The sequence below is a fragment of the Haliotis cracherodii genome, unplaced genomic scaffold (assembly GCF_022045235.1).
Source record: "Haliotis cracherodii isolate W230 unplaced genomic scaffold, xgHalCrac1.p SCAF_9, whole genome shotgun sequence".
NCBI classification, from domain to species: domain Eukaryota; kingdom Metazoa; phylum Mollusca; class Gastropoda; order Lepetellida; family Haliotidae; genus Haliotis; species Haliotis cracherodii.
Window position 1 is genome coordinate 17,483,317 of NW_027266343.1, and position 144,179 is coordinate 17,627,495.

General features: G+C 39.1%; 7 protein-coding genes and 1 non-coding gene across 12 annotated transcripts in view; 4 read left to right on the forward strand and 4 right to left on the reverse strand.

Annotated features, from left to right (window-relative positions):
- Positions 1-14,764: 14,764 nt before the first annotated feature.
- LOC139452555 (ectonucleoside triphosphate diphosphohydrolase 4-like) lies at positions 14,765-36,337 on the reverse strand. The gene is made up of 10 exons (XM_071234075.1): positions 36,215-36,337; positions 27,707-28,065; positions 26,369-26,519; positions 24,577-24,740; positions 24,232-24,356; positions 23,453-23,625; positions 21,814-22,138; positions 20,791-20,873; positions 17,995-18,156; positions 14,765-16,809 (listed from the first exon to the last, which is right to left on the reverse strand). Exons 1-10 carry the CDS (start codon positions 36,226-36,228, stop codon positions 16,557-16,559), a joined length of 1,809 nt encoding a protein of 602 aa, XP_071090176.1. The 5' UTR covers positions 36,229-36,337; the 3' UTR covers positions 14,765-16,556.
- A 234-nt stretch (positions 36,338-36,571) lies between these two features.
- Positions 36,572-42,524, forward strand: LOC139452866 (vesicle transport protein SEC20-like). The gene is made up of 6 exons (XM_071234506.1): positions 36,572-36,653; positions 38,118-38,210; positions 39,183-39,274; positions 40,567-40,668; positions 41,642-41,763; positions 42,269-42,524. The coding sequence occupies exons 1-6, from the start codon at positions 36,573-36,575 to the stop codon at positions 42,460-42,462; spliced, it is 684 nt and encodes a 227-aa protein (XP_071090607.1). The 5' UTR covers position 36,572; the 3' UTR covers positions 42,463-42,524.
- Positions 42,525-43,151: 627 nt separating this feature from the next.
- Positions 43,152-73,030, reverse strand: LOC139453156 (histone-lysine N-methyltransferase NSD2-like). Of its 4 annotated transcripts, none has more exons than XM_071234786.1 (19): positions 72,953-73,030; positions 69,203-69,869; positions 67,800-68,489; positions 66,998-67,023; positions 64,074-64,247; positions 61,837-62,046; positions 60,519-60,759; positions 58,962-59,162; positions 58,586-58,765; positions 57,935-58,091; positions 57,192-57,320; positions 56,181-56,257; positions 55,392-55,504; positions 54,364-54,633; positions 53,890-54,011; positions 53,369-53,505; positions 51,865-51,971; positions 50,009-50,210; positions 43,152-47,719 (listed from the first exon to the last, which is right to left on the reverse strand). In XM_071234786.1, the coding sequence occupies exons 2-19, from the start codon at positions 69,828-69,830 to the stop codon at positions 46,986-46,988; spliced, it is 4,398 nt and encodes a 1,465-aa protein (XP_071090887.1). In that variant the 5' UTR covers positions 69,831-69,869; positions 72,953-73,030; the 3' UTR covers positions 43,152-46,985. The 4 variants fall into 4 exon arrangements, with proteins under 4 accessions (XP_071090887.1, XP_071090886.1, XP_071090884.1 ...); XM_071234785.1 differs by having other exon boundaries at positions 69,197-69,869; XM_071234783.1 differs by having other exon boundaries at positions 66,911-67,023; positions 69,197-69,869.
- Positions 64,786-64,939, reverse strand: LOC139453433 (small nucleolar RNA SNORA53). The gene has a single exon (XR_011652421.1). It is a non-coding gene; the product is annotated as a small nucleolar RNA SNORA53 (small nucleolar RNA).
- A 7,960-nt stretch (positions 73,031-80,990) lies between the features above and the next one.
- Positions 80,991-99,398, reverse strand: LOC139452372 (serine protease HTRA2, mitochondrial-like). 2 transcript variants are annotated; one of them, XM_071233832.1, is made up of 7 exons: positions 99,372-99,398; positions 97,355-97,556; positions 96,822-97,016; positions 91,912-91,944; positions 89,394-89,508; positions 87,973-88,159; positions 80,991-83,481 (listed from the first exon to the last, which is right to left on the reverse strand). In XM_071233832.1, the coding sequence occupies exons 2-7, from the start codon at positions 97,526-97,528 to the stop codon at positions 83,316-83,318; spliced, it is 870 nt and encodes a 289-aa protein (XP_071089933.1). In that variant the 5' UTR covers positions 97,529-97,556; positions 99,372-99,398; the 3' UTR covers positions 80,991-83,315. The 2 variants fall into 2 exon arrangements, with proteins under 2 accessions (XP_071089933.1, XP_071089932.1); XM_071233831.1 differs by having other exon boundaries at positions 98,991-99,379.
- Positions 99,399-99,620: 222 nt separating this feature from the next.
- Positions 99,621-129,395, forward strand: LOC139452371 (galactocerebrosidase-like). The gene is made up of 18 exons (XM_071233830.1): positions 99,621-99,761; positions 102,271-102,339; positions 105,403-105,466; positions 107,394-107,482; positions 109,320-109,484; positions 109,723-109,761; positions 110,631-110,758; positions 112,650-112,767; positions 113,630-113,667; positions 114,170-114,294; positions 115,541-115,680; positions 116,023-116,112; positions 119,036-119,131; positions 119,489-119,630; positions 120,436-120,616; positions 124,561-124,730; positions 125,559-125,638; positions 128,822-129,395. Exons 1-18 carry the CDS (start codon positions 99,630-99,632, stop codon positions 129,062-129,064), a joined length of 2,109 nt encoding a protein of 702 aa, XP_071089931.1. The 5' UTR covers positions 99,621-99,629; the 3' UTR covers positions 129,065-129,395.
- A 9,924-nt stretch (positions 129,396-139,319) lies between these two features.
- LOC139452861 (baculoviral IAP repeat-containing protein 2-like) lies at positions 139,320-141,142 on the forward strand. Its single transcript, XM_071234499.1, has one exon. It carries the CDS (start codon positions 139,329-139,331, stop codon positions 140,271-140,273), a length of 945 nt encoding a protein of 314 aa, XP_071090600.1. The 5' UTR covers positions 139,320-139,328; the 3' UTR covers positions 140,274-141,142.
- Positions 141,143-143,686: 2,544 nt separating this feature from the next.
- The window catches only part of LOC139451773 (uncharacterized protein F54H12.2-like), a 687-nt gene continuing 194 nt past the window's right edge, over positions 143,687-144,179 (forward strand). The window contains exon 1 of the mRNA XM_071233082.1: positions 143,687-144,179. This exon is cut by the window's right edge and continues 194 nt beyond it. Within this exon, the coding sequence (XP_071089183.1) occupies positions 143,687-144,179 (493 nt within the window).

Consider the following 144,179-nt stretch of genomic DNA (forward strand, 5'->3'; position numbering starts at 1 on the left):
GGTTTCGTTTTTATAAAATACATGTATTCCACATAGGCCTAACATTCGTGGTGCAGGACCGCTGTCTGGTCCAGAATCGATTATTTACAGGCCGTCGTATATATAGCCGGGGTATTGCTAACTGTAGCGTAAAACAAGATTCAGTCATCCATTCTTGCATATTCTTGTTCTTGCGTTATTTTAGCGTCAGTTGAAATATTACTGCTATTAATATAAACTTATTTTCAAACAGACCAATTTCGCAGGCAAAAAATATCCAAACGTATCATTATTCTTAAACCAGGAATCTTCTTGAAGCTTTATCTTAATTGGAAGACGAACACGAAGGTGTCAGAGTACAGGTTGAAAAGAAATGGTCTCGTTAATACTGATTGCACAGTAACGGTGTTGGGAGTTATGCTTCTGGGAATATGATTTAACGCAACATTGTTATAGAACCTCCTTCTGAAGACAAAACGATTGGGGCTGTGTTCCTAGATATTTACGACGCTATTAGTGTTGTTTATGCATCTACGTAACTGACATACATTTGTACATGCACAATCTGGGGCATGTTAGTCACTGGTAGCCGTGAGCGATATATAGATACTGACAATGTTTTTGCATGTCTTATATCATGCTCTTCATTCTGCTTCACTTGGGCGAGTGTTTGTTTGTTTAACGCCGCACTCTGCTATTTCTAGTCTGAACAATCCAGTGATTGATATCATGATACGATGACGTGCATCAACTAAGTCAGCGAGCCTGACCACCTGATCCTGTTAGTCACCTCTTACGACAACCATAGTCGCCTTTTACGGCAAGTATGGGTTGCTGAAGACCTATTTTAAACCGGATCTTCACGATTTGGAGTGAGTGAGTTGGGTTTAACGTCGCTTTGAGCAGTGTTTCAGTTATATCACTGCGTGTCAGCTTAATGTGGGAGGAGTAAGTGAGTCGGGTCTAACGCCGCTTTTAACATTATTCAGGTTATAACACGTCGTGTTAGCTTAATGTGGGAGGAAAGCCCGAAGTGATGCAGGTCTCAGACGTTTACCACTTCGGTGAAATCCACGAGCACGGGTATGGTGCTGACAAACCTAGAAACATAATCGGGGCGAACCGGGATTCGAACCCACAATCATAGGTTTCTGGTGTGCCCAAGGGACGCAACTCTGCACAGCAAATCGCAGGGCCTAAGACGACAGGACCACCCGTGCCCCCTAATGTGGGACCCCGAAGTTATGTTAACCACATTGGCGAAAATCACGAGCACGGGTATGGTGTAAACATACCAGTTAACAAAATCAGGGAAAATCTGGGATTCGATCATAAGTTTCCCGCACGTCCAATGACGCAACTCTGCAAAGCGAATTGCGGCGCCCTAAACGACTGCGCCACTGCTGCCTCCTTGACCAAAATGAACTGAAGAACATGTGCTATCAAATATCACCAGGCGGCCAAGTCGAAGACCTGCACGACATCACCTCTATAGCACAGACCGCTAACGTGGTCCAGTAGATAGTAGAGCGTTCCGGAAAGCGGAAGGTCCGGTGTTCAATCCCCTGGCTGCGTCATACCAAAAGACGTCAGAAAAGGTACATGTCAGTACCCTGCCTGGCGCTCGGCACGCATATTCATATTAATACGTACGTATTTCAATACTTCCACAAATCAATTATGAAAGTCATAACATCATCTCTAACGTGGGTTATTTAGGTAGACATATATTACGCCTAAACACTGCACACATACTGTTGAAACCTGAAGTCGGGATTGTATTTCAAATGACAATTTTGAGTATTAGAATACACACGACGAAGCTGTTAGTGACGGATATTAAACACGATGCTATATTAATAGTGAGTGGTTGAGTGAGTATGGTTTTACTCCGCTTTTAGCAATATTCCAGCAATATCACGGCGGGGGACACCAGAAATGGGCTTCGCCCATTGTACCCATGTCGGGAATCGAACCCGGGTCTTCGGCGTGACGAGCGAACGCTTTAACCACTAGGCTACCCGACCGCCCCTGCTATATTAATAAAGGACGGACACACTGACTATGGCCGCTCAACAAAGCGACCATGGAGCACTACATCTTTAATGTTAAAGTATAGCTGCGACAGCCGCAGCCCGACACGACGGCTGGAAAAAACTAAGAGCTTGCGTTCATGGTGACCTGCTTTGGTGAAACACATAATTGCCAGGGCGTTGTGATGAGGAAGTCTCCCTACTTATAATGTTCGTTTTTTAGTCATAACCTCAATTCACGCGATAGGTTTTGACTTGTCAAACCCTGCACTACATTGTTGAACAAGTGGACTAGCGGACAACGGTCAAGTGGACTACACATTCACACTGTTGATGTGTCTGTACCTACTTGCGGTGATTGGTTGGTTGGTTGGTTTGTTGTTTAACGCCGCACTCTGCAATATTCCAGCTATAAGACGGCGGTCTGTAAATAATCGAGTCTGGACCAGACAATCCAGTGATTAATATCATGAGCATCGATCCACGCAATTGGGATCGATGACATGCATCAACCAGTGTCAGCGAGCCTGACCACCCGATCCCGTTAGTCGCCTTTTACGACAAGCATAGTCACCTTTAAGGGCAAGCATGGGGTTGCTGAAGACCTATTCTTCCCTGGAATCTTCTGAGTGGACTCTGCCTTGTACTGAAGCTATGTGACGGTCAATAGCTCCATCAAACAGGACCTGAGGCATAAAACTAGTGGTCGACAGTGTGAGCACCTGGTATAATAACAATAACATGCATTTGGCAAGATCACAAAAATTGGGATAGTCATTATTCCATTCTCTCTGCAGACATTGTGACCATTCAATACCCACTAAGTCGCTATCAGCAGGATACTGGGGCCTCAGAGACCACACAGTTGATACAGTTATAGTCCTGTGCCATGACAGGAATTTAAATATATATATATTTATTTCCAAAAGATTTTTTTTTACTTAAAGCCTAGGTAAGTCTAGATCAATCTGAACAAAGTCTAGTTTCTCTGATTCAACATAATACAGCAGTGGATCAGAGGCACTTTTGAAAAAAATAAATGACACTAAGTGTTAGTCTACTAACAATCCATCACAATGTCTTCTGAAGATTCTCAAACGTGTCATTATCAGCAAAGGCAAACTCTCAGCTTTGACCTGTCAGACATGTGTCAGTGAACTCCAGTGGTGTGATGCTCACACTATCGACCACTGATTTTCCTAGAATGTAACAAAAACTGACTAAAAGGAGGACAGATTGATCACAATGGCTTCATAATATACTTAAACCTGTGACCACCGTAAAGACCAACTCTCAGCTATGAGTGAGTGAGTGAGTGAGTTGGGTTTAACGCCGCTTCTAACAGTATTCCAGTTATTTAACGGCGTGTCAGCTTAATGTGGGAGGAAACCCCGAAGTGATGCAGGTCTCAGACGTTTACCACTTAGGTGAAACCCACAAGCACAGGTATGGTGCTGACAAACCTAGAAACATAATCGGGGCGAACCGGGATTCGAACCCACAATCATAGGTTTCTGGCATGCCCAAGGGACGCAACTCTGCACAGGGAATCACGGCGCCTTAGACGACTGGGTCGCCCTTACCCCCCTCTCAGCTATGACCTGACCTATACTTGTGCCATTGTTGCTCACACTATCAACCACCGGTTTGTACAATCCAGGCAGCATCAACCCACAGATCTCCATGACAGCAGTGTAACACTCAATGAAGTGAAACTCACAACACAACAACGTATATCATATCCTTTTTATTTTCAAAGTGGAATTCAATATATTACACCATTTTCAACATCCAATATAGGCTCCCTCAATGTAGCATTATATCAACAAGCAATGGATCTCATTCACACATGAAAATATTTGCAGTATGCAGTGACACACACAATCTCACAGAATCCCCAGGGCACCTGAACTCGGACAGGACAGGGTCCCATTCGCAACCAAAATCACAGTAGAAACAAGGAATTGCATGAAACAGAAATATACATACCTGGAATGCTACACAGTAATCTACAGACACTGAGATAAAAAATAAAACTAATTAAAAAACCCATCAAATTACTAAAAGAGAAGAGCAGAGAGAAGATGGTAGTAATAAATCAACACTGGTGGCCTAATACTGAAATACTAGTTGCCTAATCATTTTGATTTTCTGGGTAAAATATTGAAAGTAAATACTGGATAGGTGTTCTAATTCTGCTAAATCTAACAAATTATGTACAAGAGCAAGTAATCTTTGTTGGCTATTACAAATAACAAACAAACAAAAAACGGGAAAAAAGAATTCAGGAAATTCAAACTTGTTTTAGATCGGTACCGAAAACTACTTAATGTAACAATGGTAAATAAAAAAAACGTTCAAGCTGAAATGGTAGCATTAATGAGGGGTTTAGAACAACCATTGTCAGATTATTGAACGTTGAACCACTTACAGAGGAGATGCTTACAGCCGCTGTGAAACTGTCATTAACACACTGCTTTCACTTTTGAACTGCCCTATTCTGTTTAAAGACCAAGTACATTGGATTTCACTTTAGTCGGTAACGATCTCACAGTTGAGAGACTTGACAGCCATTTGTAACTATATCATCGATTAAGTAAGGTTAACACAGTGACAAATAGCAGTGCGTACCAGACATAGTATTTGTCTAAATTGAGCTGAACCAGGAAGACTATAGATCAATTTATTACAGATAAGTTCAAAGAAATCAATTTATTTACAGATTTTCTCAATATACTGACCCATTAGACATCCAAACTGTATAAATGATATTGTTATGCTCAAATTATATTGTTTTTAAAATACAACTTTGTATTCATGAATAAATTGAGTCAATTTGGTTTCATCGCTATATGGCTGAACTGATTTTAACTCACTCACTTACCCCCAAACCTTTGATGGGGAACGAGTACAGATTTGGGGGCTGACAATTAAACAATGCCACAATGTGGTAGACTATGTAGGGTATTGTTATACCTGTTTATTCACCTGAAGGGATACGATGTGTTGTTTTGTTTGAAAGTGCATATAAATACTCGATAAATCTTTTTTTGCAATATGAATCATAAATAACTTCTTTTCTAATCTTTTTTGAAACTCTGAAACGTATGTACACTGTTTTGTTGGTCATTTTCGACCTTCGTTAAACCGCTGATCATCTATAACGCTCATCAATTATATGGACCCCGAAGGTAGCGTTATAGCGAGGGATCACTGTACTAAGAGATTTCAAAATCTGAAAAAATGGGCAAGTGAATATAAATTCTAGGCAACATTTTTACCCCCCCCTGCATATGAGAGTCCAGCTTTATGCTAACCCCTGTCTCACAGATAGTCACACAACACACACTGCAACTGAACAGTGATAAAGTTGGGCAGTGTACATGTGGGTGGCAAGAGTATTAATCTTATATGAGTAATCTCCCCTTGTAACATCACAAAACAAAATTCTTGTCATGGAGATCCAGTCTTGAGACAAGACACAGTCAGCACTGTACACAACTTACAAACATGATGGTGAACATTAATGCTTCATCACTAGCTTACAATCTGAATAAAATCACATTGTTTCCCGAATACAATACATCTATCTCTGCTTGAAAATCAGACAACCCTTCCACAGGTAACATCTGGTCAATTTTCTAATTAGTAATCAGCCGTTTTTGCTTTTGAGATGTTGAGCAAAGCATTCAGACCAGCATTCTGGATTTCTATGAAAACAAACTTATATGGACAGTTCTGAATGCAAATAATAAAAGTCATGGCATCATGTGGTTGTTGAAGTTCATATAACCTGTTGTTTCTGAGCATTGCATCTACACCAGACAAAGAGTATAATTGAAGTGATATCTGTGTCGTTTCTTGTGTTTAAAATTAAAATTCCGAATGGAATTCGTGAAGAAACAAAGTTAATTGGCTCAATAAAGCCACCATTTTTCATTTAAATTGGGCAGTCAAAGTGTTTTTTATTGAGAGGCCATCTTCATGCAGGGAGGAATCATATTGGAGTAAAAAATATGTTTACAAATAGATTAACCTAACAAAGAATATGCATAGATTATTGTATATGAACCAATCCTTGTGGATACCACCATTCCATCAAACATGTCACTGACATCTTACATGCATGTGTGAGCAGTCAACTGGTTAAGTTTTTTGACACAACCAAGCAACAATGCACAAAAAACATGAATACAAATACAATGTCATTTGTAACACTCATACTATGCATAATTCATGCTTAACTTGCAGTTTTGTGTAGTTCATTTGAGCTAAACATTTTAAAACATTAAATCAGCTGTTGGTATCAACACTGTGCTAGAAGGGGAGTTTGTTTGTTGTTTAACACCACACTCGGCCATATTCCAGCTATGACACCGGTCTGTAAATAATCAAGTCTGGCCCAGTCAATCCAGTGATTGTCATCATGAGCATCGATCAACGCGAATGGGATATCATGACATGCATCAACCAAGTCAGCGGGACTGACCACCCGACCCTGTTATACGCCTCTTACAGAAAGCATAGGTTGCTGATGACCTATTCTCTACCTGGATCTTCACGGGGAAGTAGGGGAGTGATTTCCATTTTACATCATAATAAACATGTAATGAATATAACACAAAATCAGGACACAGAATCCCATGGGATAAGACACAACTAAAATATTGAACTGGGCCCCGTTTCACAAAACGGTCTTAGCGCTATAAATTTAATAACCCTATGTTAAAGTATTGGAGTTACGATCACCTTAGCGCTAAAATTGTATTGTGGAATGAGTACTGCCCGACGATGTGTCACTATATCCCTATGGATCATTGCTCGTGCTATCAACCACTTGTCTGTCAGGCCCATACTTGATTATGCACAGCTGTTATATAGCCGCCTCTATCCAAACCAAAGCAGCCGATGTTGGATAGTGGGAGCAACTATCCAACAGGTGACAGCCAGTCAGGTCACATCCCCACAATATAAAAGCCTATTTGTTTGTTTGATGTTTAAGAGCACACTTAGCAATATTCCAAGAAATGACTCCCGTTAAGATCCAGGTTAGAATAGGTCTTCAGAAACCCATGCTTGTCGTAAAAGGTGACTCACAGGACTGATAGTCAGACTCACAGACTTGGTTGATACATGTCATGGTATCCCAATTGCATAGACATCAATCATGGGATTGTCTGGTCCAAATTTGATTATTTAGACGGCCGTAAAATACTTGAAATATTGATGACTGTGGCCTTCAACAACACACAAACAAACACAACAAATGAATACGATTACTATAATAGTTTAGCAATCTGAAGATCAACTATAATGCTGAAATGTCTTTGTAAATTTCTCAAACAATGGTTGAAAATTACCAGCAATATCCCTGGCTGATGAAAATGAGATCATATCCAACTTGATTACATCAAGTACAACAGGTAAGGGGAGATAACCCAGGAACCTGATACCTCAATAACCTGAATGATCTGTTACATCGAGTGTGGTCATATCAGCAGGAAATAATAAGTTCGTGATAATTGATTTTCATATTAAATCCCAATATAATCAATTGTTTGTTTCCAAAACTGAAAGCTATAAACCTAATGTCTTAGATTTACTTCCCAAATTTTATTGTATAAAATGTGTTATTTTACCAAGAGAAACGGATGGATTGGCAGAAGCAGAGTTACCTACCTTTCACCATTTGGTTAGCAATGTGATATACACAGAAAACTTAACCCTTGTAAGAAGGCAATATCTAAAAATCCTTAACTAATAGATTCATTTTCATTAAACCTGAGTTACCATGGGGATTTAACGTTAACAATCAGTCTAAATTGAAACTCAAAAGAACCCAATCAGTTAACTTATCGGAGTAAACTATCCGATTTTAATGAAGCTGAAAAGTCCCCTAATGTCAATTTCAGCTCTGCTTAATATTAGACCAGAATTCTTATTATCGGGATTTCATTGACCTAGCAGAATGTTTCAGGGGGATAAACAAATGTACAAGAAAAACATCACACAAATGTGAATTGCCACAGCACCATGTTGTAGGTTGACATAATCATGATAATGAATCTTTGGAGAGCGATAGGGTTAAACTTAACTGAGTGAGTATTGAGTTATGTCGAATCAGCAACCTCAGCTATTCCACGTTCAAAGGTAACACAAATTCACAACTATAATTGTTTCAAGAAATCCAGTTTCAATACATTACATAGACAACACGGGCAACCAGTTCTCACTTTAATATGGGCCATAGTCATAAATAAATTCATCTTTCTCAATCATGACTGAATTCTCATGTAGGGGGATTGTATCTGTGAAAGAATCGGATATCACTATCAGCTTATTAGGAAATAAACAGTATGTGTTTTCAGATACAGAAATGGGCTCCACACATTTTATCCAAGTGGGGAATCGAACCAGCGTCTTCTGCGTGACAAGTGACCCCTTTACCCCACCTCCCCTGTTTGTCTGACGACCCATGATGTAATAAATGTCCATGAGTTCTCATCTAATTTTAATGGCACAAACCCACCTGATGAGAAACTACAAAAACAGTTTGTTAAATGGAAAATCAAACGGTTACATCAAGGCTATTTTCTATCCTGTTTAGTGAGGCAAACTAACGCAAATCAGAATCACCAGAAGAACTTCATTTGAAAGATTTGGCAAAGAGTACATACCGGCACAGATTTTGGCTTGGAAACCTTCAGGAAGTGCCATATGAGTCAAGATACAAGAAATGGGTTATAAAAAAAATTTAAAGATATGGTACCAAATTTTCTTGCGTGCAATATTCACTAGTGTATGCCATATCAGTGGCACAGCCAGCCCCCCACCTGCACAAATATTTGTACTGTGCACAAACAATTACAGCATGGCTGCAGACACTCGAACTGACTTCACACATTGTCCTCCAAGGCTACATCGACCTTAATGCTACGACTACTGCAAGTTGACAGGAAAGAACAGGAGTAACTACCAGTGGTGAGATGGGTTGGCCAGTTCTTCAGCATGAGCAGTGAAGCAAAAAGACCCCCAGCCTCTCCAAAAACATGATTTATTTTATTTTCGTATCCTTGACTCAACTTGGCTTGAATATATACATACTTCTCTCTTCATTTTTCTCAGCAACTTCTTCTTCTTATTAGTAATAAACGCCCCGCTTGAATAAGCGCCCCGGTCTTATAAGTGCCCATTGTGATATTTGCTAATATATTGGCTAGTGAACAATCCCAATTAGCACCGTTCTGATTGATCAATGTACACAAGAATTTATTATTTATTTGCTTATAATATGCACTCGTGTGTTATATTCTCCCTTAATTACAGGCAATTAAATTCTGGAAAAAATATATCTGTCGTGTATCATACGCACAGACATTTCTTTAGTATCATTTCAGGCTGTCAGCATAAATCACAAAATGTATGATCTTTCAACTCTTTCACAAAAATTATATTCTAATAAGAGCCCCCTATTTCTAATTTTGAGAGCGCCCTGGGCTGTTATTACGTCGAATACGGTATTATTACAGTGTTTGACATTGGCCATGAAAGTCCTTGCCATAATCAAAACCTAACAATTGAGAAGATAAGGGGTCCCCCATACTCTAGCGTTAATGCTTACATAAGGAAATACATCCGGAACAACAAAGTGAATACACTTCACAACATAAAACCCCCAACTAAAAGATATAGGGATGGATGGAGTCCCAAGTATCCACATTAAGCATAATATTCCACTTATGTCTCAAGCCCCAATAAATTGAATTTTTCTCCAGGTCCCCACGAGTTTGACACAACGAGGTTCGACTGTAGCTACTTTCTGATCATTAATTAACAGGTATTCAACATGTTCGAAGTACCGATTATACTAATCTATACAATAGATGTAGGATAATTGTAATTAATATAGAATCTGGCGAGAACTACTTAATGCATATTCATAACAAGTATTCAACATCTCAAAAGTACCATTTATGCTATTTTATACACTGACATCCAGAATCCAATGGAAGAAAACTGATGTTAATTTGGATTCTGGAATAACTAAGGGAGGCTACTCTGTCGCCTCTATAGATAAGACTTGGGAAATGACACCAGCACCCTGTGGGAAAGCTAAATGATATGTAGGGTTGTATCTTCCATGATAACACTGTATCCACAGTCTCCTTCTTGTAAGTCACCCTGTATCCCAACTGCCATGCAAGTAGAACCCTTATGTTTGCCTATCTCGATGATAAACAAAGCTAAAACAACAATCTCATATTGACAGTGTTAAGTACAAATCTATATAAAGGAAAATCAAACAAATTCTTAGAGGATTTACAAATACAAAATGATAAAAGTTAGGAAGATGAAACAAAACCGGTAAACCAACAACTTTTCTAAAAGTTGGTGGGGTGGCGTGGCTAGTGTAGGGCTATATATGCATGTGTGTGTGTGAGTGTATGGGGGTGGTGGTTGGGGTGTGTGTGGGGTCTGTGTGTGTCGGGGGGGTGGGGGGGGTGGAGTGGCCTGGGGTGGCACAGTGTAGGGCTATATATGCATGTGTGTGTGTGAGTGTATGGGGGTGGTGGTTGGGGTGTGTGTGGGGTCTGTGTGTGTCGGGGGGGTGGGGGGGGTGGAGTGGCCTGGGGTGGCACAGTGTAGGGCTATATATGCATGTGTGTGTGTGAGTGTATGGGGGTGGTGGTTGGGGTGTGGGGTGTGGGGTGTGTGTGTGTAGGGGGGGTAGGGGCAATACGGTTGGGCTGGGTGTCATAGGATAGTATCTAATAGGGTTTGGAGGGGAGGGGTGGTGTGGTGACGGTTTTGGAGGGTCATTGTTCTTGTGGGGAGGGATGGGGTGGTATTTTGAGGGCATGTTCCGGGGTAGTGTTTTGGGGAATAATGTGGGAGGAAAGCCCGAAGTGATGCAGGTCTCAGATGTTTACCACTTCAGTGAAACCCACGAGCACAGGTATGGTGCTGAAAACCTAGAAACATAATCGGGGCGAAACGTGATTCGAACCCACAATCATAGGTTTCTGGTGTGCCCAAGGGATGCAACCCTGCACAGCGAATCGCAGCGCCTTAGACGACTGGGCCACCCTTGCCCCCAGGGAATTAAGGGGGATGGGGTGTTTTGAGGGGTGGAGGAGGTGGTATTTTTTAGGGTTATGTTCTTGTGGTTAGGGTTGGAATGTGTTTTGAGGGTGTCCACCAATAAGGACAAAGCTGAGAAACATATGTTTGTTAACCTTCACTTTCAAATGATTTATCAATCTCAAACATAAAGTCATTAACGCAAAGTAATCAACAGATTTTCATATTACCATTTACACAACTGATATTATCGTAGCCTTGAGTTCCAACAAATGACACACAATACTGTGTAGACTTTACACCCAGAGCTGACACCTGTACACTGTACACCATCATAACAACAGTCCAATATACAGAACCAGGAAATATGTACAAGCAATGGCGTACAGGCAACACGGCGGCAACAGTGTTGAGGCTCCAGTTTTTCACTAATCACCAGACACACAGACTGAGATGCGTCCCTCACTCACACAGCGGACATCACTCTCTTTGGATTTATCTATGATTCAAAACTAAGTGCCCTTGGCAAACAAATCATGAAAAAAAATTTAAATGTTCAAAATCGGGTTTTTTAAAATTCCTATTTTTTTAAATTCTAAGGTACCAAAACATTACATTCCATACAATATAGAATTACTATGCATTAAGCTGCTTCCCTCTACTAATCCTGTTAACAGTGAAATACAAGTCACCTCTAGAAAGCCATAACATTAGTTATAGCAATATCAACATGAACTGGGAAATTTTAAATTCCAATTTTGGAAAGTTGACAGACATTTGCTGCAGACTTTGGGGCAATTATTGGCCTCTGCACAGGTCTAGATAAATCCCTGCTATCCTCTACATCCTCCATGAAATCAGGAAATGTACTCATTCACAAGCCTTTGTCCTTCTTGACGTAACACTGAAATTATCTTTGGTTTACATGTCTGTACAGTCTTAATAACAACAGTGACAAAACCTTTCCCATAATCATAAAAAATCTCCGTCCATTGTGCGATTTTGACTATATCATGATCATGTAATTATGAATCACTATCAAATAGTGATAATACAAGGTGTTAGCGAAAAGGTGAGCATATCCTGCACCATGGGTTACACCCATCAAAACACATGCAAAGGCAAGTCAATTGTTCGCCTGAAAATACAGAGCAAAACAGGGAGTCGTGAAACAGGAAAAACTTACAATGCTTATCATTATGTCAAATCCTGTCCTACAGTAAAATCTTATTTTTAAAATGCTGCACGTAAAACACATTTTTCTAAACAAAGACTAAACTAAATCTTAAAACGTCTGAAGTAACTAACACATCAAACACCCAGCTCTGACTTGTTTGGAATAAATGAAGCAGCCCAAAACTTGCCCGCTTAATTCTCTTTGAAAAATCTGGATTGGCTGGACATTAAACATGCCAGAATAGATGATCCATACAGTTCATTCAGTTAAAGCATAAACATGATAAAGAACCTTATAACCAATATTACTTGATGTACGCAGTCTACCGTTATCCAATAGACTACACATGTTAAAAAATATTTTCATTTAAAACTTTCAGCGTTTTCCCACAAACCTATTATGACTTCCATGACTCTCTCATCATATTAGTTGAGCAGTAACATGTGTCTCATCTCATGAGGTTAATACCATATATACTCAACCCATTCAATACTTTTTGAAATATTCCACAGAATTTGAAAACTCTGCAAGGTACCACTATACAATAGTCAGGTCCAAGCAAGAACTAAGAACAAAATGACCGTGAAATATCTGCAGCAAATTGAGCAGTCTGATTACAGTACACCATGGTTATGACAATCATGAGATACACAAGGCCATTACTTTTCCATTTATTGGATCACAGATTTGTGTCTGCCTCCATTCAGGAACCTAGATTGACAGACTATAAGTCTACAAGTGTCTTTCACAAGTGAGTTGATTTTGGCAAAGTCTGTGTATCACAGACAAGGAACACAACTTTAGGTTTATTCTGAACAGAAGCATCTACATGTAACGTGTAAGCTAAATAAGTGTGTGTAAATTTTGAATAAAATGTTTTATCTCTTTTGGATATAGGGTCCAGGGATCCATGATCCAAGAAATAAAAAAATAAAGACCAAATAACAAATAATATCACAATCCTGATTAATTAATTATTCATGTTCAAATTTTATCTATACTAAAAATCACCAATTGTATATAAGAAATTAACTGATACATAGCATGCTTACTGAAATCTACAAGAGCAAAATTCACAAAATTCCAAAAAATGATTTTGGGAAAAACAAGTTTGGGATCTATCAAATCAATTTCAAGGTATCCGTTTAGTTCAATATAATCATGTTTCACTGAGATGGCAACAGAAGATTCCTCTCTCTAGCTAGCTGCCTTGAGTCGTACCCCTGGTTTGTTTTTAAAACATTATCAACCAAAAATAGGGTGAACAAATTGCCAATGCCTCATGAAGGATATAAATATATATATACACCTCAAAACAAAATCTTGCAGGCTGAATGACAATGATAATACATTAAGTATGACTTTTGTACAAGACAATATGACAAATGTGCATTCTTACAACAGATTATCTTGTGGATGATGGTAAAGTTTGTTTTCAATAGAACAGAATTGAGTGCTCAAAAAAATCAAATAACTAAAAACTATGTGACTTTGAAATAAACTTGTCAAACTCTTTATCAAGCTGATATGACAAAAAGGATTAATTTCATGATATGTGGAAACACAAATGACTATGTAAATCTATTAAACAAAGGAAAAAGGAAAACCACTAACAAAAAACGATCAAAACTACAAATGGCTGAATTGATCTCAAGAAATATAGAAAACTGGCACAAACAGTTTTATAGTTGTGTAATACTACATCGATATGAACTATATGGTCCTAGAAACACTGAAACATCCTTTACCATATATGGTAGGTTCCCCCCTAATCCACAACTGCTAAAATGCAGACACTTTAAAAACATCCTGTAAATGTGGTTGTCTTCAAACACTGTATACTTCGGTGATCATGAGACACGGATTTCCCTCCTCATCCTCTTTTACACCCATCAGCCTCATCTCAAAGTACTGACAGTGTAATCACATCATCAGTCTCTATGTTGCATAACCAACTTGCACGGTTCATATTGTGTCAATCTCATTAAAATCAAATCTTAGTTCTCGCTATCGCTAAACAAAGATCTGAGGACATATAAATGTGTTAATTGTGGTTGCATGAATTGAAAACAGATTCCGACAGTCACTTTCATGATCTGGTAAGTGACGCTCTGATTGGTTGGATGAACCAATGAGATTGTGTAAACTCTGCTCGAGTCCACATGGAAGTCCCACGATGTCCTATCATGTCGACATCAACTTCAGAAATTCAAACTAGACTGGACAACAACCTTCATCAAAAGTTGGGTGTCAAATAAATGTCTGCTGATATTTGTGATTTATGTCGCATATTATGTCGGTACATTTGTAATGAGCAGAAAAAAATACTAAAACATCCTCACTTCATGTGAGTGAGTTGGGTTTAACGCCGCTTTTAACGGTATTCCAGTTATATCACGGCGTGTCAGCTTAATCTGGGAGGAAAGCCCGAAGTGATTCAGGTCTGAGACGTTTACCACTTCGGTGAAACCCACCAGCAGTGGAAACCCACCAGTATGGTGCTGACAAACCTAGAAACATAATCGGGAGAACCGGGATTCAAACCCACAATCATAGGTTTCTGGTGTGCCCAAGGGTCGCAACTCTGCACAGCGAATCACGGCGCCTTAGACAACTGGGCCACCCGTGCCCCCCACTCACTTCATGTGCATCTGGGCTAATAATGTGTCAGTAATAAAACGTCCAGGGTAATGTAAAAACACTACCCCCATGTTGCAAGAGTTGCTTCATATTTTGGATAAATACCAAGATCAGTACCAATAAATAGTGATAAATACCAACACCAATTCTTTGAGAGGCATTTAGAAGTTGGAGTATTGTTTTGTTCTGTTTGTTTGTTATTTAACTCCACACTCAGCAATATTCCAGCTTTATGACAGCAGTCTATAAATAAGCGAGTCTGGACCAGATAATCCAGTGATTGACATCATGAGCATCGATCTATGCAATTGGGATACGATGACATGCGTCAACCAAGTCAGCGAGCCTGACCACCCGATCCCGTTAGTCGCCTCTTACAAGCATAGTCGCCTTTTAGGCAAGCATGGGTTGCTGAAGAGAAGATACATGGATGAACAACTTCTTTATTACATTTAGGAGCGATGTTTACGTGTAGGTTCTAACACCCTTATCACTTGCTTGATAACAGTGTTAGAACCTACACCGAAACACGGCTCCTAACTGTAACAAAGAAGATGGCCATCCATATATCTTATCCTTATCAAGATCACAACTTGTTTTCTATTTTCAGAGGTGCGAACAAGTCATATCTGTAAATACGATAACTAAAAAGAGGCACACCTAATTGTTAAAAACAGATTCATCAAAATGGATTCAACTCTAAATATCGGCTGGGACACCAAACATTCTGCTGCTCAGTGATGCCCAGAGGCCAGCCTGATGAGTAGGGAATCACTGCAGCACCTGACACATTCATTATGCTATCAGTAGGAATAAAAATATCAGTGTGAGGAGCTTATGCACCCGTGACATCAAAACTGTTGAACTAAGTCAGTGAATGTAGGTGTGGGTGTGGGTGTGGGTGTGGGTGTGGGTGTTCAGGGTTGAATAAAAAATATTTCTAAGACTATGGCAAAGATGCAATGTAAGCCCATTGAAAAACATTCTAATTTCTTAAATTTTATATTAATATCTGTGATGTGACCCAAAATAAGTCACTTGATATTCATTTGTGGCTAGCTACAGATTCCTTAACTTATTAACATTATCTCTGAACCAAAATATACAACTCAAGAGAAGTTAAGGACCACCAAATTCTTTCATATTACTATTGTTAATCTGTTATTGCATGGCAGGTTAACTATAGTACTATGGACAAATCGGGTGGTCCTTTACTTCTTTTGAGTAGCATACATTAAATACAGAATCAAGTAAAACATCCTTGATTTCCTAATATAACCTGTTCATGGCAGAGTAACTATAGTAATATGAATAAAATCGGGTGGTCCTTAACTTCTTTTGAGTAGCATACACCAGATACAGAATCATGTAAAACATCCTTGATTTCCTAATATAACCTGTTCATGGCAGAATAACTATAGTAATATGAATAAAATCCGGTGGTCCTTAACTTCTTTTGAGTAGTATACATCAAATACAGAATCATGTAAAACATCTTGATTTCCTAACATAACCGGGGCAATTAATGCATCAAGTACAGTACTATATAAAACATCCTCGAGTACTTATCACAAATTGGGTACTCGTAGCATCCCATTCACCACAGATGAAGTACATGCTCCTGGACTGCCTACTGTGAGAGGACATCACAAGTAAATGAAGCCCTTCTTCCCCTGCTCCATCTGGTCCTCCTCCGTGAGGAAGTAGGACATGGACGGGACGCGGCGGATGTTGGTCCTCTTGGGGCACAGCCTCAGTCTCTGCATGTACAGCACTATAGAGGCCAGGACGATGAAGAAGCACACCAGGATGAGGTACTCGTTGTAGAACAGTCTCGACACGCGGAACCAGGACGGCTTGTGCATCGACTGGTACTCCATTTGATGTTTTTCTATGTCCCTGAAACAGAGAGTGAAAGATGTCTTCTAGTGAGGTTGTAACTATCTACTGCAGGATCTACTACGCCGATCGATGGTACAAGTGCCAGGAAGGGATTTAACGTGTGTATGCTACAGTTACCGTATTCGATGTAATAAGCGCCCATGGCCCTCTCAAAATTAGAAATAGGGGTCTCTTATTAGAATATTATTTTGGTGGGAAAAAAAAGAGTTGAAAGATAAATTTCGTGGTTTATGCTGACAGCCTGAACTGTTTATATACTGTTTAATTGCCCATAATTAAGGGTGCATATAACACATGAGTGCCTATTATACACGAATAAATAAGTCTTGTGTACATTGATCAATCGGAAGGGGAGCTAATTGGGATTGTTCACTTGCCAATATATTAGCAAATATCGCCATGGGCGCTTATTAGAGCGGGGCGCTTATTACGTCAAATACGGTATGTTGATTGATGGTATAAGTGCCTAAACGATTCTGATAATTGTTTTCATTTGGCTACATATCCACAATGCAGAAAGTTACGAAGACTACCAACAGCTTTCTTTAGCTACTCATTCACACTTTTATATGTGTTGTTTTCTGCCGCAGTCAGTGATATTCAGGCTAGATAATGGCAACCATGTACACAGTCAAGACTAGTACACACAAACCAGTGGTCGACATTATGAGTAACATCCGTCGTAGTACAATAACACACAATCAACTAAGTCACAGCCCTGCAATCTTTTAGTTGCCTCTTAAAATAAGCAGCAGGGGATATGAGGTGAAATGGGGTTTAACATTCAAATGGGGTTTAATGTTGAAATGGTGTTTAACACTGAAATGGGGTTTAACATTGAAATGGGGTTTAATGTTGAAATGGGGTTTAACACTGAAATGGGGTTTAACATTGAAATGGGGTTTAATGTTGAAATGGGGTTTAATGTTGAAATGGTGTTTAACACTGAAATGGGGTTTAACATTGAAATGGGGTTTAATGTTGAAATGGGGTTTAATGTTGAAATGGGGCTTAACATTAAAGATTATTGCACAATGCACATACATTGCGAAGTGGGTGCACGTGTGGGTGGCTGCTTGTAATAGTCCACGAGATACCATGCCACAGTTTAATATGGATACCCCACTCAGGGGATATACAGACTCCGAGCTGGATGTATGATATTAAGGAGACTAGTCCTACCTGAGTGGGATGTACCGAGTCCTGTAGATGAGAGCTCCTAATGTCCACTGGACATCCTTGTTGTTGATGAGTTGAGCAGATTTCAGATTCTTGTACTCCTCAGGGAACTTGAAACCGTTGTGGAAGACTGTGGACAGCCATGCTGCCTTGAAACACTGGTATCTGTGTGGAGTGAGTGAGTGAGTGAGTTTGATGCCCCTTTGTACAGTATTACAGTTATATGAGTGTGTTAGCTTGATGTAAGAGGACTTGGTCTCAGATGGTAATCATATGAGCACTTCTGGTTTAATAACATCACTCAAGGCTTGGGAAGACATACACGCAATGCAGTACAACTTTCAAACAGGAAACACTGCCTTGAGCTACCTTAATTACAAACTTATAATGACAGTGACCTTCATTCTCAACCATGTTCAGTCTAGAGAGCATGTGCAAAAGTTCCTCAAATTGCATTAATATTTGTTTGTTGTTTAACGCCACACTCAGCAATATTCCAGCTATATTACGGCGGTCTGTAAAAAACGAGTCTGGACCTGACAATCCAGTGATTGAAATCATGAGCATCGATCCACACAATTGGAATCGATGACATGCACCAACCAAGTTAGTCACCTCTTACGACAAGCATAGTCGCTTTTTAGGGCAAGCTTGGGTTGCTGAAGGCCTATTCTACCCCGGATCTTCACGGGTGTATTCAAGTTATTCAAGTATGCCTAGCTCATTTTGAGTGATCTTGAACTTCACAAAACTGTAGCAGTGGCGGATGTCAAATTTGAGCAAACACATTCTACAGCCACTGTTACAGGGCTGCTTAACTAACGGTATTCAAATATTTCAAGTTTATCAAATCTCTGAGCTCACAAATTACAGACACTTTGTCTCAGTGAAATACAATGTATGTGTGTGACACTACTAAATCTATTTTGTGACTGCAAATGGACTCTCAATGAGACAACTCAAAGCGTGAAAAGAGACAACTTGGTTTTCACTTGCTTGTCACCTCACTACTGACCCCCTGACAAGTTTGACAACAAACTCGCAGTGGAAACTAAACTCAATTAACTAAACCTGAACTAACCTTGCAATCAACTTAACGTGAAATCCCCATATAATGTAATGAGCAATGAAAATGCAATAACATACAATGAAAATGAATTTTAACCTTAAACTGAAGTTGCTGTTTAATTAGCGTATGTTGAAAATGTCAATGGATAACTATCTCAACTATTTCTCCTCTACTCTTCACTATACTATCGGCTAAGCTGTTGTGTATTTAGGAATCAGCCACTGTGTCCCGGAACATGACTCTTGTTCCCATATGCTCCAGAACACTCGGTGACATCCTGATGTCTGTACAGGCTGACAAAGTACAGTACAGTTTAGTAGTTCATTAAGAATGTACATTGTTCCACACTCAAATATTATGCTCAAAGGGCAGACAAGAAAGGGCAGTTCGGTAGAAAGCTTGGTGGCAATCTCGTTAAAATCAGGTCTTAGTTCTCGCTACCGCTAAGCAAAGATCTGAGGACATCCCATAACGGGTCACGTCAGACCGACCTTGCACGAAATTTGACCGACCAATGGAATGACCAATCAGAAGGCAGCTTTCTCGTGCTTTTCAGCACAAATTTCAAATTGGCAACTAAGCTTCGATTATTTCTCGATTACAAATTTGAAACCTGAACAAAAAAGCATCCTGGAATGGCTATATGATGGTCTAGATTGTAAGGATTCAGTCGTTAAACCCATAACAATCGTTTGAAATACCCCATGTTAAAGGTTTCAAGATTGCATGATTAGAAATCACATTCCGACTACCACTTTCCTAATCTGGTAAGCGACGCACTGATTGGTCGGATGAAAGGTCGTTCTGATGTGCCCCCTCATGGGATGTCTTCAGATCTTTGTTTAGCAGTAGCGAGAACTTAGATCTGACTTTAATGAGATTGGCTTGGTGGAAGAGATTGATCTGGATGTTCTAAAAGCAAAGCAGGTAGGACCTTCACGGAGATCAGGGGTAGATTGTTCCATTCAGTGGCCGCAGCAAAGGAGAAAGTTCTTTGTCCATAACTGGAGAGTTTTACCTTAAGCCCGCAGAACAGATGTCTGGATTCAGATTAGAGTGTTTGAGGGTATAGAGTTGAAGCAGGTCAGAGATAACGAGGGGCTGATTTAGAGTGACATTGGTATGCAAGGCAGAGGACTTTGAAGATGATTCATTGTTTGATTGGAAGCCAGTGCAGTTCTCTGAGGATGGAGTTCTCTGTGTTTGGTTGGAAACGTATTTGGGTGAGGGTGAATTTTAGGGGAATTGACAAGAAGGCTGTTACAATAATCCATCTGGGAAATAAAGGGAGAAAGGATGAGAGAGTTAGGACATCCGTGGCTGACATGTATCATGTAGAGAAAACCCCGACAAGACTGACATTTAGTCCCGGAAATAAATACATGTGTTAAGTGATATTCTAGCAATATTCTAGCAATATTACCATATCTGGTACACCAGAAATGAGCTTCATACATTATATACATATGGGGAATTGAACACGTGTCTTCGGTGTGACCAGCAAATGCTTTTTCAACAAGTCTACCCCACAGGCCCTTAAAAAAAAAGACAATACATCTACCATGTTCACATACAAGGAGTTTCAAGGAGATAAAAAAAAAACCACACCATAAAGTTAGCTTATTACTGGGAGTATGCATAACATGTACTGATTGTCTGATGACTACCGTAAGGTGACGTATGTTAATGTGTGTTATTAGAGATAGAAATGAAGAAAGTAAAACACCTACTTGAATCTAGCTTCATCAGCTTTCGGGTATAAATGCTGGTCATACCATTTAGATAATTGAGACCAACTTGAGCCACAAAACTCCTGAAATGATCAAATTATATCTAAGTTAAAACTTGTTAAACTAAATATACTTCACATTATTATCGCAATAAATAGAAGCACATTTGATAAGCCTGTTGCAGATATATACATCATCTGAGTCAGTGACTGTGGTTTGAAGCAACAGTCAAGAATATTACCATGACAACAGCTACAGTGTTGCTTGTTGTTCATGTTATCAACCACTGGTCTGTCTGTCCAGACGTGATTATTGACAGGCTGGAACATGCAGGCTGCTGAGTAACATGGCTATCTGCTTCATGCAGAGATGACCCGTGAAGATCTGTGTAGAGAATAGGTCTTCAGCAACCCATGATTGCCGTAAAAGGCGACTATGCTCGTCTTCGGCGACTAACGGGATCGGGTAGTCAGGCTCGCTGACTTGGTTGATGCATGTCATCGTATCCCAATTACGTAGGTTGGTGCTCATGATGTCAAGTATTGGATTGTCTGGTCTAGACCTGATTATTTCATACTGGCATTATATAGCTGGAATATTGCTGAGTGCGGCGTTAACAACGTACAAACAAACAAACAAATAGTCCTGGCTTTAGTTTAAGTATAGTTTAACGTTTCCGGAAAACCCAATTTCCAAGGAACCGGTGGGAATAGACTCCAATACTTTCAGACTGCCGTCATATAGCTGGATATTGCTGAGTACGGCGTTAAAAACAAACAAACAAACAAATCATGCAGACAAACATTAATCAGGCTAAAAAATTATTTTTTGGTTTTCAGGCAATGACCACATCCAAAAGGAAACACATATATATTGATGCATCCTGCTTTGAATGAAACACACGATTGGGACTGCAAGGTAACGAATATTCTAAATTACAAATGTCATAAATAGTGGCCACTCTAATTCAACAAATCTTGTGAAATCATGTTTTTATAGCCTGTGGAAGTCTTGTTCACTTACTGAAGAATATTTATTGAAAATTGCACTGCTGTAATTTCCGCCTTTGTGATAAACATCCTCCATGGAGTACCAGAACTCTGAGAAGCCGTAGAAGGAGGAGCGTGTGTGGTCAATCAAGGGCTGACTGACGCCGTTCATGGAGCAGGGTTCTTGTGGACAGGGCACAGTGAGGTTGAGGAGAGGCATGAGCCCTGATCGACACTCGTCGTAGCTGCCAGTGCCCTTGAAGTAGTGCTTGACACTCTTCTCGTCCTCACTCTCTAGCGGCATCGACTGCGGGAGGCATGGATCTAGAACTGGGTAGGTCGTGTTCTGACCAGGTCGACTGGAACAAACAACATACACATTAGCAATACTGACAAGTTTCAAGGCATCATAAATGAGTGAGTGAATGTTGTCATATGCCACAATGTAAAAGAAATGAAAATTATTTCAAGTGGAAATGGATCCTGACAATCTCTCGAACTTTTCAGCTTGGAAAAATAGGTACCACATTAATTAAATAGTTTGATCAATACTCAATGAATTGACTTAAGTTTTATTTTTTCCCATATTTTGCTAAGTCGGCATGTTCAGTTATCAATGGAAGCATGTGATGTCATCCACTGTATCTTGGTCCTGTGAAGATTCCGGGTTAGAAGAGGTTGTCAGCAGCCCATGCTTGCCGTAAAAGGAGACGATGCTTGTCGTAAGAGGCGACTAACAGGATTGGGTGGTCAGGCTTGCTGACTTGGTTGATGCAAGTCATTGTATCCCAATTGCATAGATCAGTGCTCATGATGTCAATCACTGGATTGTCTGGTCCAGACTCGATTATTTACAGAGCACCGTCATATAGCTGGAATATTGCTGAGTGCGGCGTGAAACAACGAACAAAACAAAACACTGTATCATGATGTCACAGCTGAGCATCCCCGAGTTATGTCATGTCTGTTTCACAACCCTTGGAACATTACTGATGACTTTTGTATTTTACAATGTCACTAAATGTGTTTTCAGATTTGTTTGTCTCTTTGAGTATTTGATAGCGAGAAATCTCATCTGGAACCGATGATGCAGTCTGAAAACACAGAATGTTTATCTCAGCGTTATTCCAGCCATATCAGTGTCAGGCAACCAGTGATTGGCTGTGTGTGCAACATTCAATGTTGTTGGCACTTAAGGTAAACTTGTACTGGGGAATATTCTGCTCATGAAGCCCAACAGGGGACAGGGAATGTGAAAACTCCAATTGAATTTGTATGAGCAGATTGATTTGATGTGAATGAGAGTCTGTCAGATGGATTTATTTCTGTGTCAAACAGTATGTCAGTCTCAACACAATAGGTCGTAGGTTGTAGGTCATAGGTGGTGCCTCCTTGGTGAAACCAACAAGCATGAGTATGGTGCTGACAAACAGAGAATAATGATCTGGTGAAATCAGGCATTCAAACCCACAACGAATCCTGGTCAAGCTAAGGGATGCAACTCTTCACAGTGAATTGCTTTACCTCAGACCACTGGGCCACCTGTACCCTGCTTTCATGAAAATATATCCTGATGGAAATAAACAAGGGATGGGAGACAAAGGTTTGGATTCAAATCTGTAGGAATCCAGACATAATTCAGCAATGTTGTGAAGAGCGCTTCAGTTATCTACCTGTCTCCTAGTTTGGCGGCCTGTTTCAGCAGCTTCTCCTCGTATCTCTCCCTGGCTGAGTTGGCTCCGTAGCCCAGGAAGGTGGTCACGTACACGCGGTATGTGTGTTCCGTGTCCGAGTCCTGGCAGCCCAGGTTCACCTCCGCCACCAGGTGCTTGGGCAGCTCTTCCCGCTGGAAGCAGTACGTTAGTGTTGTATTAGGCCCAGGTCGTGGACAGTGCTGTCGCCATTCATTTAACTTATAGTATCACTTATCTACAGGTATTGATGTGTAAATGAACATGATGAAATTATTTATACTTGCTGTTACGATCTTAAGCCAAAGGACAGTTTACTGGGGCTGGCTATCGACATAGATCACAGAGATCACTAATCGCTAACTTCATATCAATCAATTATTGATAAATATCGGAGGAGGAACTTTGAGCAAATATGTTAGAAAATCCCACAAGAAATCAACATCTTTCAAGCCACTGGTGACACATTTATGCATGAATTACTTTGTGGACAATTGAGATATAACAAAAACAGTTGCATTCGGTCTTCGACAGTTGACATCATTGGCTAATGACAAGTCTGTTTTGTAAATCTAAACTTTATTTCATCACAAAAGTTTATGTGAGTTATTATCGCCCACAAAATTTCATATCGATAATCATTAACATTTCTTCCCATTGATGATAATTCCAATTATCAATCATTTAGCCAGCCCTACATTTAACGCATATGCCTTGATAGTCTATACTACTAAAAATGACTGATATCGTCTAAGTCTCACCTCGTTGAGAACTTCGAAAGCTATCTGCACTGACCCTCCCCCCATGTCCATCATACCGACTGTCCGTCTGCGCAGGTGGGTTTTTCCGCCTTGACCAGGGAGCTTCACACTGACCAGGGCATGGTCTGAAATAGGACAGGTCATAGAAGCTCATTTCTGACTTCAGTGTGTCAGGTTTAACACAGCTTTGAACAGCATTTCAGTTATATCAAGGCATTTGAGCCTGCTATGAGGGGGAAACCCTGACGTTTTGTTTGTTTGTTTGTTGTTTAACACTGCAATCAGCAATACTCCAGCTATACACACTTCCCTATAGATTCTATGATTCCTATTTTCAACTCTCACCTTCAGGCCCATGGGAAAATTTGTCAAGGACATAGTTGACGGCGATCCAAGCATACACTCCCTCCAGCTTGCCACTGATCACCTCAAAGTGGTTCTCAGCCACCTGGAAGTCGAACAGCTTGGGGATGTCTGTCAGCAAGTCTGTCAGGATGGCCTTCTGGGCTCTACAACAAAACCATTACCTTACAGTGGGCAAACAGAAGCTTCTTGGTAATGAGTAAGCGAGTGAGTGGGTGGGTGGTTGAGTGGGTGGGTGTAAAATTAAGTGGTTGAGTGAGTGGTTGAGTGAGTGAGTGGTTGAGTGAGTGAGTGGTTGAGTGAGTGAGTGAGTGAGTGAGTGAGTGAGTGAGTGAGTGAGTGAGTGAGTGAGTGAGTGAGTGAGTGAGTGAGTGAGTGAGGAGTGAGTGAGTGAGTGAGTGGGTAGTTGAGTGGGTGGGTGGTTGAGTGGGTGGGTGGGTGGGTGAGTGGGTGGGTGGTTGAGTGGGTGGGTGGGTGTAAAAGTGAGTGGTTGAGTGAGTGAGTGAGTGAGTGGTTCGGTGAGTGAGTGGTTGAGTGATTGTGTGTGGTTGAGTGGGTGAGTGAGTGAGTGAGTGAGTGAGTGAGTGAGAGAGTGAGAGAGTGAGTGAGGGTGTGGATAGCGTTCCTAGGATATCCATTAAGCACACTGAACTGGTCAGGTGGTCATTCATCCAGTACACAATCAACAACAGTGCTCTGTCTGCAGCCATTATGGCCACCTTTCACCTTTCTATTGGGGATCTGTCCCCAAATCTGTCCCACTGTCATGCTTATTTCAATCACTTTCCAAAGCACAGTTATCAGTTTCTTGACAATTGCATCTTCTATTAAATATAGGGTGCAGTGATCAAAGGCACTGCAGTTGGCTGTACAGAATTACATCCCTTAGATGTGCCAGGATCTGCCCTGAGCATGACCTTGTTTTGTCAGCATCATACTCCTGCTAGAAAGTCTCACCCAAGCCACTTTGGGCTCTTCCCCCATTAAAGTCTAATGCATAAATTAAATGCTGTGAAATTCCCTCTCTCTGGGTTACATAGGAAAGTATTTGTATCATGCTTATACACATGTACAGTGACTTACAAATTCAAGAATCACTGCAATTAACATAAGTTTTAAATAAGGTAGCACCCGTGAAGATGCGGGTTAGAATAGGTCTTCAGCAACCCATGCTTGTCGTAAGAAGTGACTAATGGGATCGGGTGGTCAGGCTTGTTGACTTGGTTGATGGATGTCATCTCATCCATTTGCGTGATTCAATGCTCATGATATCAATCACTGGATTGTCTGGTCCAGACTCGATTATTTACAGACTGTTATCATATAGCTGTGATAATGCTGAGTATGGCATAACCAATAACCAAACAAACAAATAAATGAGATAGCTGTGTTAAAACATTATTTAACAACATATTAAACAAACCAAACTCTGTGTACTAGGCCTACTGCCCTATATCTCTTGTGATTGGTTTGGTTTGTTTGATGTTTATCGCCGCACTCAGCAATATTCCAGCTATATGCTGGCGGTCTGTAAATAATGGAGTCTGAACCAGACAATACAGTGATTGACATCATGAGCATCGATCCACACAATTGGGATAGGCTGACATGCATCAACCAAGTCAGCAAGTCTGACAACCCGATCCCGTTAGTCGCCTCTTACGACAAGCATAGTCGCCATTTACGGCAAGCATGGTTTCTACCCCAGATCTTCACGGGTCCATATCTCCTGGGGCCATGTTGCCTGAAACACAGGTATTACTGTCAGTCTCACTTTTCGGGTATCATCCTCATGCCAGCTGTTGCCAGAATGTATAGCGGCGTCTCCTTGTGGTGTTCTTTAGGAATGTACTGGGACGCATACCGTAGAAGCTTAGAGATGTGGTCACTGGCATCATGTGGCGTGTCCTCATATTCAGAAAGACCTAAAGAAGAAATGTCAGCCAATCTCATTGATTTTTTATGTTAATTTCCAGTTTGGTCAAACTTTACCCCATACTGAAAACAATAATTGAACTAGTAATTAAAATTATTATGGTTTGAATTCTAACCAAGACAATTTACTACACACTGTACATGTTGCAGACAATTGTATCAGATAGCCCCTAGATAAAACAGGAATTATAAGGGAAAAAAACAAGATAACTAGAAATAAAACTGGCACACAAACATAGATTTCCTGGACGAGAATTCCTGCAACCTACGTCAAATTGACAACAGATGCAACAGAAACTACAGAAAGCATCCATTGGGATGTGGGAGATATATACATGTTAGTACCATTTAAACAGTTACAATTAATTTCCGTACATTTTCAGTTTCAGTTCATTGTTGGGAAAACTATTTTTAATTAACAGTCTCTGAGTATGCGCAATGTTACATTACCTGTGGTAGAGTACTGTATTCAATTTGGGAAATTTCTCTGGGATCCCCATATTTTAACCTGTGACCCTACAATTAATGGCTTTGAGTCCCCACCAAATATATAATCAAGATAAATCCCTGCACAAAGTATTTTCCGAATTTTCAAATCAGGAATCAAACCGGCAATCTTTGACATGTAAGTTTGTAAAAATAACATCATGTCTACAGGTGAGGTGAGGAGAAATGGGGTTTTATGTTGCGTTAAAGAGTATTGCACTTATATAGAGACTTGAATGCACATGCGTGTGTGGCTGCTTGTACTAGTCCGGACAGATGCCGATTTTATAGCGCTGGCCCCACTCGGACACAGTAAGAGTATATTGACTCCGAGTTGAACTGTAAGTTTCTATTGCTGTTAGCCATCCCAGAATGTTCTTGAGTCAAGTTTTCAAAATATTAAACATAATTTTTTCGCAAGTCGCAAGTTTGACACTAGTGCCGTAAGCTTGAGAAAGCTGTTTTTTAACTGGCTAATGTTGACTAATTGTTACTCATTCCACTGGTTGGTAAAAGTTCGCAAAAGGTGGGTCTAACGTGACCCGTGATGGGATGTCCTCAGATCTATGTTTAGCAGTAGCGAGACCTAAGATCTGACTTTAATGAGATTGGACCTATTCTAACCCAGAATCCCAGCGGAGTCTGACAGATGGTGATGCTGATTCAATTTATTCCCTGCCTCACTACTTACCGGGTGCAACTTTTTTCACGACCAAGTTTCCTTCACCATCTCTGAGCTGTTGGATGTTGAGCAGTTCGCCAGGTTTACCAGAATGTGGAGGCCAGTAGTAGACGTAGATGCGACTGCCGCTGCTGCCGCAGTCAATAACTATCCCATAATGCAACTTGGAACCTGATTTGTTGACGTCTTCTAATTCAGACTTATCTCCCTTGTTGTCAGGTCGGTCAGCTGACCTTGTTTTCACGACCACGACAACACAGAGAAGGATGAAAGCGACGATGATGAAACTGCCGATGAAGAAGGATTTCCGGGATGTTCCTTGTTGATTGGCAGCAAACATTGACGGACAGGGCCAGTTGATGTAAATTCTGAAACATACAGGTGTATGGAAGACGTGTCAAGGTTCGGATTTCTGAAAGCAGATAAAGCAGATATTTCTTTCTGCCAACAGTTGGGACTGTGGGGTAGCCTCACAGGAACTCGATGATAGCGTGCATAACATAATGTATTTGTATAGAAAAAAATCATACCCCTCTATATACATAGAGACAAGGAGTGACACCCGCCATCTTGGTTCTTATTCAAGATTTCGCACTCTGTCGGAATCACAGCTCGTTATCGCATGAAATATGAATGTCACTTGAGTACCCCTCTGACAAGTGTAAATTGGCACGGCTCCCATGGCCGAAAGCTATGAGTACACAATGCCATTTAGAAAGTGGTTAAATGTAACAAATGTTTTATTTGGGATAACACTTTCTAAGTAGTACTCAAAGTACGTTATCTAGACTACCAGTTGTCGGACTTCCATATTTGTGGAAGCCTTGGTGGCTGAGTGGGTTAGATCGCTGACTTTGTGTACTGGCGATTAGGTGCCTCACTCTGGCAAGTGTGGGTTCGAATCCCGCACGGGACTCAACCCAAAAAAAGTACTAGAATCTGTACTTTACTAAGAAAGTGTTCTCCCAAATATAACATTTGTTACACTTAAACACTTTCTAAATGGCATTGTATATTCATAACTATAGTATCCATGCAGTGAAAGCATTTCCAGATTTGGGATTGCATGCATGATATGATTGCCACTCCTTTGCTGTTATCCATGTTTCCTGGTGTAACCCTACACCTTCAGTTAATGAATTATTTACAGGTATAAATAGTGGTAGTAGCACCACTCAGATTACCTGACAAAAGTGCCCATTTGGCATTTCTTGTGTCTGGGGTAATTACTCAATCTAAATGCAGGTCTGAAGTGGGGTGAAATGTATGTTATGTAATATGCACAATTGCTCAGCAAGCGAGGAATGATCAGTTGAGGTACAAAAATATAATTCATCAAAGTATTAACCGAAAATATGTTGATTGATTAATCAGTATTATCTTGCACTGTGGACATGTTAAAAGTAAGTGTTTACACATGAAGGTTTACTAAAGCAGACCGAATACCATGTCTGGGCATAAGGTGCCGATGTGAAAACAACATACTTTGTTCAAAGGATTAACTGATAAGACGTTGATTGATCGCTCATTGTTATCTAACTCAATGAATCTTTTTAATGAACTATAAACATCATGAATGTAGTTGTCAAGTGTGTTATTTCAGCTGACCAAAGAGACTTGACACCTATGAGAAACACCAAAAAAACCTTATGTGATCAGGTGAAAAACCTACAATATCCAGAAGAGCGATATATATACATTAAAATATCAGATTGTTACAAGGACGATGTCACATCAAACATGTAAACAAACTTATGGATGGGATATTGTTCCTTTATTTGGATATTTACAGATACATTCCTCGAAACAAGGTAACCGCCTAATGTTAAACATTAGTCAGTTGTAACTATGACATTTGCATTTGTTTTCAAACAATAACAAAGGCAACAACCACTCCCAGTGAATTATCAGAGATCAGTGACACTTTAAGATGCAGGTGCTAACTGGATGGCAATTACCTAATTACTGTACATAAACACTGACCACTGGCAAGTTATAACTATTGCGTACACCTCTAGGTGATTAAAGCCTGCCTCCACTTATTGAATACAGATGTAATTAAGTGATGTAGACAATGTGAATTAGGGAATGCTTTCATCATGTTTATAGATGGATTATGGGGATTAAAGTCTATTTACATTGTAATTTGGATACCCCAAATTACAGCCATAGCTTACATGGCATTAATGTTAGATTAAATAGTATTTTAATTGAGATCACTACAGAAATGTTATGGTGTTTATGCAACCAAGTATTGATGGTTTTCCATCCTTGCTGATTTAGAACATTGCGATAATATTCTAACACTCTAAGGATACATAAAATACATTTAAGAAAAACAGCAATAAAGGTTTTTAACAGTTATTATTACAGTTTGAACACGAAGGATTTAGCAAAACTTAGCCTGCAGTGTTCCCATTTGCCGGTAATTACCAGTTTTATACCGGTAAAATTAGGCTTAGACCGGTAATTCATGTGTCTGCCAGTCCCTGTGGACTGGCAAATAAAGGACCTATTAAGGTCGAACAAAACATTGGTGATATTCATATAAGTATATTTTTCAAACAAAGTCAGCTTGTCTGTTACCATCAGGGTTTCCCCTAGACTATTTTAGTGCAAGGGAATAATATTTTGCTTTGGTTCTTGATTAAATATTTATTTGAAGCGACCATGTCAAAATATTAATAAAAAAGAGTAATTTGTGACTGATGTTTGTGTGAATGATGTGTAGATCTAACTAAGTTACTTTATAGTAGAACTAAACATAGTGTTGAAAGAAGCAGGTCATTTTTACATAGGTTTTTTTATTTGTTTGTTGGTTGCACTGACAAAAACTAGGGGAGACTGGTCATATTTAGAGTTGCCAGTCCACCAGGAGCAGCAGTTTCAAAAGCCACAACACCCACTGGTCCACTGAGTTTAGCCTCCAAACATCAAAGCTACATGTATTTGTAATGGAATTTATTAAAGTACAATCACTGGATATTACATAAACTCTTTTATTGGAATTTCTAATCAATATCCAAATGGCAAAATTAAAACGAACAATGGTGGAAAAAGCATTGAAAGACATGTACATATACCGTATTCGACGTAATAAGCGCCCTGCTCTAATAAGCGCCCGCAGCGATATTTGCTGATATAATGGCTAGTGAACAAGCCCAATTTGTATCCCTTCCGATTGATCAATGTACACAAGACTTATTCGGTATAATACCCACACATGTGTTATATGCACCCTTATTTATGGACAACTAAATTCTGGAAAAATACATTTCAGGCTGTCAGCATTAACAACAAAATTTATCTTTCAACTATGTTTTTTTTCACCAAAATAATATTCTAATAAGAGCCCCCTATTTCTAATTTTGAGAGCCCACGGGGCGCTTATCACATCGAATACGGTAAGTGCTGGACCATACTGGTATATCACACATATTTTGGATACAACATAGTCAATTGCAGCAGCACATTTTGTTAATGCTGATAATGTCAACTAATATAATAGTATTCAATCAGAAAAACGTCACCAACAGCTAGTAACAGCTGCATTATCAATGAGTTCATCATTTTAAACGTAATTGAAAACTCAAGGAAAATGACAACAGCTGTCACAAACTACTCAAAATACAGTGTTTGATAAAGCCAGACCAGTTCATATCACCTGTTTACAGATCACCAATTATTTCTTGCTTTCAAATGGAGCTGCATATAAGCAGTGATTAGTAATACATGCAAGACTCGACATTAGAAACAAATCAGGTGTTCCCAAGGACACTGGACCGTTTTTTCAGGTGTGCTGTTTTCAGTTTAGGTGGGCTTGTCTTTATTAGGTGAGGTGAAATGGGGTTTAACGTCGCGTCCAAGATTATTGCACTTATAAAGCGATGTGCATGCACGTGTATGTGTGTGGCTGCTTGTACTAGTCCGGACTGATGGCGATTTATAGTGCTAGCACACTGAGATACCATGCCGCAGTTTAACATGAAAACCCCACTCAGACACAGTATACTGACTACGAGCCGACCAGTCCTTGTTTTTGCCCCTTAATGCCGAGCGCCAGACAGGGTAACAACAAGTACCATCTTTTAACATCTTTTGGTATTACCCGGCTGGGGATCAAACCCCGGACCTTCCTCTTTCCGGGCGGACGCTCTACCACTAGACCACAGAGGCGGTCTCCTTGCTTTTATTACCCAATAATTATAACAAATAGTGATTGTCAGCTATCACAACAATCAACACGAATAACCACTTATGTTTGAAATGCATGATCCACATTATATTCTTGATATTCTGTAAAAATTCGGAAAGATGTTACTACACTGAAATCTATTTTGTGCAGTCTTGAACATCTGGTCAAACATTTGTAAGATGCAGTTAACGGAAATCACCAAATAATGCCATCTGATTTTACAACAGGAAGCCGTTTAGCGATAGTTGAAGTTGCAATTTAAGAGGAATACTCTTCCATTTCACAGTTTCATTTTGCCAAAACATGAAATAATAATTAATAAAAGTAGTTTTAATGAAAATCACCTTGCCCACGATGCATTGTACATAAAATTCAAGCGTGCCAACTCCTATTTTATGTGTGCCGTGAGCACCAATAATTTCGAGCCCTGACACGTCATCAAGGTGATAAATATATATGACTCAATAAAAGAAGTGTTAGAAATGTAGGGCCTTCTCCAAAGGTATTTCAGTCTAGGGAGCCCCTAAATCAAACTTTCAATTCTGAATCCACCGGTTTATTTTTTTCAATCATGATTTACATTATGCATTAAACATCTTCATATGTTACCGTATTCAACGTAATAAGGGCCCTGGGCGCTCTCAAAATTAGAAATATGGAGCTCTTATTAGAATAGAATTTTATTGAAAAATAAAACAGAGTTGAAAGAGGTGACAGCCTGAAATGATACATAAGAAAAGTCTGTGCGTACTATACACAACAGATATATTTTCCAGAATTTAATTGCCCATAATTCAGGGTGCATATAACACACGAGTGCGTAGTATACACGAATAAATAAGTCTTGTGTACATTGATCAATCAGAAGGGGTGCTAATTGGGATTGTTCACTAGCCAATATATTAGCAAATATCGCCGTGGGCACTTATTACGTTGAATAGGGTAATCATTTTCCAGATGTCATATTTATTTGTGTGAAAGAACATGTATTACTTGATATATACTAGGGCTGTTACGATTCACTCGCATATTCTGTGAATCGAGCCTTAACAATTCATGAATTGAATTCGTTATTCATGCATGGCCACTAGAATCGAATATTCATGTATATGCAATAATGTATATTTACATACCCTGTACCTAAAAATATCCATAACAACATATTATATGCATAGATTTCTTTCAATGACAACACTCTAATAATATTTAATTTGATAGTATTGTTTTCACTGGTCATTGTCGCATTTGAGCAGATACTATTACCTGGATAAGTGCAGTATATAAATGTATAATTCATTAATAATTAACAAGCCATGTCAAATAAATTATGATGTTATTGTTTCACTGAATATAATAGATAATACATAAACTGTTGACTTGTTATTGTAATTGTGAATTAATATTCGTATTTGTTACCCTGTATTCGTGATATGAATCGTATTCGCCTCATAGTGTATTTGTTGCAGCCCTAATATATACAATAGCAATCAATAAAATTTAATATATGGCGTATGTTGATTATTCCTGGCATGGTTAGCTGACAACTCAGATACCTTGGATACATCATTCATACTCCGTTTTCATGTAATAATTAAAAGCACTTGCTGTGGATCCAATTATTACATGAAAACTTAGTATCAATGTTATACAATGATAGATCACTGGTAAAGGAAAGAATAGCAGATATAATGTCATAACTTGAAGGGGGCACGGGTGGCCCAGTCGTCTAAGGCGCCGCTATTCGCTGTGCCGAGTTGCGTCCCTTGGCCACGCCAGAAACCTATGATTGTGGGTTCGAATCCTGGTTCGCCCCGATTATGTTTCTAGGTTTGTCCCCGTGCTCGTGGGTTTCACCAAAGTGGTAAACGTCTAAGACATGCATCACTTCAGGCTTTCCTCCCACATTAAGCTGACACGCCGCGATATAACTGGAATACTGTTAAAAGCGGCTTTAAACCCAACTCACTCACTCACTTACTCATAACTTGAAACCTATTACAATATCACAGATATCACCCTTTGGCAAGATCTGCACATTGATCTTCATCACGATAATAACTATCACCACCACCAGTAACATCTAAGGACAAACTTAGGCCACAGGCAACATTTACAATTTTCTCGCATATCTTGAAATCAGATCTTTTACTCTGAGGCAACATCAGTCTGTGCCCCGGGTCAAGGCTCATAGATTCTTGGTATAAGTGTGCAAAGCATTCAATGATTCATACCAGTGTATATTTTATTTCTATATATCAAAAACGAGATAAATGACATTCCCACTGTGAACATAACGACAGCTGCACCATTATATTGCTGTGGATATCTGATACACCCTGACATTTCTGAGCACCATAGTATCTTCCACCACAATGGAGTACCATCAAAGGCACGTTTCACTTAGATTGGGTGATCCAAGGTCGTTCAGTGAGTGAGTGAGTGAGTATAGTTTTACGCCGCTTTTAGCAATATTCCAGCAATATCACGGCGGGGGAAACCAGAAATGGGCTTCACACATTGTACCCATGTCGGGAATCGAACCCGGGTATTCGGCGTGACGAGCGAACGCTTTAACCACTAGGCTACCCGACCGCCCCCCAAGGTCGTTCAGGATTCACCTGATGCACTGTTCTACAGATGTGTTCTACGATCTTAACATCGAGAAGTATCATATCTGAGTAAAGTATCAGATTTTTATGAGATGGAAGCATACAAGAAAGGAAAGCAATGCAATTTTTCTTTCTAGTGTAAAAATATTGAAACTCAATCATATGTTTAACTGAAACACTAATAAAACCTGTATATTCAAATAGATCTTTGAAGAAGATCTTTGATTTTACGCCGCTTTTAGCAATATTCCAGCAATATCACAGCAGGGGACACCAAAAATGGGCTTCACACATTGTAACCATGTCAGGAATTGAACCCGGGTCTTCGGCGTTACAAGCTGACGCTTTAACCACTAGGTTACCCGACCACCCCAAAACAAATATGAGCTACCCCCATCCACGATGCTGGATTGCACCAAAATATTCTGAAAACTTAGAAATGAATTAGAAATTCTAGTTTTGAACATGTCCTTGAATTTGTTAAGTATTATTTGCAATAGAATTTACTCTTAAGATAACATGAAATGTACGATATTCAAACGTTTTACTCGTGGCTAGTTACAGATTATTGTCAAGACTTACTCATTATAAAATGCAAATAGACAATATGATGATTAAGGTACTAGATAGGTTGTCAAACTTATAATTCTCCCTCTCCTGTCCTTCTTGAACATATACTGTACTTCCTTACACGCCCTTGAAGATTATCATGCACCCTACCGAGAAACTATGTCATACATTTTAGATGAGGGCTTAACAATATACATGTATTTACATGTTTCCAACAGTCTGTAATAAGTTGAGGGATCTGGCAGTATGTTAACAATTTAGTCACTGGTTTCATGAAGAGTGATCTATGACCATGATGACAACAAACCGATACAAAAGCCAAAACACTACACCAGTGACCAGCTATGCTTCCCTGGAATCTCCACATACTAGTATTCAGTAAAGATGGACTTATAATGAATCTACTTAATATAATAACTTACATTATTTTCTAAATATTATATCCATGGTCTAGTGGATAGAGTGTCTGCCTGGGGAGAGGAAGGTTGGTGGTTCGATCCCCTGTCAGTGTCATTCCAAAACTTTGCACTAAAAAAAGCCTGATGTTATTATCATGATTATGGTTATCACAAGTGTTTTAGCCGCTCTACCACCTGTTTCTTTGGAACCGGTATAACCACATGCTATGATGTTCCTTGACCTAAACACAAGTGTGCAGCATTTCTGTACAGATAACATGGAAATAAACCAGACTACAGTCAGTAATCTTAAGTGTTGGTTACCTATAGAGATTAGATGTATTTTACTATCCCTGTATCTATCTCCTATATATGAAGGGTATACAATCTCAAAGTGCTATATATTATGTATATTATACTAATAAAATAAGATCGACATGTTACAAGTCCTATGCTGACCACTGTCCATTGCTGACAGTGACTGACAGTTAACATGGTTAAAATGATTTGTTTATCATGGTTGTTGTGACGCTTCAACAACTAATTTGGCATTTTTAATTCAATTTTTAATTTATAATCAAACTAAACGCTTTATGAATACTACTGATACTTTAAGTCAGAGTTTTGTAGAGATGCAGGCTATGTTAGGGACATAGGAGTAATTCTAAGCAACTAGCTTAGATATTTTTAAAATTGGTAGGCCCATTTTCTTTTGCTTAGGAATGGATATGAAATACATTCTTACCTTGCCATGCTCATCACCAGTTCTGATTACGTTGTCCTCGTAAACAACTTTCAATACAGAAACTCTGACTGAGTTTTACGTATCATGTTCCCCAAAAAACCTACACTACTCTTTGTAAAGAAATATACGTGGCCCAAACCGGAAGTAGCCGGTATCGTACATTGGTCGAAATGTCAAATTACGACATATAATTTCGCAGTATAATACTCCTCTATACAGTTGTATAAAACTAGATTATGAATATTATGTGTTCTTTTAATGCTCTAATTATACCAGGCGGCCACAAAAGTTTATAACAGATAACAAATAATATTTATGAATATGTTTACAACAACCACGATGCGTTGGCGAGTAAAACATGGCGGCGGAAGATATCCACGTCAGGCTCTGCTTGCAAGAAATTGTCAAACTAGACCTTGAAGTGAAAGCAATTATACAGGTTAATCTTTGCATGAAACTGTAACTGATTAATGATAACAGTATATACATATTTTGAACGTGTCGGCATGATTTCACTATAAAAGAGTGGTAGCTATAGTCAAGCCTTGTACAGGTGTACGCCACCACATGCCCAGCTCAAGCCTGAGTTATACAAACTAACAGCTGGTTACAGGAATATATAACGACATGTTTGAATAAGACGTTTGCAAGATCTACACATAAGAAAGTATGCACACAGGATACCTGCTGGCCCTGTACATATTAGGTCAAGTTTATGCCAGCTAATCTCTATCAACAGGCCTACTTGTCCTAAACAAGCTATGTTAGCCAGCTGCCACCGTCTGTAGTGGAGTGTAACAATGTCACGTCAAGCTCAGGTTTCAAACCCAAGACATTTGCTTAACCCTGCAGTCTACACCTCATGTTGTAGACAATTCATTATTTTCTTCAAATCTGCTTTCAAGCCTGATTTACTAATTTCACAGAGTAAGACATCACTTTTGGTGTCATTATGATCAGACACTTTAATCTTGAATTCAATATGTTTGCATACATTTTGATATGCCAGAATGTTTTACTGCATGACTGGAAAAAAATAATCCCTCAAAAGGAGAGAAAAATCATTCAGAAATATTATCTTGTGATCTCTTTCCCTGTGTTTACATTGATATGGAAATAGTTTGATAGCTACTGAAAGTTCCCAAACTGGGGAATATCACATTCTTCTCAAAATCAAATGATGACAGTAGCAGACCAGATGATGAAGATAGTGACCATGAGTCAAGTCATACTGGAACCAAGATTTTCTTAACTTTATTCACTTGGCCATGTTGTCACTCTGCAGACTGTGAGCATGCATTTAGCTCACAGAACCTAGTTGAACCACACTCAATCGGCCTCAGTCCACTTTGACCCACTGATGAGGTTGATGATTGAGGGCCCAGATTTTCACTTCATCGAGTCCCTCACTGAGTGGAGGAATGCGAGTTATTTTCATGTAGTAGAATGAATACTCCCAACTGCAAAGTTTCATACTTCAATGAATGTCAAAAATTCTGATGTTCATACAGTTTGGCCCTCATTGTATGAAGGAGTGGTTAAAGCGTTCACTTGACATGCCAAAGACCTGGATTCGATTCCCCACATTGATACAGTGTGTGAAGCCCATTTCTGGTGTCCCCCGCTGTGATATTGCTAGAATATTGATAAAAGCGACATATAACAATACTCGCTCACTCACTCCTCAAAGAATATCAAAAGCTCAGATGTTCATACAGTTTGGCCCTCATATTAATTATTTAATTGATTTACTAGAAATTTGGTTTGATTTACACTATTGATTTAACTAATTTCACCATGTTGACTGATCTCAAACAGTCAATGGCTGAAGTGTAGAAAGAGCTTTTACTGTTGTGGAAAGTGTATATTTTCAAAATATCTAATGGAGCACTTGTCTTTCTAGGATATAAGAGATTATGCTCAAACAACACAAGATGTTGAAGATTTCAATGCTCAAGCTCGAGAACGGATAACCAAATTACGTGGAAAAGTGAACGTACGTATCTTCTGTAATACCTCTCATGTGTTGTTGCCTTGATGTAACTCTGGAGCAAAAAAGATGCTTAGTCGTGTGTTTGTTGTAAGGGGTATTTGGTGAGATTCAGGGCCCACTTGCACATAGACGTAGGCATATAATAAATTTGTGCTAGTGGGCCCTGGTGGTTTTAATGTGTGACCTGACCTGGTTGTTAATATTTCCACTGTGATATTGGTTCCAATCCTGGCATGCAGGGTTTCGGATTACACAAGGTAGGATCCCTGTTAACTTCGAACACTGTCATCATGGTTATGTCAGTTTTGATTGACATGGACAAGCTTTACTCCAGTGCATTGATGATGATGATGATGATGATGATGATGATGATGATGATGATGATGATGATGTTCACCTTATTATCCGGAAAAATTAATACACCAAACTCTCTTTATTACCATTTATATTGCATGCCTTGAACATGTCGAAGATGGAACTATGCCCTTGACAACTAATTTTTGTTTTTAATAAAATATTATTACAGATGCAGTGGGAATGAAATTAGCCTATTTTCATAATGTTGATGGGGGGCACGGGTGGCCCAGTCGTCAAGGCGCCGCGATTCGCTGTGCAGAGTTGCGTCCCTTGGGCACGCCAGAAACCTATGATTGTGGGTTCGAATCCCGGTTCGCCCCGATTATGTTTCAAGGTTTGTCAGCACCATACCCGTGCTCGTGGGTTTCACCGAAGTGTTAAACGTCTAAGACCTGAATCACTTCGGGCTTTCCTCCCACATTAAGCTGACACGCCGCGATATAACTGGAATACTGTTAAAAGCGGCGTTAAACCAAACTCACTCACTCACTCATAATGTTGATTTTGTTCCAAATTTGTGAAATTTAGGATTGGCAATTCAGAAAGTCAAGTAGACATTCCAAGTTTCTTTAATCCTGTGATGTAAATAAATATTATCTGTTTCCAACATATTTGCAGGAACTGGAGCAACTGGGAAGAGAACAAGACAAAGATTCTGACAGAGAGGCCATTTTGAAAAATGTAGACAACCACCGACAAAAGCTGTCCAGGTGTGTAATGCTGTGATGAGTCTATCATTCCGAACCAATACATCTTGTGATTTCCTCACCAGTGTTCACCTGTGAGAATACTTGCAGTACTATTCGGATGATTGGTTGGAAATGGGTATTATTATCTTCCGCCATGTAGTGTTTCCGTCCGTTGTTGAGCAGAACTCTAAAACCATGAGAGATATCTTAACCAATCTGGGACGATCGAGTAGCCTAGTGGATAAAGCGTTCGCTCGTCACCAGCTTCGATTCCTGATATTGGTACAATGTGTGAAGCACATTTCTGGTGTCCCCCGCCATGATATTGAAGGAATATTGCTAAAAACGGAGTAAAACCATACTCACTCACTCACTCTTAACCAATCTTGGCACATAGATAGGCCTAATGGTGAACTGGTGCCTTTTGATACTTTAGGATTTTTGACTATTTTAATTTTTTCAGTTTCCATGGCAATGATGTTGCCTTAGACTGAAAATGGCGGTAGTATTGGCGGGGGATATGAGTATTTCATGCTTGTTGCCTTTTGGAGTTAGAAATAACTGAGTTAATAAAACTTGCATGTGCACCAGTGCATAAAGCACACACACCAGTGCATTGTATACATCATCCTGGTGGCACTGTTGATGTCATTTGAATCTGATTGTGACATAAAGTGGGAATGACATCACACTAGAAATGACGTCATAGCTGATGATTAGTGACGTCATTCAACAATCTTTTGCTTTTTTTTTAAAGAGGAGCTCGAAAGGGCTAAAAAGTAAGGGGTAATGATGAAATTATTACACTCGCATTTGTGTCATACTGATTTTACGAAACTCTCTCTCTCGGGAACTATAAGAATTCTGACACTCGTTTGTAAAATCAGTATGACACACATGCTAGTATAAAAATCTCTACAAGTTATGCAGTATCTTTGACTTGCAAGCGTTGATTTCATTATGGGTTTCAACATGACATTTGGTGGTGGTGAACTAACATGCTGAAGACATAGGTTAGATTCCCCTTGTTTACAAAATGTGAAGCCCATTTCTGTGTTACCGGGGCAATGATATGGGTGTATTAATAAAAGCATTGTAAAATCCTTTTCACTAAAGTCACATAGGAAATATATCCATCTTTGTTATGAATATCTTATTGAAAATAAGTTTTTTTTTATTTATCAGTTTTATATTGTTTGAGATTTCAGAAATTTACTATTAACTTTATAAATTTTTTGAAGTTTCAAAACTGTTCAATTTAACCACAAACAAAATAACCCCCGTCCTCCAATGTGCTCTTGTTTCCTTCCCAGCACAATCACCAGTCTGCGACAGTCGAACCTGACAACACAGCTGATGATAGAGAAGAGGACAAAAGAACAGCTCCTGTCAGGTGGAATGTCAGCTAAGCAGAGGTGAGATCAGATAAAGACTTGGTCAATTAGTGGTTCTGAAGTGTGCTTCAAGAACAGTGGCTAGAAATACGTTGGTTCAAGGATGGGTGAAACTACAATGACAGCACCCGATGTCTCTAAAATGTTTCATGTCTTCATATCCCATGGGGATTCTGGAAAAGAATATTGATCCCCAGCCCCCTTTGCTGGTCGTAACAGGTACTATATGGATTGGGTGGTCATACTCAGTGTCTTGGTTGATGCACGTCATCATACCCCAATTGCGTGGATCGATCCTCATGATAAAAATCCCTGTTTATTTACAGACCGTCATATAAATTGTTTGATAGGCATGACAAGGTAGACACAATTTTATGGATAACAAGTCTTGCTTGACAACAGTATAAGGATCGATACCGAAACACCGCTTTTTACAGTATTAAAGAAGTTGTTTTCCATAAAATTGTACCTTGTTGCCTGTCATATAACTGGAAATTGCGGACTGTGGCATTAAACCACAAAAAAATATATCCCATGCTTGTCTCTAAAAGGACAAAGGGATCTAAGGTGCTGTATCTTACTGTGCAACAATACCAGGAGTTAGCAGCACTGGGTTCAAAGTCTAGGTTCTCACTTGGTCTCACTCACACATATCAATCAAATGGAGATAATTGTACCATTCGAGAAACTTGTTATCTTTATTAAAGACTTACCACTATCTTAGCGCCAAGGTTGCTGTGGCGGGCAGGGCTGGTCCAGGCTTGCGGGTAGAGCCGATGTGAATCCCTGCCTCATACCATGCCACTCTGAATATGTTTTGGAAATGTGAATTACATTGTATGTCATTGATGTATACTGTATACACTTACTGAGATGAACAACATTTGTAAAAAATATAAAAGGATTGCTCTGTGGTTCGAACAGGTACTGTCCATACTTTGTAACAAGTAACTCTAAGGGGATTGCAAGTCAACCTGGATAATGTTTGTTACAGAGGTAAGGGCAACAAGGAGACCCTGGCTAAGACTGCCAGCAACATCACAGAGAATCTGATGAGCCTCAACAAGATGCTGACAGGACAGTTGGAGCAGAGTGAGCTCAGCATGAGCATGTTAGGTGGGTGCATACTCCATCAGGGAGTTTTGTTTACATGTTTGCATGTTTCGTAGTAGAAAATGTATTTGGGACACGTGAAGATCCGGGGTAGAATAGATCTTCGGCAACCCATGCTTGCCGTAAGAGGCGACTAACGGGATCGGGTGGTCAGACTCGCTGACTTGGTTTATGCATGTCATTGATCCCAATTCGTGGATCGATGCTCATGATGTCATTCCCTGGATTGTCTGGTCCAGCCTCAATTATTTACACACCGCTGTCATATAGCTGGAATATTACTGAGTGCGGCGTTAAACAACAAACCAACCAAAACATGTAATTGGTATCTGCTTGAGACGGTCTGATTTCATTGTAAAATATACAGAAACTGTTGACAAGTCCAAGCCACATGATAGTTCATTTGTCTGATGAACATGGCTTCGAGCATGCAGCATGTTTGCACTCTCAACCAAACCCAAGGGTAGTGTATTAATCTGTTTCACGTCTGCTTCTTTCCTTTCCCCAGCTTCCTCCTCCAAGACTGTGACTGACACGCAAGATGAGTTCCGCAACATGGGCGGGCACATTGAGAACTCCCGGCGCCTCCTTACCAAATATGGACGCAGAGAACTAACAGACAGATTATTGATATTTCTTGCTCTGGTTTTCTTCTTTGCGACAGTGTTGTACATAATGAAGAAAAGACTCTGGCCATCATGATAAATGTGTTCATTAATTGTAAATATTCATACAGGATTAAATAGTGCAATATATGTTTTCACATTTCACTGTTAATTGCTTTGAAAGGGAGTGTACAAATAAACACGATCAGGCAAACCACTGTTTGTGGTTAGCAATTTGACTGGCTATCACAAGAACAAGTGATCCCCTTGTTGGAGTAGCATTGGGGAGTGCAGGAGCCCTAGTCAAACTGACATTACATCATCTACCCTGTTGGCGTTTTTATTAATCAAATGTCTCGACACTGATTTGTTTTTGTTCACGCACGCACGGACACACACAGAGCAAAATGTACATCATACTGCCTTGGACTACCAACTGGTGGTAAGAGCACTGATCGGTGCAGTTTGTTTTGTTGTTTAACACTACATGCAAGATTCCTGCTGTATAACTGTAGCTTGGCACTAATCCACAATTCAGTGATTTCCAGTGTCAGGGTACAATACACCCAAGTCGCCCAGCCTGACCACCCGATCCATCAGGTTGCTTCTTCAATATGCATAGGTTTCCGAGAACCAATTCTTACCCCACTCAATCAATATTGACTTTAGTAAGAACTGGTGTGAATTGATCGCCTGCTGTACATAGTGCCCAAAGTAATACAAGACCCAGTTTGCATGTCATCTCAGGGAATGAGAGGAAAATATATATAAATACAAGAACAATCATTTATTTCATAATCATCCATTTATTTCATTCTTTACAGTCTACAAACCAACATGACAGCATTGCCCCTGCAATCAACGAGTTTTAAAACGTTAACAATTAACAAGCAGGATTTGGCTAAGAAGCGGAGACCTCGAGAAAGTTAAGTGACATCTCACATCACTCCAGGTAGTCACAAGCCACTGAAGTGTGTGTCAAACTCAAAGATTATTTACTTGGTTCACATGATGGAAGAGAAGCTTTTTCAGACAGAATAATTTCTAGGATCTTGTGTGAGAAAGAATTCACACTGACCACACAATTATATACAATTTAATACCACAAAGATATACATTTAACTAAAGTAATGACTTGCTTGCCCCAGAAAGCTTTAGGACCTTCGGCAGCATTAAATTCAAACTTCTTTAATCCCTTTCACACACTTTTGAAAGCATTAAAGAGGACATGAGACGAAATACAGACATTTCTCTTGTCCAAAAGCAACTTTTAGTCATACTGTTCAAAACAAGAATTTTAATCTAGCAAGACACTATACATCTAAATTCCACAGTACTGCAACTAGGCCTCTTTGACAGATATGAAAATAATGTAATCAAAAAATAATTAAGATACGATTGGCAGACCTTTTCTTGAACAGAACAGTTTGACATTATCTCGCATTTGTCTTCCAGTTTACCAGTCTCTGGACATACATTTCTCTTTTTCTGCATCAAAACCTCATTATCTCCCTGATCTTCTTGGTCCCTTCATCTTCGAGATAACTTCGGTTCAGTGCATTCAACAAAAGCACACTTGGCGAAGTTGCTCGTGAACCTTGAGTTTCACCTAGAATGCAGTTCAGTCCTTTACACCAAAGCTCCTTGTCTGTTCCTAGAGCTTCAGTGGGAAACATTTACCTCAATATTTCTGGTGCCAACATTAGAAATTTTGTAACTTGTTTGAAATATTTTGAAGATTATCACTGATATTAAACCATTACAAATCATTTTCCACTTGACATGAAAATAATCATTTTGAAATATCCATTTTGGCTTGGGGACTTATCAGGAAAACTGCGACATGTCATGCATAATGATCCATTGCTTCTTAACTGAGATATTTGGGGGCTTCAACATTGAACAATATCTGATTTAACACACCAGCAAGGTTAGCTGTGCTATTACAGGAACTGTACACTCCCCTGGAGTGGCAGGATTTTATCCAAATATTTCAATCTTTGATAGTTAGTAAAATGTCTGGATAAAATCCCAGCCTGGACAATTAAATATTGCTTTATATACATTGGAAAAAAAAGATGGATGTTGACAGACAAGTCATACCTTTTATTCAGTCTGTAATTACCAACTGTTTCAGAAACACACGTTATTCTATTCAACAAAGTTAGTGCACTGTTCATACAAGGAACAAACATACTTGGAGTTCAAAGGCTGCCTCACCAGAACATCTTGCATGAAAGAATTAAATATCAGATTTGGAGCAACATTTTGCCTGCTGGGGGAGGCAAGGGAAGGCCACCTGCTTTTAAGTGCTCAAAAAGTCAATGTTTGAGAAACTGTTTTGTTTACATTTGACCCTCATCAGTGTTTAAAATGGAGGGGTCCTGGTGTGCTTGACGTCTTTGGAATTTGAATCAAGGGCCATAAATATACCACTTTTAACATAAAGACTGACCCCAGACTTTTTCAGGTTTAACGTCAAGCCCTGTCTACATTCTGATTTAACACAACAGCACATTATTGATTCATTGTATCCTAGAAGACCAAAGACTGTGCTGGGTTGGAATGGTCCAGTTGTACCTTCATGGCACAATAAAATGACCCACAAAGAAAGGTGACCCACAATAAACAGAAAAATAATCCTTACCCTGATAGCCCTTGTGAATGATTGAGAGACAATCAACTTAGTTAACTCTGCTTTCAAAGGAATTCCAGACATATCTTGCCAGGGGGTCACCAACTTAAGATTCACAGTCAGTACCCTTTTTGGTAATTGGACTTTGGTCTTCTGCATGAAAAGTGATGCTTGAACGAATGAGTGAACAGGTTTGTGCTAAAGATCTTAGATGTATCACAGCAAGAGCTACGGTTTGTAGCCAGGAGACCTTCACAGACCTGAGCACGAGTCAGCCTTTGATCATCAACGTTTTGGGCAAATGGACTTTACAACAATCTCTTACTTTATTTCTTAGTTGTTCAGAGCACTAAATTGGTTAAACATGGTATGGAAAAAATATATTCAAATCTTCACAGCCAAAAGAAAAGGGAAGAGATGTTCTCATACTACTTCCAGTTCGGAGGACGAAAGTGCATCATCCATGCAATTCCTTTGTGTATATTTATCAACAATGGAAAATAAACCCAGCAGTTTTGCTCCCGTAAAGGCAGTATATGATATACTGTATTTTGAACATATATTCTTTACAAAACACTTGACGTGATTCTTTCATTCAAAACCTAAATAAAAACAAGGTTGAAACCATGAAGAAAATAATGGGAAAAATAATAATCAGATTTTAACAACTTGTAGAACTTTACAAAAGATGCTTGATAACACTGACTTCTTAAAAGTCGAGAAGTACAGTCTTACTAAATCAAAGAATTATTTTACAAGCGAATTCAAAAAACAGACACAATTAAGACAATTTGTTCACAGGCACACAGCTTCAGACAGTTACTTTTGTTCATGCGTGACTTTTCAATGAGAAATGACAAGGAATCATCTCATCTACCTTTGAAGAATGAAACTTTTTTTTCAGTCTTAAATATACAAGTACATATTCATACACTATCAACACTATGATACACAGATTAAAATGAGTTTTTTCAATGCAAATGGGTTGGTATGACAAAACATGTGATAGTACCTTGACCAGATCTGGGACTTAACTTCTATCAAAATAAGCAGGGTAACACTAAACAACTATGTGCCATATCCTGAACAGTGTGTCGTTTCTTTTAGGACCAACATTGTAATATACAACCATTGTCGACTTATTCTCCCTAAAATGTCCTCTCAAATCAAAAGACCATGGAAACGAGTAGCCTGTGCCTTAGAAATAAATTAAGAACTTCTAAAATCTAGCGAGATATTGTCAAGGTACTAAAACATGATGATTGAACAGGATACATGGTTACCATGGTAACTGAAGATAGCAGAACCAGATGGGCCAATGACTCACATAAGACAATTTGGCCTTGAACTTCCCTCTTCAGCAAACGGCTATATACAAATTAGACAAATGATCTGGGGGTAGAAGGTTTAGCTGCAGTTGACACAAACATGTTTATACAAGTTAATGGCCTATAACATGTAATTCTTTTGCAGTACAGACCAAAGATTTCTTCAAAATATCTACCTTACGAATTTTAAACTTTCTAAACCTCAACGTTCTCTGAAGCAGAGTACGCAATACACTGCTCTGACAAGGCCAAGCTAGTGTTGCACCCCGTTAATAAAATACTGCAGCCACTTCACGACGAGGTGACACCAAAACCTGACATCCCATTATTCTCATGGGGACTGAAGCCAGATCTTCCGTGTGATGAGCAAACACTATCCACTACACTACCCCACTGCCCTTTATCTACGAATGTTTGGTGTAAACTCAGTGAGTATAAATACTATCTTCCCAACATGTTCTTCACACAAAGTTAGCTCATTTGCAAGTTGTTCCCTACTACTCACTGTCAAATGGGGTCTGATTTATCAAGGCCCAAGTTCTGTTATCTCCCATGGACGTGTGTCAGATCTGAATCCCTGACCGCCATACTGGATGATTCAATTGTTATAAAATGGCTTTAAAACTTATGAGTGAGTCTATTAACAAGTGAAGTTGTCTAAAATTTAGGAATGTCAATCACTAGATTAAAATGCTCATCATCACTATCGTCAAACAATGGTGCCACTGGCAGCCCGTCCTTAATATTTGTATCGGGCAATGCATTTCCACTGTTCTTTTTCGGCCGACCTCGGCCCTTGCTGTTTCCTGAGTTAGCTTTAGGTATTGTAGATTTGTCGTCTTTCTGTCCGTTGTCATTTTCCGTTGGCAATTTTGCACGGATGTTGGCCTTTCGTGCCGAATTCACAACTGTCTTATATTTTCGCTTTTCTTGTTGTTGAGGAAGATTTCGAGGGTAATTTCCAACGGGTGGTTTTCTTTCGACAGTCAAACCTGATTTTGCTGGGTGTGGAACTGGAGTTTTATTGTCACTTTCTTTCAGAACAGATTCAGAAATGGAATTCTCTTTCACTGAGTTCTCCTTCTCACTTTTGACACTGGTGTCCATTTCTTCGCCTTCAAAGTCTTTGACACATGCAAAGTCTTTCTCATCCTTCACCGAGGCTGCATCAACGTAGGAATCACTCGCCGATGTTTCAGACATATTGTCTACAGGACCACATGTTTTGCCTTCAAGAATGTCACCATGGTCCGAACACACGAGAGCTCCCTCCACATTGAAAATGTTGTCTTCAATATGACCGTTACAGAAAGAATTGGGGCACTCGGAACACACCTTCCTGGCGACCTTGCCACAGATGTCACAGTGGTGCCATGGGCACAGCCACTTACCTGAAACACAACAAAACATTACATGTCGGAAAAGTAGGACACAGAATTCTAGTTGTGTGATGTACAAGCGACTACACTGTCAATACTTCCTGGGTCTTCTGTACGTTGCATGTGAGGTGAAATAGGGTTTAACGTCGCGTCCAAGATTATTGCACTTATATAGCGACGTGTGCGTGTGCGTGTGCGTGTGCATGTACTAGTCCGGAACCGATGCCGATTTAAAGTGCTAGCTCACTGAGATACAATGCCGCAGTTTAACATGAATACCCCACTCAGACACAGTATACTGACTCCTAGTCCTTGTTTTAGCCTCTTAATGCCGAGCGCCAGACAGAATAACAACAAGTACCATTTTTTAACATCTTATGGTATGACGCGGCCGGGGATCAAACCCCGGACCTTCCGCTTTCCGGGCAGACGCTCTACCACTAGACCACAGAGAAAACCAGCATGTGCTCTGACCAATGAGTGCTGAAAACCTTGGCACTTTGTCTTGTGCAATATGTCTCATAGCCCTACAGACTCTACTCTACACATTGCTTCAATATAAGGCAGCAAAAGGGTTCACCTAAATTTCATGCAATAGGGAACCTTTGCCTTCCATGAGATATACGTGTCCTCATTTCCTAACCAAACCAAAGACAAACACGCATCACATAGAACTGTATGTATACATGGTGGACCGAGGAATACATCAGTAATTATAAGACATAAGGATGAACTACTTCATTATTATAAATAGGTGTACAATTTCGGTGTAGGTTCTTACACCGTTATCATTTTCTTGATAGCAGTGTAAGAACCTATACCGAATTGTTAATTGTAATTAAGAGGTTGTTCATCAATTTATCTTATTACTTAGTACTCCAACTGGTAAATGCCTATCAAAGAATTATAGGGGAACATAGTGTACACAAACCCATGCAGTATTGACGCTGAAGAGGCTAATGCCTTAATTACTTAGAACTTGTTTGACACCACACTCAGCTATATTCCAGCTATATCACGGCAACTTGTAATCAAATCTGGACAAGACAATAAACAGTTTGATATGAGTTGTTCATTTGTTATTTAATGCCGCACTCAGCACTATTCCAGCTATATGACAGTGTTCTGTAAATAATCGAGTCTGGATCAGACAATCCTGTGATTGACATCATGAGCATCAATCTATGCAAATGGGATAAGATGACATGCATCAACCAAGTTGGCGAGCCTGACAAACCACTCCAGATAGTCGCCTTCTACAGGCGAACATGGGTTGCTGAAGACCTCTTCGGTCATGGTTTTGATTACTTGATCGACAACATGCATAGTTTACCGGGGACCTATTCTAACCTGGATCCTAACAAGGGTGGGACAGTTATTTTGTAGTTGCTTACCAATATTGGGTATAAGTGTATACTTTTCAGAATTGTAGTTATTTAAACAGTTAATATATAGGTAGTCAAAATTATTAAATACTTTGGAATTGCTAGATACCATGATCATGTAATAAATACATCACATTCTAATGAATATAAAATAATGCTAATAGGCCTTAGTTTACTTAAGCATTGAGTTAAGCATATTAAAGTGTTTGCTGTGATTTTCTGGCTGCCTGTATTATCTACAATTCTGCTTTCATACAGTCAACTCTTGATAAAACTAAACCAAACATACCAAGGCAATAATCAATACGTCATCCACTTCAGTACATGGAACCATGGAGCTAGTTTTATCAAGAGTTGATTGTATTGAATATCAGCAAAAACTTGGTCTTAAGTGGCTCAAACGTGATCAATTGTAATTTTCATTTCAGTGACAATGTCCCTGTGTTTGAAATCCTTCAAATGCCCAGTGTCAAGTAGAGTGCAATTCACTCTTTGAAGGCCTCCTTCTATACATAATTTCCGATTTACTACCTTTTTTCAATAGTGCACACTGAAATATAACCACCAAATTTGAATCTTCTTACAAAATTGTAACCCCTTTTCAAGTTGTTTTTAAATAAAACAATTTCTCAAGCAAAGGTATCCAAATTCAATACCTTTAGAACTTGTATTTATTGTGCTTCTGTAAAATTCTTATCAAAATATATTGTGCATGACCAATAAAGGGCCACATTTCAAAATGTTCTCCAAAATCCAGGTAAGAATAACCATTAATTCCCTTTTTCAAAAAGATAGTTAACATCATGCTATTTGAACTATCTACAAACTCTGACATGCTGATTAGTCAGAAAAAGGGGAAATCTTCATCACCAACCTCACAACCACCCAAGCCACCTGCGACCCAGCTTTATCTTACCATGTGGTGGTTTGGCTAGGTTGAGACACTGTAGATGATAGGACTTCGGACAGTTGGGTTTATCGCACATGACAAGTTCGCCTCCTTCTCCGCACCTAAAACATTCATCCTCGTGTTCCTTCTTCACTTCCATTTTCTTCCTCTTGCGTTTCTTCTTCTGCTGCTCCTTTGACCTCTTCTCGTTCGCTACCGCTGCTGCAGTCTAAAATAAGGTGTCCGGATTAGACTTAGCTGTAAGGCAGTCAGTTTTTATGCTTGTTTGTTTCGCTGTTCAACGCCGCACTCATCAATATTCTGGCTAAATGACAGTGGCATGTAAATATTTGTGTCTGGACCTGACAATCCAGTGGTTGACATCATGAGCATCCATCTATGCAATTGGATAAGCTAGCATGATTCAACCAAGACAGCGAGCCTGACCACCCAATCCCATTAGTCATCATACGCCTGCGCCTTGTGGAAGGCATATCAAAAGTGATGCAGACCATTTTGGTTAAACCTACAAGCATAGGAATAGTGATGACAGACCGAGAATCACTATCTATCATAATAATCTATCATCAGCAGATCCTGGTATGGCCAAAGGAAGTAGTTCTGTATCGCAAATTATCTTTCGAAAAAATGCTTTTCTATCTCTGACTATCAGTACAGGGACCTATCTAGGATTCCAAAGAAATTGCCCCCGCCATTAAAATTGGAAAAAATATTCGGAGTACTGTTCATAACATTAGTTCTTACTACAATAACATGAAATATTTAAATTCAAAAACAGAAATATTTTTACCCACATATGCAGTAGACTTGTGGCTCAATATCCGCCCCTGAGCAGATCTAGAAAGATCTTAGCAGAGCATGAAATAACTCAGATACACAACTAGTCCAACAATTCCTGTCCAAACCATGTCAGGTGTCACTCTCTGAACTTGCGGACCAGGTTTTTACCACCTGACAATACAACTCGAACTGTATGGAATCGCTTCTCTCAATATCAAAATCCCTACAATTTTCGCCATATGTTTTGCCTGTTTCCCCTAGGACTCTGACAGCAGCAGGAAAGGTGCATATTTTCATAAAATACACAAAGTACAGAGCTCCAGATAAGCTTTTGGTGTTGTGGGTATTTTACCCATGCATTTTAAAATCATTGGGTATGAGTAATTCTATCTGGGTATTTAAATTTCTGTAACCCACTAGTTTTTACACATGTGGGTTTCTAAGTTAAACATTTAAAAACACTATTCATCTAGTCCCTGCAAACTGGTGTCGTGAGGGTTCGAGAGCTTTATAGGACTCAAAAATACCAAGAAACTTCTACAAGAAAGTGTGATGGCAAATGATCATGATGTAACTGTCATCGTGGAGTTTGGCAAGGTTGACGGAATGCCCGTTTATAATTTCAAAATAATTAAGTTGCTGATTTGCTAATCGAATACGCAGGGTTACTTCACAATATATTGATGATACGCACAAGTTATATTTTTGTAGCGTATCTGTAATGTAATCACAATTACTCAATTAATTTTTGGATGCTTGCATACAAATTTTATTTTTCAAAAACCCCATAGTATAAAACTCTGCGTATTCACCCAAATTCAACTTGTAGTCCTGTATTTCTTTACAGATCTTTATTCACAGGCATTACATGAACTACTACAGTTAAAAATGCTTTAAAAAGTTGCCACATTTTTTTTAATTGTTAATTAGACATGTTTGTTTGAGCAGTATGCAATAGACATAGTAGAAAGCGCCTGAAACAGTATTTAAGCACAATGCCCCCCCCCAAAAGCAATACCCAACGTGTATGATAACGATGGAGCAAATACTCAATGGCTGCAACGTGAGGTCTGGTAATTTACCTTTGGTCGGACTCCCAGGAAGCCGCTGCAGTTGGCAGCTCCACAGCCACAGGTCTTCTTGTCATTACCCAGGCAGTCCAGGTTGTAGTTGAATGTCAGCTCAGATCCTGAAAGAATGGACATGTGACGGTGTAAATATTAGGGCCGTTATGATTCACTCGTATATTCGGTGAATCAAACCGTAACCATTCATGAATTTCATTCGTTATTCGTGGCTACTAGAATCAAATATTTATGAATATGCAATCATTTACTACCCATTAGCTAAAAACATCCATAAGAACATAATATGCATAGATTTCTTCAAAGACAACACTCTTTCAATATTTAATTTGACAGGAATGTGGTCACTGGTCATTGTGGCATTTGAGCAGATACTAGTACCTGGATAAGTGCAGTATATTCGTATTCGTGATACGAATCGTATTCGCCTCAGTGTATTCTCTGCAGCCCTAGTAAATATCTACCAATCAGTGTTACCAAAGAATGGACAAATTCCTCTTGGACACTTAAAACCAGCATATCTAAGTTTCATTGACAGCAATCATCCAGAAACAAAATACAACTATTTCCTATTCCTGATCAGACTTTCGGGTTGAAAATAATTACTTGCTGAAATTACTGTGAAACCTCAAACTCATTATACTTGATACTGTTTGAGACTATGATACTTAATTCTCTCATCCAATCTCTCATACTCAAATTTTGATGTCTCGATCCGCCGAGATCTAACAAATCTTTCACTTTCTGATCAGCTAATTAGTACAGAGGAGAAGCACTACTGATTTCTCTGTCTAAAAAAAAAACCCAAAAAAAACACACAAAAAACAGCCCCAAGCTATATTTGTAGCTAAATATACATTATGTATCATCTTAGTGTCATGTCATTGGTTGAAGGGTTTACTTTCAAAGAAACGTTTGTGTTCTGTTTTGTTTTTTTGCAATGGTCATTTCTGATTCAAGGTGGTCTAGAAATTGAAAAAGAACGGTTCTCATCTGATTGGCATTCTTACTTTGAAAGTGAGGATATTTGTATGTCTTGGTTCTGCAAATCAGTTGTTGAATACATGATGTATGATGACATAAACAACCTCAGTCACATGTTCTTATCACCTGATCCTCAGTGTTGTCATCACTGATGACAGAGAGGATACTGGTGACCAGTTCTTACACAGAATTCTCAAAAGGATCTGCATTTATAGCCATCAGTCTGCAACTTAGTGACTCCATCAGCCACCAGTCCAAAGCAAGAGTCAAGGGATAATTCCTACCATCTTTCAGCTCAGGTAGTGAATGCCATAATATAAACATCAAAATCCATTGAAAATGATGCAGAAGTTCAGGCAGGTAGATTGAACACAATTTCAGGCAGGTATATTGAACACAAGTTCAGGCAGGTAGATTGAACACAAGTTCAGGCAGGTAGATTGAACACAAGTTCAGGCAGGTAGATTCAAAATGGTTTTGTCCCAGAAACAAGCCCACATGTGTTGCATAGACTCACCTGCTGGGACATCCTTCAGAGCAAACAGTCCAACCCTGATGTCACCGTTCACTGTCCACTTCTGTGTCTCACAGTTAGGCGAACATGAGTGATTCATGAAGCGAGACAAGTTACCCTTCGGACATGCATCAATTATTCTGAAACAAAGCATTAGAAAGCTGCATTTTCTCACATCTTTTAAAATAATAATAATGAAAACATTATTCTTATGGCCTTGAAGTTTTTAGATTGTAAGAGGATTTGGCCAAATATCAATGCTCAAGATTCTGAAGCATGTTGGGAGCTTGATCACAATTGACCTCTTCTGAAGTTGACAGGGTTTAGTGTGAGTGAGTATGGTTTTACAACGCTTTCAGCAATATTCCAGGAATATCTATGTGGGAATCAAACCCAAGCCTTCGAGTGACTACTTTCACCACTAGGCTACCCAACCACCCCTACAAGGTGAGAAGAAACACTGCTAGCTAACAAGGTAAGCAGTGGTCAATGAACCCTTTTCAGGACCACTGAGTGATACATACCTATTTTTATCAAGAGTTAACATATAAAAGTTGGAGATGTTGTCTTCATGAGCTTGTTTTATTCTTCTCTTGCATTCCTCTTCATCGATCAGATCCCCGACGTACTCATTAACAAACTGACCCTGGAAAAATTACAGATAGAATCTTGATGAAACTATGATTGTAAGGTAGACAAGAAGTCTAGTCTAGTCCATATATAAAGAGTGTGCCTGGAGAAGATATGAAACACAGATATACGGAGCGTGTTTTAGTTGTTCTACACTGCACTCAGCCATATTCCTGTTATATGACAGTAGGTATGAAGCAGACAATCCAGTGACAGATGTTATGAGCAAAGATCCATCAAGTCTGACGATTCATTAAGTCACATCTTCGTCCAACATGGGAACTAATTTTACCTCTGAATCCTCCATGAGCTCTATGTGACTGTGACTGTGACTATCAACTTCAATACGAACAAGCTCAATCCCAAACCTTTTTGACATCTTGTAGTGTCTTGAGTCCCCATCCTCGGCTGCTGGTCTTGAAGCTTGTTGACTCTGGATACTGCCTTTTTTGAAAGCGTTGGTTTTGGCACTTGTCCCCCGCTGGACAGGTCGTGGGGTGGCACTCGTACATGAGTATTGTGTTTAGGCAGTTGGCCTCAGGAGTACAGGGGTTGGGCATGTCCGGTGTGCATTCACATCTCGGGATGTTCGCCAACTCTGCTTTATGGACTATCACGTTTCCAATAGGAACATTTGCCTGGAAGAAACAAATTTATGTTGACTCAAAATGTCTCTAGACAGTAACGATCAATTTTGACGTATGACTCATCAACAGCCAGGTAACACAGTGTTACCACCAAATCTCCTATCCATTCTACCAATGAATCCCCATGAGGTCATTGGCAATAGATATTCAATGAAAATAAGAAATATTTATAATAACTAATGTCTTCAGCCAGTTTATCAATAATAAACTCAGGTGCAATATATAAGGTCTTCAGGCCAACAAAACCTGCAACACAGTGTTACGAACACAAGACGCTTACTTGATAGAGACAACGAGACTGATTATAATGGAAATTGGATCATGTGTCAGTTTATGATTCCACGTGCAGGCATACACTACTGTTGGGAACCGTTTCATTTGGGCGAATAGTGATTTTATATCACTTTAAACAGTATTTCTGTCAGATCATAGAATGTCATCTTGATGTGGATAAAAAGCCCCAATGAAGCAAACCAGGCTTCTACCACTTTGGTGAAACCCAAGCATGGGTATGGTGCTGACAAACCAAGAAACAATCAGGGAGAATCTGGATATTGAACCAACCATCTTAGGTTTCAGGCACACCTAAGAAACATTCTCTGCACAGGGAATTGTGTGGCTTAAAATGACTGGGCTACCTGTGCCTCTCAGCATCTCAGCATCTGAGATAACAAGACTGTAGACAATTGAATAAAACTTAACATGCAACATTCTTCTGTGACAGGTTAAGTCAAGTGTGGCAATCATACCTTGACAAATTTGAACGGAGCTGGCTTCTTGTCGTTTCTCTCTTGTTCCATCTGCTCCCTGTTCTCCTTGGCTTGTCTCCAGATCTTGAAGGCCTCAGTTGCTTCCTTCACACCTGAACATGGCATTTGTAAAATAAGCTTCAGAACATCAACAATCACGCTGTGAAAAAAGTCCAGCATGGAATGTAAGTCATGCGATGAAATATGTTCCAAAGACGATCATGTTTTTAGAAAATCAAAGGGAGGGAAAACTAAAAGTGATCACACAGGGCCTGTTACACCAGTAATCTTCTTTATTCATTGTAATAATTCCACACTCAAAAACTCAGGTACACAACAGTATCCTGTAAACAATACCAGAAAATCCGGTGATCGAAAATGATCCACACTGTCATCATCACTGTGTACAATGAAACGCAATGACCCTGACCATCCAAACCATTTTGTCGCCTCCTACGGCCAGCATTGGTTGCTGGGTACCCCTTCTACCCCAGAATCCCCAAAGGGGTACAACAGTAATCAATGAATAGGGAAAACAGGAAAAGTTGTGGAAAGATTATGGACAGTTCATATATACTAGCTTATCAGTCATTCAGGTCAATCGTTTAAAGTAAAACATAATCATGGTGAAAATATTTGCCTCATCAGCAGTAATTTCAGTCAATAGTTGGCCATGAAAAGTTGAAGATGAGACTTGATTTCAAACACCACTACCTGACAGCTTCAAGATACTGTACAGTAATGAAATCTCAAGAGCTTTGACCCTACAGATATGACAAAGAAATCTACCTTTAGAGAAGATCTTAGCAATGCCCTTTGTTGTAGAGTCCCTGCTTCCTTTATCTCCTTCTTGGAACAAGAACACTCTGAAATGTGAAAGTGACACCTTAATTAAAAAGATTTCAAAGGAAAGCCACTTCATCACATAACAAGAAAATTTGAGGCACATAAGAATTCTGTTTGCTCATATAGTAGTGAATATGAACTATAAAAGAGAGACCTATAATGCCTGAAGAAGAGATAGGCACTTGAGCCCTTTTATGTCATCATGAAGAGAAAGGATTAAATGGGAAATTAATACACACAAAATGCCCCTTCTCTGGAAAAAATAGATAAGCAGTCACACTTTCATTGAAGTTTCAGTAGTTTTTGAGTTAACTTGTCTCCATTTTGCACAGTATGCACTAAGTTGAAAAGCATGTAGCAAAGGCAATAATTCTGAAAAAAATAAATGACGGGACTAATTCTCGAACTCAGTTTTGACAAGTATCTCTTAGAAAAACATGCAAACTTTCATTCATGTAACTTCAGTAGTTTCTGATAAAACTTGTCCCCCTTTCATGCAGTATGCACTAAGTTGAAAAGCACGGAACAAGGGTTATAACTCTGTAAAGAATAATTGACGGGACCAATTTTCAAACTCAGCCTTGACAAGTATCTCTTAGATAAGCATGCAAACTTTCATTCATGCAGCTTCAGTAGTTTCTGAGAAAACTTGGCTCCCATTTCACAAAGCATGAAGTTGAAAGATACGGAGCAAGGGCCATAACTCTATCAAAATGAATTTACATTAACAATTTTCAAACTCATTTGTGATCATGACCAGTAACATCAGTGTGTAAATTTCATTTCTGTCACTTAAATAATTTTTGAGAAAACCTCTGAGAACTGGACAAACACATGAACTACCCCACTTTGTGGCGGGTGATAATATTATTGATCGACGCCTATTTTGGGGAAAAAATGGAAGTTAAAAGGCAAATGAAGTAGGCCTCTAATCAGTTAACCTTCATATCTTACCTGCCCTGGTAGAGCCAGAAATAATCTCTAGATCCCAGGAACTTGACGGGGAACTCCCCAACATCGTGTGGCTTCTCCTGGATGTTTGTGGGTACATTGCGTGGATGACATATCTCCCCAGGCCACCATCTGTAACAATTAACAATTATTTTACACTTCCTGGCAAGGGCATCATCCATGTATGCGTACACAAGTTGCTACAGTTGCCAGTCGCTTAATTCAGAGTGGTTGAAAACTACTTGTTCATATGGTTTGAAGAACAGCACTGTTTGAAACCATGCATTAAAGACAAGAGGTTCACAACACCAGCAGTTAAGACTTAATGCATTCCCAGATTCAGTTCGTATTTGTTGACTGGTATTTCCGGAGTTGCGTGATCGCAGCTGCTAATGTTTCTGAGATGGGGGAAAACATCATGTCATTGGGAAACTTGAGTCTATGTTAGTAAACTTTGGGAGCCGTGCTTTGCCGCTATATTGTTAGTGCTGTATTGAAGAGCGCAATAGCGAGGGAACACTGTAGTATCACAGCAAACCTCAAGGATCCTTTTAAATTTGAAACATTGACCATACTGATGACTGCCTAATACTTGCCATACGAGTTTCTGTTACAAATATACAGATTGAACTCATTGTGGAGGTGACTGAATTGATGATATGTCAGATAGCAGTCCTTTCCTATTTTTAGACCCTGCTAAGAATCAAGCTTACAAATCTGGTCTAAAGCTTTCTGGATTTCTTTACCTGTAGTTTCCTAGCTTGACCCAAATGATGTCGCCATAGAGAGGTTTCTTCCCACTCCGACAGGTGTGGCAGTACCAGCTTCCTTGTGGGAAGTCAATCTTCAGACACTGGGCATGGAACGCTGCTGGGCAGCTCTCGCAACACAACAGCGTGCCACCTGCAATCAATTCACACATAGATCACATGTTCAAAGTAAATCTTAATATAGGCCACACATTTTTTATTTTTCATTTCTGGGCCAACCACCCCTATTGAAAAACAGCTGGAAAGGAAACATTAAACCCAATTTGTTTTTTATTATTATGTCTCCCGCTAGTAATATAGACACTCTCATACAATTTAAAATGTTATTTATAAATTCCATGTCTACATCACTATCGGTGATTCAAGAGGCCACCTGCAGTTTCAACTCCATGGCAGAATGAATTTCAAATAAATAAATAAATAAATGATTGACAGCTTTTATTATTTTTATTTTAACCGACTGTATGTGGTAAAGCTGGAATAAATCTGTGAAACATGAAAATGTGGCCTTAAGTACAATATAGTGTAATTCAGAAGAAGAAGAAATATTCTTTTCTGACATTTTCCATTAACATTAACCTAAATTGTTTTCCTGTTTTCATAAATGAAGAGACTTAGAGGACTTACCCTGGCTACATATAAAACACCAGCTGACATTGACATGGCTATGATGAGCCTGAGATTTCTTGGGTTGGAAATGGTTGCTACACACTATGTTAAGTCCTGCTAAGTTCTTGCTCCCCGCAGCGATACAGAAGTCTCCCACATGGTACGCCGTAGGGCAGCGGACACAGCGATATAAACGACCTGAAAAGGTACATCAAATAATTGGTTGACATAATTGATATAAAAATCACTGCCTCAAACAGTAGATGCACCAAAGCAAAAGGTTAAACCAATGGAGCATTAATAGTTGTCAATCCTCTCATTATTGGACTGTCACAAAGATTTCTGGTATTCTAACCTGGAATCCTTAGAGGTGTCCTGATTATTTCACACCAACCTTTGGCTGCCTTTGGGTTCTTGTTGTTTTCTGACACACACGTGGCACATGCATGCAGGGGACAGGTGAACTTCTTGCCCTCGACATGGGACTGGGGGTACTTGACAACACACTCCTCGTGGTAGAAGCGGCCGCACTGTGACACGGAGCAGCGCCGCACTTCTCCATCTGACTTCTTACAGGAGAAACACACATGGGTGCCTGGAAACATGCAGATAAATATATCAGGTTCACGGTCAAACCCTGATGAGCAAAAATTAACGTTGATACTAGTGCTAAATCATTTTCCCCCTTAAAACAAACCAACTTGTTTGTTCTTCAGTTTGTTCATCAATCTCAACAAAATCAGATCTTAGAGCTTGCTACCGCAAGAGTGAGTGAGTGAGTATGTTTTACGCCGCTTTTAGCAATATTCCAGCAATATCATGGCGGGGAACACCAGAAATGGGCTTCACACATTGTACCCATGTCGGGAATCAAACTCGGGTCTTCGGCGTGACGAGCAAACGCTTTAACCACTAGGCTACCCGACCGCCCCCACCTGCTACCGCAAGACAAAGATCTGAGGACATCCCATTACAGGTCATGTCAGAACAACCTTTCATCTGACCAAACAGGTTCTCTTATAAGACTGCCAAAGTGAAAGTCTATCTTTGTTCACTGATCATGCAACAGTAGGCATTCCGAACTACAGTTAAGGATTGTTCAACCAATTCAATGGGATAAATATTAGAAAGGGAAGCGACTTCTGCAATGGAAGGTGCCATTTTGAATCTAGTGCAATAAAGCTTGAGAAAGCTGCTTTCCAATTGGCTAATGTCCACTTCCTGTTAATCACTTCATTGGTCAGTCAAAGTTTGTGCAGGTCGCTCTGATGTGACCTGTAACAGGGTGTCCTCAGATTTTTGTGTAGGAGTAGAGAACACTATGAGCTACTTACAATGAGATTCATATGCTAATGAAATAAAGGGTCTGTTTTCATTTACCAAACTTTACAAGCATAAATTGGAACAGGCTGTTAGATTCTGGAAGGGAGATAACTCTGCACACATATTCACAACACACAAACTGGCCTAGAATGCCTCATGATCAGTGTCTGGGACCATATATACCATATCATACCTCCGTGTCAGAATGTTAAGAACTGATCTGTTCCCATGTTCTTGATAAAATGCATGTGGACTTCTGAGAGGGAGAATAAATTCCTTATACCCCGCTTCAAGGCAAAAGGCTGCACACTTTTTCCAATCAATGAGAGTGACGTGACATAGCACAAGCTAACCTCAGTTCAATCGAACAGCTTTTTTCTATCAATTTTGAATTTGTTATAATTCTTTTACAATGTCAAATTAAAACATGTCGAGTGATCCTGATACAACATATATTGTCTTAGATGATCGCAGATGTATCCATACCACCAAGGTTACGCAAGATTTTTATAATTACACAGCAGAATGGACGACTTCAACAAGATCAATATGTTACCGGAAGTGAAAATCTAATTCAGAATTAACAGTAGTCTTAGTCCCTAGTCGTTGTCGTAAGGCGTGTACATACCTGACTGGCACTCATCACACTTGAAATCTCCTGCTGGTTCGTGTCCGAGGCCTAGACAGTCGACATGGAAGTGGCCCTGACAGGGACCCGTACATTCCACGAGATTGCCCACGTCCTCACAGATAAGACAGATGGGTTCACGCTTTGTGTTGTCACTGGCATTTAGCTTGAAGATTTCCAAGTCCAAGTCTGGATCCACATCTTTTGGCATCTTCAGCGTCTTTATGGGCTTTATGTCAACCTGAAATGGTTCATCATCAGTTGTCACTGTGAAAATGTTCATGCTACTTAAACCCATAAAAAATACTGGCACTCAGCAGTAATATTTTTTAGCAGGAAAATAAAATATATACGAAGAATCAGTTTAAAAGAAAATTCACATTATTTATCCACACAACTGTTCATGGAGGAAACAAAGTCTCAGTTCACACAACCCTGATCTTTAGATCAATAACGACTCTGCAGGTATCGGCCAGTGTTCAATCTGTCCATCAATGCATGCTTCAATGACATTCTACACTCTCACCTCATAATTTATGTTCATAAATGTCTTCATGAAGCTCCCAGGTAATACCAATTTAGTCAAATGAGTGAATACTTCTGGTATCTGACGAGCTAAAGAGAGCCGCTTATAACTGTTTTTAAAATTTCACTGTCATGTGTGCATAGACAGACGACTACGTGATCCGAAGCATAATCCTAGGGAGTTTAACAGGATCATACTTCAAACACATCAAAAGTTGACACATTAATTTAATACCATAAAACGGCCTACTTTAAGAATCCAGGAGTCGGTTCCAAAAGCTATACCTCCATAGTCTTGGGACTGTCATTTGTCTACAATCGCCTTTTGGAACGGGGCCCTGCACCACAAAATTTACCACCACGTCACAATTTCAAGGACGTTATTTGTGGAAGATCGATCCACCGGCAAAGCAATGCCATGTGATGTCAGCCTAACAAGAAGGTTACTGGGGTTATCGTGTGTGCATAGACTCCTCTCAGTGATCTATCATTACTAAATGGCTGTGGGTGATAACTTTTCTGCCTGGCGCATGAAATTTTACTCAAAGTGTAACTCCATAATTCCAGCCAAGATTGTCAAGGTTGGAAACTGGACTTTTAAATTCAGTTAACTCCCTTGCCTCGGTAAAATGCGAAAGATCAGAGATGATGTGGGATTTGAACTCACTACCAATGGATCCTCACAACCAAGGGGCACAACTCTGCACAACAAGTCAACCAGTCAGTCAGCACAGCTCAACCTTTTTTTCAAGAATGATGCTGCCAATACCAGGATTACATTCATGAACCATACCTGTGTATCTGACCCTGAGTCGGAGCTGTGTCCTTGACATTCCACCTTTACTCGAGAGGCCCTCTTCCTCTTTCCCTCGGGCACAGGAATAGCTGCAGGAGCAGGGGCTTCCACTTCCATCTTGACAGCCACCTCCTCGCTACCATTACTGACCACTTCGGTCTTGTGACCTCTCCGTGACTTCACTGGTTCAACTGGTGGTGGTGGTGGCTACAAACGAAAAAGAGAAACGTCCAGCTTCAGTTCTCTTTTTTGAGGGACTGTGGTCACATTTATTCACATGCTTTTAAGTTGTCAACAACATACACAGAGCTACCCTGATGTGTAGTTTGATAAAGAAATTGAATCTGTATGTTGAACAAGATATTCCTAGAAATACCAGCAAATGTTAATACTGTGTCACAACTGAATGTAATCATGTGTGTGTGTAAGTATAGGGTACTTCATCTCTCTCCTTAGCATCATCTTTGGTGCATGCTCCTCTACCATCGCATCACATATTTATTGTTCGGTCTTATTCATGTCAGAGATGTATTTGAACAAAAGTGGTTCATATTGGCATGTTTCTATTCAAACTGCCTTGAAAGATGACTAAATTGTGTCTCCACTCCCTCATCCATTACTCGGTCTAGTCTTGTTCTTCCTCCTACTTCTCGTTATTCCAATGTGAGTTCCAGCAGTGTGATCACTGTGCGTTTCCAATATGCACAAATAACAAACACTGACTGACATGTTCATTGTTTGGTTTTTATTATGCATAAAAGATAATATTATTTGTTCTCAACAAAGAACATATATATATATATATGTGCAGCCAGTACTAGCTAGACTCATTTAATGTGCGATTAGATCTATATGTATTTTCTTGATGAATTGATTCATGTTGTTATATGCATTTTCTTGTAATACGCTCTCAGTTGGTAGTTGATCTACCTTCTACATCAAGTCTGAAAATAAATATAACCTTCTTTTATTATATAACACTCTACAGTGTAAAGCGAATAAGAGGAGTGAGTAGCAGGACACCATGAATTTTAGACCAACAGAAATGACTTTCACTAAACAAAAAGAATCTGAAGTGTTACATAGCATCTGGCAGTATTGCAGCAATCCCAAGCTTGTTTGTATGTTGTTTAACGCAATATCCCAGCTGCATGATCACAAACTTGAAATAATCAAGTCTGGACCAGACAGACCTGTGCTAATATCACGAGGAGCATCCAACAGTGTTGGGGTACAAGAGCACACAATCAACAGAGTCACAGGAGCCAGGACACCAGACCCATTTAGATGCCTTGAAGGACAAGCTTAAGATGCTAGAGACCAATATTCAAACCCAGAATCCAAATGGCGTAGCAATCCCTTGCCACAGGACTCCAGGTATAACTCCCAAAGCAATAGTACCAATTACAGGATCAAAGTTCTTGGGACAAACCAGGAAATTAGCAAAAACCACTAGGCTATCTCACCGATTCTTCATGTGAATGTCAACTCTTTTACAGAGGCTGATGGATATTTCTTCACATCAAATTTGTTTGGAGAAAGAAATCAAATCATTGGTGTCAAAGTTTAGTGCATTAAGTATTACAATACTTTAGGAGAATCCCTTTCTGTGTGACCATTCACCGTAAGTCTGAATTTCATGTGGGGGTTTAATGTGTGGAAATTGTGTAATTGTTAGGGTGTAAGAAAGTTTGCACACAAGACACGGCAGTGTATTGGAGACATCATCAGGAAAGAGCTTGGAAAAATCTTTCGAAACTTTCAGATTTTAATGACCTTTGCAGAAACCAGAAGCAACTGCAGCAAAAACTTTGTGACAAGAGTAATAACGGTTTATGCAAGACTATTTATACATCAGGTGTTAACATTGGGCTCAAATTTACATTTTATGTACGAAGTAGAGCAAAATCGTGAAAGGCAATCTGAGCAGCAAGAATTATTTTTAGCCTTTGGAGTAAATTCAGAGGTACAATTAAAGCTTCAAGTCATGCAAGAGGCATGTCAGAGACAAGTATAATATGGAAACATATATTTTACTTAATTCTTCACAACCTAGCTGGAATTCTACAATCATTTGATGGTGACAGAATGTCTTAGTTTCACAACAGCTTTAAAGAATGAGAAATCCTGCAAAACCATGTTACCAGGGGGTCCATACCCTTAATATTTCATCTGTTAATTAAATATCTAGAAATACATGAAACAAATACAGATATATCAAAATTCATACAAACCCCAGATTCTTCCTTCTTCTCCTCCTCGGGCGCTGCAGCTATGACCTCTGACGCAGGTGCGGCCTTGACCTCAGGTTCAGCCTCTGCCTCAGCCTCCTCCAACTCCATCTTGATAACTCGCCTCGTCTCCCTCACTGGTCGGCCACTACTCCTTTCACCTTTCCTCTCTCGAGGCTGTCAGCAAAATCTTCCGTTCAAAAACTTATCATGCAAAGAGTGCTAAGGAGGACCAAAGACAAAGCCAGAAAATGTGGTTTAATCGATCATATGCAAGCACTCAAATAGTTACCATTAGTAAAGCAATTGGCAAGAAAAGAGGTATGAAGTCCGCAATCAATTTTCATATTTCTGAAGAGAATTATATTAATTAATACAACAAATGACAATGCTAAGCAACCTTTTATCCACTTAGGTATTTATATACAGATGAAATTACATTAATTAAGACAAACCAATTTACAAATATTTTACAGATATTTTTCAAATAGAAAAGTTTGTGATATTCTTGCTCTCACCTCTTGCGTCTCCTTAAACGCATCTACACTATACCTCAATTATTAGTAACTGCAAGCATAGCAATACAGACTGCCAATATACACCCATATGGCCATGGCTCATTCTGTCCCAGCCAGCTATTGGGGAGAAGCAACGGGGTGGTCATGACGATGACCCCCACACATGCCCGCAAGCAGGGTGAAGGTCACAGACCATGCAACTCTCAGGGTAGCTGACTGAGGTGTATTTCTCTAACACACCAATGACTCAAGCACTCCCGATGACACAACCTGTAAAGTTGATGGACAAGCAGCTACAGACAGACGAGCCTGCAGCTGCCATGTCCCGAGAGTGGATCTAAGGAGCGTGTAAGAATCGATTGGAGGAAAACAGGGCATACATGCATAAAGAGTTAACAGAGGTGCAGAATTTCATTTCGGGTATCAGAAATTACTGTATCGAAACAATTTTGAAATGCTGAAGTGGCAATAGCTGGCTAGAAGATCAGAATGAGGCAACGCGAGTACAACATATAATTCAGAGGGATAAGATCAGCTTTACAAACAACCAATGAATTGTACTTTCATACAGACAGATGTAATGATTACTGTAGGAGTAGTGATGGCATTACAACTAACGAGCAACATGACCAGTGTGCCTAACAGCCTCCTCGGCTTGCCTGTGCGATTTATCTCCATTCTATTAGGATAAATATACTGGACCCATTCTCCAACATAGCTTTGTATTGAGTCCGGTTCGAATTACATAAGCCATCAAATCAATTAACCTTTTTCTTTCATGATCATAAGTACCCATAAAACTATGAATACTGATTTGTCATATGGAGAACCGTCTCCAATACAACTGGGAACGGCTGATTCCATTTGGATTTTTCTTCACAAATTAAACCAAAAAAAAACAAAACATTATTTTTAGCTTAACAATTATTAATAACTAGTCTTCTGATCAGATAAAATGTATCAAGGGTTTGATTGTATGTGGCCAAAATTGAAACACGTATCTTTGGTTGTTGATTTCAAGCTCAGGGGCAAGAGAAATTCTGTGATAAGTTGGAGAGATGATGTCACATACGCAACAAAGCTTTGGTGAAGAATGGTCCTGGGTATTTATAATCATAGAAGGGAGATATAATACACTTGATAATCATCGTTGACAAAATAGATGCAGCCTAAGCTTCCGACACTGATCCAAGATGAGTCTAATAACAATGTGTTCAGTCCAGTAAGCTTGACTATTAAAAGTCCATATGTAAATATTATAATCTACTGAAAATAATGCCAAGAAACAAATTTGGACTTGAGGACTGAAAGTGTTTGGTATACACTGTTGGCTGATTGTTGGCAATTCAAAAGCTATCTGTGTCCATCAATCTAGTTAATTCTGGACACTAGCAACCTAAACAGCTGACAAAGATTCATTATTACTGACATTACCTAACAAAATCTATCTAAAAAATCATCTCCTTAATTTGCATAATAAAGGTTTCACAATATGTACCTCAAAGCCAGCCAACTTAATAGGGAACTTGTTAATATGACTAATCCGATCTTTGCAACCAGTTTTCATAATTGTGACTTTTCATGGTGTTAACTGGTAATTCACAAGAGACGGACAGTGGATTCAGGGACATCATGGTTTGAAAACTCTTGAACAGGTCACTCATCTTGCTTAAACTCTTTTGTGTCCGATTAACGTTTTTCATAATATCAAATGATATCTACAGTGCAATACTGGGTTTTATGTTCCATTGTTTGACAAGGATGAGAATACCTGTGAATTAGAACAGGCAGATTACATCATAGATAGACTGTTGCAGTGTCTTTTTGTAACAATTCTCAAGTGAATACATAAGATTGTGACCATTCCAATATTGAGATTCAAAAACGTAACTGCAAATGATAAATAATTATATTAAACTAGGATAACGAATATGGGTTTGCACATTTGTTTAAATTGTTAGTTAATTTTAATCAATTTGTAGCTAGTTATCAAAGTAATCTTGATAGGTCTACGTATGATTGGTTTGTACTATCAATTCTACCCTAACTTGTATAATAACAAAAATAGTTTCCAAAAAGAGAGAATTTCTTCAAAGATTTATCAAACCACTACAATAAATAATTCTTGATTAGAAACTTGCAGCAATTGGTTAGATAAAAATGTCTTGAAAAGGTTATCACAACTGACAAAGCAAAGTTTCCATCAAACATGCCTATTCCTTGAATTTCCAATAAAGTGTCATATCAGACGATGTCAAGTTGACCCCTACCTTCAAAGCAACCAATCTTATCCCCTGAAATACACTGTGAACCTGCACTTACACTCTTTTTCTGTTTCTTAGCCACTATCTCACAAAAGAGTTTATTGCCCTCTTCCGCTTCTAGCTTCTTGACCGAGGGTCTACTTACTCGTGGAGATCTCTTCGCACTGTTGCCTGAAACAGACATTTTGCTACAGTTAGGCAAATGGCATGTCTTGAAAGTTTCTTCACTGAAGAATAACAATGGACTAGATTATGCAAGTCTAAAGGAATAGTCAAGTCTTCCGAATTCTGTTAATCAAGAACAGTATTTTTTATTTTTTATTAGAACCACTGTAGGAATATAATAGACTTGGTAACAGTATTAACAGATTCTATTATATTTTAATAACACTGTTTTTCAAGTACTGTTTTCTCCCACATATTCTACATAGCATGGATAGAAATTTGCTTTGGCCCAATCTTGTGTTTTATGGCTTGATTTTTCATGTAATATGTTCCTGCATGTTCCAGGTTAACTTTCCCCGCTGCATGGCATCCAACTTCTATCTAATTATAACATCCAACATAGAATGCAGAATAACATGAACAAGCCGGAAGCACTATGTTATTCTTAACTATTGGACATTCTCTGTATTGCTAAGTATCATTGCATATATTGTGGTAATAATTTAATTATCAAATGGTCTGCATATTGGCACTGATTGACATGTTCACATTATCATGCCCAGACCATTGTTAAGTTTGATCATGCACTGGGGATTTATTAAAATAACATGAAGATTGGCATAAAAAGTGATTTTGGCAAAATACTAGTTTCCTGTGGTTAATATCAACATTTCATTAGCCCTTGCAATCTTATTTGGGAATGGGGTTTAATTGTAACACGACCACTGTATTTCACTGACTTCAGTGTTCCGCACTAATCATGAATATATCCATCCACCAACCTGGTGTGGGTTTTTCTTCGGTGTCGGCCCCCGTGTATTTAGATGTGTATCTCGCCTTCTGCTCCTTTGTCATCATATTCCACTGCTGATGGAGATACTCCACCACTTGCTCATCATCGTAATCAGGATGATCGTCAAGCACGCCATCTCGGTGCTTGTGACAGAAGCTTTCAAACGAACCCTCGTACTTGGTCACTTTATGTGGTACAGTTGGGCTCTTGGTCGTTTCGACATCAGAAACTTTTCGCTTCTTTGACGTGGGACTAGCCTGTTCTGGGAGTTCTTCATCCTCTTCCGGCTGTTTTCGCTTCCGACCTCGCTTCTGTTTCAGGGCTTTCTCATCTTTTTTTGAGTCAGGTGTCTTAGATGTTTTGGGTAGTTTGCTGGCTGGGATTTCATACACGAAGGTGAACTGCTGCTTGCGTTCATTTCTTTCCAGATTGTATGCCTCTTCCGCTGCAGCCACACCAACTTCCCACGCAGGGCGACGTGTTGTATTAACTTTGTACATCTGCATGAACTTGCCTTTCATGGTTTTGGGAGCATTTTCAATTAAATTTTCAGCACGTTTGAAAAAACGTTCTTTCCCTTCAAAGGGAATGGCAGATGACTCATTGATCCAGCCTCTCTCTGCTTCATCACCAAAAAATTGCACATGATATGATCGCAATGCTTTCTGTTTGACAGTAACTGCAAGAAAATTGAGGATCATTTCATATGTATGCAAAGGAACCACCATGGGCCACATACCATAAACACTAATCCATCAACATCAGAAAATATTGTTATGCTGTAATTACTCCTAAATGAACATAAACTGACAAAGATTCAGAGTCTTCTTTTGGTCTCAGTCATGCTGTGTCTTGAGGCACGTTGTGTCAAATAGGTACCAATCTGTGCCAAAAAAATCTACAGATGACCACTGTCTAGTCTTTGGCCTCCACTTACATCTTCTATTATCAATCAAGATCTATAGATGCTATTAATTGACTTTACAAGCCATGCAGCCCTTTCTCTTGACTTCGGAATTAGAGCTCAGTGATGAAATGCACCGACTGCACAGAACATTTGACTTTGGCTTCAAATAAGTTGTTATAGGTCCTACAGTGCCAGTCAAGACTTAGAAACGGGTCTGAAGCCGGAGTATATATTAACATTAAAAGCTACTCAATGTTTCCAGTAGACTTAGGCTAGTAGACTAAAGCGTGATTTTAGCAACATGTCCGAAGCCCGGGTCAAACGAGATACATTTCTTTCTAGTAAGCTCAGGTTGTAATAAGTTATTTGATAACCCATTCAATTACACTCAACTCGTCTGGACCATAATAAAAGTCGCCACTAAAATGCATCCAAAAACATTTACAGAAGTACAAAATCAAATTCAAAATTCACTCAACTGTTACCTCGGACTCTTGTAAAGATGCTTATGAAGGGGTCATATGAAACCATACAGGGCCAGAAGGGATGACCGCTGACCTTGGCCCACAACAGGTCTCCAACGAGATACTTTGAAGGACATCCTGATGCATCTTCCGATGGCGCCTGTGCTTTAGGTGTTACTGCAGTCTCAGCTTTAGGAGTTTTTTGAGGCTTTTCGCTGGCAAACAGCTCATCTTTAGGGACTTTCTTCTTGATTTGTCTCTTCTCACGACTTGCAACTGCCGTTTCTTGGGCAGCCAGCTCGTAAGACTGACGTGATTTCTTTGGAGGTTGTCGAATAACTTCTTTAGGCTTTTCATCAGGCTTTTCAGCAGCTTCAGCCGGAGTATCAGCAGGTTTGTCTTGAGGTTTTGCTGCTGATTCCGATTTGTCCTGTTTGGCCTCTTCGGACACTTGGACAATATTGACAGTTTGGGGATCTTCCTTCTCAGGGGCATTCACTGGGTTCTTGACGCTGGCCTTGCTTTGGGCTATTTTGGGATTCTTGTTGACAGTTGGGATTTGAGGGAGATGGTGATGAAACCCTGCACCAGCCCCAGCTTGAGGAGTGATGCCATTGACAACAGATGGCGTCTTTGCCTCAACTGACATTGTGATAGGAGATAGGGACTTCCAACCTCAACAGCACATCTGAAAGTAATTTCCAGAATTAGCTGCATGTAGTCTTGAACAAAAAGAGTCTAAGACAATCAACATTTCAACAGTCTTAATGCAAAGAGAACGGCACACTCAAATTTTGTTTGTATTCTATCAAGCTCAAAACTGTTTCTCGATCTTGACTTTAAACTAAGAATACTACTTTTCTATCATGAAAACAGCTACTACCTATACAGGCATTGTCTTGTACCTCACACAATGAAGAACGATGTCATAGCTGTTAACTTTCCAAAATTATAAGTAGTATTTTGTTACAATCCGCTGGTTGGGACACCAAAGTCCAACGATATTGTCTATAGTACAATACATGTGATTCAAAAACTCAGTTCATAATTTTATCGCTTAGTTTTTCATATTTTCGGAGATTGTTAGTTGAAAATTTGTTACAAATACAAAATACTTGGACACTTTAATCACATTAAATGCAGCATAAGAAATTGGGACTAGTTCCATAGTCCTTGCCAATCTGCCCAGTTGTTTAGGTATCATAAGGCCTAGAAGAAATTTGTCATTTTAAGGGTTTTGCTGGCTGTTATCATTATAAGGACTAGTTGACGAAAATGTTTTAGTTTCTACCACTGAAATGGACACTACTTTTCTTAGTCAGCATAAGGTGGTTTTGCTATCGATCAAAGAAGGGCCTATGCCACGACACTACAGTAGATCAACTTGTGTGGAGCAGAAACACTTGTCTTGTATTTTAAAGAAAACATTACAGGAGAATATTTTAACATTCCCTTGTTTCTTATGTCTTCATGATGACCATTCAGAGGCATTCCCTTAGCCACCTTCACTATTAGGGAAAACTACTAGACATCATGAAGTTTACTAGTCTCGTACTACAAAAGTAGTTCTTGCGAACTCAAGTCACTGGTCCTGATCTCAATCAGTTAATTTATCACAAAACCTGCAATAATCAAAGACAACTGAAATTGAGAAGTTTCAAGCTTTGCTATATTACAGCCTCCAAAATTCATGCTAGTCAGCTAGCCCAAGAACAATTTATTGTAACAATTCAGCGATGGTAATCCTCACTCACTGCCTACTAGCATTAGAGGGCCATTATGTGTAACCATTTCTCAAAAATTCATTTTGCTACAAATTGGAACTGAATAAAACTGACAGAGGATGTTAACATCGTTGTCTTGCTCAAGAATGACTAGCTTCAAACTCTGAAGACTAGTGAAATAACATTTACTCTTTTGGCTCTAAAACAAGTATTTCAAAGGTTGTAAGAAGTTTAAATTAAAGACTTTCCTTCCAAAATCACATGCATTCTGTTAAGTGCACAAATAGTTAAGCTTCATTCTGAAGTTTACACCATGTCAAATGAAATTTTATCAAAGTATTGTATTATTTCAAAGAATAACAATATGTATTGATACAGAGGAGGATGATATTGCATAAAAGAATCCAAAGATTGCTACTGTGGTTATGGAGAATTCTTTCAGTTGAATTTTCCAAGTTCAGTAAAATATTTTGAAATTTCATTATTAAAAGTACTTTCACGATTTAAAACCTAACTATTCACAAGTAAACCAACATTGTCAATCAATGGGTTGTCTGGTACAGACTCGATTATTTACAGACTGCCTTCACATAGCTGGAATATCACTGAATGCAGCGTTCAACAAAAAAACAAAAAAAAAAAAACATTACATGAACATCTTTGGAAAATCACAGTCTTGGATTATTTTCAAATATTTAACCAAAAAAAGTTATGAAAACAATGTCAGCATGTAAACACGGTAAGGGATTCAGGTATTTTAACATAAAGAAACTATTTTTCTTCGTTACTAAAGATATGTTTCTCTGAGGAAAAATACCAACCAAAAAAATTATTAACAAGCCATTTACGACAAAACTTAAACTGGTGCATCTAACGCATTGACAAAATTTTACAGATTCAATATTTGTTGGAAGTGAAAGAGCAGGTGTACAGTAAAACAAAGAGTTTGTGCATCATAAGGCTAATATGGAAAGTTTTGTTTACAAAGAGTTTTTTGTTAAAAATAAAAATACCAGAGACTTCAAAAAAGAAAACATTATTCCTAATGAACAGGCTAAATATACAAATAATACTTGTATCACACACTCAGAAATAATATCATGCAATCAAATTACCCTTCACTTTAGATATTATTTTGTGTACGCATCAGAACACAATTTAAATGATAATACTGACTAGAATTTGAAAATGTTGAAAAATTACAAATCTGTAGCATGAATAATACTTTCTATTGCTGACGTCTGTTTGTTATTCCGCCAATTAAATAAAACATGCATCAATATCCCGTTTGGGGAAGCACTCAAACTTTAGCACTGAATATTTGCTTGAAATAATTTTGAACAGATTTGAAAGATTCACTTCAAACTCGACACACCAGTTTCAATAGTTTCTTCTGATTAAGTGTTTACATTCTATCTAAACGCCAACACACTACTAAAACATTTTAAATATTATTATCCTTGTGAAAATACCAGAGAATAGCCTATTGTGAAGACAGAATTCTGCAAAATGTAATCAAATTGGAATTGATAGCTTTGTATATGCATCACATTTCTTATGAATAAGCTGTTAGAAATGTTATATTACACACAAATTGGAGAAGTACTTTATGTGGCCAAACCAGGCGACAAAATGAAAAAGTCCTATTTCAGAACATTGTCACTTGCATGCTAATTTCACGCCAGCGTTTGTAAATTTCATGGATTGGAAAGGAAAATTTGTCACAAAACATTCAAAAAATGTTATTTATAACATGTTTATAACGGTGGCTATAAATGTTAAACACTGGGTAAACATAAGATGCACAGTTTAACCATCATGACATAAGCATCCAGACAAAAACGACTCTGATCTCCCCCGATGACCCCCTTACGGAATGTGTTTCTGTACGAGGAAGCCATTTTGTGTCGACAACACGCGGCAAGGTTAGGTCACCACACACCAAACAATAGCGCCGTGCATAAATCGACATTAACAATACATCATACTAGCTAAGTATAAGACTATAGATGTAAATACATGCATAACAGACATTTCGTTCCATTACCAAATCATTACTAGCTGCATAGTTTGATTTTCAAAGCACGATCCAACACTCTTCCGCCAGAACTTCGGCCAGTTACGGCGGGAAAGTACGCGATTGTTGATTGGCTTACCCTGTTACGGATACCCCCGAGTCGCCCGAAAGCGGAGAAAATGGCGCGTGATGTTTGCATAGCAGCCAGAATTTCACCTTTCAATCCAATATGAAATTAAACTGGCTTTAAATGAAGCCGTATTGCACTTGTGTTTTCTTCATTTTTATATAATACCCAATACCAGACCCCAAACCGCACGAATAAAGGCTGCCTCTTCAATATATCACACATTTTCTATCTATGCTCAGCACTGAAATGCCTCTTTCTTATCCATTTACGTCACAGAGTGTTTATTTTACATACAATAGCATACAAATAGCAATGTGTAATGTTTAGGTATATTTATTTGGGAAATCTCTGAACATATTATTCTAATTATTAGGATATTAAAAATAATTCGATAATGTTATTTTATGCAAATTAAAGGAGGCCCAACTTTATGCATTACTTTATTGATGTAAATTGATCTATCATAGCAGAAAAACGCCCTGAGTGACTTCCTGTCACTGAAAACTATGTCATATAAGAACTAATTGTACATTTTCTTTACAAAATCAATAAATATATTATCTGATAAGTATTCACCAATAATATTAGCCCCTATAAAGTAAGCATTACTTCTCAGGCCAAGATCTAAAAGGGCTAAAATACTCAAAAGAAGTACATTGCTAAAAATAGTACTCATATTTATTCCTAAATACGTACATGATCATCAAATCTGATTCAAATAACTTATTAGACTTGCTTGAAGCCTTCACTGTCACATATTAAACCTTCTTTTACATCTTAATATTAAATATTTTTGTATAAGCAGAGACAATATACCCATATATGGTCTCTGGTATGACCCATTCATTTATACTACATTTGAAAAAAAATGTTATCATGATAACATGTTCATTTGGTTGTTAAAGTAAAATTAATAATGGTTTACATATTGTGTTTGTAATGTTTTGTTTCGACCCTCTCTACACCCACCACCACTGAAGTTAAATATGGCCCAAATGGAGTTTGTGATATATCACTCAAGAAACACCTTTCCAACAAAATAAACAGGCTGTTCAATAAACAATGTTATTAACTGCTCTTTATGAATACTCTAAGTTTTATTTTCTTTGTCTTCTTTTAACATTAAACCACTATGATGAAGATGCAACTATATAGGCCATAATGCAAAATTATAGGGAAATCATATGTCAACTTTAGCATATGGTTTAAGATGAAGAAAAAAGGGGAGATCACTCAAATCTTGTTGATTCCAGAAGTGGAATCTCAGGATTTCTCCATTACGTATTCCTGATATATCTGTGTCTGATTAATGTAAGAGGATTGCTCAAACTGTTGCAGGCTCTAAACATTAAACAAATTGGTATGGATATGGTGATGACAAACCAAGAAACACAAGAACACTGAGGTCTTCAGCTCCTGGCACAACAAAGGGACATAACTGTGTATAGCGAATCGAGGCACCTTAAGACAACAAAGCCACCCGTGTCCCCAAGTTAGATTAGAAAGGGATATGAATGATGTATTGGGATGAGTACTTATTCTTTTGGGTACATAACCCATGTAGGGAATCGAACCAGGGCCTTCAGTGAGATGAGCAAACGCATGAATCACTGAGCTACCCCAATGCATCCATACTAGAAGAGACGTGTACATAAAGGATGACTATTGTACCCAATAGTCCCTGATCCAGATGTATGCTATTTGTGGAGTGCTTTCACCACTGGGGGGGCACGGGTGGCCCAGTCGTCTAAGGCGCTGCGGTTCGCTGTGCAGAGTTGCGTCCCTTGGGCATGCCAGAAACCTATGATTGTGGGTTTGAATCCCGGTTCGCCCCAATTATGTTTCTAGGTTTGTCAGCACCATGCCTGTGCTCGTGGGTTTCACCGAAGTGGTAAACATCTGAGACCTGCATTACTTCGGGCTTTCCTCCCACATTAAGCTGACACGACGTGATATAACTGGTATACTGTTAAAAGCTGCGTTAAACCCAACTCACTCACTTTGGTCACTGATATTCCTATTTCAGCCACTTAAAATTTGATGTCCACAAATTCGACTGACGAGCCATAAGTTGGTTTGGTTGGTTAATTTGTTGTTTAACGCCGCACTCAGCAATATTCCAGCTACCGGTATATGACGGCGGTCTGTAAATAATCGAGTCTGGACCAGACAATCCAGTGATTGATATCATGAGCATCGATCCACACAATTGGGATCGATGACATGTATCAACCAAGTCAGCGAGCCTGACCACCCGATCCTGTTAGTCGCCTTTTACGACAAGCATAGTCTCCTTTTACGGCAAGCATGGGTTGCTGAAAACCTATTCTACACCTGAATCTTCACGGGTCGAGCCATAAGTGATAATCATATGATAAAAGAATAGTTGAAATATTGTTTACATGCCTGAACACTCAATCTTTGATTAATGATCTCTGTCATACAGGTTAAAGATAGTAACAATCAACTTTAACTTGATATCAGAAAAGATGTGTTGTTGTGCTCAAGTCCATCTCCAAACACATCAAATGGGATTCGAACCCGAACAGTGACATTGTTTGAATATCCCATGCCTAAATACCCAGAACAAGTTAATTTGATTTTTGTGGCCATTTGCCAAGTATTACAAAATATAAAATATGAGTTTTCAAAGAGTGTCAGTATACTTGTACATGTTGATGTATGCATGCAGTGCTTACGTAGTCTGTGTCTTTGGTTTTACAGTCTGACATATTGTATTCACAATTATTTTGTGGTGAATATGTTAATCTTCAGTCTGGGGTGTAAAAATAATAGTCAGATTTTATTTATTGTTCAGAAATTTCTAATTTTTTTCAACTGTTTCCACAAACTATTGATTTACTGAGCACCATCAAACAATCTATTCATTTTCATTATCAACCAAAAAAATGATGTTTGGCATTTTCCACAAAACAAAATGTTCTTTTTTTTAACTACTGTCAAGCAAACTATTCATTTTGAGCATTTTTCTGAACAAACTATTCACTTAAAAAATCTCCCTCCTCCTCCCTCCCCTATAGAATTAAAAAAAATATACTGGATGCTCCCTTGGTGAACACACAGGAGGCATTTCCTGACATAAAACCATTAACTTGTACCACAATTATATTGACATGACATGTTTATATAAATGCTGTACCTGCTGAGATGAAAAAAAAAATAAAAATAAAAATTAACTTGTACCCCAAGAAATGTAGGTATTATTTGCATTTTTGCAAAAAAAAGGAGAACACAAACATTTCCAGTGAACTCTGCAGTGGGCATTAATTTGTAATACTACATCTATGCTGCCATGTTAGCGTAAGTATACATTTGGTGATTGTATGGCATTAAGGTTACATTGTTGTCCTGCCAAAGCCGGGACAAGATTCACTTCATTACATATTGTGAAGCCAACTTTGGGGTCATCACTCCAATTGTCCTGTCACACATTCAGTTGTGGGATAATGAACCTGTTGGAGGAGTGTTGTTAAACAGCCAGCCAACAACAGTAGGTGAGCTGAATTGGGGCTTAACGTTGCATTAAAGATTATTGCTGTTAGCAACATGCATTGCATGTGCGTGTGTGCGTGCGTGCGTGTGTGCATGCGTGCTAGTTCCGACTTACATGCCTTTTTTATTGTGCTATCCTCTCCTGAGAAACCATGCTGCAATTGAACTGGATACCCCACTCAGACAGGCTGACCAGGCTGACCAGTCTGTGTTTTATCCCCTTAATGATGTGTGCCAGGCAGGGTAACAACAAGTACCATCTTTTAGTATGACACAGCTGGGGATCGAACCACCAACCATCAGCTCACTGGGCAGATGCTCTATCCACTAGACCAGGGAGGCAGTCTCTGATAACAAAAAGCCATCAACTAGTATAAATGCATGTTAGATAAAGTATTACTATTTACTTAATGCAAAATTCTATTTTTAAATATGAAAATTAAAAAAAATGTTTTAAAATAGGAAGCTTTTTTATCTTTGCTTTCAAGACAGGTAATCAGCAGAAATTCTATGGTGCTTGGATGCTGTGTCATAAACTTTTCGAAAATGTGCTTTCATTTTAATTTTAGTTTTATACTTAAGACTTTAATGTTTGAGACCATGTACTTTCCTGCACTATAATATGAAATATAAACCATAATAGTTTATGCATACTTGATATATGCAGTATGTTTGTATTACTAGTGTGAATGAGTGTGTGAGTTGTGCTGTATGTCATGGGCTTTCTGCTACCCTGGGTAGAAACCCATATTATGTAACAGGTACTTCTTTTTGAAAAACAATAAAATATAATTTAAAAAAGAAGAAATAAATGCATGTTTTATGTGCATTCCTCTGATAACAAGTGTTACATTTATGGACATGTTGATGTTTCGTTATTGTTCTCCATGTTTACATGTGTTTCCCATGTTACCTGTGTTTCATATGTTACCTGCGTTCCAATGTTACCTGTGTTTCCCATACTTCCTATGTATTCTGTTCCCCATGTCACCTGTGCTTCTCATTTTCCCTGTGTTTCCTATGTGTCCTGTTTCCTTTGCTTCTCATGTTTCCTGTTTCCCATATTTAATGTATTCCCCTTATTTTCTGTTTCCCATGTTCCCCGTTTTCCCATGTTTTATGTGTTTCCTTTGTCTTACTGTGTTTCCCGTGTTCCCCCATGTTTTTGTGTTTTCCCATGTTTTCCATGTTTTCCTGTGTTTCCCATGCCTCCTGTTTTCCTGTGTTTCCCATGTTTTCCTGTGTATCCCATGCCTCCTGTTTTCCTGTTTCCCTTGTTTTCCTGTGTTTCCCATGCCTCCTGTTTTCCTGTGTTTCCCATGTTTTCCTGTGTTTCCTATGTTTTCCTGTGTATCCCATGTTTTCCTGTGTATCCAATGCCTCCTGTTTTCCTGTGTTTCCCATGCCTCCTGTTTTCCTGTGTTTCCCATGTTTTCCTGTGTATCCCATGCCTCCTGTTTTCCTATGTTTCCCATGCCTCCTGTTTTCCTGTGTTTCCCATGTTTTCCTGTGTTTCCCATGCCTCCTGTTTTCCTGTGTTTCCCATGTTTTCCTATGTATCCCATGCCTCCTGTTTTCCTGTTTCCCATGCCTCCTGTTTTCCTGTGTTTCCCATGCCTCCTGTTTTCCTGTGTTTCCCATGTTTTCCTGTGTTTCCCATGCCTCCTGTTTTCCTGTGTTTCCCTATGTTTTCCTGTGTATCCCATGTTTCCTATGTTTTCCTGGACCGCCTTCGTGGTGTAGTGGATAGAGTGGAAACCTAAAGGACCGGGGTTTGATCCCCGGCCACAACATAACTAAAGACGTTAATGATAGGCCATTACACTGTACTGAAATATACTCCTCAAAAGAAGTTAAATTTATACCCAAGTCTTCAGTTAATTTGTCATGCCATGACACGATTAACTAAAGTCATGTGAACGAATCGGGTGTTCTGTGATTATTTTGAGTAGAATACATGTATATTAAAAAACACATTTTCTAGAAAGTTGACCTTAAAAAACATTTATCAGTTTGATAAAAGTCAGACAAGTTTGAAGTTGTTGAATGTACAGAGTACTGAGGTTCCACGGTCCATGTTTTCTACAAACATACGCATGACTATATTATGCATCAATACACAAGAAAATGGCTCAATAATAGACCCAAACAGTATCAGGAACAACCACACCCTCAGGATGCGGTGCCTATACGAGTGATCTCACAGGTCAACATGACGTTACACAAACCTCATTGGTCATTTCCTAATCGGGTGACGACAAGATGACATTAAAACACCCACCCACTATTAATAGTCGGAGTTGGGCTTTAAGGCCATAGTAACAAATTGAAATAAGTAAAAAACAATGTTTTGGCACCTTCAACAAGTTCCTGACCACCTCCGTGGTCTAGTGGTAGAGCAACCCGCCCGGAGAGCGGAAGGTCCGTGGTTCGATCCCTGGCCGCATCATACCAAAGGACGTTAAAAGATGGTACTTGTTGTTACCCTGTCTGGCGCTCGGCATTAAGGGGCTAAAACAAGGACTGGTCGGCTCGGAGTCAGTATACTGTGTCTGAGTGGGATATTCATGTAAAACTGCGGCATGGGATCTCAGTGAGCTAGCACTAAAAATCTGCATCTGTCCGGACTAGTACAAGCAGCCACACACACACATGCATGCACATCGCTATATAAGTGCAATAATCTTGGATGCGACGTTAAACCCCATTTCACCTCACCTCAACAAGTTCCTGCATTGAAACAACACATATACACATTCACGATTGGCCCAAAATGACATTTGGACCCTGTTTCCATGGCGACCATATTTAACATTAAGAAACCTGCGAGCAGGTGTAAGACAAGACTGTTAGGGTCATCCAAGCAGAGTGTGACGGGCTGATGAATGTTTTTAAACTGATACTGTACTGGGGCAGTCCTCTTGTTCCAGGTGCGCTCAGGCAATACCTTCTTTTGTAAGTGGTTTACAGGTCCAATTTCCAAGTCAATGATAAGAGGCAAAAATTTAAATCTAAAAAGCACTATGTTATTCTTTATCCCTCTGAATGCACATTTAGTTGTTGACCTAAAAAGAACATGCATCTAATCATACAACAAGCTGAACTGCTAGAAACAAGCAGCTGTATTTAAATTGAAAAGGAGCCCCAGTGAGATGGGAGATTCAGAACCTGAACCTGTGGACTTGCAAAGCATGTGTATTGCCAGTTGGGCGTTGACATGTTTTTAATCAAGGTGCTCAAGTGATTTCATGCACTTACAATATAGATCTTGATTAGCGATCAGATCGTCTTGACTGGGCGCCGCCATTTTGTTTGAAGCAATTGCAAGTGGTATGAGAGGTGGAATATGATTGGCCAATAGGACGGACATAGAAGGAACATAATTCGTAATAGCCACTGGTGGCCCTACTATTGAGCCTGGAAATTCCCGCCTATTTTGGCAAGGGTGGAAACTGGACTTTTATAGTCAGTTTAACACCCTTGCCTCGGGAAGATGGTGCCGGCTTGCTTAAGCAGTTGTAGTACTAAGACTCATTTAAGTAAGCATGAGGGGTGCAATAACCATAGAGCTCTGACCTCTTTATGCACATAGGCCATGCACTCATCACATGCATATCAGATCAGTGATATGCATAAAATACTGCCCCTCACTAATACAGGTATCAGTATCCGAGGAATCATTCTTTAATCCAATTTCTATGTGAGGTGAGGTGAGGTGAGGTGAGGTGAGGTGAGGTGAGGTGAGGTGAGGTGAGGTGAGGTGAGGTGAGGTGGGGCTTAATGTCACGTTTAAGATTATTGCACTTATACAGCGACGTACATGCACATGTGTGGCTGCTTGTCCTTGTCTGCACTAATGCCAATATTATGAGGCCAGCCCACTGAGATACCATGCCACCGTTTAACATGAATTCGCTACTCGAACACTGGAGACTCAAAGCCGACGAGTCCTTGTTTAGCACCTGAATGCCGAGTGCCATGCAGGGCAACAGCAAGTACCATCTTTTAATGTCTTTTGGTATGACGCTTTCGAGGATCGGACCCCGACCTTCCACACTCCAGGGGACGCTCTACCACTAGACCACGGATGCGGTCAATTTCTATGTTAACAAATGAGCAAATAGGTAATAATAATAATAACATGTTCATTTATACTGCAGCCGATTCCATTCACCTTCTGAATACTCATGGAGCCATATTATTATTACCCTGGTCAATGGATCAGTGTGCACTAGATTTGTATTCTCAGCTCCCTGGGGAGTACACAAACCAAGCTGTATGTGAGGCACTAGAAGGTTAACAGTCACATGGAGGTTATGGTAGGGGTGGGAAGCAGTATTCTGGAGGAAAGTCTCCCTCCTACCGTCACTCTTTTTAAAAACACAAAAAGACACTTGCAATAAATGATTTATTCCAACACCCGTTACAAAGACATCACTTCAGGCCACACACATCCCATCCATAAAATCTTGTACTTTTACTAAGTAGTGCCAATATCAACAACTGGAAAACATTTAATATCAAATATATATGCATCTTTAAAAAGGCAAATATGGTGTTTATCAACAATCTTAATACAGTTAACCCATGTCCCAAACAATAAGGGTGCTCTGGACTTTTTTATTACAGTCAAGTCCCGTTAATTCGACATGGTTGGTTGCATATAATTATGTCGGATTAACGAGCATAAACGAAATCAAGCAGTGAAAGAAAATCGGACAACTATATGAAAGATAATGATACAAACACGTAATAAAAAATATATAAAAAAGTTTATCTTTGCAGGCATTGTAATATGCAGCTACCAGCCGACTTGTCTTGCATCAAAGCACGGGCTGTGTACTGGCGGGCAGATGACCACGGAGTACGCTGATCACTGTGTCGGATTAACAAGACTGATTAATGAGTGATTTCGGCAAATTAGGTGTGTTGGAGTCGGAGTGCGAGACTGTCAAATTAACAGGTCTAAAAAGCACTGATTTAATTGGTTCCAATCATTAGTGTTGGATAAGGCCGATTGTCGGATTAATGAGTGTTGCATTAACAAGACTTGACTGTAGTTGGTTGATGAATATGCTGACTATAACAAGGTTTGAAAATAATATAAAAGTACCAGTATTGAAAGTGTTCAGTATTTCTATTAAGTCTGTGAATTAATGACAGTGATGAAGAAAACTTCTAAGAAGTTCAGTAAAGGAGGAATGTTATTCCTCCATGCACTCTTTCATGTATTTCTTTGTTGCCCCTGACCAACATTCTTTTAATAAATCACATATTAAAAGAACACTATGTAAAACTGTTATTTCATTCAGTTTGGGAAAACAAATCCTCTAACCAACAATCACTTAAAATCAGACCTCCAATTCTGATATGGTACCCCTCTGCTTGATGATCTGACACCTCCCTTGGGAGATCAGGATATCTCATTCATTTCTGTATCTTGATATTAAACTTATTGGACAGTTCTGAATGTAGATAATAAAGGATGATCTCATTGTACTGTCATGGATATTTATACACCCTATTGTGCTCCATGGCATCTGCACCCGCTGAAGGAATATTTCTGTATGGCTTTCCTTTTCTTAAAATCAAGATTTCTAAATCGAGACATTAAATAAATCGTGGCGAATTGTCTTAGAAAGCCAATATCTGACTGGCTAAAGAATTTTTACTTAAATGTGTCAGTCAAAGTTCACTAAGGTTTCATTTGCTGTGACCTTCAGTGAAGGGATCGTCAGATCTTCGTGCAGAGTGGTATTGGTTTGACTAATACACTTGAACAATTGTATCAAAGTATAAAGAAGGATTAACATGTCCTTAATTCTCCTTTAACTGCCATTAAACTTGGTAGTGTCAAACTTTGAAGAACACCATCCATACATAAACAAGCCATTAACTTAATTGATCTTTGGGGTACCGTTCACCTATCATTAAACCAAACATGCCAAATAATATGTACTAATACATAAACAATTATGACATGCCAAATGTTTTGAGTTGAGACAATGGTTACTACTCGAGTCACTTGGTTGATGACAGGAAGGAGAAAGTTCTTGTTTTATAAAACGGAATTGTGGGAATTTACACTAATTTTATACCATGATAATGGAAATCTTACAATTAAAGGATAATTAAGGCTAAAAATATAATAGTCTTGGTTCTCAGGCGCCGCCCGCATCATCATAAAGAAAGCCACACGTTTTGTTTTTATTTCCATTTCCACAAAAATTAAAAATCCTAATACAATACACTGCTTTAGGGTGCATCTAGTATTATGGTCATGGCAGCAATAGGAGTTTGTATGCTTGTTCATATAAGGAGGCCCTTTCACATTTTGATGGTACACAACTGTTTATTTGGGTACACACTATTTAAACAAGACGAATTTTTTTAATAAAAACACTGCCCGCCTGCACTATATTTGCAAAAGTCATTGCCTGAGGACCAATTATTTTATTTTTGTAAGCCGAATTAACAATAATTTTAGGATTGCTTTACACAAACCAGATTAATTCAGCAATTAACTAATGAACTATTTGGGTTTAATGAACTCATTAGTTAATGAATGTATGTCAGAACCTGTTCCTGAGTATAATGAGATTGAAGACTACAACATGCTCATGGTAAAAGAAGTTTGAAAAATGAACCTTTCAACAAGTCTCATACATGCACATTCTCATATATAAAATATTGCCATAAATGAGTCTGTTGTTGTTGACTAGTTGTTGTTGTTGATGTTTACATCCCAGATCAGTCCACCTCTTCTGTGTGGACCACCAGCAGTGTCTTCCTGGCTCCCCGCATGACACACACACGCAACGTGTGGTTGTTCTCCACAGCGCTGTAGACGTCGGAGGAGGAGAGGACATCCTGCCCATTGATCTGCGTTATCACATCTCCGGGGTGGATTCCGCTGCTGTAACAAACACATGTCCATTATCTCCATCCTAGGTTATCTAGTGTATCACATCTCCATTCTATTAAGGCTAAAAAAATAATAGTCTTGGTTCACAGGCACCACCCTCGTGATCATAAAGTCTGACGCACATTTTGTTTTTATTTCCATTTTAAAAAAAATATAAAAATCCTAATACTTAAACACAATGCACAAACAAAATTGAAAATGGAAACAAAAACGAAACATGCAATGGATTTTTGATGATGTGGACAGTGACTGAGAACCAAGACTATTATTTTTTTAGCCTAAGATTATACTGGATCCAATTACCATCATACCTTTTTTTGAGTCTGGTTTGAATGAGATGAGACTTAACATAACCAATTATATTTTCACTGTTCTTTCAAAATAGAAACAAGGGGCGATATCACCAGCACTCGATTCTATTTTGTGTCTGTCTCAAATACAACCTGAATGTTTTTTAGAAGACAGACTTCTTTCTCTTTTCACTACTACTTGGTGGTTGGTGAAACAGTTATTAAAGTAAACATTAAAGGTAAGAATCGATTTCTCTTACTTAGTGTGTGACTGATTGCTACTTGAATCAAGATAAAAAATCACAATCCACAGATGCATCGGTGTAACATATACACTGGCCTTGTCACTGAGGCCTTGCTGAGACAAGATCAGGACTTTGCATGCACAATTACGCTGTGAACGGTCAGAAGAAGATTTTGATGAAATTATGTGCCAAGTAAGTGATAATACCAATTTAACCGGTGAAATCAGTTCCAAAGCAAAGATATGGTGGCGAATGCGTCCTGGGTATTAATCATAAAAATGAATAGAATGGAGATTTAAAACACTGGAGTATGGAGGAAGATCAGTTTCTAATATCTGTACAGAAACAAGGGTTTGAGATTCCTACAGGCATGGTTAAAATCCTAACGGTTAAAGTAAGCTCCTGGTGCTTTTTTCAGCAAAAATGTTTCTAGTATGAAGTCAGTCATAAATGTACTTTCACAAACGAAAACTGGGCAAATTTCATGGAAAATAAACACATGAAAATACGTAATGGTCAGTTTGATTCACAAAATAATCCTGTTGAATCAGAAACTGAAAAGTGAGAACATCTAAACAAAGTGGACACCATTCATGGATAACAACTTCTTTGTTTACTATAAAGGCGACACTTCGGTATAGATCCTTATACCCTTTTCAAGCTTGTAAAGTAAATACTTGCTTGACAATGGTATAAGGATCAATACCGAAACATCGCCTTTACACAGAGCTCCAGATAAGCTGCATATCTGCGTGAAATACGCATCAGAAATGCAGAAATACGCAGTAAAATAAAACCCAAGCGTATCAAATACGCAACGAACATTACAGATATGCTACAAAAATAATACTTGTGCGTATCATCAAAATATTGTGAAGTAACCCTGCGTATTCGATTAGCAAATCAGCAACTTATTTTGAAATTATAAACGGGCATTCCGTCAACCTTGCCAAACTCCACGATGACTGTTACATCATGATCATTTGCCATCACACTTTCTTGTGGAAGTATCATGGTATTTTTGAGTCCTATAAAGCTCTCGAACCCAAACGACAGCAGTTTGCAGGGACTTGATGAATAGTGTTTTAAATATTTAACTTAAATACCCACATGTGTAAAAACTAGTGGGTAACAGAAATTTGAATACCCAGATAGAATTACTGATACCCAATGATTTTAAAATGCATGGGTAAAATACCCACAACACCAAAAGCTTATCTGGAGCTATGTTTACAGTATATACTTGCTTGACAATGGTATAAGGATCTATGCTGAAACGTCGCCTTTACAGTAAATACTTGCTTGACAATGGTATAAGGATCTATACCGAAACATTGCCTTTAAAGTAAATACTTGCTTGACAACGGTATAAGGATCAATACCGAAACGTCGCCTTTACAGTAAACACTTGCTGGACAACGGTATAAGGATCTATACCAAAACGTTGCCTTTAAAGTAAATACTTGCTTGACATCGGTATAAGGATCTATACCGAAACATTGCCTTTAAAGTAAATACTTGCTTGACAACGGTATAAGGATCTATACCGAAACGTTGCCTTTAAAGTAAATACTTGCTTGACAACGGTATAAGGATCTATACCAAAACGTTGCCTTTAAAGTAAATACTTGCTTGACAATGGTATAAGGATCTATACCGAAACGTCGCCTTTACAGTAAACACTTGCTGGACAACGGTATAAGGATCTATACCAAAACGTTGCCTTTAAAGTAAATACTTGCTTGACAATGGTATAAGGATCAATACCGAAACGTCGCCTTTACAGTAAACACTTGCTGGACAACGGTATAAGGATCTATACCAAAACGTTGCCTTTAAAGTAAATACTTGCTTGACATCGGTATAAGGATCTATACCGAAACATTGCCTTTAAAGTAAATACTTGCTTGACAACGGTATAAGGATCTATACCGAAACGTTGCCTTTAAAGTAAATACTTGCTTGACATTGGTATAAGGATCTATACCGAAACATTGCCTTTAAAGTAAATACTTGCTTGACAATGGTATAAGGATCTATACCAAAACGTTGCCTTTAAAGTAAATACTTGCTTGACAACGGTATAAGGATCTATACCGAAACGTTGCCTTTAAAGTAAATACTTGCTTGACAACGGTATAAGGATCTATACCGAAACGTTGCCTTTAAAGTAAATACTTGCTTGACATTGGTATAAGGATCTATACCGAAACATTGCCTTTAAAGTAAATACTTGCTTGACAATGGTATAAGGATCTATACCGAAACGTCGCCTTTACAGTAGATACTTGCTTGACATCGGTATAAGGATCTATACCGAAACGTTGCCTTTAAAGTAAATACTTGCTTGACAACGGTATAAAGATCTATACTGAAACGTCGCCTTTACAGTAAATACTTGGTTGACAACAGTATAAGGATCTATTCCAGAACGTTGCCTTTGCAGTAAATACTTGCTTGACAACGGTATAACTTGCTTGACAATGGTATAAAGATCTATGCTGAAAGGTCGCCTTTACAGTAAAAAAGAAGTTGTTAACCATAAATTGTGTCTACTTTGTCTTCCGTCAACTTGTAAGTAATGCCTATAAAACAGGCACATCGAAACATCTTTACGTGTGCCTAATGGCACACTTACAAGAAATCACATTTCCATCCCGAATTACAAAACTACCTGTCAAGAAAAAACTATTCATACACAGTGAAAACTTCCTGCTTCCAATACCATTTAACAACCTTTTATTATTTTAGAGACATCCACCAAGAGTCATTGTGTCTTTTAACAATTTCTATGACGAACTAGACTAACAGAAGCAGCCCCTTCACTGCCACTTGCTTAAGGCCTCAGGGATTATTACATACCGCCACGCATCTCCAATCTGGTACATTGTGTCTTTTTTAATCCTTTTCAAGAGGAATAAAATGCTCACTTTATTCCAAAAAGGCCAATAAACAAATAATCTGTTATGGCCAAAAATATAACCACCCTTAAAAGCTGAGACACAAATTGGACGTCAGGGCTTAATACGACCATATGACATTCTGAGCCAATAAAGTATCATCTTCCTGAGGCAAGGGAATAAACTGACTGTAAAAGTCCAGTTTCCACCCTTGCCGAACTGGGAAATTATGGTGTTATATTTCAGAGTTATATTTTCGCTGGACTAATGAGTCTATGCATAGTCTAATCAAAATCATGCAATGAAATAGACATCCGGTTTGTAAACAACATGGATTTCAATGTGCAGATTTCAGTCGACTGCAGAATTTGCAAAAGATGTTTACCATCAACTGGGTGTCGACAGATATTTTCCAAATCTTTTCATCTTTTAATCAAGGTGCTCACGTGATTTGATGCACTTCACTAGGTAAGACCCATTTTATTACAATATATATATCTTGATCATCGATCAGATTGTCTTGACTGGGCACAGCTCTTTTGTTTGAAGCAAATGGACTTTGAAATTGGACTTTTATATTCAGTTAACTCTTGCCTCGGGAAGATGACAAAGTGTATTTCTTATTTTGGATGACAGTTCCCACAAAGTAGCTGGTAAGCTAGCTATTTCCCAACACAAAGTGACAGTGTGAACATAAGGTCATACTTTTTTTTAAGCTAATTTATCAAACACAACATTTTGTTGTTGTTGAAAACATCCTGATTGGTAGGTGGGAAAACAATTGGAACAGAGTAAAGACATTTCAGTTTATTTTTTTTGTCTTCAAAAAGTTTTCTGAAAATGTTCTGTAGTTAGACTCACAGTTTAACCTATTGTATGCCAAAATAGTTTGTGATGAATAAATAAACAATTCATACAACTATTTTTTTTTTCACCTTATTTTTTTTCTGTTGGTGTAATCCATAAACAATTCTAAGACAAGTCTGGATGGACAGTGTCCCATGATGCACTAAAACCACTGAATGATGACACCCCTAGTTGACATACTTATAAGCTGGTGACCCGAGCGTGACCTTGTGTACGAAAACTCCATGCTGTACATCAGGGAAGTCCCCCGATCTCTCCTTCAGCTCCATCAAGATGCTCGGCGTCAGCGTCAGCATCGTGATGCCCATGAACCGACGTGCCTTGGCGCCACTCCCTGTACCAAACCAGCCTCGGGACTTGCTTTTGGCTGCAAGAAGAGACCAAGGAGTCATGTAATGGGTAGGATAAGAAAATTGCAGCTCGTGTATTGGTAAGTTGGTTAACACAAACTGTTTGATAATTATCGCCTCACTCAGCAATATTCCAACAATATCATGACAGTATGTAAATACAAAAATCTTCTTTTGTGTTCATCCCATTGGGGTATTCAAATAAATACATAAATATACATAGTGTGTACCACAGAGTGTGCCTGATGAAGAAGGCCAGAAGGCCAAAAGCTTAACACTATGTATTGTCTGTCACTAATCAAGTCTGGACCAGACAATCTAGTGATTGACATCATAGGCATCAATCCTTGCGATTGCAATATGATAAAATGCATCAACCAAATCAACGAGAAAGACCACCTGTCCATTTAGTCGCCACTTATGACAAGCATAGGTTGCTGGGGCCCTATCTCGGGCAAGAAATTCCCACTGAGGCAAATTACTGTATTCGATGTAATAAGCGCCCCGCTCTAATAAGCGCCCACGGGGATATTTGCTGATATATTAGCTAGTGAATAATCCCAATTGGCACCCCTTCCGATTGATCAATGTACACAAGACTTATTTATTCGCGTATAATATGCACTGTTAATTATGGGGAATTAGATTCTGGAAAAATATATCTGTCGTACATAAACATTTTAAGGCTGTCAGTATAAACCACGAAATTTATCTTTCAACTCTGTTTTTTTTCCACCAAAACAATATTCCAATAAGAGCCCTCTATTTCTAATTTTTGAGAGCGCCCAGGGCGCTTATTACGTAGAATACGGTAGTGTGAAATGTTGCAAGGCCAGGCCATTTCTTGTTTCTTGTTCCCTACATTTCCGTTGCCTAATTCTGCCATCATGATGAAAGAATACAAATGGAGGAGAACTATTATTGCAGAACAATACAGGTTTCACAATAATTTATTTAAATCCCAGTATAATGTCTCTTCTTTGGAACACATTTTGGAGTGTGTGAGTGTTTTGTTACCATGAACAGCTATATCTAGGTCTTGTTTTTCTACCTTGCTGAAGACTTCTGCCAAAATGTCAAACTATTCTCTCTACGCTGAGATGCAACAGAAAAGGAAACAGTAAAACTGAAATCAGTAATGTCTATTATCGGTATTTAATTTATGTGAGTCTGACGTGACCTATGGAGGATTTGTCCAATCGCGATAGAGAGATATCAACATGGAGCAAAAGATCTGATTATTGTGCTTACCTCTATTCAATAAGTCATCAGCTTTCGCCAAAAATTCACTTGCATAGTCAGAGGGGATGGCAAACGAGATTCCCGTGGTCACCTTCATTGTGTTGATGCCAATAGCCTCTCCATCCTAAACACAAAATGTCGCAAAATCAGGCAAAACAGAAGCAGTACAGAACATGTGGAACAAAACTGATATTATGAGTGAACATTGTTACAACATCCTGTAAAGAACTGACTGGGGCTTATTGGGGAATCATAACACACAGTCAGCCTGGTGGTTTTGGACGCCCAATCAACTGACATCTTTTACTCTCATACCGTACCACTCCGGGTGAAGATCTGACAACTCCTGCACAAGATTTTCGTCAGGTACAGTGTTTGAAATGATTTTAAACCCAACAAAACAGTTGGGCAGGTGACCAAGTGTTGCTTGCCCATCTTCAAAATTATCTGCCTGCATTTCGACATTATAAATATTGAAAAATAGCAAAAACAAAGAGACCAATAATGTCTTGATTCAGCTGAAATAATGCAAACAATTACTTGAGAATCTACAAGGAGTTATAATAAAACTGAATACATAAGCAGTCTTAAATTATCTGCCAGACAGTCGGGTAGGTGGAGGAAAATGTCATGCAGCCCAACAGAAAATTTACCAGCCACAGGCAGGTGGGCATGCAGTTATTTCTGACACTGCTCAGGTAAACCACTTTGACCTAGCTCTCCTTCCAAATCAAGAGTGAATGGGTTCTTGGGCCAAACAGATGTCAGCTTTCTAAAATGATTTAGCTTCATGTATTTACCACCTGGATTCTGACATTTGATTTTCAACCCACACGGAATACCAATATAATTTCAATCGCACTTCCTTTCGGGTGTAGGTACCATGTTGCTCAGAAACAACAGGGTGAATAACATATCAACCACTATAGAATGGAGAGGCCTTTTTTTTTCATCTACATTCAGAATTAGTTGATTTAGTTCCTTTTCACGATACAAAAATCAGATATGCTAGTTTGAATACTTAATCACACATACAGTGGTGAATTAAAGAGTCTCTACACTGATTGGCTGATTACAAAGTTCACCTAACCTGACGCCTAATGAAGATGTCCTCAGATCTTCATGCAGGGAGATTCATATCGGAGCAAAAGATCTGATTTTAAAGAGATTGATGCACACAACACAACACCACAAAAACAGGTCATGAGATAAAAATACATCCTGTTATCCATAGATGAGACAAACAGAGCACAAGTGTTAAACAATACATCTTGACAAGGCAAGGGAGTTAACTGACTATAAAAGTCCAGTTTATACCCTTGCAGAATTATGTTGGAATTTTTTAGTTATATTTTGGCTGGACTAACAAGTCTATGCATAGTCCAAACAAAATCGAGTAATGAAATCGACATCTCGTTCGTTTGTCCTGCCAAAATATAACTCCTTAATTCAAGCCTAGTTTGGCAAGGTACACTGGACTTTAATATTTAACTCCAGTTAACAGTTAACTCCCTTGCCTCGGGACGATGCATAACACATACCCATGGGCGGATACAGCTTTTTTGAAAAGGGGGGTGCACAATTAAGATCTATTTATTGTCTTTGGTGGTAATTTATACAGAAATAAAGATTTTTTTCGAAATAAAAAGGGAGGGGGTGCGCACCCCCGCTCTGTATCCGCCCATGCATACCTTAATCAATATGAATACAATATTGTGCACGATGCATTATACACTTAAGTAGTGTCATCCATCTTCATTTACTTAACAACTTGCTAAATTATGATAAAGATTCAATTTGTTAATGTGAATACTATTTGATTTACCTATTTTGGCAGCATATAAATCAACATATGTGATATCTAAATCAACTAACATTCTAACTATTTTCACCGAACATGTTCATCAAGTAATGTGTTGTAGCCAATGTAGATCAGCTTCGCCTCAATCAATTTTCAGTGAATAAGCAGTTTTTTATTCACATTCACAAGAAACACAAAAAATTTGATATTGATTGATTGATATATTTTCCTTCTACTTCCTCCTCTCTCCAAAAGTAATTTATTTATCATGTTGATGCATTTATTTCCTTGAAAGGAAAGATTTCCCCCTTTCAAATCCTCAATATCCATGAATACAAAATTACTTCTGATGTAATCTAAATAATTTTTGTTATATAAAAATTAAGAACGACTATTTCACATTTCACTTATTGTTTAATACTGCATAAACTGGCAACTGAATGTAAACATTGTCATGACAGTAAGAATCAGCTTTCTTCTGAAATCTTTAATAAAAGTCAAAACTACGACAACAATATTGTCCAATGATTAATGTCATTTTAAGACCATTAATCAACCATGCCATTTTCCTCAAACAAATCTAATATTTTGACCCGGAAAACATGTAAATTGCGACAAAATATTTCACACGGACACAAATTGAATGGTATTTTTTACGAAAATCTTATGCATTTCAAATGCATCTGTCAAACGGGAATGAATGGTCTGTGTGTTGCCGGTACTCACCAGGTTGACTAACGGCCCTCCCGAGTTGCCAAACTGAAAAATGGAAAATAAAGCCGATATAAAGTCTTTGAAAGGCACTTAGAAGTGATACACATAAGGAAGAGAATTTATAGATGTCAACTTCTTTACAATGAGGAGGTTCCACGTAATAAAGAGGCTGATATCCATAAATTCTCTTCCTTAAGCCAAAATAGTATTCAAACAATGACTTTGTAGAATGTGGAATGTTCTGTAAAATAATTTGTTCAAAGCATTCTGCGTGCTGAGGGCTAGAGGACTGCCCACTGCTACTGACTAACATGGTACTGGTACCTCTGTGTGCTGAGGGCTGGAGGACTGTCCACTGCTACTGACTAACATGGTACTGGTACCTCTGTGTGCTGAGGGCTAGAGGACTGCCCACTGCTACTGACTAACATGGTACTGGTACCTCTGTGTGCTGAGGGCTAGAGGACTGCCCACTGCTACTGACTAACATGGTACTGGTACCTCTGTGTGCTGAGGGCTAGAGGACTGCCCACTGCTACTGACTAACATGGTACCTCTGTGTGCTGAGGGCTAGAGGACTGCCCACTGCTTCTGACTAACATGGTACTTGTACTTCTTTGTGCTGAGGGGTAGAACACTGCCCATTGCTACTGACTAACATGGTACCTCTGTGTGCTGAGGGCTAGAGGACTGCCCACTGCTTCTGACTAACATGGTACTGGTACCTCTGTGTGCTGAGGGCCAGAGGACTGCCCACTGCTACTGACTAACATGGTACTTGTACCTCTGTGTGCTGAGTGCCAGAGGACTGCCCACAGCTACTGACTAACATGGTACTTGTACCTCTGTGTGCTGAGGGCCAGAGGACTGCCCACTGCTACTGACTAACATGGTACTTGTACCTCTGTGTGCTGAGGGCTGGAGGACTGTCCACTGCTACTGACTAACATGGTACTGGTACCTCTGTGTGCTGAGGGCTAGAGGACTGCCCACTGCTTCTGACTAACATGGTACTTGTACCTCTGTGTGCTGAGGGCTAGAGGACTGCCCACTGCTTCTGACTAACATGGTACTTGTACCTCTGTGTGCTGAGGGCTGGAGGACTGCCCACTGCTACTGACTAACATGGTACTGGTACCTCTGTGTGCTGAGGGCCAGAGGACTGCCCACTGCTACTGACTAACATGGTACTTGTACCTCTGTGTGCTGAGGGCCAGAGGACTGCCCACTGCTTCTGACTAATATGGTACTTGTACCTCTGTGTGCTGAGGGCTGGAGGACTGCCCACTGCTTCTGACTAACATGGTACTTGTACCTCTGTGTGCTGAGGGCAAGAGGACTGCCCACTGCTTCTGACTAACATGGTACTTGTACCTCTGTGTACTGAGGGCTAGAGGACTGCCCGCTGCTACTGACTAACATGGTACCTCTGTGTGCTGAGGGCTAGAGGACTGCCCACTGTTACTGACTAACATGGTACTGGTACCTCTGTGTGCTGAGGGCTGGAGGTATGCCCACAGCTTCTGACTAACATGGTACTTGTACCTCTGTGTGCTGAGGGCTAGAGGACTGCCCACTGCTTCTGACTAACATGGTACTGGTACCTCTGTGTGCTGAGGGCTGGAGGACTGCCCACTGCTTCTGACTAACATGGTACTTGTACCTCTGTGTGCTGAGGGCTAGAGGACTGCCCACTGCTACTGACTAACGTGGTACTGGTACCTCTGTGTGCTGAGGGCTGGAGGACTGCCCACTGCTTCTGACTAACATGGTACTTGTACCTCTGTGTGCTGAGGGCTAGAGGACTGCCCACTGCTACTGACTAACGTGGTACTGGTACCTCTGTGTGCTGAGGGCTAGAGGACTGTCCACTGCTTCTGACTAACATGGTACTGGTACCTCTGTGTGCTGAGGGCTAGAGGACTGCCCACTGCTACTGACTATCATGGTACTGGTACCTCTGTGTGCTGGGGGCTAGAGGACTGTCCATTGTCTTGCAGTTTCAGACATTGTACAAATCTGTGAACCAATTAAACAATAAATGTCTTGCCCTACTTTAGAAATAAACATTTATTTACATACTACCGGTACTGACAAAAAAAAGGGAACTGATGAAATGATGGTCAAGGTGTAATGACGATAAATGTCTGTAGAATAGATTTCTGCTGTGTAGATCAATATCTGGAGTGTCCACCCTGTTGGGCGATACATGCACAACACCTTGATGAGGGTCCTGATGAGTTTTAATGCTTAATGTAAAACACCCTTCAAACACTATCGTAAACGTAAAATTCATCTTTTTTTATCGTAAATGCTTAACGGAAATACCAAAAAATAACTGCTTAATGGAAATAAATAATTTACTGCTTATCGTAAAATGATAAAAATGGTCAAAAACAGTCTGTCTTCAAGACCCAAATGCTAAGCCACAGAAAGCAGGCTGCGCAACTGACGCAGGGGACCAGTCTAGAATGTTTAGCGATTTCAGATTTTACCCAGAATTAAAAATATGAATTGTCAAGATGAAACGAAAGGTAAAATAACCTGGTGATAATATTATAATATTTGTTGAAAAATTCATTTGTCATTTTTGTGAAACAAATATGCGACCCCCCCAAAAAAATAATTTCGTGACGATTTTATTGAAAAAGAAGAAAAATTACTACTTAATGAAAAAGTATCCTAAATTTTACTGCTTACTGCTTATGGGAGCCCCCCCCATAAGGACCCTCCTTGATGTCTTACTGTTGGTTAACTTGTGAATGGTTTCCCTTGGAAATTGCCCGCTATTCATCCTGTACAGCTACCCACAGCTATGCCAAGTTGGGTCTCTGGTGTACACACTACACATGAGAACATCCCACATATGCTCTATTGGGGACATGTCAGGGGACTTAGCGGGCCAGTCCAATGTCCGTATGTGTTCTCGTCGGAGATAATCAGTGACGACTTGGTCACAATGTGGTCTGCCATTGTCACCTTGCAGTTCAAAATGTCTGCTGATAATTCTCACAAATGGGATGACAAGACGCAAAATATCATCAACATATTGCTGCCCAGTCAAATGTCCATTCACAATAACCAAATCAGTTTGGTCTTGTGTGATAACCCCCCACACGATGACACTCCCAACCCCAAACCGATCATGTTCAAGAATTGTTGGCCTGGCATACTGCTCAATGCTACGTTGCCAACAATGTTGTCTGCCATCTGTGATTTGTTTGTTTGTTCGTTTGTTGTTTAACGCTGATCTCAGCAATATGACGGCGGTCTGTAAATAATCGAGTCTGGACCAGACAATCCAGTGATTGACATCATGATCTTCAATCCACGCAATTGGGATACGATGACATGCATCAACCAAGTCAGTGAGTCTGACCATCCGATCCCGTAAGTCGCCTCTTACAACAAGCATTGTCACCTTTTATGGCAAGCATGGGTTGTTGAAGACCTATTCTACCCTGGATCTTCACGGGTCCTGCCAGCTGTGAATCGGAAGCAGAACCTTGTTTCGTCATTAAACATGGTGTTATTCCATTGGCACACAGCCCGTGCCTGATGTTGCCTCGCCCACGCCAATCTTTGCCAGGGTAGGCTATTGGGGACACATCCTTCACAGGCCACCTTGCTTTCAGGCGGGCTGCATAGAGCCAGTTTTCAACGGTGGATGTTGAAATGAATAGTTCAATAAGACAATCTTGTCTAGGTGTCGTTGTTTTGGGCCTGCCACACCCAGGTCTCATAGCAACACCTCCTGTGTGACGGTATTTGTCCCACAGTCACCAAATTACACTTTTGGAATTGACAACCTGGGATATTGGCATACCCCCTCTATTAGCCATTTTATCTGTTCATTGGGATACTGTCTTGGAGGCATTTTTAGGCATGCGCTTAGCATTAGTGATTGTGAGTTCCCCTATAGGCGCACACACCTTGGCTTCTGTTTGCACATGCATCACATGCTGTTCATGAATGATGTGAAATTTCAGAGCGATTAAGTGTTGCATTCAGTTGCAATACCACAGTATCGTAAATGAACTCCTCAACGATACATTCAAATCATTAGTTCCCTTCTTTTTTGTCGGGGGGGGCATGGGTGACCCAGTCGTCTAAGGCGCCGTAATTCGCTGTGCAGAGTTGCATCCCTTGGGCATGCCAGAAACCTATGATTGTGGATTCGAATCCTAGTTCGCCCCAATTATGTTTCTAGGTTTGTCAGCACCATACCCATGCTCGTGGGTTTCACCAAACTGCAAAACGGCTAAGACCTGAATCACTTCGAGCTTTCCTCCCACATAAAGTTGACAGGCCGTGATATAACTGGAATACTGTTATAAGCGGCTAAAACCCAACTCACTCACTCATTCTTTTTTGTCGGTAGAATATATACATCACTAACATGTCTTAACTCTTTTCGTCAAGTTTGGGTCTAAATTGGATTGAATTCTTTGACTTTTTTTAGGTAATATTAGAGGCACCAGAGCTGAGAGTATTAAGTGTCAGCACCAGAGGCCTTGTAAATGATGTTGAAAATTCAGTAACAACAGGGGGATATTGGAAGTTCAAAGGTTGAAGTTTAATCCAATATCAATATATGCAAAAAAACATAATATATTATTTTCCACATAGTACATGCTTGCACATCAAATCTCATAATGATATAGGTTGAAACAGCTTGGTAATGGGCAAAAATGTCATCTTCAATATGGCTGTCATGGCGGACATGTTTAAAATAAGATCACAATTCTGTGAACCGATCTTAGTGACACTATAGGTGGGATCATTCATACAAAGTTTCAGCTCGATATGCCTGGTAGTTTCAGAGGAGATGGAGAGACAATGCGCATGAGTGTTTACTGTTAGTATCTAATTTCTTAATTTCGAATCATCCAAACAGCTGAAAATTAATATGGTATGCTTACATTGATGACAGCATCAGTCTGTATGTACTCCATGTCCTTGTTGTGGATGCCCAGCTCCTTGCTGCCTCGATGGACAGTGCTGACGATTCCGGCGGTCACAGTGTTGCTGAGGGCTAGCGGACTCCCCATTGCTATCACCCATTCCCCAGGCTCTAGGGAGGAAGACTTACCAAGCTGTAGTGTTGGGAGGCCTTTCTGAATAGCAGTTGCAATAAGTCAAAACATAGGAAAGGGCAAATGCATATACAGTTTATTATGATTCAGATTATGGATGAAATACTATATTAAGAATATTTTACTTTAAATTTTTTTAAATAGTTCTTTTTCTTGTTTTACAGATGAGTTTCAGTTACAACATGGAAACAATTACAAAAATAAACAAAATGTGGTTTTGTTTGCAAGTAGTTTTCAGGAAATTAACTTCAAAACAACACAGACCATAACCGGGTAACAAAAAACTGTGATGTGTTGACATTTCAATTGTTACATTCCTACAAACTGATTATGATTAATATCTGTTTTGATTAACTCACAGCTTGAATTTGGATGGTTGCTAGATCTGAGACGGGATCTACAGCTTGTACCACGCCATCAAATTCCCTTCCGTCATGCAGCTTCACACGTAGAGATTGCTTGTTGCCAACGACATGGGCATTGGTTAGAATGAGTCCATTCTCACGCACAATGAAACCAGAGCCATTTGACATTGTGGTGTAGCCTCCATGGAATGGATGCCTGCAACAAACAGTTACTGTGAATCTCCATCCTTTAAAATAAACATTCTAATTCTCTGGCTGCCTGTCTAAACTGCCGGGGAAAAAGAAAGTACACAGTTGAAAATTGAATGTCACCCAAAAATTACAAACATTATCAAAATGTTACAAGGTTGAGTGAGTGAGTGGGTTTGGGTTAAACTGTGAGTCTGACTACAGAAAATTTTCAGAAAACCTTTTGAAGAAGTAAATGATAAACTGAAATGTCTTTACTCTGTTTCAATTGTTTTCCCACCTACCAATCAGGATGTTTTCAACAACAACAAAATGTTGTATTTTGATAAATTAGCTTAAAAAAAGTATGACTTGATGTTCATGTTGTTGCTTTGTGTTGGGGAATAGCTAGCTTACCAGCTACTTTGTGGGAACTGTCATCCAAAAGAAGAAATACACTTTGTCATCTTCCCGAGGCAAGGGAGTTAACTGAATATAAAAGTCCATTTGCTTCAAACAAAATAGCTGCGCCCAGTCAAGACAATCTGAGTGAGTGAGTGAGTATGGTTTTACGCCGCTTTTAGCAATATTCCAGCAATATCAGGGTGGGGGACACCAGAAATGGGCTTCACACATTGTACCCATGTTGGGAATCGAACCTGGGTCTTCGGCGTGACGGGGAACGCTTTTACCACTAGGCTTCCCGTCCGCCCCTACTAGGCTGAAAACAGTCACCAAAACACTGGAAACATAGGGTAAAAAACACAACTATGACACCTGTATCAAATACATCACCATCGAAAAACCATTTCTTGTTTGTTTCACTTTTAGCCACCATTAACATGGATGTATACTTTCTTTTGCCCAGCTGTTTGAATAGCATTAAAGTGTAGGATTTTTAGATCTCAATATGCAGGTTTGATCACACAATGCAGATTTTGACTATAAGTCCATATCTAATGTTCCTCATCACTTTTTGTGGATAATCAAATAAGCCTCCAGTCGAAACCCTCAATGTAACCAGTACCATTGGTAGGTACCAGTAGCCTAGTGGTTAAAGCACTCACTCGTCACGCTGAAGACCCGGGTTCGATTCCCCACATGGGTACAATGTGTGAAGCCCATTTCTGGTGTCCCCCAATGTGATATTGCTGGAATATTGCTAAAAGCAGCGTAAAACAATACTCACTCACTCACTTGGATAGGTACCATGTTTCAGTTTCATAGCTGCATCACAAGATAATGTAATACCTGCTTTCTAAATACATTACATTATGTACATTATGTAAGAGAATTAAACTTTGTGTAATGAATGCGTACACTTTGTATATACATCACCACTGATTTTAATGGCACACAAGTACAAACACAAAGTACTGTTGTCACGGCACACAAGCAACATAACAATGAAAACAATAAACAGAAATGGCATGTCTTAGACATGCCTGAAAGACTGCATTACCTCCCTTTTAATTCAATGTACACAACAGCTGGAGATGCTTTTTTAACAACATCTGCAATGAAATTAAATTGCGTCCTAGGGGAATCGATCACAGCAGCATGAACTGTGGGTGTCATTCTGTCCCTCAGTAGCTCATACAATGAAAGGGATATACACAGTGCACTTCCACCGATGAAAATTGACATTGGTTTAGAAACATTTCGTTTGACATTGACCGACGAAGCGTTTTTAGTGGCAAATCCAGCTAAATATCCATTTTTTGAAACAGTTCTATCACGGATGTTAAACAATAGACATTTATATCTAGCTGTATGTACACAGAATCGTCTTAAAGATGACACTAAAGCCATAGTGAGAAAAGTTCGAATTGCCGATACAAACAGGGAAATGATTTTACACCAAGGCAGCCATCTTTGCAGAGTTATATTGCTTTGCTTTCGTATTTGACATAAACAGACAATGGTTGATTAAAAATGACTACAAACAACCCAGTATATTACTCTGAATAAGTTAATACCAAACTGTTAAATAATCAAAGTTCTTTCAGTACTCTATATACAATACAACAATATACGAAAGTAATAGCTAAGGCAGAGCTATCAGTGCATCTGACGCCCAGAGCAGACGAAAGGAAAGAAGATGGGGCGATTTTCTGTGTTTTCTTTACTTTACTGGCTTTGCGTTGTCAAAGCATCCCCTGTGTATTTTATTGACAATTCTGCTGGACTAGGCAGGCGATATGATGGCATCGGGGGCCTTAGCGGAGGCTCGGTAAGACCTGTCTCATCGCCGGCGGTGCGGAGGCCAAGGGTCAACACTGACAACAGGCTAAACCAAAGCAAAGATTGAATATGATATGGATAGTAGGGCTTCCACGAGTACCCGAAAGTAGGACGTCCTTTAAGAATATTGGTTCATTAGATCAAAATTGCCATCTAATAGTAGTAAAACATGTTATAATTATTATTGAACTTTACTGAAATGTAAATAGAAAGCGTCCACGGAACTTTTTTATCTGTCAAAGTGTATGGAAGTGTTCAGTGTTAATGTTTGCTTGTAACTGCACAAATTTTAATCACGACCTTCAAAAACATTACGTCACGTGTACAAATACTACAATACATACTGAACACAAACCAAGTTTTTTTCTGACGATCAGCTTTTCTTTCGACACCTGCCAACAAGCACGAACAATAATTCGCAGGAAGAAAATCGATAATGTGCATCACGTGACATACACGTATACACAGTTTTTGGGCTGCAAGACTGAGGCCGCTAAATATGGAAATGTAGTACTGTAAGTTCATTCATTCATGAGTTGGTCACGTTTTCAAACTGTACCAAACTGTCGACCTGTCGCTTGATTTGTAAGCACTGAAAAAGCACATATATACCAGCTAATCAGTTTTTAATCTGTGTAAGGGAATAAACTTGGTATTTGAGTCGGAGCAAAGAAGCAATAATCGCCTTGATACATTCAATTTCTTAAAGTCGGGAAGGAAAAAACAATAATTACGTCTACTTTATGTGACATTCTCAATTGTTCTAATGTACATCTACTTTCTACAAAGAATACATTATTCAAACAATATTTTTTGAAGCTTTTAATCAATATATTGATGAACAATTGAAAACAGAGTGATCTCCCCTTATCGAGTACTCGAGTCCCACTAAAACCGACCCAACCCCGAGTACTCGAGAACTCGTTGAAGCCCTAATGGATAGATATTTATCGTTATCATTACTTGTTAAAAAATCTAGCTATTTGATTTGCCGTTTGCCATTTTATATTTTTTTAATAAAAAATCCACACAAGTCGATTACATGCTGGCCCATGCTGTATTAAGTGTATGACATATACGTCATAGTGTTTGATGTGACGTCACTTGTTAGTCACGTCACAATTTGACCTGGTTCTCACTTGAGTTGTCATGCTGAAACTTTGTTACATAAATTAAAAACTAAAGGACAGGAAAAGTGGGAATTACAATTTGAAAACTTAAATTGGAACAATATTTGTAATAAAAATATTCACTACAACACAGGATGTCAAACTGTGATGGCTTCAATACACAATTACCCACATAATTCTCACCACTAATACTTTTCTGAATACTTAATTATGTTCAAAAAGATCTGTGCTCCTTCTGTCACAATGAAAAGGAAACAATTACTAACGTGTTTGGGGACTGATGTAATATAACGATTTTAGGATGAAGTGTCAGTGTGGATACTTTTTGGAGTTAAAGAGAACATAAAAACAGATAAAGTGTTGATTTACTTTTACTTATTGCAAAATTCTATATTTATAGATGCAAATTTCAAAATACAAAACCTTTTTTTCATGTTTATAAAAAGGAATCTTTTTCACAATACAACATTGAAAAAGATTTTGCTTTCAAAACAGGTAATCAGCAGCAATTCTTTGGTGCTATCATAAACTTTTCGTAAACGAGGAGCAATTTCCATTTTAATTTTAGTTTTATACTTAAGACTTTAATGTTTGAGACCATGTACTTTCCTGCACTGCAATATGATATATAAACTTTAATAGTTTGTGCATACATGATATATGCAGTGAATGTGTGAGTGAGGGGTATGTTATTTTCTGTAAAAAAAACTAAGATGTACTGACAAGTTGTGCTATATGTGATGGGCTTTCTGCTTGAAGCACATTACATGTAACAGGTACTTTTAAAAACAATAAAAGAAAAAAACCACAACAACATTGAAACATAAATAGACACTGATAGTTTGAGGCAGTCGCAACATAGAGGGTGGGCGTGTAAGCGTGTTTTTGTTCCGCGCAAATATAGACCCAGAAAAAATATCAAGGTTTAAATACATAAAATTGCTGTGAAAATGGTCCAATCCTGCAGTGAAAAGTTCTTGTTCACAGGAAATAATGTTTGAGTGTGTTTATGAGTGACATTCCTGTATATTGTTATGTGCAACATGAAAAACAGGGAATACAGATATACACACTCTAAAATAAAAACAAAAGAATATGATAGAAAGGGAAATCATGAAACAAATCCCTATAGTTAATTTATGATAAAGATCAGTGGCGGATCTAGAGGTGGGGGTGGGTGCCTTTTTTTCATACATCTGATGACATTTTGTATGCACATTGCCTACCATGATAACGAAGGTTTTTGTGTGGACTATGGATGCTTTGGTTTAGCCTGGGTTTTGTATATCCTCAAGTGCACAATATTTTCTATCATTGTTTTCCATCCATACAGGTAACATTTGATTAAATTGTGCATTTATGTTTCAGGCAACATCAAAATTATTGAAAGCTTATCCTGAAAAACAGAGAAATGAAGTCTTGGATTACCTGTTCAAGGTATTTTTGAATTTGTGTGGCATGATGCCAGTGTGTATGCTGGGTTTTATATGTTCAAGATTGATTTTCAAAAGATAAAGAACAAAATAATATGTCTTGAAAACATACCAGTGAAGAGCTAATTTGACCTAAAATTAGCTGTAGCAAGTCTTAATTAGATGAGTCTTCATTATCAGTCATGAAATGTAGTAAAGTTAGTGTCTGCAAAATCTTTATTGATAACGGTGACGCAATACAAACACAGGTAGGATCTAGTCTATGAAGCGATGAGTTTCATTTTTCATGTTTTTGGATGTGACACATTACGCTTTGAGTAACCACCTGAGCCAATTAGGCGCCTCTTACAACAGAATGCTGGGGACTTACTCTAACCCTGGTCACAGAGGGTCACGAAACTCGGATAGCCGGGATTGGTAATATGTGTCAATGAATTAGAGTGGGTACTTTTAACTTAGATTGGTGGATGCATGGGGGGCCCAGTCGTCTAAGGCGCCGCGATTCACTGTGCAGAGTTGCATCCCTTTGGCACTCCAGAAACCTATGATTGTGGGTTCGAATCCTGGTTCGCCCCGATTATGTTTCTAGGTTTGTCAGCACCATACCCATGCTGGTGGGTTTCACCAAAGTGGTAAACGTCTGAGACCTGCATCACTTCATGCTTTCCTCCCACATTAGGCTGACATGCCACGATATACCGTATTTGACGTAATAAGCGCGCTGTTCTAATCAGCGCCCACGTCAAGATTTGCTAATATATTGGCTAGTGAACAATCCCAATTAGCACCCCTCCAACCCCTATTTGCATATAATATCCACCGCTTCCTTCCCTTATTCGTGTATAATACGCACTAGTGTGTTATATGCACCCTTTATTATTGGCAATTAAATTCTGGAAAAAAGTATATCTGTCGTACATAAACATTTCCGGCTGTCAGCATAAACCACAAAATTTATCTTTCAACTGATTTCTACATCAGGTAATGACAAGGACCCATGACTTTCATTTTTTCAATTCCAGAATTAAAATCAGACCTCAGTTCTGGCTACCGCTAAACAAAGATCTGAGGACATCCCATCAGGGGTCACGTCAGAACGACCTTTCATCCGACCAATCAGAGCGTCGTTTACCAGATCATGATAGTGACAGTCGGAATCTGTTTTCTAATCATGCAACCACGAAATATTTAACACGGTGTATTCCAAACGACAGTTACAGGTTTTATGATTATATCCATACAATCTAGGCCATCTATAAGCCATTCCAGAGTGTTCAGAGTTTTTTTAATCGAGAATACGTCAAAATATGTTTCGAAGCGTAGTCGCCAGTTTGAAACTTTTAAAGCTCGAGAAAGCTGACTTCTGATTGGCTAATGTAGATTTCTTGTCAGTCATTTCATTGGTGGGTCAAAATTCGTGAAAGGTCGTTCTGACGTGACCCGTAATGGGATGTCCTCAGATCTTTGTTTAGCGGAAGCGAGAAATAAGATCTGATTTAATGAGATTGACTATTTTCAGATTTGGTAATGATGAAGAAGAATGTCCTATAAAAAATTGATGAAATAATGAAATTGTCCTTATGACATTTGTCTCCAATAAAATCACTGAGGTGAACTGATGCCAGCTTCCACAGAACCAGAGGCATCTTCCCGAGGCAAGGGAGTTAACTGACTGTAAAAGTCCAGTTTCCACGCTTGCTGAACTAGGCAGGAATTTCCAGGTTAGATCATAATGCCACCAGTGGCTGTTACGAGTTATGTTCCTTCTATGTCCCTCCTATTGACCAATCAGATTCCACCTCTCATAGCACTTCCATTTGCTTCAAACAAAATGGTGACGCCAAGTCAAGACAATCTGATCGATAATCAAAATCTATATTGAGATAAAATGGGTCTTTCTTCACTAAGTGCATCAAATCAGGTAACCACCTTGATAAAAACCATGAAAAGATTATGAAAGTATCTGTTGACGTTGAGTTGGGGCTATACAAGCTTTGCAAATCCTGCAACTGACCGACATCTGCACAGCAGTTTACAAACCGGATGTCGATTTCGTTACAGAATTTTGATTGAACTATGCAAATACTTGTTAGCCTGGTCCAAATATAGCTCCATAATTTCAGTCTAGTTCGGCAAGAGTGGAAACTGGACTTTTTCGGTCAGTTAACTCCCTTGCCTCAGGAAGATGAGCCAGGGGCATCATCAAACAACTTGAAACTGCCTGGCTGCTTGAGCTTCTTCTTGCTTCAGTCCAGTTGGGAATAGCCATGGTAGGAACATCAGTGAATACAATCATCCATTCATGTTTTACAGTAGGAGTACAATAGGTGTGCTATAAAACTTTTGTACTGCTATATCGGTCTCATTATTCATGTTGTCCTCATAAGTGTATATTAGACATAAAGTAGTTACTGTGATTATGGGGCTCGCAGAAACATAATTTATTTGGAGGTAAATTCATGCATGTTATTGTTCGTTCGAACTATATTGACATGTTATACAATAACTGGTCCAGAAATATTACCTAATGATTGGTCCCTACATCTGTGTCACATGTATGATGCAATGTGTCATACCGGCACAATACATGACTGTAGAACATTGTGCAATATTATATCTGGATTTTATAAAGTGTCTCAGGTGGTAACATGAGTTGAAACAGTTGGAAGTGGGAAGTCGTCACATTAAAAAATCATAAGTGTTTGTATTTCAAAATACTGCACACTTTCTAGCATGTCTATTTTTGTATGGGATTCTCCCATTCTCCACGCAGCGCTAACTGAAATATGAAAAATTGTCCCGGTAAAGTGCACTTCTGCTCATCCTAAAACATGACTACATCACTGTACATTGATCAGATGGTAAGGGTCGGTGACAAGATTGATTGTGTGTCATCGTACCATGGAATGGTGCACATAGTATCAATTGCTGGAACATTTATGTCTAGTCCAGACTTGATTGTTTATAGACTACAATCATATATCTGGAATATGTTTGAGTGCAGCTTAAACAACAAACCAATGACATATTTTGTGATGCAGACAATAATTGTTGATACATGTTTCAGCCCAACTTTGCTGCCTCCCTGCAAATACTAAAAGTTGAAATTGGAGGTGACTCACAGAGTTCAGGTATGGAGCATGTTGCCAGGGCCGTAGCTAGAAGGGAGGGGGTAAGGGGGCCACACAAAGTTCAGACCCTCAAATAAACTCAGTTGCTTCGCGACCTCGATGCAAATACTTCACAACTTTCGCCCCACAGCTATTACAAGTTAACTATGGCCCTGGTAGAATGTACATCATGGAAAGAATGGCACTCTGTATAGCATGAAACTGTGAGATTACAGGTTTCCCATAGCTTTGTACCATTGTCCTTTTAGAAACTAGGTATTGTGTGTCACTCTGAATCCCACCATTTTAGTCCTATAACATTTTCAGGATTTTGTGATTATGTTCTAATTTCAATATTTACGGTCATCATTTAATAGAATTTTCTACAATTTCACACTTACTATTCATCGTGGCCCATCACTTGTGGACCAAAGGACCTTTTTAACAAATCCAAATTTGAGTTGTTCACTGGAGTCCAACAAATAACCGACACGTCTGTTTTTTTCTCCCTAGAAGAGTTGGGTCTGTTTGAAATAATTCCATCAGAATCAAACAATTCGTTAACGACCTCTTTAATGCTGTTAGGTAACAAAGGTTACATATGTTACATATCTTCCCACTGCTATTCATATCCTTACACATCTTTGAAATGAGAAGAGTTTCGTATTAGACCATTTGAAATGCAAGGAATAATTTCTGTCTGGACTTATGATACAGTGAATGCAGTGATAGAAATTGGCGCTTGTCCTGGAGTCCTTGCGAAACTGCCCAATACTTATTATATCATAGAACTAGTAGAAATTTGTTGTTTATAAGGGTTTTGCTATATGTTATCATTATACGGTCTGGTGGATTAAAAACATTAGTTTCTATTGCTGGAATGAGTACAAGTTATTATGTGCTGATGTCAGCAACATTCGAGGTGTCATGCCATATGCAGTGAATAATGATACCAGGGCAAGGCAGCGATAGAAACTAACAGTTTTTGTCCTCAAGTGCTTATAATGATAACATATAGCAAAACCTTTAAAAGGGCAAATTTCTACTTGTCCTTATGATACCTATACTATTGAGCAGTTTGGCAAGGACCATAGGACGAGTGCCAATTTCTATTGCTGCAAGGTCAGGCCACATGTTGGAACAGGCCCATTCTTATATGCTTATTAGTCAGCCTGTACAACTAGACACTGGGCACAGATACTGCCTTCGTATTCTCATGGGGGATGATAAAGTGAAATGGTCTTGGTTAATGGTAATTAATCAAGTATTCAGTGAAACCTCATTAGTCCGGACGCTGTTAATCCAGAAACCTCACCATCTGGACGATCTTGTTGGGAACGGTTACATGACTTGTATACAAAGTGTGTCAGTACTAGGGCTGGGCCAAATTTACTACCCGGGTACCAACACCCCCATCACCCGACCCTACCTGGGGTCCTGCTGTAGGTCCCAGGAGTTGGGTACAAAATGTCTGCTTGGAATTGTTTGAATGGAGCCCTGGCAAAAAGTATTTAGATACATGTATAAAACGTATACACTGAAGTTTTATCTTTATTTAAACATAAAAGTCAGAAAGAATGTGTGGATTGTTAGAAAGAAGTGCCAACATCAGTGACTTATAGTGTAACCATGGAGGGTAGATAATATTTTGTCATTAAACAATATATCACATGACTAACCACATGTCGGGGTAGTCCTGTGGGTACCTGGCTCCTATTCAGTAGTAGTCAGTACCCAATTTACCTGAACCAACCCTAGTCAGTGCCAACGATTTGTTAATCCGGACAGAATCTCTGGGAACACTAGAATAAGGATTCATGTGGTTTCACTGTATTTGAAATAGCCAGGTTGGCTCACTGTGTTTGTTATAGACTAGGTATTTTATGAATACCTTTTAGCATGTAAACAGTAGAGCGGAGTTCTATGTACATTTCTATTTCATGGTAAGATGCTACTGAGGCGTCCCACATGCACAACAGCTGGGAGGAGAACTACCAGAGAGGGTACGAGTGGTGGCTCATGGGAGAAGCAAAGAAGGTGTGCTTGTTTTATGTTTATCAGAGTACAGTGAAACCCTGACAATCTGGACAGTAGCATTCCCCCAGCAATCAGATTTACCAATGAATCATGGCTACAGAGTAATAGTAAGACAATTAAGATTTTTTCAACAATGTACTGTTAAACTTTAAGATTTTTGTTGTTGATATATTGTGTATTGGTTTTACACCTTGTTATGTATGTTCCAGATAGTATGTAATATGGTGTGTGTGTGTGTGAGTATGGTTTTACGCTGCTTTTAGCAATATTCCAGCAATATCACGGAGGGGGACACCAGAAATGGGCTTCACAAATTGTACCCATGTCGAACCCTGGTCTTAGGCGTGACGAGCGAACGCTTTAACCACTAGGCTACCCGACCGCCCCTGTATGTAATATAGATGTAAAACAAACTTATATTAGCTGATAGGGAACTGAGTGTCATGGTTAAAGTAATTTGAAAATTTTGATATGTAATAAACAGACTGTAAATTCATTTTTAGTGTTAAACAGACTAGGGTTTGAAATTCCCTGTATTGTAGTGCCAATGGCATGGTTAATATTGTAATGGCGGTTACATTATGTTCCTACATTATGTACATTAAGGGCACACTTTGATATCTTATCTAGTTTATATAATACCCTGTGATGATGTATATGAAGCCAGTGCTGAATGTTCTATACTAGAAGTAATGTGTACCAGCATATATAATGAATATACAAACACGCTAATTGCAGTCAATCTCATTCAAATCAGATCTTAGTTTTTGCAACTGCTAAACAAAGATCTGAGGACATCCCACTACGGGTCATCCGTAACAACTTTTCATCCGACCAAACAAGACGTCGCTTACCATATCAGGAAAGTGACAGTTGGAATGTACTTTCTAATTATGCAACCTCGAAAAGTTTACCACGGGCTATACCGAAAGTCAGTTATGGGCTTAACGATTCAATCCATCAAAAACATTGTCTATCTGTTGCTCCAGTGGGGTAAACTTGTGAACAGGAGTGACATTGCATTACCCGTGCTACGTACTGCCACACAATCTAGGCAATACATTAGACATTTTATTATGTTCTTTTGTTCACTTTTCAAATTTTGAATCGACATTGCCAGTTTGAAACGAGTGCTGTATAGCTTGAGAAAGATGCTTTCTGATTGGCTTATGTCGACTTCTTGTTAGTCATTTCATTTGTTGGTCAAAGTTCACAAAAGGTCGTTCTGACGTGACTCGTAATGAGATGTCCTCAGATCTTTGTTTAGCGGTAGCGAGGACCAAAATCTGATTTTAATGAGACTGATTGCACAGTAAGATTTATAAAATATACATGGGATTCTGAAACTGATTGGAATGTGATTGATCTCAATGAAAAGGGTAAAAGGCGACGAACGGGATCGGGTGGTCAGACTTGCTGACTTGGTTGATGCATGTCGTCAACCCCAATTGCGTGGATCGATGCTTATGATATCAATCACTTGATTGTCTGGTCCAGACTCAGTTATGACCGTGGTCATATAGCTGAGTGTGGTGTAAAACAACAAACAAACCAATTAATGAAAAGGAAGAAGGCAAATTTTCTTGATTACAACCGCTTATTATCCATCTCTTGTCAAAAGACATCCCATGGTATGAACATGGAACAAGAGTTGTGTTCTTGTTGGCACACTTAGACTCATCTTTGACAGTGGTCAGTGGCACACTAGAAATTAAGTACAGAGCAATCCTGTCTATCCCTTCATTCAGAACAAAACTGTTCTGTGTGAAGTGGGAGTTGATGCTTCTCGTTTCAGAATCTGTCATCATGTCCATGTCAACTACATCTTGTCTTTCAGAGGAACCCCAACATCAAGCTGTATGGACTTCCGTGGAACTTCCCTGGCTGGATCGGAAATGGGACCCAGAACCCGTACCAGAGCCCTGATGTCCTGGCCAGCTACGTACAGAAGTGGGTCCAGGGAGCCAGGGACGCCCACAACCTCACCATAGACTACATCGGGGTGAGACGAATACAAACAAAGCAACCAGTAGTTTTGGTGGGATTGAAATCATGAGTTGTATCCAAGTTTACAGTTCAATTCGGATCAGTTGTTCATGTGACCAGATTTTGGGAAAAACAAAACAAAGTGAACTTCAGGCCATGTCTGAGGCCTAATTTTCACCTATATCTGTTCAATTTCTAAGAAAGAGCTATTTGGCTTACCATGTTCAAACCAATTTGTGAATGTATTTTTTCAGATTTGGAATGAAAGACCATATGACATCACATACATTAAGGTGAGTTTAAAAAATGTAAATCAGCAGTGTTGTGACAAATCATACTACATGCTTTTACTGAAATGGGGAACAATTTGGATTTCAATTTTCAAAGTATTTCTGTTCAAATTGTTTTGTGACCTTCCATATAAGTTTCAATCTTTCTGGAACTAAGACATTCATTGTTACGGAAATATTTATCATTTGCACAATTGTAGAGTTATGTTCAAGACAGGAACAGGATTTATCTAGGATTCTAAACTAAATTCCCTTGTCAGACAAATTTAGATTTTCGAAGATGTTTTTATTTTCTTAATTTTCAATTTCTTAATTTCTATCATGGACACTTGATATAGTACTTAGTGCCCGTGATTGAATGCATTGTAAATTGGATGACATTATTTTCGAGAGGGAATGTTAGTGAGTTGTTCCCCATAGATGTAGCTTGGCAACGCAGATAAACGCATTGGCCAAACCATTGTATCCCAAAGTGGGAGAGATATGACAACTTGGTATTGGGAGAAAAGGTACAGACAATTGACGTTAAAATTGTGAGAATATCTGGGAAATACCTTAACCTCCCTGTTTATATAACGGACTGGTCCGACATTGCGGAGGACAGATAGTTTTCAGGGAGTCATCATTATTTAAAAACAGGTAAATATTTATACCCTTTATAATCTTGTACATTTTATGAAGATCCTTAAAGAGGCTGTACATAATGTTCATATCTCATGTAAGAAATAAACGACTCTAGTCGTTGTTTATTGCGCTATAAAATGCTACAGAGAGAACAAACCACTTTATTTCTTAAATAAAGCATTACATACACTTCCTCTTTATTTGTATTGTTATCAGTGAAATACAAGTTGATGACCTTCTCTGTGCAGCTGTTGAGACAAGTCCTCAATGACACGGGGTTCTCCCATGTGCGTATTGTGGCGGCGGATGGCGTGTGGGGGGTGGAACAGGATATCCTGAAGGACAAAGACCTTGCAGCAGCGGTGGATTACATCGGGTAAAATGAAATGTTTGTCTACAGTACTGTCAGTTGGTAAACAATTGAACTTCCACAATGGAACTGTGAGTCGAATGGAAAGAGCTTTATGTCCCTGGATTTGTTCATGGCATGGAATTGAAATTCAAATGTTAGAAATGTTTTGGCATCATCTTCAGCTCAGAGAAGTGATGTCTTGGTGTGGTATGAAGCACTGCAATGGAGTTCAGACTTAATCATGACAATCTGATTAATATATTTTTTTCTGATACATTTGAAACGAAAATCGTCTTTTCAACAGCAGTGATGGGGCTGAAACTGGATAGTAATTATCTGACATTTCAGAAATTGCTTTACAAAATACAGAGATACTCCTTATTGATAAGAATCTTTGTTAACATGATGCTGTTCATTTCAGAATGTACCTGGTGAGAAACAGTACTTTTGTGCTATGTATAACTTTTTATTTGTCAAGGTTATGAGAAGGACCCTGCGACTTTCATTTTTATTTCCAAAACACTTTTCAAATGAATTACTTACTTTCATGCATCTAAGGAAGTTGCAACTATTGCTTTTACTGGGTAGAATAGGTCTTCAGCAACCCATACATGCCGTAAAAGGCGACTATGCTTGTTGTAAAAGGTGACTAATGGGATCGGGTGGTCAGGCTCGCTGACTTGGTTGACACATATCATCGATCCCATTTGCGTGGATCGATGCTCATGATGTCAATCACTGGATTGTCTGGTCCAGACTCGATTATTTTACAGACCACCGCCATATAGCTGGAATATTGCTGAGTGCGGCGTTGAACAACAAACAAACAAATACTTCTGATGGATGCCTATCTGCATGGAGATCTGACGACACCCCCGTAGGTCACCGTCAGGTGAACCCTGACTAAACTATGTCCGCCTTATCAAAATGAAGGATGCATGGGTTTAGATATGAATATGAATCGGCTTCATTTCTTTTTTGTCCCTTTTCGGAAATGTCAATCTTAGCAAAAAGACGACCGCCAGAGAATACTGATATAACTTCCATAGTTCATCTTTTGGGGCATAGATGCCATGGCGCTCAGAAATGACAGGATGTATTTTTAAACATCTACAATGATATAATAGCAGGGCTAGATTTTTTGTATTGGGAATTCCCTAACTGTATTCGTTTCCTAGATACAGAAATAAGATGTGCTTGTCGGTATGCATGTCATTCAGAGTTAGAAGCCTCAATGCTAATTGGCTGACTAGAAAGTCCACCTGAGGTGACCTATGGAGAGGTTTATTACCCATGGTGTTAGAAATAACCAAATTCATACGAGTTATATGTGCACTAGTACATATATCACTTCTCGCACATCTGAACAGCATTGTTAACGTCATTCCAATCTTACGTCATCACTGAAGATAGATAGATAGAAGATAGTTGCGGTTTTCTAGGACAGCAGTGGCGATCAGTGCATTTTTCTAAAGGGGAACCAAAAGGATTATAAATTAATGGGTAATAAAGAAATGATTACACTCACATGTGTAATAATTCATGTATTATCTTCGCTCTGGCTCTGGAAATACAAGAAATCTGACAGTTAAATTGTTTCGTAAAATCAGTAATCACACATATGCTTGTAAAATACTCATACAGCTGGAATATTGCTGAGTTTGGTGTTAAACAACAACCAAAACCAAACCAAAAATCATGCCCTGATGGCATGGATCATTGCTCATGGTATCAGTCACTGGTTTGCCTGGTCCAGTGGATTATTTCCAGGCTGCATTGATATAGCTGGGATTTTACTGACTGCGACTTTAAGAAACATTAACTCACTCATTCATTACAGAAATTGAAATTTTAAGGCTGTTATGGTTGAAAAGCAAAAAGCCATTCTGAGCAATAGTAATCTTGTCTTTCCCAGTGTACATTACCCTGGCACTAAGTCAACAGTGGATGCCCTTCACACCGGCAAGCAGCTGTGGTCATCTGAAGACTACAGCTCCTTCAACAACAACATCGGCGGGGGCTGCTGGGCCAGGGTAAACAGACATGGAACAATTAGTTAAAGGAAAGAGGCATTGATTGGAACTGGAAACAAGGAGCTTTGGGGAGGTGGTCTTAGCATGGATTGAAGACTTGAAGTTATCAGCTTCTTTATCATGTTTATTTGGAAAACATTCTCAGAAAGCAGAAAAGTCAGGAAACATCTATGTGCCTTAAACATTCCACATGAAATAACGTATTCGACGTAATAAGCGCCCTGGGCGCTCTCAAAATTAGAAATAGGGGGCTCTTAATAGAATATTGTTTTGAGTTGAAAGATCGTAAATTTCATGGTTTATCCTGACAGCCTGAAATGTTTATATACGACAGATATATTTTTCCAGGATTTAATTGCCCATAATTAAGGGTGCATATAACATACGAGTGCGTATTATACACAAATGAATAAGTCTTGTGTACATTAATCAATTGGAAGAGGTGCTAATTGAGATTGTTCACTAGCCAATATATCAGCAAATATCGCCGTGGGCGCTTATTAGAGCAGGGCGCTTATTACGTTGAATACGGTAGTTGCCAATGTTTAGACAGTTTGTATATTATTTGTGTCTCAAATGGTTGATATAGAAATTTCAGTAGTAAGGCAATATGTTGTGAGCACTGTAGATTGGGAGATTGGTCGTACAGCTGTACCAACTATCCAATATGTCAGTAGCTCAATGGCAATGGTACAATAATTTCCATAAAGATAAGGAAAGAATACTGATAACCTTGTTTTTTATCAGAATGTTACCAATTTACATATATATTATCAACTTCCCTACAGTCTTCTAAACCCATCTTTATGATATAACATAAAAGCGTAATGTTCATATTTTTCGAAAAACTATTTTTTTTCAGATTTTAAACCAAAATTATGTCAATGGATTCATGACAAGGTATGAAAAAATTATTCTTCTCTGTTTGTCTTGTTTATCATTGGTCTTTAAGGATTAAATGTTACATGGTTTGACACTACATCAACCTGTTTTCATGGTGTAGGTAAAATATTGAAATGTGCTGAAGTATTACTGAATGAATAATAAAATATGCTTAATTAGGTTAAAAAAAATAATAGTCTTGGTTCTCCGGCACCGACCGCATTACCATAATGTTCGCCGCACGGTTCGTTTTTATTTTCATTTGTAAGAAAAACAATGAAAAAAATCCTTAAATATTCCAAGTCCAATGGTAGTCACATACTGTATTCGAGTATTTTACCCATCAAGGAATACATTTATGTAGGAAGGCCCTTTCCCAGCTTGATTGTACACATCTGTTTATTAGGCTACATACTAGTTTAAACACCCCCAAAAAAGACACTGCCCACTCGCACTATATTTTAAAAACCATTGCCTGAGAACCAATTCTTTTATTTTTTAAGCCTTAATTGTCTTGCAGCACAATTGCATGGAACCTTATAGATAGTTACTACGAGGGTTTACAATGGGATCGTGACTCGTTGATGACAGCCAGACAACCTTGGAGTGGCTACTATAGTGTAGAGAGCCCTATTTGGATGTCAGGTGGGTAGTGGATACCTGTTGGTTTAACTGTAACAGGCTTCATACAGAGCTTGGAAACACAATTCAAGCACTTTTCAAGCAAAGCATTCAAGTTTCAGCACCCCTAACTACTGTTTAATAATGACTCTTGCATTCAAGTGTCCGTAGAAATGGAGTGAGTGAGTATTACGACGTTTTAGCAATACAGCAATATTATGGAGGGAGACACCAGAAATGGGCTTCACACATGGTACCCATGTGGGGAATCGAATCTGTGTTTTCGGTGTAAGATAACTAGAGTTTCCCATCCCACCATCGCAATGGAGGACTCTGGAAGTGAGCATCTGGATAGCTCATAAAGACTCTTGTCTTTGGAACATCACTCTTGTCAAATCAGTGAAAACTTTGTATATTGAATCTTAATGCAGGATTTTTACGTCCTTCCTGAAACTTAAATGTGAATTCGTTCAGAATTTGTGTTTGAAAATTGCCGATGGTCATAATTAATCTTCTCTGAATACAGACTTTTCCCAACTTGAATCTAAATCTTTGAATAGCAGATCACACCAATGTTCACAACAAAAGCTAAGTTAAATTTTCATGAAATCATATTCAAAAGCTTTGTCTGTCTGTCATTCCATATCCAGATTTGCCCTGAGTTTGTTTTTTGGTTCGTCTGTACCATACGCGTGCTTGTTGGTTTAACCAACGTTGTAAACATTTCAGACCTGCCTTACTCACTCCTACATCTAGCTGATACACCATGACATAGCTATAATAATATTTAAAGGTGTTAAACCTGACTCACTATCAGTCATCAATGCATGCAGATAATTTTGATAGTTTAATGTAGAATAGGTCTTCAGCAACCCGAACTTGCCGTAAAAGGCGACTATGCTTGTCGTAAAAGGCGTCTAAGGGGATCGGATGGTCAGGCTCGCTGACTTGGTTGATACATTTCAACTATCCCATTTGCGTGGATCGATGCTCATGATGTCAATCACTGGATTGTCTGGTCTAGACTCGATTATTTTACAGACCACCGTCATATAGCTGGAATATTACCTATACTACTGCGGCGTTAAACAACAAACCAACCAACCAACCAACTAATGAAATAAGTCATGGATAGCTAGTGTGCAGTGGGGTCCAACATAAATAAAACTTGTGTTGTTTCAATCTGTATTTGATGTCAAGACTATCTTAAATGACAAACTCTTACATCTGTCTGTATAGACTTATGAGTATCTTCCTCCTATGTGTACAGGCCACACCACCCAGTTCACCCAGATAGGATGGACGTACCTGAAGCATGGGTCGGGAGTTGGGCTGCTAGACAGTGGAGGCAGCTACGTCTCACTCGTCAGCCCGGATGGAAAGGATCTCTCGATTGTCATAGAGACTATGGTTAGATACTGCTGGGAAAGCCCAGGGCTTAAGAATGGATTCTATTGCCTTTTTGGGCCGAATATTTGATCTCAAATTAAGCCAGGGTTTAAATACAGAAACCATGCAGACACGACTAAAGGCTTCATTCCATTTAGTTTGAATGAATCAAAACTTTTCAAATTTAAAAGTACAATAAAATATTAATGTGCTTCTTAAACGCCATAACACCATGAAATACAATTGAGAAGACCAATGTGTCTTAGAAATATGGAAGCCTCACCCAGACCTAATAGTCTGAAAAAATTGTAGATTATAAGTATAATACCGTCGCATTCCATGTGTTGCTGGTAATTGTTGCAGACTCACGACCACTCCAAGTGCATCCGCCCCAGTCTGCCACCCTACACTGTGGAACCACAGACCATCACCCTAGACATTGGAGGAAGCTTTGTGAGTTGACTGCTGCTCCACTGAGGACAATAAAAACAACTGATTCCAATTGTCCAGACACTGTCTTCTTGGTCAATATGGCAAGATGCTGGACAGCAAAGAATAATCTAGAGACCATATATCTGTGTTTGGCCTCTGAATAAACTAACTTTTGTTTTTAGGGTTGATTTGAGGTTAATTTCCTTACGGTTAGGGTCTGGTCATTTACATGTAACAATCTTGTTATCTCAACTGTACACAGATTAGTGAACCTCATCCCGTGTCCGTTACAGTCATAGGTGAAATAATGCGAACACAAATCAGCAGTGTACCAACACTGTCAGTAGACCTGTGAATGTTGAATACTGTAAAACATGAAATTAATGCATCTCCAAAAGAATGCGACCGCTGGCCCTTAGCCAAAAATGTGACTCAATATGAATGCGACACCCCCTCCTCTCAAGCATCAGTGGATTGATGTCTAAACAAAATGTCCTCTGTCAGGTTTACAGGAGAATCCTCACCTTAATCCAACCTTACATAAATCCAATCACACACCAAATAGCACCGCTTATTAGCCCTGAGTAGAGTACTTCAGCTAAAACAATACGTGCGTGCTGGCTCGTGTCGGCCTTTGATGCAGTCGCAAAGAGCAAAGACACAGTGTTGGGTGGCGTCTGTCTTGACTTGCAGGTGTGATCAGTGATGACATAAGTGAGTAGAACGCTTGTCTTGACCCCAGCAGTGACAATTCACAGGATGTAATTAGTGTTTGAATGACATTGGTTATATACTTGTAACAAGTGCTGCTCAATAAACAGTGATGTGGAATACATAGTTGTTTGTTTTCAGCGTATGGCTAAGTTGGTATTTCTACTATCCAAAATGTCTTATTGTTGATATAAATGCGATGTTTAATAATGCGAGCAAAGACCACTCGCATTTTTCGCATTTAATTCACGCTCGCGTTATTATCAAGATTTACAGTATATACACAGGGTAATCCCAACTGATGGACAATGATCCACGAGTAATAATCCTCAGACATCATGAAATCCCTGTTTAGCTGTATCTACAGGGAACACTCTGCTCCATTGATGACTGCTGAAACAACATATGACTCGCCAGTAGAAAAGGGACCTTATGGGTGCTAGGATACAATTGTGCTGTGATGTCATGAAGAAAGGCATTTTCTCTTGTTAGTTCCAAATTTTTCTCTTGTTAGTTCATAATCTAATTATAAAAAAACATGACTTCAAAACATTTTAGCATACATTTCTACTTTCGATTAATCCGTCTCTATATCCAAATTATTACAACAATAGTTATTATTTCAAGACTGAAAATGGGATTTTTGCAGAAAATTTGTCAAGAATCCAAAAACCACAAAAAAATCCTAACACTTACCGACTCCCTAAGTGGACTGCAAGCCCTCCAAAACAAAATACCAAAAACCGACCTAAATTAATAAATCAAATACTTAAAAGCTCCAACGACCTAACTAAGGCAGGCAAACAAATAACCTTCTTGTGGATACCCGCCCACGTAGGAATATACGGTAATGAAAACGCCGATAAAGCAGCTAAACTATCCCTCAAAATCCCAGAAATAAGCTTAAACTTACCCATCTCAAAATCAGAAATTAAAAGCGTAAACAAGCAAAAAATCACAAAAAAAATGGCATAACCTATATCTAAACTCAAATAGCCAAATCAAAAATGTCCTCAGCAAACCACTAACAAAAACCAAAAATTCTCCATCCATCAAAAAAAATCGACAGAGTAATCACTAAACTCCAAACAGGACACACCAACCTAAATAACCACCTAAAAAAAATAAAAAAACACACTACAGGTAACTGCCCACACTGCAAACAACTAGAAACCCCAGAACATGCACTCATCCACTGCACACACTACCTAACACATCGAACCGCATTACAAACCACCCTCAATCTAAACAAGGCTCTCACTCTAGAAGCAATACTAAACCCACAAAATAAACTAGAAAACTTCAAGGCCTTAGGCGTATTCTTTAAAAAAACGGAACTAGTAAAACGCATCTAAAAACACAATAACCTACCAAATCAAAATCACATAAACAAACAAACATCCACCATACCCAGCTCCCTTAGTTCTCCTCCCCAACCCCATCGGCATCTATTCCAAATCTCAAAATTCCTAAATTCTATATAAGCAACCCCTAAACCCCCCTCTTGGGTTGCTCAGACCACTTTCGCCCCTTTCGGAAACACATTAAATGGCCTGTCTGGGCCCGTGTGCGAAATACGCATCAGTCGGAAAGCGCACGTTAAATCTCCAAAGTAAGTAAGTAAGTAAGTAAGTAAGAAAATTTGTCCAAATGTTTGATGCCATGTATCTCTGTAATACATGTAAATTGTTGCTTGTGACTTGCATTTTATGTCCTTAAAATACTGTAGTTTTAAAATATCATAAGAAGTCAAAATAGGATTTTTCACTCATTAGGTCCCTTATTACATGGTGGGTCACATACCGGTATGTACTCATGTGACTCAGTCTGCTTAGGAACAGCAATTTGCTGTGCAGAGTTAGGCTTGATCATTGGTTTGAACATGAGGATCACCCTGATTTTGTGTCTAGGTTTGTCATCACCATAATTGTGGGTTTCACCAAAGGCTTTCCTTTATGTGACATAACTTCTTTAAGTGGCATCTAGAAGTTGGTATGATGAACAAGGGAGATAGTTCTTAGGATATACACCTTCTTTATTACAATGGTACATCAATTGTCCACATGTATATAACATTCCTACTTCACATTTCTGTACATCACTTGCTTGTGAACGGTGTTAGTATCTACACTGAAATGTTTATTTTATTGTAATAAAGTGGTTGTACTAGCTGACATGCCATGGTACAACTGAAAGTTGTGTTAAAACAAACTCACTGCATGATTGTTTTCAGGGAAGTCTTCAAAAGCTGAATGTCTGGTACAGCAAGCTTGGGTTTAATGACACGGACACACAGTCTGTCTTCTTCAAGTCTCTCTCCCCAGTACAGGTAAATATCTCATGGAGATGACATTTTAATCTTTTTTTTACTGTTATGTATTCTTGGTGTTTCGCACTGTGGCTGGCATGCTGCTACTGGCCACACATAACAGATGTATAAACCCTTAACCGATAAGCATGTACAGATTGTCATTAAGGCCACACTTTTTAAGTTTCATTTATTTATTTATTTATTTATTTATTTATTTATTTATTTATTTATTTATTTATTTATTTATCCACTTACTTACTTACTTACTTACTTACTTACTTACTTACTTACTTACTTACTTACTTACTTACTTACTTACTTACTTACTTACTTACTTACTTACTTACTTACTTTAGTTGTTGGTTGAATGTTCAGGTGACCAGTGGCAAGGTTAGCCTACAGGTTGGCTTGGACGAGATCTACACCCTGACTACTCTCAACACTGGCCGCAAGGGGGACTATGGAACACCCCCTCCATACCGCCCCTTCCAGCTACCTTATACAGAAGACTTTGAAAGTGAGTGAAACAGTGTACAACTAGGTCAGGATATCAAGTATGTGAGTTCCGGGTTAGAATTGGTCTTCAGCAATTCATGCTTGTTGCATGAGGCGACTAATGGGATCTGGTGGTCAGGCTCACTGACTTGGTTGATGCATGTCATTGTATCCCAATTGCGTAGATGAATGCTAATGATGTCAATCACTTGATTGTCTGGTCCAGATTTGATTCTCGTATTTGACCGTCATATACCTGGAATATTGCTGAGTGTGGCATTAAACAAACAAACAAACAAACAAACAAACAAACAAACACTTTTCCAAGGGTTTTTCAATTGTCCCGGGTATGAGGCCATTAGCCTGCTGCCCCATTGAAATTTTAGGTTAGAAATGGTCCCCAGCAATCTGTGCTTGTTGTAAGAGGCTACTAACTGGATTAGATGGTCAAGTTGGTGTCTTGGTGATTGTGTACCCTATAAGCATGGGACATTGCTCATAATAACAACTCCCAGTACTGATGTTTCCTGACCCAGACTATTTTTTACAGGACAGTATTATAAGCTCAAATATTGCTGAACACAATCACTTACTAACTTACATGCTAGCCCTGCTGGCTATAGTTAGAGACATATACAATCAAGATACCCATTGATCGTTAATTTACAATTTTCCCTGACATAACTGGAAACAATAGGTGTAGTAGATACAGGGTTTAGCTTCATCACCTCAATAGTGTGCCAGTATCTGAGATTATCATTTATTTAATCTCACAATAAATGGTGAAAAAAAATTTGAATTATTTTCACATTTGGATATGGTTTCAGGTTATGAAAATCATGCAGAGCCCTTGCTTATGGCTCAGCAAAATGGGGCATTTGAAGTGGTCCACATCGACGCCACGGTAGGCAATGTTATGAGGCAGATGGTGCTGGAGCCGCCCATTGTGTGGTGCCCCACGTATGACAAGTTCAATGCCACCATGAATCTCCTTGGTGCTGTCACATGGTGTGTAAAAAGTTCATGTGCAAATATTTACTACACTGTCATTCTTCCCTATGGGTAATATAAATGATTTCTTTTCTCTCTGATGCCGATAAATCTTGAATAATTCCATCTGTGACTGAAGCCAGTTGTCCATATACCAAGTCCAGTAACATTTCCTTCGGTACCAGTAAAGATCCGGGGTAGAATAGGTCTTCAGCAAGCCATGCTTGACGTAAAAGGCGACTAACGGGATCAGGTGGTCAGGCTCGCTGACTTGGTTGATGCATGCCATCGATCCCAAATGGGTGGATCGATATTCATGATGTCAATCACTGGATTGTCTGGTCCACACTCGATTATTTACAGACCGCTGTCATATAGCTGGAATATTGCTGAGTGAAGGGTAAAACACCAAACCAAATCCTTTGGTCTAGTAAGCTTTGCAAATAGAGTCAATTTGTTAACACTGTGATCCACTGAAAATGATCAGAGAGACAGATATGGGCCAGTAGACTCAAAAGTTTCGGCTTTTGTTTGTCCAATGGGTTTCTTCTTTAAAAATCTTGAATTTGGAAACTCATCTTGAAAAGGTCTGACTTGAAAATACAGAAAAAAGATAAAATTATGATATGAAACATGCATGTACAATAACTATCTTGTTCTGTTGTAATTCAGTCATATTCAGAGTATGAGCCTCACTGCATACAGAAACAAGAAAGGCTTTCTTGAAAAACACATCATCGGGAGTATAACTTGAAAACCGTGAAAGATTTCATATCCGAACTTTGTACATGTATTAACCAGGGGCTGAAGTGGTGCCGTTTGCTATTTAGGAATTTCATTTAAAAAAAAAAAATTCTGTTTCCTTGGAAACAATTTAGACTTTGACTCTGTTCACAGTGATGTGTTTGTCCAGACCATATCTCTAAAACTAATAGGTACTCTTTCATGACACTTTGCATACATTGAGACCAGGTTGTCAAATGGTGCCTTTTGCTATTTAGGGATTTTAACAAGTTTGATTTTGACACTGTTCATATTGTTGTGTACCTGGCATAGAAATACAAAGTTCCAAAGCTCAGTTCCATGGTATTGTTTTGATAGCTCAGTAACTACTCTTGTATTGACCTTTTTCACACTTTCGCCATCTTGGATCGAAAACGAGGCTTGGAGAGCATAGCTCCATGCAGTGTGAGTTACATCAGCTGATAGGGAACAGACAGCATGTTGTCCATTTCACTGATGGACATTTAAAAAAAAAATAAAATGGTATCCTCTGTATCTAATACAGAAGATATTTCACATTTAATCCTGAGGTCAAACTAAAATATGCCTGTAATACACTAGAATTCGCATTTTGCTGTCAGGATCCCGGAAGTGAATCAAAAGGTGCATTTCGAGATATGTATTTCAGAAATAGATTGTTTTATCATAACCTCGTCGGCATATAGGTACAATGTGACAGTACATTCAGTGACAGAAGTTTTGTATCGTAAATGAACCGCATAACATGAAACAGGTCAGTTTTCTTTTGCAAATTTGCTCAGTCAATGCGTGGCTTGGCGAACTCGAAATCGTCGATCATGTTTATTTCACGTTTCATAGTGGTGTTTGCTGCACAGCGTACTGTCGTTTTGCCATGTGTCCAGTTGACAAAAATTGCTTTTTCTGCTATGATTTTCATCTAAACATATTGCGATGTAAATGAAATTAGTTCACAAAATAACTCGTGTGTCAAAATAAATATTCAGAAGGGGTGATAACTCTATTTAGTGTGTACAATGACAGATGATACTTTACTTGTTCTTCAAACATCACTTACTTAACTGATTATTACAGATTGAGATTGCACCGTGCACGACAAAAGTAATAATGTGTGAACTGTTTAAAATAAGTTAAAAGGAAACTTAAAATTGATAAATATAAATAATGCATGAAATTGAAGAAATATAAGATTTGATACAAACACCAACTTCTTGAACACCCTGACCTAATCCTGTATGATGATAGATAATTGTATGTCAATAGGAAGCTACTAATACATTTATCCTGAATAGTTTGAAAATGTCTTGATCAGATATGAGTACAGATAAAATAACAAAAGATAAAAATGAATCAACTTCATTTGGTAATCAAGCCAAGATAAAATATATGTATCGGTACAAATTTTGTTGATGGAACAATCTGGATTTCTCATATTTAATAAAGAAAAACAAACCGAAATTTTCATGTCTTTATTTCTCACAATATAAGTTTTCAAAACTTAACATGGGCCGGGTGTCTTTGTCAGTCAAAAGCATCTAATTAAATTCCAGGAGAAAATAATTTTCTTGCTTGTAAACAAATGGTACAATGTGCTTTTTTAGTGTCTGACGAATATTGGCCATGTTGTTTTGTGAGTGAATAAGGCTTTTCACTTCCTTGTCCTATTTAAGTGAAATGTGACAGGAAACACATTTGTTGATTGAATGAATATGGCTTTCCACTTCCTCGTCCTTTGACAGGACGCACATTGTAACCAGTGTGTTTCTGTCAGCAGAAAGCTCCTCCAGACATCCATCACCGGATATTAGTACTTCATTGTGTTGACTCGCTGGACTCAAAGCCTGAAATGAATAATTCAATAATATTGTAATAATATTTCTACTTACATAATTTTTTTATAAACAATGCATATTCACCTTCTCTCAAAATATTGCTTATTTAGAAAACAACATTCTTCTGAAAAAGAGAAATTTAAGGAAAAGAAATCACAGTGTGTAACATTACATGCTACTTTAGAACAATCTTGAAGGCATCAATTCATCTGATATGTCTAAAATTCAAACAGTATATTCTGTGTAAACAGTAAACACAACAGATGCGTCAATTTAATGACAGTGTACTACAGCTCTTTATATCAATGTCACACAGAAATTCACTCTTGTTTTAATGAAACACGTTTTGATATTTGTATTACCGGTATGTATTTAATCATGAACTACTTTGTTTAGTCTGACCATGCTGAAAACATACTTTTGCTAGAGTGAAATAAATAAGATTTTTATTAAAATTAGGTGAAATATCACGTTTTGTCCCACCTACAGTCAATCTGCCTCATTGACACTATGGTTTTCTGAATAAGGTCATGAAAATCACAAAGAAAATATAAGACTTGAATTTATTTTGTCAAATGAAATGTTTATCTCTTCTTGTGGTTTACTAAAGTTGATATCTTGACTTGAAAATATTAACTTTGTCAGATCACAAGATGAGATAAATTCATGCTATCATCGTTATTTGACAAGGAAAAAAAATTTCTTCTATGTATTTATATTTTTTTATATTTCTCATTTTGATTGAATTATCAAAATTATCAAAATTATCATACCACTTGACTTGACTGAAATAAACTAAAGTTCTAAAGATTGTTAACATTTATAAATTATTACATTATAACAATATAATTATTGCAAAATTGGTGAGGGAGAAGTAAGAGACAAAAATGAAAGAAAAGTAAAATGTATTTTAAGTGACAATACAAATAGTTTCTTTCCATTAATATTCCTAACTTTCCAACTACAAAAACATAACTGATATTAATTAACAGTGAGTGAGTGAGTTGTGTTTAACGCCGCTTTTAACAGTATTCCAGTTATATCAAGGCTTGTCAGCTTAATGTGGGAGGAAAGCCCAAAGTGATGCAGGTCTTAGACATTTACCACTTCGGTGAAACCCACAAGCACGGGTATGGTGCTGACAAACCTAGAAACATAATCGAGGCGAACTGGGATTCGAACCCACAATCATAGGTTTCTGGTGTGCCCAAGGGACGCAACTCTGCACAGCGAATTGCAGGGCCTTACACAACTAGGCCACTCGTGCCCCCTATTAATCAACAGGAAATTATGGATTTCAGAATGGTAATTTTATTTTTTGTTTGAGGAATTATACCATCTTGTATCTTGTGAACTATTTGTTGATAGGCATGACGTTTACATCGACACCGAGGTCCTGGTGAGCAAGGTGAATGGTACGGGCGGCATCTATGTGGCTGCCCGGATAAACCTGACTGGCTGTTACACCTTTTCATCTGGAGGCATCTTCTTCTTCCTCTTCCCTGTCAATGAGTCGTACATTGTGTCTAATGACATTGGTGAGACTTGATCATTGGTACCTACTACATTATACAACTGACTGCAGTGTGTGTTAATACATGTAACAATTTTTCTTCATGTCCTGGCATGTCTCCAGTACCTTGAAAAGTTGAAAGAATGATTTGGGATGATAAATGGAATCTCACCCTTATGTCTTTTTATATCAAATTTATCAACTCCGTCGATAAAAGTTAAAAACTCCTCAGCAAGCATCAGAGTTTTGAACTTTTGAAATATTTGAAATCAAGATACCCATGGGTAGGATACTCTTTTTTTTTTTGTGAACACCATTGGACATAAATCATAGTAACTCAAGTGTAGAGAGGACCAGACAACTGACCAATCAGATCGCTAGATTCTTTAGTGAGTAATAATTGATCAAAAATAAGGTTTGACTGTTTCTTGGATGACAGTGTGGCCCTGTTGCATCTTGCTGGAATATTGCTATAAGCAGTGTAGCATTCGCTCCCTTGATGACACAGTGGTATAAGGCTAAAAAAATAATAGTCTTGGTTCTCAGGCACCACCCACATAATCATTAAGTCTGATGCACGTTTGGTTTTTATTTCCATTTTCAAAAATATATAAAAATCCTAATACTTAAACACAACGCACAAAAAAAATTAAAAATGTAAACAAAAATGAAATGTTCAATTAACTTTATGATGATGTAGGCAGTGCCTAAGAACCAAGACTATTTTTTTTAAGCCTAATGAACGTGGTGTTAATATTAGTGTTGGATTGAGCTTATGGGTGGTTTCAAGTAGAATTATTTGGGATCTTTGGTGACCTGATTCCTTTTGAAATGTATCCATGTTTCATTTCAGGGAGGATAAATATCATCAAAGAGGGTTCTCAGACTCTGTCCAGCCCATATGGATGGAACCAATTGTCACTCTCTGTACAGGTAATGTTGCTATGGAACCAATTGTCACTGTCAGTACAGGTAATGTTGCTATGGAACCAATTGTCACTGTCAGTACAGGTAATGCTGCTATGGAACCAATTGTCCCTCTCTGTACAGGTAATGTTGCCATGGAACCAATTGTCCCTCTCTGTACAGGTAATGTTGCTATAGAACCAATTGTCACTGTCAGTACAGGTAATGCTGCTATGGAACCAATTGTCCCTCTTTGTACAGGTAATGTTGCTATGGAACCAATTGTCCCTCTCTGTACAGGTAATGTTGCTATGGAACCAATTGTCACTGTCAGTACAGGTAATGCTGCTATGGAACCAATTGTCCCTCTCTGTACAGGTAATGTTGCTATGGAACCAATTGTCACTGTCAGTACAGGTAATGCTGCTATGGAACCAATTGTCCCTCTTTGTACAGGTAATGTTGCTATGGAACCAATTGTCACTGTCAGTACAGATAATGTTGCTATGGAACCAATTGTCCCTCTCTGTACAGGTAATGTTGCTATGGAACCAATTGTCCCTCTCTGTACAGGTAATGTTGCTATGGAACCAATTGTCCCTCTCTGTACAGGTAATGTTGCCATGGAACCAATTGTCCCTCTTTGTACAGGTAATGTTGCTGTGGAACCAATTGTCCCTCTCTGTAAGGTAATGTTGCTATGGAACCAATTGTCCCTCTCTGTACAGGTAATGTTGCTATGGAACCAATTGTCCCTCTCTGTAAGGTAATGTTGCTATGGAACCAATTGTCCCTCTCTGTACAGGTAATGTTGCTATGGAACCAATTGTCCCTCTCTGTACAGGTAATGCTGCCATGGAACCAATTGTCCCTCTTTGTACAGGTAATGTTGCTATGGAACCAATTGTCCCTGTCTGTACAGGTTATGTTGCTGTGGAACCAATTGTCCCTCTCTGTAAGGTAATGTTGCTATAAGGCGAAACTGTTTTAACTTCTGTATTTACAGACTGTTTTGGGGAAAAATCTTGGTTAATAGGTGAGAGAAAAATGTAATGAAAAACGAAATTACAACTTGTTTTTGAATATGTTGTGATGTGTGCTGCGTTATTCGAGCATATTGTGTTGTTTACTCTAATACAGTTTGACATATTTTGTGCCCGATTGTTTTATAGTGAACATTCAAGGTTGCATTTTAAAATTGCTGAATAATTATTGTTAATGATGGTCGGTAAATATTTGTTTACATTTCACTTCCAATCTTGTTACTTCTGGGGAATTCAAGGACAGAATCAGGGGTTTCAAAATACCATTGCCTGACGCCCGTGCCAAGTAAGGTTTAGATATTGGAGCACATAAAATGAACTGAGTCAAGTTTCACGAGAATGTAATCACGTGAGCATGTTATGATATTTTATTGGCTAACATTTTGCTAGTGTCCCAGACAGGCAATCTAATTTGCATAGTGTTACACCAGTCAATAAATGGGATTAGTTCACTTCACTACAATACTACCTTTGGGGTCCAAATAATTGATAAGAGTTATAGACGATCAGCGGTTTAACCGAGATGGAGTCGTAGGGGTAGATGACAAAAACTGCCTACCTAACACGATCTACGATGCATGTTCCAGAGTTTGAAACAAGATTAGAATAGAAGATGTTGATGATTCATATTCCAGAAAAATCATCGAATGTCTGAAAAAAACACATCATATTCCTTCAGCATATTCAGGTGAATGAACAGGTATAACAAACTTGGTTGACATGAATATGAAATTTGACATTAATCATCACTAGACATGATGAATTACCATTTAAATTGCATTCCCTGCTCTCCAAGGCATTGTTTTACATGCAGAGATTAAGATTACAGTGTGTATTTTTTTGTAAACTAAGCAAGAAATATTATTCAGCTGAACACAGATTTTCTCCAATCTACCGGTGATTCAGTTAAAAAGTACCCAATGATACAACTTCAAAGAATTTTGATGAAATGGTTGGAAGAATACTTATAATCAGAAGTAGTAACATGCATAACATGACAACATGACAACATTGGTGTATAATTATAATAATGACTTTATTGATAATTTATAACAATAATACCTCTAGTGGTGGCAACTTTCAAACTTTCGGGAAGTTGTAATCTATCAGACCTTCATTCAGGCGATGTTTCTGACAGATCACGATCTGAAAAATACTATCATGAAAGTGTATCCCGTGGATAAGCCGCCCCCTTTCTACATTTCTACAGAATCTTTTTTCTGGTCCTCAAAATTCGGCTTATACGAGGTCATATACGGTAGCTGATTGCTATTGCAGGATATTTTTGTGTATGGAACAATTTGACCAGTCACCGTAGGGACTACCCGCGCTACATGTATTTCGATTGCGAAAACGTTATGTTGACAGTTGTCAAATTACCACAAATATGACTTTTAACGAGTCAAAGTATGGCATTTATGATACATGTATCCATTCTTTGTCAACTAAAGTTCGTTTCAAGGTGTCAAAAGCAGTAATCTGATGGCGGTTGCTGTAAAAAACGTTGAGTTACCGATCACTTCACACATGACTTGGCCGAAATGAATGTAAACAGATATTGAATGAAATTTTGAATAAACTAAAAATATATATTGTAAATATAAGTCCAGATATACAATAAACACATTTTTATAACCAGATAGTATAATAATGGGATTAATTTACGTACTTCAGTTCGGATTTGTTGACTGGTATTTCATTACATGCTCGGGGTGATCAGCTGATAATCTTTTTTGATTTGGGGGGAAAAACATTGTGTCAGTGTAAATTAAAGTTTATTAAATATGTAAGTACTTTAGGGAACCATGTGTTACTGTGCGCTATTGACCTTTTTCTCACTTTCGTCATCTTGGATCGAAAAACGAGGCTTGGAGAGCACAGTTGCATGCAGTGTGAGTTACATCAGCTGATAGGGAACAGAGAGCATGGTGTGCATTTCACTGATGGACATTTCAAACAAAAAATGGTATCCTCTGTATCTAAGACAGAAGATATTGCAGATGTAATAGTTGCCTGATACGGCAAGCATGGGTTGCTGAAGATCTATTCTAACCCGGATCTTCATGGGTATTCGAGATACGTAATTCCGTATCTTCACGGGTCCCGAATAATGTTGACTGCGGTGTTAAACAACATTCACTCACCATATTTCATCATCTTTTTTCAGCATCGCCAAGCAGTCGGCCATGTGAACGGAGACCTTCTGTTCAACATATCAGTTCCAGATGTACCATCACAAGGGTTTGCAGCAGTAGGCACAAGTGATTACGGCATAGCGGACTTTGACAACTTGCAACTAGCGAACTCTATAGAGGAGGCTGTGCAGGGTAAAAGTAACAGGAAGAATGGGGACAGCTACAGTAGAAAGAGTCGTGATGATACTCTGTATTTCAAGCCAGACAGGCACTGATACTGCATTGACCTCTTGGGTATAAGGCCTTGAAATGATCAGTATTTGATTCAGCGTTAAGCATGAAAATCTATGGGTCCCACCCTCTTTATCTCCAGGGCTAGCTTTTTGGTAAACTTACACTAACTCCTGGGCCCATCCCCATGGCTGTCACAATCTAAAATTAACTGCCCAATATTTCCTTTAGCCAATTTGATTGGCTGCGCTACCAGCTCTAACGTACCAATCAGAATGTACAAAACCAGCCTCAATGTTTGGTGGGCGATATCAACAACATAGCGGCCAGTCCCACTGATTATGATAGCGTTTGCAGGAAAGTCAATGTTGAAAGACTGACTGACATGCCAAAGAAAGCCCTAGAAAATCTTTTTGATGGAAAGGAGGTCTTCATATCCATCAAAACTGTTGGTGGCATTGGTTTCTAGGCAACACAAGTTACCTCTCTCACCCGTTTTCTTTATCCTCATCTCAATGTTAGATTGGTCAGTAAAATGTTAATGAAATGCAAGGACAGGTAATTTAAGATTATGAGAACCGTTGGGATGGGTTCAGGGGTTAGTATTGGTTTACCAAAATGCTAGCCCAGGAGATATAGAGGATGAATGGGTCCTTGTTATAATCCTAATGTTAAATGTTAAAAACTTTTGTACATTCTGATTGGTACATAAGACCTAGTTGTGTGATGATGATACATTGACATCTTGGGTATAGGGCCTATAATTTATCAGTATTTGATTATGTAAAATGTCTGGTGCAATCACTGTGTCTTCCATAGGGAAAAATATCAATTTGCTTCTCATGCACCTTTGTATCAGTAAGACATTTTTGCATGTAAGCATTTTAGGACGAAGTACCCTGAATACGGTGAAGTCTTTGCCAGCAGTTGATTTTATTTTTCTCACCCAGCATTAGTCTTTCACAATGTTTCATACTTGATTCATTGAAACACTAATCACTATAATATTCAGTGAGGTTAAGAATTATTATCACTTTCTTGATAACGGTGTTAGAACCTACACCGAAACATCACTCTTAATTGTAACTAGAAGCTGGTTTTAACCAGAGGTGACTCTGTCATAAAGGTCAATATTTGACTTGAGTATCCACATGGGGATTCTGGATAGAATATGTCCCTAATAACCTATACTTGTAAGAGCTGACTAAATGGATCAGAATGTTAGACTTGTTGATTTGGTGGATTGGGTGCCTATTGACATGGAATGATGTTCATCATGTCAGTCTCTGGTTGGTCTGCCCTTTCTTGTTTATCTAATTACAAGTGCTGTGATACTGCTGGACTGTTGCTGACTGCTCACTGGGAAACAAACAAATAATATGATCATACCTCCATGTCAGAATGATGAGATCTCATTGGTTTGCATGATCTTAATAAAAATAGTATGTAAACATTTATCACGCCTGAGAAGGAAATATATTTCTCTTATACCCCACCATTAACAAGACAGGCTGCACATGGATTTCTGAAAAGGAGAATAAATCCCTTATATCCTGCCACGAACAAGACAGACTGCATGTGAATTTCTAAGAGGGAGAGTAAATCCTGTATTCCCTGCTTTGAACAAAACAGGCTGCACGTGGATTTCTGAGAGGGAGAATAAATCTCTTATATCTCACTTTGTAGCAATAGGCCCCACGCATTTTCTGAGTCAATAAAAATCATGTGACAGCCCAAGTTAACATCAGCTCAATCAAACAGCTGTTTTCTATCAATTTTAAATTTGTTTTTATTCTTGTACAATGTCATATTAAAACATGTCAATATGATAAGCCGTATCACTCGGGATGTTTTTTTGCGTCACTCGTTAGGCTTTATACAACTCGCCCACTTATAATATGGGCATATAGTGACCGTAAAGTGCCTTATAATGGACCTGGTGCTGTTTTCTTCCACTGTAAGGCAGCAGTAGTAGTTGTTTCCCAATATTTGTTTAATAAAGTAACATCATGTGGTAGGAAATATGTCAGTAGCAAAACATTCCATGTATTTATGCTCAACCTGCTACCTCTAGCTGTTGTCTGTTCTGGTGGTGTATTTCTGTATGTGCTTATTCAATGAATGGTTACACTTTAGTTTTATATTTATGGATTTGTCCAACCAGAGCCAAAAATCACAGTCAGAAAAATGAATGAAAAATGCTTCTTAACTGGGAGATAAACTTAGGCTATGTTATCCTGTGGTTATTTGATGATGCCAAATTGAATTTTGAACCAAACGTGCAACAAATGTACATTTAATTTTTTTTCAACATTCCAGGTTAAAGAACGAAATACAAAGTCTTTTGTTTTATCAGAGATAATGAGTTAAGAGGCTTGGTTGAGTTCACTTTTTAATAGGCTGTCAATTTGTCAAACGTGACAAAAGCCAATAGACAATGTACAATGCTGAATATACTCAAATATTCTCCTCAAAAACTCTTCTTACATCAATATACTTTACTTACCTAAACTGAGAAAGTATGCTAAGTTTGTATTTTATGTAATTGATAACTGAAAGAACTTTTAACCATCACTCATTCCTGCAACAGTTTATTTAAACTAATCTTTACCTGGGTAATTTTGTGTGAAAATATATGGGTTCCATGAAGACTAGGGTACGAAATACATTTGCAACCACATGAGTTATACCATGTTTGAAATGTTGTAAATTTGTTCCTAAAACGTCACGCACGTTGAGATGCCCAACACTAATACCATATTCGTGCCTGTGTGATTCCCGTGCACCCTTTCGAGTTGAGTTGATTGGTTCAACTGTGTCATATGGCCCTATGACGCAGGGGTAGCATTATGCAGATGGCTATTTCAATGAATGCTCGTTCCACCCGTGACGAACAGGTCTGGTTGTTGATGAAATATACTGATAGCTAAATAGACAGATTTTTTATTCATGCACAGATTGTCTTTAAATGTATTATCCAGTTATGTATGACTGTTTAATAATCTCATACCAACTTTGACTGGAGTAGGTCCGATAGTTTTTCAGATATTGTAGTAAATGTCGGTACCTTAAATTACCTTCCAGACTATAGTATGATGTCCCAATGCTCATTGGGCCTAAACAAGGTATGACAAATAACCCTTAGAGAAGCACCAAAAGGGAAGGCTTTGTGTTGTCCCTTAACCTTGAAGTAACTATAATATGTCTATGGTGTTTCTGCCCTCATGTATTGCCTAAACATTTTTGGAACATTGTACTTAAGTGCATGTTTGTATTTCGTAAACTACAATTGCACATATCACAATTTCATAATGCCTGATGACAATGATGGAGATAGAGACATTACCTACAGCTGATGCGGCCATCAAATCAGCTCTTTCAATCAGTGGTGGTTATTGTGATTTGAAACCAATGATTGACCAATCAGAATCAAGTGTTTTCCAAAGTCAGGGTAGAATAAATGAAACTGACCAATCATGTATACCTGTATATGATATGTTTAGTACTTATGGTATACATAATGGAATAACACTTTACCTTGACCAGTATGTTGTGATGGCCATTGGCTCAGCTTCAGTGTATGTGAATTGTACTTTTATGATTCATGTCAGCATTAGGAAAGACATTTATCTTCAGGATATGTGAATGGTATATATGGTATTTAATTGTGTATTTATGAAACAAGTTGCTTTTTTAAACACATTACTCTGTGTACCGTAGGGCTTTCATGCAAAGGTTGGAGTTTAAATATTTTTGTATTTTTTCATAGGATTGCATTCAAGTGTAGTGAGGTATTGTATTGTGTAACATGCTTTGATACTTCTTCTAAAGAGTCAGTTTCCATCAGTATTCTTGTGATTGAAATAAACTGATATACACTGAAATCATTTAAAAAAAAAAAGTAACTGATACATGTTTATATATGTATTTGAGATTAATCACATTTTCGCCTTTTCCTTAAACATGTTAAAGAGTGACAAGATATTGGTATATTTTGTCTTGTTTTGCTTTACTTGTTTTACTTAATTCAATGGCATATATTTTGCAGATGCAGCCAAAAAAGGTACAATTAATCCTCTGAAAAATTACAATTTTTTTAATTTTAAATATTTGCTTGTATTACAATATTTTCTGTATATTCATATACATTTGTAGAACGGATGAAAATAGGATTAATATATCTGTAAATAGAGTTTTCATAGCATTCAATTTGACTTAATGCATAGGTTCCAGTCAACAATTTGACCTTGTTTTGGCCTTTGAGTTTTGACCATGCTCTCAAATTCTGTTATAATGCTTTGTAAATTTCTTCTCCACAGAAATTGACCGAATGTGAAAACAGAACTTTGAAATGTATGTTTGTACTTCAGATGACATCATATCTTTTCAAATGATTAGATGTGTCATTGTTGTTTCTGCAGAAAATTTTGAATATCAGATGCTGACACAGCCTTTGTGACGCATCGGTGAAAAATAAAATTGTTGTTGACATGGAACTGTTTGTTCATGCTAATATTCGTTTGTTACAAACATGAATTACTAACACGTATATTAGCTAAATCATTCTGTATGGCATTGTTATTTTCATTGCTATAGCAACACTTCCCAAATGATGAAAATGTAGGATGATTTACCTTGTGCATTGTGTTGCTCATTGAATGCCCATTGCAACCAGTAATAGTGTAATTGTTAATAAGATATCAAATCAGAATGTTTTTTCGTAAAAAGTATCTATATTAATATATAAATATATATATCATTGTTTTTCTTTCAATTTTCATGTATTTTTCGAGAGTAAATGTGCTATGACATGATTTGTAAAGAGAAAGATGTATTTACATTTATGTGAATTGTTCCACACAGTCTTGGACATGTGAATAAAATATCAAATAGAAATAGATTTTTGTCATGCATACACAGGAGTCTTTGACTTTCCCAGTGTCACCTGTTTTCAGTGCACATACAGCTTACAGTGTATAGAACATCTTGTTCATGATCTTACACTCACCAACGTAGGCAAAACAAAGACATAATTATTGGTTCTTGAGCTTGAAATATTCACGATCCAAGAAAATGGATCACAATGGAGGTTTGCCTGTGATTTGGAGAACTTCCAGATGCTATCTCCAAGATGAGGAGACTTTTCAGCATTAGCACAGGAATCCAAAGTTCTGATTGTGATAATGAAATTGTATGCCTTTTAGCTATAAAAAACTCACTGGGTACAAACAATGAAATATGAAATGTTTTTAAATATAGAGAGGGCTGTTTTGTAGTAGAAGAGAGATAAAATGACATCATCTTAATACAATTTTTTTATATGCCTGTGGTCTGAGGGAGGATTACCAGATCAACGTATCTTGGTCAGATAAATGTGTAAGTTTTGTGATTCTTCACATCTTTTAACCATGGCCTTGAACATGTATTCTGTGACCTTTTGGGGTCAAGGTCATATTGAAGGTTGTTTTGTCAGCATTCATGCCTTTTGGAGTACTCCCTTTTCCTACTGTTCTATTTCAGCCTATTTATGAGACACAACAATTGTCGGTACAATGCGAGGTTTCAGCTAAATAACCCTTTGCCTTTCGGGTCAGGTCAAGGTCTCACTTGAGGTTATAACATAAATTCAAATATGTGAAGTTATTGGGGTTAGACAAGTTAAAATTTGTCAAGGTCGTCCATAGGTTTAAGGCATCACTTTTGAGTGACGCTTTATGCAATTTTTTTTTTTTGGTGTTACTTATGGGGGGTGCTCCTGATTTGGTATGAAGGGGAAACCTAAGTAAATATGGGTTATGTCATTTTTTATTTTCAGGCCCAAAACAACATTTTACACTTTCAAACCAGCAAAACGTAACTGTAGATAAAATTGCCACAATTGTCACCCATTTTCACTACTTTGTTTATTCTTACCATCAGATCCCACTATTAAGAATGGGGTGGTTTAAATGCGTGAGATGACTGCTTGTTTGTCCAATGGCGTAAATGGGTGTTCGTTATGTATAGACTGCCGGAATATGGGTTGAATATTGTTCACTGTGGCATGAAACTACTCTTTCTCGCACTTGCCGTGGGACTAGTGTAGCAGCGATTTGTGTGGGTCACATTTGTGGGTCTTGTTTCTTGCATTAAGGAGTTGACTCTTGTAACAGCAATTGTCTATGTGACATGCGTTCTCCTGAAATACGAAGGAGGTTTAGTGAGTTCACATAGAGATCGTGTTTTGGAGTATTCGATGCGCGGAAAACCGACGCCAGATACTTATTTTTGTTTTACAATATTGCTTTAAGCGACATCAGCATTGACATCCGCATTAGTACAATAAGTGGGAGGATCTGAGGACCTCACTACCCACAGCCCAGTCAGTGTTCATGCTGTAAACAAGAGTGATGACTTCGAGGAGTGGAGCAAGGAAAACACGGATTCTTCATTAGGACCTATAGTTCTCACAAGTGAAGAGACTTTTCGAGGAGCAGAAGGTATTGTCTCCCCATTGAAAAAACTCTACACCATGAAATACGTTTACCGTATAGATTGAAGTGGGAAAGTTTTCCTTCCATGCTGGTAGGCCTCGACGACTTTCATATCGTTTAATCTCTTGTGTGGAAAATTAATTAAACGACCTGAGCGTTAAAACAACTAAAGCTACTGAGCGAGATACTTGAGCAAGGTAAACATGGCTGTCAAGACTATTTCTTTACAAGGCACAATCTGTATGTGTCCTTTGAATTGGTGTACTGTACACGACTATGCTTGTAGTAAGAGGCGACTAACGGGATCGGGTGGTCAGGCTGCTGTCTTGGTTGATGCATGTCATCGCATCCCAATTGCGTGGATCGATGCTCATGATGTCAATCACTGGATTGTCTGGTCCAGACACGATTATTTACAGACCGGCGTCATAAAGCTGGAATATTGCAGAGTGCGGCGTTAAACAACAAACAAACAAAAACATGTTATGGACAAAATGACCAATAGATACCCCAGCTATAAGTACAGAAACCGAACTTTTCAAGACTGTTTCGCTTCATTTTACAATGTCTGCAATTCATAAATACAGCCTTGTTAAACCTCGTTAACTCGTTGAAGACGATGCAACATTCTGCTCCGAGCAGATACCCTATTGACACTATATCGGCGCACCACTGGTCTCGCACAATACCCCTAGTGATTCCAGGATAGCATCCTATTCGTGTCCTACAAGGCGACTTAATGGACTGAGTGGTCAGGCTCGGTGTCTTGGTGTCTTTGCGTGTTATCGTACCCGGCGTGAATCGTTGCTCATAATATCAATCACTGGTTTGTCAGATTCAGACTCGATTATTTACATTCAGCTGTCTTATAGCTAAGTGCGGCGTAAACAACAAAACACACAAAGCAAACAGCGTCACGATCTTATGGAAAACTATGTTCCATAGTCCAGAGGACTTCGAGATGGTGATTGAATTAAGGGTGTTACATAGGCATAACCTTCTCTGTACAATACAAAACTGTGTTGAAGCACAGTCGACACGTAGGAGAATGGACCCGTGAAGAGCCGGGGTAGAATTGATCTTCAGCAACGCATGCTTGTCGTAAGAGGCGACTAACAGGATCGGGTGGTCAGGCTCGCTGACTTGGTTGATGCATGTTATCGAATTCCAATTGTATCGATCGATGCTCATGATGTCAATCACTGGATTATTTACAGGCCGACGTCATATCGCTGGAATATTGCCGAGTGCGGCGTTAAACAACAAATAACAACAGTTCCTGAACTGCGGAATGACCAAGGTCACTCTCATTGTCAAGTGCAATAGCGATCAGTCAACAAAGTAGATAAATTTAAGCTTTAAACGATTAAGGTTAAATATATGGTTTATTTTAGTGTGGGCTTTGAGAGTGTTCGGTTCGGTCCGTTAAAGGTCAATGGTATTCATTCTAATTTGAAGTGAAACGCCATGCATCCGAGCGGTGATGTTCATAAATAATGACTTTATCATGGTCAGGTGTCAATACTACTCATCTGAAATACACGGAATGAAATCAAAGCAACCGCTCCAGTAATGGCAAAATATAGTTCTAGTAATGGCGAAATATAGTTCTAGTAATGGCGAAATATGGGTCAGAAGAAGCACATCATCCGCTCTGTTCTCTGTAAGAAGCAATGGAGTGTCAAGTCAAGGGTGTGGGTTCGAATCCCCTTTCACACCACTCTTGCTCGTATGTTTCACCAAAGTGGTAAACGTCTGAGCCCTGCATCACCTAGGGCTTCCTTCCAACATTAAGCTGACACGCCGTGATGTTACTGGAATACTGTTCAAAGCAGCGTTAAACCCAACTCACTCATTCACGATTTGATATGGAAAGGTGAATAACAAGAATGCGAAATGACAACTCAGAAGCCACGACATGTGAATATATCTTATAGGAAATTTAAGAAAATTGTTACCCTTTGCACGTTCTGAACATAAAGCAAGTTTTGTAACATAAACAATGTACTTTGTACTGCGGAAGTGTATGAACACATATACATGCACGTATTATGTCCACGTTAGAGAGGAACACACGTCTCCTTCACGAGGCAACAACATGCCAGTGCTTGCAGTGATAGTTTTAAGTGGATGAGGTGAGTGATTGAGTTAGTGAGTAGGGTTTTACGCCGCTTTTAGCAATCTCCCACAATATCACGGCGGGGAACACCAGACAGGTTTGTGATGGGTGCCACCGGTAGAGCAGGATACACTCGCCTTTTCGCGAACACCTACTATTTGATAGTGATTCATGAACACATGCTCATGATATAGTCGGAGTCGTATAATCGACTGTGCTTTAAGCAGTATTTCCATTGAATATGGAAAGTGTTTTGTCGCTTTTATTGAAGAAATACTGCTACTATATTGCCTGATCCCCACACCAAGTGTTACCTGGCTAGTGCTTCGCTACCTGTGTTGATGATGTTAAGGAACAACATCTTTGGACTGTTATACACCTATGCACCAAATGAACAACTGTTCTAAGCTCGAATGGATATAAAAAAGTGCCCAAAGCAGTGTATATAAATGCACATATTTTTCTTTCTTCTGTTTTATACGAAAATGTGTCATATAACAAACTTGCAAATGTTGCTTGCTTGTTTGTTGTTTAACGCTTCACTCAACAATATTCCAACTCTATGACGGCGGTCTGTCAATAATCGAGTCTGGACCAGACAATCTAATAAATGACATTATGAGCATCGATCCACGCAATTGTTTCATGACTATTAAAATGTTTTTGTTTATGTTGATTGAGATCATTTAACGCCTCCTTTAGCATTGTTGCAGCTGTATGACGGCGGTCTGAAAATAATCGTGTCTTGGTCAGACTATCTTTTAATAACATGGACGTGGAGATGTAATACCAATGCTGACCGTTGAGTTTATGGTGTTGACGGAGATGACATACATTATAAAGTAGCACCATATTCGTGTTCTGTGCTTCCGCATACGCGGTAAGCGTCTAATATAACCTGTATCAGTTCGGACTGTCTCGGTGTGACCTACCTCGTAACTGTAAATAATGCTGGAATAGATCCTACCTGGAATTCCCAGGCGTATGACCATAGGGAATAGGAATTGAATAAAGCCGTTATTTTTGTCGACATCAGCGTAGCGTTACAACGCATTTTGATGTCAGCACCGAACATACCTGTGCGTCAGCTCCTAGTGTGGGATTGGGTATTATTAGTGACGTGTCAGCGCTATCGATAGAACGGTATCATTTGTTGTGAAAGTAATAGTATATCCATGAACCACATTGCGCGGACATTTATCGAAAATACCTGACTTTCAGGGAACCTGTTCCTTTCCATAGTATTAGTAATAGTGGGTTCTCACAATTTGGACTCCCGAGCATTGGAAACACAAGAACCTACGCAAGGAGTGGTCGGCTCGGAGTCAGTATACTCTATCTGGGTGGACTATTCATGTTAAAACTGCGGCATGGTATCTCAGTGGGCTAGCACTATTAAGTCGGCATCAGTCCGGTACAAGCAGCCACACACACACACGTGCATGCACGTCGCTATATAAGTGGAATAATCTTTAACGCGACGTTAAACCCCATTTCACCTCAACTCACATGTCGTGTTATCGACTGACGGCCTATATGAAAGGGATTGGCATTGATATAAAACGTGGCTATTTATTTTGGGTTTTCTCCGACCTGTGTCTATTTATAGCGTATATGACGTGTGTTTTACATTAATCTCTATGTCCTTTCTGCAGTCATTGTTGATGCACGTATCGTTGGAAAAGTTCTACATTAGTGGATATACAGTTGTGTGCCATGGATGTAACAGATGCAGTGTCTCGGGCGCCTGCGTGTGCCGCCAGTGCCGAGTCAAGCCGACCAGGAAGTGAAATACGTCGCCTCCCGCACCTCGGACAACCCACTCAAGAGAAGGACAACCTGGCCAGGAGGTTGAGAACATTCGCAAACTGGGCTGGGAAGATTAGATCAGTAACACTAGCCATTGCCGGGTTCGTGTTGATCGGACCCGGGGACAAAGTGGAGTGTGACACCTGCAAGGTTAAACTGTACAACTGGACGGAGAAGGACGTCCCTCTTGACGCACACAGGAAACATTCTCCAGACTGCAGCTTCCTCAATAAGTGGTTTCCTGTGGTTACGCCTAAGTTACTGTCTGGTTATGACGTTGCAAAGGCAAAGCATAGCAGCTTCGCTGAGCAGGTGAAGAGACTTGGCACATTTAAAGCATGGCCCCTTAAACTGGATATTCATTCTCCTCAAAACATGGCTGCCGCCGGGTTTTTCTACATTGGTTCTGCAGACCGAACTCGGTGCTTCTACTGTGGGGTGACATTAAGGGACTGGGATACTGATGATGATCCGTTCGCTGCACATCTCCAGTGGTCTCCTAGATGCGAGTATATACAACACACCCACAACAGCAAACAGGGGAACGCAATTGACATGCGTGAACAGGATCCTGGACACGATGGAGCGTCTTGTGCGCCTGGTGTAGTTGTTGCAAACCTTGGATCCAGCAGGGACAAAGACGGACCTGGAACTGGATGTCCCACAAAGAATCAACGACACGCAGGTAGTCCTCCAAGTAAACCCAGGAACTCTCCACAGGTGGAGGCAGTGCTTGCCATGGGCGTAACGGAGGAGCTAATTCGACAAGCTATTGCATCAAGGAAGCAGAATAGAGGGGAAGACTTTCCTGACGCCACGTCATTGTTTCTGGCGGTGGAGGACTTGATGTGAAACTTACGGTGATAATGCTGTGACCAGCGGAAACTCTACCGTCATCAACAGTGTTTTTCAGTGTGTATTAATAGTCATGGAACGATGAAACAGTATCTATTAACTGGGAAGCTTTGTGTTTTAGAAAAATATTGTCATGTCGGAAGTAGAGGATATGCGACAGTTATAGGTGAGGTGAAATCGGGTTTTACGTCGGGTCCAAGATTACTACTTATATAGCGACGTGCATGCACGTGTGTGTGGCTGCTTGTACTAGTCCGGACTAGATTTATAGCGCTAGCTCACTGAGATACCATGCCGCAGTTTAACATGGATACCCCACTCAGACACAGTATACTGACTCCGAGCCGACCAGTCCTTGTTTTAGGCCCTTAATGCCCTAACAAGTACCATCTTTTGACGTATTTTGGTATGACGCGGCCGGGGATCGAACCCTGGACCTTCCGCTCTCCGGTCGGACGCTCTACCACTAGACCACGGAGGCGATCTGCGACAGTTATTAAGCGAGTGAATATTGTTTAACTCGCACTCATCAATATTCCAGCTGTATGACGACGGTTTGGTCATTATTTGACTCTAACTCCAGGCAAACAAGTGATTGATATAATGAGCAACGTCGCATGCAATCGGGGTGCCCTGACACTAAGTCACTGCGCCTGATCCATGTTAGTCATCTTGTACCACAAAACATATGCTACTGGAACTAATTCTAACCTGGAATCCCCACATTGCCCAGACATTAATATTGATAGATATAGGGAAATGTGATATAGATCGATAATAACACATATACCTGATCCTTATCATACACTGCCACGGTTCAAAACGTGGATCTATACTTAGACTAGAAGGTTTGAATAGATGATTGTCACTGCATTGTTCCCCTTGTATATAAGTTGAAGTTGTTATTGTTCATCATTAAACAGTGACTGATTGAACTGACTCTTTGTATCTTGATTGATCTCCGCTAGGGTGCCAAACCGAGGGTAGAGGCTGAGTTGAGATGCCGTCTACATTGTCTGTCTGTCTGTCTGTCTGTCTGTCTGTCATGTCTGTGCAAGTGCTCGTTGAAAAAAAATAGATAAAAGAATCCCATGCTTGCAAGGTTCAGTTGCCTGGTGTCAGTCACCCCGAACACAGAGGGATGACGTTGCATGGTGAGGAGGAAGAGGTCATGACCTCCCCTTTGACTCTACGTCACCCTTTTATGATGTTCATTGTGGGACCCACAGGATCTGGAAAAAGTTCCTTTGAGAAACCATGTATGGCGCAGATGCATCGCCCCGAGGTGTTGGATACGCCACCCCATCGCATCGTGTGGGTGTACAGCGAATAGCAACCGCTCCATCATGAGCTGGAAGAGATGGCAGATCGTTTAGGGGTCGCTCTTGAGTTTGTGCACAGCATGAAAGACGCGGATCGCGCCTTGCCTGAAAAAAGGGTGGCCCCGCATTAGCTGGTCATTGATGATTTGCTGGGCGACAATACGGAAACACATCCGTGCTGTATCTCGCTCAGAACTTGTTTTCCCAATCACCACAACATCGCACCATTAGTCTGGATGCTCACTACATGGTCCTCTTTAGAAATCCAAGAGATGCATCGCAGATCGACAGTCTGGCTCGCCAGGTGTTTCCAGGCAAAGTTCCTTTTCTTCGTGAAGCCTTTGAGGACGCCAACCAAGAGCCTTACACTTACCTGTTCTTGGATTTGAAACCCCATTTAAAAGACCATCGCGTACGTGGCTGCCTGTTTTTCAAGATCAGAGATGCCCATTGTGTATGTGCCGAACCTATGAGATGAGGAGAGGAGACTTTCACAAAAGCAGGCGAACCCACTGACCTTCCTTCAGTTGAGTCACAGCCATCATGGGGTGAAGACGAAAACAGTTTCATCCTACGATGGGAAAGAACAAAGACCAAGAGATGGTCATGAATGATCTCTATGACATGGTCTACACCCCCTCATCGCTATGGGGGCTTGTGTCCTCTGCACTTCACATACCACAGTATGGTGTCGTCCATTACGAAAGCAAGAAGATTCCTATCGAGAAAGGCGTCTATTCATCTGAAGGTTTGGTGAAAACCTTCAACCGTTTGATTAAGGAACATATTACGGGTGTCTTGAAAGAACAGCCCTCAGACAGAGTCCAAAGTGATGGCAGACGGTTTGTCATTGATGTCAAGTATCCCCAAGATAGTCTTCGATTTGACATGCTTGGAGATGGAAAGGTGCGATTCCAAGCCCTTGAAGAAGTAGCAATAAATCATCCTAACATGGGAAATAACTGAAGTGATCATGCCAAGTCCTCTCTTGAGAATGCTCGGATTGTTCAACTACCGCTCCTTGGTGAAGAGGACTATAAAACCTACACAGAGACGCCTGTCCGCTTGAGTGCCTTCGCCAAGTGGCTATGTGGAAATCACAGGTGATACAAAAGCGAATCGCCTGTCAGGATTTGATACCGTGTACATTTACACAGATCCGGTCGAAGATCAAATTGTGGGCAATACGATGGCTCCATTCCTGATCCACGTGCCCGTGTCAAAGAAGATGATGCAAGACAGTGCGATGATTAAAAGCCCTCAGCATATTTGCTACCTCGTACTGCGCAAGGTTTCTTTGACTGTTTTAAACTCTATATCATGAACGACATGGGACGACCCGTGCCATTTCAAATGGGGAAAGCCATCGTGACACTTCACTTCAGACGTCACCGCTAACACAGAAGCAACATGTTGGGACACGCGTTGGCACACCAGTTGGATCAAGGACAGTTTGGTCAGTGTGGGAGTGGCATCAAAGTATACAAAGGACGGTATCATCAACGTTGGTAGTGGTCTCGGAGGTATCTTGAAGATGGCGTTGCCTTTCCTTAAATCTGCTGGAGCATCAGTGCTCAAGATGGGTAAAAAGATCCTACCTGGGTTGGTGAGTGATGTGGTTGCTGACAAACGCAAATGGTCAGAGAGTCTGAAACATCGTGGAACAGCAGGCCTGATGGATGTCTTGGAGGAACGTGAGGAGCCGAGACCCCCTAAAAGTTGTAAAGCCGTCCCCACCCCCACCCCCAGAATCAGCGTAAAAGGAAAAGAAGAATGGTTTAAAGGTCAGTCATCATCAGACTTTCAACCTGGCAGAGCAAGGGAGGAACATCCATCAAACCATCCATCCATCCAAACATCCATCCATCCATCATCATAATGCCCCGAGATGCTTGCGAATGTTCAAAGGCCCAGTTGGATATCTTTACCGTACCCCCGGTGTCCACCTCGGTGCAAGAGGGTCAGTGGATGCGCTATAGTCCCTTGGCGCCACCCTCTGTGGCGGGACCACTCCAATTTAATATTTCCAATCCCGTGAACGCTTACATTGATTTGAAATAGTGCTACCTGAGAGTATGTCTATTCGTGATGAAAGAAGATGGAACAGATACCACTCTGGCGGATAACCCCGTATCAACAGTCAACAACTTGATGCATTCCCTGTTTCGCAAAGTGTGGGTGCAAGTGGGACACAATCAGTTGGAGATCACACCATCCATGGGCACTTACCCTTACAGAACCTACTTGGAAACCCTTCTGAGTTATGGTACAGGAGCCAAAACATCACACCTTCAATGTCCTGGATGGTTTGCCAACGATGCTGGTAAAATGGAAGCCTTCAATCCTGCAAATGCGGATGCAAGAAACAGGGGCGTCAGAACGCGACGTGATCTTATCATCCCCACCAAAGAAGTGGCACTGACAGGACGTCTACACTGTGACCTGTTTCTTCAAGACCGTTATCTGGTGGATGGCCTCCCTATGAAACTGGAATTGCTACGAAGTCCCGATGAGTTCTTCTTCATGTGTGCTGTTGATGGGATCTACAAACTAGCCCTGACCAAAGCCAAACTTTATGTCC

What these genes read in the sequence shown, in the direction of transcription:
- LOC139452555 (XM_071234075.1), bottom strand. An exon ending in CTTTCGAAGTTCTCAACGAG is followed by an intron (nt 23,626 to 24,231) that starts GTGAGACTTAGA and finishes TACTGCTTCCAG; the next exon opens with CGGGAAGAGCTGCCCAAGCA. An exon ending in GCCGCCAAACTAGGAGACAG is followed by an intron (nt 22,139 to 23,452) that starts GTAGATAACTGA and finishes TGTTTGTTCCAG; the next exon opens with TCGACCTGGTCAGAACACGA.
- LOC139452866 (XM_071234506.1), top strand. Translation starts at nt 36,573, where the DNA reads ATGGCGGCGGAAGATATCCACGTCAGGCTCTGCTTGCAAGAAATTGTC. An exon ending in AAGTGAAAGCAATTATACAG is followed by an intron (nt 36,654 to 38,117) that starts GTTAATCTTTGC and finishes TTGTCTTTCTAG; the next exon opens with GATATAAGAGATTATGCTCA. An exon ending in CACCGACAAAAGCTGTCCAG is followed by an intron (nt 39,275 to 40,566) that starts GTGTGTAATGCT and finishes TTTCCTTCCCAG; the next exon opens with CACAATCACCAGTCTGCGAC.
- LOC139453156 (XM_071234783.1), bottom strand. Translation starts at nt 69,830, where the DNA reads ATGTCAGTTGAGGCAAAGACGCCATCTGTTGTCAATGGCATCACTCCT. An exon ending in TCCTGGGAGTCCGACCAAAG is followed by an intron (nt 50,211 to 51,864) that starts GTAAATTACCAG and finishes ACCTTATTTTAG; the next exon opens with ACTGCAGCAGCGGTAGCGAA. An exon ending in CCTAGCCAAACCACCACATG is followed by an intron (nt 47,720 to 50,008) that starts GTAAGATAAAGC and finishes GTTGTGTTTCAG; the next exon opens with GTAAGTGGCTGTGCCCATGG.
- LOC139452372 (XM_071233831.1), bottom strand. Translation starts at nt 99,340, where the DNA reads ATGGCTTTAGTGTCATCTTTAAGACGATTCTGTGTACATACAGCTAGA. An exon ending in AGACTGATGCTGTCATCAAT is followed by an intron (nt 91,945 to 96,821) that starts GTAAGCATACCA and finishes TCCATTTTTCAG; the next exon opens with TTTGGCAACTCGGGAGGGCC. An exon ending in GAGGGCCGTTAGTCAACCTG is followed by an intron (nt 89,509 to 91,911) that starts GTGAGTACCGGC and finishes TTTTGTGTTTAG; the next exon opens with GATGGAGAGGCTATTGGCAT.
- LOC139452371 (XM_071233830.1), top strand. Translation starts at nt 99,630, where the DNA reads ATGGGGCGATTTTCTGTGTTTTCTTTACTTTACTGGCTTTGCGTTGTC. An exon ending in CGATTGTCATAGAGACTATG is followed by an intron (nt 115,681 to 116,022) that starts GTTAGATACTGC and finishes TAATTGTTGCAG; the next exon opens with ACTCACGACCACTCCAAGTG. An exon ending in TAGACATTGGAGGAAGCTTT is followed by an intron (nt 116,113 to 119,035) that starts GTGAGTTGACTG and finishes GATTGTTTTCAG; the next exon opens with GGAAGTCTTCAAAAGCTGAA.
- LOC139452861 (XM_071234499.1), top strand. Translation starts at nt 139,329, where the DNA reads ATGGATGTAACAGATGCAGTGTCTCGGGCGCCTGCGTGTGCCGCCAGT.